Source organism: Lacerta agilis, chromosome 10 (genome assembly GCF_009819535.1).
Source record: "Lacerta agilis isolate rLacAgi1 chromosome 10, rLacAgi1.pri, whole genome shotgun sequence".
NCBI classification, from domain to species: domain Eukaryota; kingdom Metazoa; phylum Chordata; class Lepidosauria; order Squamata; family Lacertidae; genus Lacerta; species Lacerta agilis.
The window spans coordinates 61508929-61653107 of NC_046321.1; the positions used below are offsets into that span (position 1 = coordinate 61508929).

The 144179-nt window shown below is 45.1% G+C and overlaps 1 protein-coding gene and 1 non-coding gene across 7 annotated transcripts; one reads left to right on the forward strand and one right to left on the reverse strand.

Moving 5' to 3' along the window:
- The first annotated feature begins 16737 nt into the window (after positions 1 to 16737).
- Positions 16738 to 70177, forward strand: CERK (ceramide kinase). Of its 6 annotated transcripts, XM_033162716.1 has the most exons (13): positions 16738 to 16888; positions 25339 to 25452; positions 28924 to 29046; positions 31860 to 31985; positions 35700 to 35763; positions 38931 to 39076; positions 53385 to 53459; positions 54980 to 55132; positions 56582 to 56687; positions 59016 to 59086; positions 61595 to 61803; positions 67593 to 67801; positions 69243 to 70177. In XM_033162716.1, the coding sequence occupies exons 1-13, from the start codon at positions 16738 to 16740 to the stop codon at positions 69325 to 69327; spliced, it is 1632 nt and encodes a 543-aa protein (XP_033018607.1). In that variant the 3' UTR covers positions 69328 to 70177. The 6 variants fall into 6 exon arrangements, with proteins under 6 accessions (XP_033018607.1, XP_033018608.1, XP_033018611.1 ...); XM_033162717.1 differs by lacking the exon at positions 59016 to 59086 and having other exon boundaries at positions 56582 to 56683; XM_033162720.1 differs by lacking the exon at positions 31860 to 31985.
- A 2323-nt stretch (positions 70178 to 72500) lies between these two features.
- On the reverse strand, positions 72501 to 72574 carry TRNAA-GGC. The gene has a single exon. It is a non-coding gene; the product is annotated as a tRNA-Ala (tRNA).
- Between the last annotated feature and the right edge of the window lie 71605 nt (positions 72575 to 144179).

Genomic DNA, 144179 nt, shown 5'->3' on the forward strand with positions numbered 1-144179 from the left:
GGTATGTATGTTCGAATATTTCTCGCTGTCCGATTTCTGTGACCATTCGCTGAACTTTCCGGTCACACCATGTGTGTGTGTGTGTGTGTGTGTTTTATAAATGGGAATTATAAATTTGCAAGTAAATAAATAATATGCTCCTCGCACATCAGCTGGGACCTCACATGCTACCTGAGGAGACAAAGGACTGGCAAAGCACCGCATCCCTGTGGTAACATTACAACTGGGCCAAAGATCCATATGGAACCAATAGAACTACCCTTTGGGAACAAGAGTGCTTATCCTTTCAAGCAGCTGTTAACTCCAGCAGACGAATATTTCTGTTCTGTACCATCTGTACCATCTGCTTGGATGGTGACATCAAAAGGGAAGTGATCCTTTGGTGAAGTTGCGGAGTAGACATTTGACCAGAGCACCTTGATTCTTAGCTGATTTGTGGAGGACCTTGCAGCAGTGGCTGGAACATCTAGAACACCTAAAACAATAAAGATAAAATAAATACAGCAAATTAAAATAAATGCCTTTGGTTGCTTTGATTGACATCCTATGCACTTTTAAAATGTGGGTTTTTTTGGGGGGGTTATTGGGTTGTTTTTATTTTGATTATATATTTTGTGGTTTTATATTCTGATTTTTTTTCTCTGAACCGCCCTGAGACCTCCGGGTATAGGGCGGTGTATAAAATAAGATAAGATAAAAATCTGCACTGCTAGTGGAATGGGAAGCAGTGATGACTAGTGCCCACAGGGGCGTAGCAAGGGGGGGCAAGGGGGGCGGTCCGTCCCAGGTTCCATAATGGAGGGGGTGACAAATTATCAAGGAAGGAAAAAAAATTTTTTTTAAATGCCTGCTCCGAAGGTCTTGTCTTACTATACTAGGGATTATATAGCTATATATGAAATTTCATCCATATCGGTTAATATCTTGACCCTCCTCCACCAAAATAGCTGTTTACTTGATTGTTTTCCTATGTCGTGAAGGCTGAAATTTCAGTTCAGTGGAGCACTTACTATTCCCAACCCTAACCCTGTGGAAAGCCATCTAATTAGACTTTAATTTGATTTTGAGATGTTTTTAGGAGGTAATTTAATTATTGTTTGATTTTATACCAATGTTATGTATCTGATGTTAGCCACCCTGAGCCCGATTCTGGCCGGGGAGGGTGGGATATAAATAAAAGGTTTTTTATTATTACTTGTTATTATTCCTTTGTAAGAAAATATGAAATAATGTAAAACCATTTTTGCGGGGGGGATCAATGGGGAGGTTGACAAGAAATTTTCCGCACCAGGTACCACCTGACCTTCCCATGCCTGGTGGGGGGGGGTGACAATTTTTTTTTGCCCCCAGGTACCAATTTACCTTACTATGCCCCTGAGTGCCCATAAGGAATGGGGTGGAGGGATCGGGAGGGGGGGGGCAAAAGGAAGTGGAACCAGAGCCAATGACAAGCAGAGCCAAGGAACTCTAGTTTTGTCCCCATCCTTCTCCCTGCTGAGTTCTACAAGGACAACACCGAGACTAGGCTGGCAACTGGTGTCACCCTTGGACTGGATGTGAGAAATAAAGCGGACAGATGGGAGCTGGCTGAAGGTAAAAGGAAATCAATGGGGCAGTGCCCCATACGCCCGAATGGACCAGCATCTCCTGGTCCATTATTTCTAGCTGCATCTGAGCGAGGCGAACTGCGAACTGCTGCAGGCTGGAATGAACTGCTGCGGGTTGGGAGGACAAATGCACCCTGATGTTTCGATCTAGCAGTCTTAGAGCCAGTGTGGTGTAGTGGTTAAGAGCGGTAGACTCATAATCTGGTGAACCGGGTTCGCGTCCCTGCTCCTCCACATGCAGCTGCTGGGTGACCTTGGGCTAGTCACACTTCTCTGAAGTCTCTCAGCCCCACTCACTTCACAGAGTGTTTGTTGTGGGGGAGGAAGGGAAAGGAGAATGTGAGCCGCTTTGAGACTCCTTCGGGTAGTGATAAAGCGGGATATCAAATCCAAACTCTTCTTCTTCTTCTTCTTATTCCATCCATTGCTTCTCTTCTGTTGTTCTTTTTGGTTCCGTTTGGTGTTGGGTCCTCTGGGGGGCTTTGGGTGGGATGGAAAGGGCTAAGAAATGAGCTCTTGGCAAACGCGGCACAGCCGTACGCCCAATCTATTTGAAGGCACCTGAATAGGAGGGAGGGCCTTTCTTGTTATCTTGAGCAGAGAAGGAGCAGAGAGGTTGGGAAGGCAGGTGAGGAAGAGTCATTGCCCTCCCAACCTTCCTCTTTCCCCATGGCAACCCCAGAGGAGAGGATTAATTATTTGTGCTGTTGTAAGAACAAGCGCTGGGGTCTAGCAGCGGGACAAAACCAACTGGCCTCCTTTGAGCCTGCTGCTATTGCCCTCTGAAGGAACAATAGCAAGTGGCTTCCCCAGAGGACCCTGTTATGACTTCATCATGAGATCCTAATGAGAGGTGCCCCTGGGGGCTGCTAGCAAGAGAGCTGATAGCAGCTGCGTCTGCTTTGCAATACCTCTTGGAGACGAGGAGCTTGTTTATGTAGCTCCTCTCTGCTCTTCCGGGGCCGGAGGACAATCAGCTCGGGAGGAACAGAAGCACGGAACGCCAATCAGACATCCGAGCTATTCACAAGGGCAGGGTTGAGAAATCAATAGTTAACATGCTGATCTCTGTGATACCTGATGTTTGTGGTTCTCACACACAACCAGCTTAGGAGAAAAAAGGCAAAGTCCAGTCAAAAGCGGGTATGGGGTTGCAGCACTCAACTTGCTTTCAGGCCGAGGGAGCCAGTGTTTGTCCACAGACAGCTTTCTGGATCATGTGGCCAGCAGGACTAAACTGCTTCAGGCACAATGGGATACCATGGACAGAAACCAGAGCACACAGAAGCGTTGTTTACCTTACCGCCGCAGCGGTACCTATTTATCTACTTGCACTGGCGTGCTTTCGAACTGCTAGGTTGGCAGGAGCTAGGACAGAGCAACGGGAGCTCACCCTGTCACAGGGATTCAAACTGTTGACCTTCTAATTGGAAAGCCCAAGAGGCTCATTGGTTAGGACACAGCGCCACCCGCGTCCCTATTCACAACTTAGGATGCCTCATTCACAGTGGTTGCAAAAGAGGTATTTCTCCAGAATGATGTTGGGGACTGCATGGACCCTGAGTGGTGGTGGAGAAGGGGGGGGGGACTGACTTAGAAGAAGGGATCAGTGATGTGGAGGAGCCTGTAATAGCCAGGGGATGAGAGGCAGAGGCAGGAGAAGCTGCAAGACTGGAGAGAGGAAGGAGAGAGAGTCCAGGCTGGCATAGAATCAAGGACTTCCACAGCTCCTCGTCCTGCTCCCCTGTCTCCCAGGACCAGAAGCGGAGTGAAGAGAGAGGAGCCGAAGCAGGTTACCTGCAGAATTTGCAAACTGATGTGCAAATGAAGAGAACTGAACTTAAGACTGGGAAAAGGAGAAACTGAAGAAAGAAAGAAAAATGGCACCACTCATCCCTAGCTGCAAGTGCAGCCATTCAGAAATAAGTTTGCAAGTGGAGCTCACTTTGGGAAGCCTCACTGCTCTCCTTTATATGTTAATATCCATTAGAAGCAGAATTGCCAAGGGCAGGGCAGGATTGTGAAGAAGGCTGGGTAACACAAGGAATGTCAACGACCAGGAATTAATAGGTGGGGTGAAACAAGATGAATCCATGACGTGTCCATACAGGCCCGATGAAGAAAGGAACCAAGACATTTCTATCTGGCTAGCAGCAGAGAAGTACCGTATCTGCTCAGAGCTGCCATTCCCTGATACAATTTTGCAGAGAAACCATCTACATTCCTGATCTCTTCTTACGGTATATTCCCCGATGTTCTCTTGACCGTACCATGATGTCCGTCTTACACAGGTTCAATTACACAGCCTTTTCCCCTTCCAGCGTTTGGTTTGAAACTTCTTCCCAATGGTACTTACATAAAAATTGCCTTGTGGTTCTCAGTTTAGGGATCCTTGCCGGGCTTTTCCAAGAGCTGGTGGTATGAGAGCTCTCTCATATCATTGTGGGTGGCGAAAGCGTTGTTTCCGAAATCGTTCCGAGGGACAGAAAACAGAGCGAATGACAAAAGAAGTGCAGTCATTCTGGCGGGAGAAATCCAATTTATACGTTTTTGCTCTTTCCGAGGGTTACCAAGAGGCACAAACCGCCTTTTAACTAGAACAACAGGGACTCTTCTGCCAGCAGATGGCTTATTATTAAGATTCACTTGTGGCCCAGAATTGTAGAGTCCTTGTCACTTTGGGAATATTGCCAGCAACAATGAGCTATTGAGACACAGAAACTCCAAAGTCGGATGACTGAAGCACACTTTTGTCTGAATAGAAGAAGAGTTTGGAATTGATATCCCGCTTTTCACTACCCGAAGGAGTCTCAAAGCGGCTAACATTCTCCTTTCCCTTCCTGCCCCACAACAAACACTCTGTGAGGTGAGTGGGGCTGAGAGACTTCAAAGAAGTGTGACTAGCCCAAGGTCACCCAGCAGCTGCATGTGGAGGAGCGGAGACGCGAACCCCGTTCCCCAGATTACGAGTCTACCACTCTTAACCACTACACCACACTGGCTCCCAATTGAACTCTCACTCACACACCTACACCCCCAAATAGCTATGTGTAGGGTTGAAAAAAAGAACTAACGACAGTGGCACTGTCGGTGTTAGACTTTGGGGCAAAATTTCAGGGCCCCACTCAGCAGCATAAGCAAGAGCTCCCTCAAAAACAACTAGGCTAGATGACCACATCTTGACCATTAAGTCCTGGGACCAGCTGACCTTAGATGAACTAATCCCCTGCATGAGATGCTGTTCTGGACATGTCTCCTCTGAAGACAGGCAGTAATTATGCTATGCCTTCCTATCGAGAACGACTGAGTAATCTAATTATACCCATTGCAGAGAAATGGAATAATAATAATACACTCCCAGCAAATGTTTATTCAAAGGAAAGGTGGCGAAGTCAGTGGGTGGAGCACGAGGCTGAATTTGGTTACTAGCTCCCAGTTTCCCATTCCCACAAAAGTTCAGGACAGACCTGAGAGAGCAACCTGAATAAGAAACTTCAGCTGTGAAGCAGGGCTTGCTTGGCAGTTGAAGACTTTGGTCTTATATTAGCTCTGCCTTTGGTCTTTTATTAGCTCTGCCTTTGCTCTTATATTAGCTCTGCCTTTGCTCTTTTATTAGCTCTGCCTTCAGCTTCATGCTGATGTTTTCAGATGGATAAAACCAGATGGATTCCATGTCCCTTTGGTGACATAGAAGGCAGGGGTCACCAGAGAATTCAGGGCAGCATTTTTATGAGGTACATTTAGGAACATTGACAGCTGCCCTTCACCGAATCAAACCATTGGACAGTACTGCCTCAGGCAGTTTCAGGCAGGCTTCTCTCCCAGCACAACCTGACAATGCCAGGGACTGAACCAAAGCAGATGCTGTACCACTGGGCTACAGATTTTAATTATTTTAATGATTTTAAACAATTGTTGCATTATTGCTGCAAAAGTCTTTGGATGAAACAGGTAAATAATCATAGCCGTCTGTGTCAGGGAGTACATAGCAGCACAACAAATCTGTTGGTTTTACCAAAGGTGGAGAATTCCAAGCGACATCTGGAGGACACCCCAAAATATCTGCAATCCAAAATGGGGTTCTTGGGCAGCACTCTAATATATGACGACCAATGTCCAGGGTTGATGGGAGTTGTCGTTCAGCAACATACAAAGGGAGCCAGTGTGGTGTAGTGGTTAAGAGTGGTAGACTTGTAATCTGGTGAACCGGGTTTGTGTCTCCGCTCCTCCACATGCAGCTGCTGGGTGACCTTGGGCTAGTCTCACTTCTCTGAAATCTCTCAGCCCCACTCACCTCACAGAGTGTTTGTTGTGGGAGGGGGGGAGGGAAAGGAGAATGTTAGCCGCTTTGAGACTCCTTCGGGTAGTGATAAAGCGGGATATCAAATCCAAACTCTTCTTCTTCTTCATTATAAGTTCAATACAAATGCGGTATTAGTGTGCCAGTGACTTGTTGCAGAATTCACCCACGAAAGACAGCAGTCTGTAGCGCCCTAGAAGGATCCGTTTCCAGGTCTGATTTAGACTTGGAGTTTTGTGTGACTGCCACATATTTTGTTTTGCCTTTCAAAGTTTGCTGAAACCTCACACCATGGGTAGGCAAACTAAGGCCCGGGGGATGGATCCAGCCCAATCGCCTTCTAAATCCAGCCCGTGGGCGTTCCGGGAATCAGCGTGTTTTTACATGAGTAGAACGTGTCCTTTTATTTAAAATGCATCTCTGGGTTATTTGGATCCGGCCCAGTTGCCTTCTAAATCCGGCCCGCGGGCGTTCCGGGAATCAGCGTGTTTTTACAAGAGTAGAGTGTGTCCTTTTATTTAAAATGCATCTCTGGGTTATTTGGATCCGGCCCAATCGCCTTCTCAATCCGGCCCGCGGGCGGTCTGGGAATCAGCATGTTTTTACATGATTAGAACATGTCCTTTTATTTAAAATGCATCTCTGGGTTATTTGTGGGGCATAGGAATTGGTTCATCCACTCCCCCCCAAAAAATATAGTATGGCCCCCCCACAAGGTATGAGGGACAGTGGACTGGCCCCCTGCTGAAAAAGTTTGCTGACCCCTGCCTCACACGGAAAGGGAATTAATCTCAATTATATGCTAATCAACAGCACAAATGACTTCAACTAGTGTATGTTAATTGTTTATGGAAGGAGGAATGTGCCAATTGAAAGGAGAGTCTTCAAGAAATATGAGAAATAAACTCTCCCGTACTCAGTTCACATCCTCAATTGTTATCAGATATTCTGAGAATTAAAGCAAGTTGTGTTTGAACGGTATAATCTTTACTTTGATCGTTGTCCAGCTGAATATTGAAGTAAAGATGAAGATGACAGCTGGGTATGAAGTTGTCTGAATCGCTGATACAAGGATGCAAATGAGCTCCGTTGCTTTGCCTAAAAGTGCAGAGCCCAGCTATTTCCACACTCTGTCTTTTGACAACTCAGCATATACGTTGGGCCAAGCTGTCTGGCTTTCGCTCTCATTTCCTTATAGCATCAGATGGATGTCTAAGGATGTCGGGAACAGCATACATAATTAGCCACAGTCAATTAAACGTGCCTCAGAAAGAGGAAAATATTTATCTCTGCAGATTAGGGATGCCAGCTGACCGGGGGGGGGGGGGACGACGACAAAGCCCTGGCCTGCTCTTCTGCTTTTTAAACTGTAGTCAAAATCAGCATGTGATTATTATTTTTCCCAGAATAGTGATAATCCTGATCACCTACTAATGGCTGCAGATCAAGCTACTGCTAAAATGTAGGGAAATGGCACTTTTGTACGGTAAGTCAGGGAACACTGCCATGGTAACTGTTATGTATTGAAGTTCTCACCCTAGGCCACCAGGGGTATGTGTATATAGTTCATTCTGCTGCAGTTCTCACTCAGGTCCGCACATGCAAATAAGGGCTTGAAAGTGACGTTCGGGGATTGGGTAACAACAGAAAGTTGTTACTGTTGCTTGTAGCTGAGTTCTATATAAGCGGGGGCGGGTTGGGGAGGGGGCGCCAGGTATGCCGGCGGGCTCGTGGGGGCGCCCCTGGGGGGCCCGGCGCCCTGGCGCGCCGCGCCCCCCAGGCCCCATGACGAAACGGCCCTGGTTGGTGATTTCCTGCTAACTGTGGCAGCAGAGACTCCATGTGTAGCATGGTGTTATGTCAGTCAGCAGATGATGAATGCTGTCTGTTTTTAGACATAACTTACATCTGCTTATTTTACAGGCAATACACACACACACACACACAGTAGAACCTCAGTTATCGAACGTAATCTGTTCCGGAAGACCATTCGACTTCTGAAACGTTCAACAACCGAGGCGCGAAGGGCAGTTGGCAAAGTCAATGGAGAAAAAAGAAGAAAACTCCGGAAGCTGTTCAACTTTTGAAAATCGTTTGAAAACAGAAGCAATTACTTCCGGGTTTTCGGCCTTCGAAACCCGAAACGTTTGGTTTCCGAGACGCTCGGAAACTGAGGTTCCACTTTATAAGCTTTGAAATTCTATACTTCCGAGATACGTTTTATCACAGCCGTACACACTTATGGCAGGAAGACATTTTAGAAACTAGTAGTTGATCAAAAGTAAAAATAAAATAAAAAATACAGGACTTTTATTGTTAGTATATTTATATTTCACCTTTCCTGCAAGGAACTCGTGAATATCTGGCAGCCTTGACTACATCAACAATCTGTTTTGCCTGATCAACCATCCCACAGCAGTGGGAAACTTAGCTCTCCTGCTTGGCCAAAAATGTGGTGGTGGATAGTCTAGCCCAGGGGTCAGAAACCTTTTTCAGCTGTGGGCTGGTCCACCGTCCCTCAGACCATATGGTGGGCCAGACTATGTTTTTTTGGGAGGGGGAATGAACAAATTCCTATGCCCCACAAATAACCCAGAGATGCATTTTAAATAAAAGCACACATTCTACTCATGTAAAATCACGCTGATTCCCGGACAGTCCGCAGGCCGGATTGAGAAGGCGATTGGGCCGCATCTGGCCCACCGGCCTTAGGTTGCCTACCCCTGGTTTAGCCCCTGCTTTTCCTCCGTTTCTGGGGTCTAGGATTATATAGCCAACCTGAAAGAGATCTTTCACCTCTTCGGCCATGGCTGCTCAGCTCCTAACCAGGAATAAAGGGGTGAAATTATATGAAAATGATATATCAGTGGTATCTGACTCCTATGAAATTACCGTATTTCCCGGCGTATAAGACGACCCCCAACTTTTCCAGTTAAAATATAGAGTTGGAGATATACTTGACCGCAGATTCTCCACCCGGCGTATAAGGCGGCACTCGACTTTTGAGAAGATTTTCCTGGATTAAAAAGTAGTCTTATACGCCAGAATATACAGTATCTAAAATGTACAGAACAAACTCCAATATTTGTTGGAAATGTAAAGAGAAGGAGGGTACCTTTTATCATATGTGGTGGCCATGTCAGATAATGAAGTCTCTTGGGGAATTGATATATAATGAACTGGGGGGAAATGTTTAAAATAACATTTGTCAAATAAAAAAACAACCCAGAAGCTTTCTTATTAGGAATTACAGGTTCTGACACCCCAAAAGACCAGAAAAGACTGTTTATGTATGCGACAACAGCTGCAAGAATGCTACTAGCCCGAAGATAGAAAGAACCAACAGTCCCGGCTAGGGAAGAATGGCAAGCCAAACTGGTGGACTATGCTGAAATGGCAAAATTGACTGGGAGACTCAGGAATCAAGAAGATAATGACTTTAAAAGAGGATGGGGGAAATCCATAACTTACTTAGGAGACCATTGTAAACAAATGAAAACATTAGCTGGACTTTAAAAATAACTTGTAAAGAAACGAAAGACATGGATAATTTAGAGAGATGGAAACTCTGGAGAACGTAATGATATGTAGCCTTAGAAAAATTATTTTAAGGACCCATGCAGGGGATGGAGGGGGGAAGTCACGGGATTCAGAGAATCTCATATATGGATATGTTTAAAAAATTATTTTTATTATTTTAAGTTTGTTCTTGTAAAAACTAATAAAAAATGTTTCCAACAAAAAAAAAAATCAATGTGGGGAATTTAAGTTGGCAATTTGCCCAGTTGTATGATGAACTGCAATGGGAGAATATGATGCGTTTAGCTTATCCCTTGGGCCTTGAATGGGTATGTTTCTGCTATGTGCCACTTGGAACAACCCCTTAGATCAAGAGCAGATCACCTGTTGTTGAACTCCACCGACGCCCATCAACCCCAGCCAGCTAGACCAGTGGTCAGAGCTGAGGGAACTCAACAACTTGGAGGGCACAGATTCCCCATCTCTGCTTTAAACCCCAATCAATAGCTTTATACAAGAGAGACAATGAGAAAGGGAACAGTTTCCACATTTCAGATGGGCTGAGCAGATTCCCAGGTTAAGTAAGGATAGAACGAATGGATTGTGTGTATCTGCCAGTAAAGGATAATAGTATTAACAGCTTCTCTACAGTAACTACCCACGTCTAGTACAAGCAACAATTGACACTGAAAATCTGACCCTGCTAACACTGATTGATTAGCTCTTTAATCCTGTGAAGAGCTTCGGCTAATCAGCTAAACTTTATTTCTGATGCAGGCAGCGCGAGTTCAAAATCATTCTGCTTCAATCCTAGCTGTAATTCAATTCTGATTATTAACATCCCTGTTCCCACCACGATTGCATGGCATAGGAGACACAAAAACACCAGCTCCTTCTGCATTCAACCAGGAAGAGGAGAAGGCAAAACATTTAAAGTTTGCCACAATCGAAAAATTAAGGCTTGTGCGTCCCCTGAATTACACTAATTTAATGATCCCGTAATTTCCCAGATTGTCTTTAATGTGCTGTGTTTACTCTAGTTTACCGAAAGCTGAAACAAAAGAAATCTTTTCTACATATCCTCAATCTTAGCGCCTTAAAAACAAAGCAAGAAGCAAGTGGGAAACACCCGTCCGATAGAGATTAGGGCTGCATACACACATTTGATTCTACACTCAACAAAGACTCGAGTGCATGGCTTTATTTCCCTGTGTAGTCCATACACAATCTAGATGTATTGCATTATTATTTTATTTTGCCCACTGTGAAGCGCTTCTTGAGAAAATGGTTTCGTTCTGAAAATAAAAGCTCCTTGCAGATGAATTCTGCATTACTCCACAGTGAAATTTGAAAACAGGGTGGAGACAGTCCAGGGCCAGATTTAGGTTTGATGAGGCCCTAAGCTACTGAACGTAATGGGGCCCTTTATATGTGCAGCTGTCCTTTGTCAACAACAAATTGCCACTGTTTTTGTGTTGAATATTTCAGAGTCACTCACGTAGCAGGAAGATGGTCTGTGTGTAAGGGAGCTGCAGCAATAAATCTCCCAGGAACCAGCTTCTTCCTTATGTAGAAGTTTTATTATTTACAACACAAACAACCCCAGCATGGCTAACTCGCAGCACAGCAGAACAGAAGGCTCCCCCCCCCAAGTTAGAACCCGGATTGTGTGGGGTTCTAACACTTATGGGAGCCTCCACAGCTAGAGCCATCTCCCCTCTGCAGACATTCACTGCGTCCCATTGTGTGGAGAGAGCTGAACACCTGGGCCATTGGGAGGGAATGTGATGGAGAGGGAGGAGTGGCAATGCACCTCACGCTCTCTTCACCATGCAATGAAAAGCTTACAAAAAGCTTGGCCTATCGCTCAACATCCCCCCAAAAAACCACAGTGCTGCACCAACAAGCACAAAACAACCCCCTGCAGCGCCACAAATCCAACTCAATGGTGTAACGTCAGAAAATGTTGATCGCCTCTCCTAACTGGACGGTTATCTTTCCACAAGGGCTGACATTGATGCCGAAATCCAGCATTGCCTGAGCTCTGTGAGTGCAGCTTTCTCCTGATTGAAGCACAGAGTGTTTGAAGACCGGGACATTTGCAGGGAAACCAAAATACTTGTTTACAAAGAAGAAGAAGAAGAAGAAGAAGAAGAAGAAGAAGAAGAGTATGGATTTGCTATCCTGCTTTATCACTACCCGAAGGAGTCTCAAAGTGGCTAACATTCTCCTTTCCCTTCCTCTCCCACAACAAACTCTCTGTGAGGTGAGTGGGGCTGAGAGACTTCAGAGAAGTGTGACTAGCCCAAGGTCACCCAGCAGCTGCATGTGGAGGAGCGGAGACACGAACCCGGTTCCCCAGATTATGAGACTACCGCTCTTAACCACTACACCACAAAGCTGTTGTACTACCAACTTTACTGTATGCTTGTGAAACATGGACCACTTATAAACGCCACCTCCAACTCCTTGAAAGATTCCATCAATGCTGTCTCCGAAAAATTTTACACATCACTTGGGAAGACAGGCAAACTAATGCCTGTCTTCCCAACAAAGAAGAAACAAAGATCACCAGTGTCAAAGCGATGATTCTTCAACATCAACTTCGTTGGACTGGTCATGTTGCGCAGATGCCTGATAATCGACTTCCAAAGCAAGTACTCTATTCCGAATTTAAAAATGGAAAGCGTAGTGCTGGTGGTCAACAAAAGAGGTCATTTAAAGACTCTCTCAAGGCAAATCTAAGAAAATGTGGTATAAACACCGACAACTGGCAACACTGGCCTGCGAGCGCTCCAACTGGAGAATAGTCTTTACCAAAGGTGTCGTGGGCTTTGAAGACACTCAGGACGAAAGGGAGAAATGTACTAAGAGAAAGGCACGCTTGGCAAACCCTCACTGTGATCAACTCCTGCCCGGAAACCTACCTGTCCCCAGTGTGGAAGGATGTGTGGATCCAGAATTGGCCTCCACAGTCACTTACGGACTCACTGTTAAGACCGTGTTCATGGAATACAATCTTACTTGGCTGCGAGTGATCGCCAAAGAAGAAAGAAGTAGGAGCAATGAGAAGCATGTGAGAAGGAACACCTTAATAAGGCTTGTGCCTGATCTTAATCCTATTAAAGCCGTAAACAGAGACTTCCGCATAGATTCTCTTTAGCATCTCACTCCGCCTCTTAGGGGCACTTACAAGCTTTGAGAGGGAAAGGCTGTTGCTGAAACCTCAGCGGATCATATTCGACTGCGGTATTTGCATCCACAGGAAAGCAAATTATCTCCTGGATTCGTTCCCAGGCCCTCTGCTATGTCAATAACTTTGCCTCAATTGCCTTTCACTTAAAATGAAAATGGCATGAATAAGAGGCTGGAATCCCTCTTGACAAGCCATCAGAATTTGTTGGGGGCTCTTCCCCAACCCAGACGAGGCTATTTCCAATAATCGCTATGTTATTTTAAAAGACGGCTAAAAACGGTTCAGAGGAGCGTTCACAGTAAGTAATGCCGCTCGTTGATCAAAGGGCATTTCACATACACTTATAGACTGTTCGGGTTTTTCCTGCGTGCTGATCAGTGAAAAGCAGCTTAGAATGGTTTTTGGCATATGAAGTCAGAATGAATTTGACTCTGCATACCTCACATGGGCTTGGCGTGGGCCTGCTACACCCTTTCATCTTTGTCTTCTTTTCTCATTCATTGAGCAGAAAGATCCTGGCAATCGTCTAGCCCAGTTTTCCCCAGACTATGAGCCCAATCCAAACTAGTAAATTGAACGAGAAAAATTTAGTGGCATAAATGCTCCCAAGGAGCTCAAGGAACCCATCTGCAAAAGGAGACTTGGGGCAGATCCACACATATTCAATGCACATTTCAACCACATTATTATTATTATTATTATTAGTAGTAGTAGTAGTAGTTTGTCATTGCTTTTCTCCCAAGAAGCAGGCGTCTTCTAATTTCGTGACTGCTGTCACCATCTGCAGTGATCATGGAACCCAAGAAAGTGAAATCTCTCACTGCCTCCATTTCTTCCCCTTCTATTTGCCAGGAGGTGATGGGACCAGTGGCCATGATCTTAAAAAGCAAAGACATCACCTTGCCGACAAAGGTCCGTATAGTTAAAGCTATGGTTTTCCCAGTAGTAATGTACGGAAGGCTGATCGCCGAAGAATTGATGCTTTTGAATTATGGTGCTGGAGGAGACTCTTGAGAGTCCCATGGACTGCAAGAAGATCAAACCTATCCATTCTCAAAGAAATCAGCACTAAGTGCTCACTAGAAGGACAGATCCTGAAGTTGAGGCTCCAGTACTTTGGCCACCTCATGAGAAGAGAAGAATCCCTAGAAAAGACCCTGATGTTGGGAAAGATGGAGGGCACAAGGAGAAGGGGACGACAGAGGATGAGATGGTTGGACAGTGTTCTAGAAGCGACTAGCATGAGTTTGGCCAAACTGCGAGAGGCAGTGAAGGATAGGCGTGCCTGGCGTGCTCTGGTCCATGGGGTCATGAAGAGTCGGACACGACTGAACGACTGAACAACAACAAGTAGTAGTAGTAGTAGTAGCAGTTGTAGTAGTAGTATACTGCCATATACCCGCAGTCTCAAGGTTGTTGCAACATAAAATCACAATATAAAAACACAAAATATATAATAAAAATAAAAACAATAACACCCCCAAACACATTTTTAAAGGGCATCGGATGTCAAACAGCCAAAGGCCTAGGTAGTTAAAGAGGAACATTTTTGCTAGATACCTAAAGGTGTCCAATGAAGGCGCCAGGTGACCCTCCCAGGGGAGAGCATTCCACAAATGCGGAGCCACTGCAGAAAAGGCCCTGTTTTCGTACTGCCACCCTCCAGACCTGTCGTGGAGGAGGCACACAAAGAAGGGCCTCAGAAAATGATCTCAGGGTCAGGGTAGGTTCATATGGTTCCATATAGTTTTTTGAGGGTGCTGGAGAGAGTAGCCCTATAGGGCTAAACTGCAGCTCCCAGGATTCTTTGGAAGGAAATCACATGATTGAAACGTAGATTGAATATGCTTTAAATATACAGTGTAGATCTGCCCTGGGTCTACTGTTGTCACAGTTCACTCCTCTGGCTTGTCTCCTCTCAGTTAGCATTAGCTAGGGATGAGTAATGATACAGAAGGTCTGAATGGCATGACTGGATTATGCAAGGATTTCCGCCCTCAGAGGATGATACCCAGCGCAAGTCATTTCGCTAGGCTTGCCTCTTTCCAAGCAGGAAGGAGGAGGATGGGTGTTACAAACCAGAAGCGAGTGACACAGTGACACATCAGTTGCCACCCTCCTATGTGAGCAAGCCCTAATGGGCTTAGCCTGGTTGCTCTGACACTGCCAGATAGCAGCAGTGCCGATTAGCACTGGGACATCCTAGAGTGTTAGTACCTACAATGCCCCAGTGGGAAATTTAAATGGTTGCAGTGGCATAGCGTGGTTTGCCAGCACCCCGGGGCAAGCCAAGTATGGTGCCACCTCTGCAGTGATGAGGTTTCCTTCATAGTCGACCCCCCCCCCCCCCGCAATTTAAAATCACCTTTCTGGTTTGTTTTTTAATTATTATTTTTTTTTTAGGGTTCTTAATTTAGTGTTGCTAAGTCATGAAAGAACTGAAGAAGCCCACACGCACACTTGCTACGTCACATGCCAACTGGGATAACAAGGTCTAGGCTGGCTTAGCTGATGGACCCCATTATGCAGCCGGGAGTAAGATTCCAAGCAGGAAAGCAAAAGCTGAACAAGCCCACCTCACTGGATAGCTGTTGACGTTTGTATAAAGCGTCACGTCTCAAGGGCTGGCACAAAGGCCCAGACAAGAAGAACATATTGGAATTGGTAAACCAAGGAACCAAATCAGAATGCATCTTGCAAAACATGAAACTGAGCTAGTTCCTTAAAGTAATATGGCATCTTGAGCCCTGCCCCATCCGTTACTCAAACCCGTTCCACTTCCTTGTTGCATCTTGCGTGTTGTCAGATCCTCGACAGTCTGCATCAGGGTGACGTCATATTTAGCAACGCTCTTTGGCGGATTCTAAATTTCACGGAGAGGGATGTGGAGTGTCGCAAGAAGATTTGTCACTGACCTACACTGCACCTTCTGAGGTACGGTGTCTCTTTCCCAGCCTTGAAATAAGATGTAGCGGAGTTTGGCTGGCTTTTATATGGGTTCTTTTATATGGGTTCCATCCTGATTCTTTCCACCCTATAATCTGCAGCAATCCCTGGATGTGTGGATGAGTTTTAGCTTGTTCTAGCCTTATCTTCTGGTCCATGGGGTCACGAAGAGTCGGACACGACTGAACGACTGAACAACAACAAGCCTTATCCTGACTTGAAACTTTTTGTATGTTTTGGATGATGATGATGATGATGATGATGATGATGATTTTATTATCTTTCCCCCTCCTCTGCTAAACTGCTTGGTGGTGGTTGTCAAGAGGCATATAAATGTTTTGGGGAAAACAAACAATAAAATAAAATAAAATAAAATAAAATAAAATAAAATAAAATAAAATAAAATAAAATAAAATAAAATAAAATAAAATATAGTTGCCCTATCCTTTTCTCCTTACTGCGTTATAATTTGTTGGAAGCCGCCCAGAGTGGCTGGGGTAGCCCAGTCAGATGGGTGACATATAAATAATAAATATATTGTCATTATTATTTATGATGATGATTTATTTCTCCTTGCATCTGCTAGTGCACTCTCCTTCCTTGGAGGTTTTTAAGAAGAGCTTGGCCGGTCACCCGTCATGGATGCTCCAGTTGAGATCGCTGCCACTGCAGGGGGCTGGACTAGATGACCCTTGGGGGGTCCCCTTCCATTGCGAAGATTCCCCCCCCCCCCCGCAACCCCGAGACTCGCCTTCCCCCTCCCTCTTCTTCCTCCTCCTCCAAAGGGAGCGGAAGAAGAAGAAGAAGAAGTGAGGGCAACTCCGGTTGAGGGCAAGACTGAGGCGCCGGCTTCATCGGCGGCCGCTGGGCTTGCGCGAACTAGCCCCCCCTTCTCTCCCCACGCACCCCCCTCCCTCGCCGCCGCTACCCACCACGCGCATGCTCCGTGGGATGGGACCTGCGAAAATTCTGAAGGATAACAGATTCTAAAATGCCAGGCTGGGCAGAGGCGCGCGCGCAGGCGGACTGAGCGGCGGCGGCGGCGGCTCTAGGCAGCCTCGCCATCCTCCCCGGGCCGCCGCGAGCGAGGGCCGCCCTCCTCCGTCAGCCGCGATGCCGCTCGGGCGGAGGCAGGTGGCGGAGGAGCCCCGCTGAAGGGGACCGGAGCCATGGGCGAGAGTTCCCCCCCTCCGGCTGGCCGGCGCCGGACCCGGCTCGTCTCCTCGCTGGTGCTGGGGCAGCGCGCCTGCGAGGTCGCCCTGGACCCGGAGAGAGGCGCCTTGGAGTGGACGGAGCAGCCGCAGCCGCGCGGGGGGAGAGGTGAGGACGCTTTTGGGGAGGGGGGAGAGGGCTCCGAGCCATGTGCAGAGTGCCGCCGCCGCCGCCGCCGCCTCCCTCCTCACCTCCAAGACGCTTCCCCTCCCCTTTTCAAGTTAAGCCATGTTGGCGGCGCTTTCGGAATCAGGGCTCCTCCGGGCCATGTGCAGAGTGCCGCTCCCAGCCCACCACCAGCTAGGAACTGCCACTTTCCCCCTTAGGGCAACAACATCAACAACGACAAAGAACCTCGGGTGTTTTTCAGGGCTCTGAGCCATATGCAGAGTGCCGCTCTCTCCCTCCCCATGCTCAAGACAGTGCGGGTTTCCCCTCTTTTCAAGTTAAGCCATGGTGGTGGTGGTGACGGTGACGCTTTCGGATTCAGGGCTCCGAGCCATGTGCAGAGTGCCGCTCTCTCCCTCCCCGCCTCCAAGACACTGCCACTCCCCCCCTTTTCAAGTTAATCCGTGGTTGTGGTGGTGGTGGCGCTTTCCGAATCAGGGCTCCGGGCCATGCGCAGAGTGGCGCTCCCAGCCCACCACCAGCTAGGAACTGCCACTTTCTCCCTTAGAGCAAAAAAAGGCTCGGGTGTTTTTCAGGGCTCCGGGCCATGTGCAGAGTGCCACTCACGCCCACCCCCACCACTAAGGAACTGCCACTTCTCCCATGGGTATACAACAACAACAAGGGTGACTTCAAGAGGAACTTCTGGGCCCTCCTAGTTTTCACCCCTTTTCAAGTTAAACAATGGTTGTTGTTGTTGTGATGTTTTTGGAGTTGGGGCTCTGAGCCATGTGCAGAGTGCCATCCCTCCCTCCCCACCAGCACTACCAAGGAACTGCCACTTTCCCCCTTATGTAAAAAAACAACAACTCAGTTGACTTTCAGAGGGACTCTTGGGCCTTCCCAGTTAAACCACGAGTTAAACAATGGTTGTTGTTGATTATGGTTGTTAAGTTGTTGTTGTTGTTGTTGTTTTAAATTACATTTATACCCTGCCTCTGTCCTGCCAGGCTTCAGTTTGGCGAGGTGCTGCTGCCGAGAGCCACAACCCAAAAGGCAAGAGCCTCAGCCTTGGGTCCTTCGACGTTGTTGAACTACAACCTCCCACCCTTCCTACCCAGCATGGCCAGTGGCCATGGATGATGGGAGTTGTAGTCCATGAACATCTGGGGGCCCAAGGCTGGGCAAGACTTTGAAGGCCGTTGGGGAGCGCTGAGGATGGTTGGGAGCAGGGCAAGGGCTTCCGGTGGCCTATTCTAAGGTGGGTCGCAACACAGGACTGGTCGTTGTATATAGGGAAAATTTAAAGAAATCCCCATATGCTTGGTTCACAAGTATCCCAGGTCTGAAGGCTACTGCGCCGAGAAACCTCTGAAAAATGGTTGCGCTACTTAACTCACACAGAGCCGTCTTGTTTGGTGGCCCATGGCAATCAGCATAAGGCAGGGCCGGCCCAAGATATTTTGCCACTTGAGGCGAGCCACAAAATGGTGCTCCCCTCCCTGCCAGGGGAGACGTGGTGAGTGAAAATCCGACATCAGGATCAAGGGGGGAAATAAAGATCTACTTTGGGATCTGCTGTCCCTGTGGATCTTGCCGCCTGAGGCCGTCTTCTTGCCTCACCTTGCCTCATGGCTGGGCTGGCCCTGACATAAGGGCACCACCTCCACCACCCAGTTCAGACTTCTCTTGAAGTTGGGGCACGATTTCTCCCAAGCTGCTATTTTTTCCGGGGCCCGCACAAGGAACTTCGTTCTCTTCTCATTAGTGTTTGCATCCTTTGTCAGCATCGCAGCCTGAAAGGTTTCACATTCCTGTTTCACATTTGCTAGTCAGATATGTCTGTGTGAATGAAAGATGTGTTGACGGCGTCACTGGTTCTGAAAACTGCTCTTACAAGTTCAGTGGCTGGCAGCCTTCTAAGAAAGTCACGTGCTTCGTTTTATTTTATCTTTTGCCGTTGGCTGTGTTTGTATTTTAAATATTTGTAAAGTATTAGCAGTTTTGTTTTTTAAGAGTGAACACAGGTTTGCACTGCTACGTACAGGGTGTTTGGACAATGGCTGGTAAAAGTTCTTTTACGATTGTCGGTCTTAAGCAGTTAAATGTCCCTGTTTGCCCATTACATTAGGTCAACTCTTTTTTTAAATGGCCTGGCCTGGTTCAATGTCAGTTCTACATGCTACAAATAAAAACTGCAGTCTGTTGAGAGCCTGTTCACACAATACAGTTTTTGACCACACAATAAATACAGTTTTTGACCTGGCATATGTTCCTATGCGCAAACTTTAAGTCAGGCATTTGTTCTCAGTGAAAGGAAGCACCCCAGCGCTTAGATAAGCGACAGGAACCTGTGGTCCTCAAGACCTCAGCTGACCTCAGCTCCAGCAACATGGTCAATGGGCACGGATGATGGGACTTGTAGTCCAACAATATATGGAGAGAGCACGGGACCCTTCTCCTCAGTTCCTTCCTGCAGCCCTAATCCCATCTACTATTTTCACCCTTGGCCTTAACTCTGAACTCAGATCAAGCAGCAGATCCCGCAGTTAAACTGGACATGCTCAGAAATAAGTCCCATTGAGTTAAATAGGCCTTACTCCCTGGTAAGTGTATATCAGACTGTTCCCTAACCCTCTTGCAGTGCACTGTGGACAGATCTGGGCCATCCTTTCAGGGTGACTCAGGTATGTTTGTTTTGCACAGCAATAATCCTGCGTAACATTTAAAGTCCCCCACCCTCAGCCTTAGCCATGCCAGCCATTGCACCTTCTCTCTTCCTGTTGCCCCAGAAGCTCAGGAGCAGCTGGAAGGAAGGGGCGGCAGTGCAACCTTCATTTCACTTTGAATCTGTATACCACCTTTCCAGATTATGATACACAAGGCAGTTTAAAACAACAAAATATAGCCTGGCCTCCCAGCACTGTCTCATCTTACAGCTCCTCCCCACCGGCTGCTACTATCACATCTCTCTTTTCGGGGCTTCTGGCTTCATAACAACCTCTCTTTCTTCTGTGCTGCAGTTAGACCAAAGTCAATGTGTTCTTCCTCTCTAGCATGAGCAGAGCCTTTCTTGCTGCAGCCCCAATGCTATGGACACACCTTTCTGGGGTGGGGTGGGGGGTGGAGTCCGATCAGCTGCTTCCTTTTCACAGCAAAAAACACGTTTGCTTCGATCGGTTTTGGGGTATTAACCACTCCTCTGCCCTGTTTTATTGCTTCACTATTTTCCAGTTTTGTATTGTAAGCCACTTTGCAGCTGAATAACAGGACAGGCACATATTTAGTAACTCATATAAGGATAAATAATTGTGCCTATCTCATACGACCCATGGCTTCTCCCAGAGTCCCGAGTCGATTTGAAGACAACTGGTTATTTCTCCTGCAGGGGTGCCTCCCCCCCAGGGGCGTAGCAAGGTAAATTGGTACCCGGGGGCAAAAAAAAAAAAAATTGCCACACCCCCCCCAGAGGCGTAGGAAGGTCAGGTGGTACCCGGTGCGGAAAAATTTCTTGTCACCCCCCCATTGATTCCCCCCTGCAAAAATGGTTTTACGTTTATTTCATATTTTCTTACAAAGGAATAATAACAAGTAATAATAATAATAAACTTTTATTTATATCCCGCCCTCCCCGGCTGAAATCGGGCTCAGGGTGGCTGACGTCAGATACATAACATTGGTATAAAATCAGACAATAATTAAATTACCTCTTAAAAACATCTCAAAATCAAATTCTAATTAGATGGCTTTCCACAGGGTTAGGGTTGGGAACAGTAAGTGCTCCACTGAACTGAAATTTCAGCCCTCAAGACATAGGAAAACAGCCAAGTGAACAGCTATTTTGGTGGAGGAGGGTCAAGATATTAACCGATATGCATGAAATTTCATATATAGCTATATAATCCCTAGTATAGTAAGATAAGACCTTTGGAGCAGGCATTTAAAAAAAAAGTTTTTTATGAACCGCTCGAGTAGGGCATTCATTGTTCCTTGATAATTTGTCACCCCCTCCATTATGGGACATGGGGCAGCCCGCCCCCTACTCCCCCTTGCTACGCCCCTGCTCCCCCCAGCCCACCTGGCTCCACCAAGGCTGCATTCCCTCCGAGGAAAGTGGAGGTGACAACCCCATTCAGCTCCCTTGACTTTCATGCTCCATTTCTCAATGGCATCGTATGGAAATAATCGCCAACCCGAGAAGCTCTGTCCCTGACTTTGCCAGCTCTGCTGGCTTCTGTACTGCTGAGAAAGTAAAATACAATGCCAATCCGGCTTGTCAAGCAGGAACAGAGCATTCTGCTTTACCTGCTGAGAAGGCGACGAGCAAGGAAGAGGGACTGGTTTATGACCAGGGGCCCGATCCAGATTTGGCCCGAAGCTGGAAGTTCTCTCACCATCTCCCCCAGCCCACTTTGGCTTCCCACCATTCTGCTGGTTCCATCCCTTGTTTTCAGGATCAGATTAGGTGAGCCGCTCTCAGATTAGGTCGTTTGGTTTATGACCGATTAAGCCCTTCTCACGGAAGCTCATGGAATTTCAAGCAAACTTTCAGATGTACTTGGAAGTAGGATCGGCACAGGATCTCCCGGTACTCCAGAGCCTGCTTCCTCATCGGTGGCCATATTTACGTATAAGCTAAACAAGCTATAGCTTAGGGCCCCACTCTCATGGGACACCCCCCCCCCCCGAAAAAATAATTAAAGGGGAAAAAAACTGGATGTACATTTCCAAAATATAAGATAAAAAACAAATTGTAAAAAAACCACAGCAACAGTGTTTTGTGTTGTGTAGGCTTCTATGATGTAAGTAATGGCCTGCTAGCCTGCTCCCTAAAATATCACTGGTTTGCTCATTTCTATATATAGGGTGCCTACATTCTGCATGGACTGGTTGCATGGCAACATGCGCAAATGGATTTAGATACCTATTAGGTCCATAAATTACCATATAGCATTTATTCAACAGGGATACGGGTGGCGCTGTGGGTTAAACCACAGAGCCTAGGGCTTGCAGATCAGAAGGTCGGCGGTTCGAATCCCCGTGATGGGGTGAGCTCTCGTTGCTCGGTCCCAGCTCCTGCCCACCTAACAGTTCGAAAGCATGTCAATGTGCAAGTAGATAAATAGGTATCGCTCCAGCAGGAAGGTAAACGGCGTTTCCGTGCGCTGCTCTGGTTCGCCAGAAGCGGCTTAGTCATGTTGGCCACATGACCCGGAAGCTGTACGCCAGCTCCCTCGGCCAGTAACGCGAGATGAGCGCCACATCCCCAGAGTTGTCCGCGACTGGACCTGATGGTCAGGGGTCCCTTTACCTTTACCTTTATCCATGTTTGTTAACTGATGTGGTTAAACATTTTTTAAAAAAAACAGACTTGAGTTTTAGCACACATGAAAAACTTAAAACAAATCTGAATAGCCTTTGGACTATAATGTAACTTAAATAGAAAACTATCTTTCGGAAAAAGAAATACTCCAAAAGCATTTTATTTTAAAAATCCAATTTAAATCAAAAAGTTCTGATTTCAATCAAAAAGTTCCAATTTAAATTTTAAAAAATCCAATTTAAATAAAAAAAAATCTGATCTTCTCACCGTGCCTAATGATAGGGCTGGAAATTGAAGCTGGATTGAGAGAAATTTTGACATGCCACTGGCATTCTGTTAGATAAAAAGGATCTTAAAAGCCAGAGAACAGGCTTCTCCATTTGTTTTCCGTTCGCCCCCCCCCCCCTTTAAAGATCTCTATGGGCTCTTCAAGTAACTCTCTGCTTCGCTCGTTCATCTTATGTCAATACTTTCAAATCCACCTTAAGCTTTGTGTGTCAATAAGTAGTGAAATGCCAGGACGGTTGAATATGGCCTTCTTTAATGAACTTGAGAACCTGACCTACTTCTGGAGCTATTTAACTCAACATTTTAAAAGATTTGTAACGCTACTCCTCAATCTAAATCTGATTGGGCCATTGCAGGAAACAGGAAGCTCTCCTTTTGCAAGCAAAATGCATTGAAAGAGAACCGACGAGACAATGCCAGGCTTTGGGGAATGAGAGAAAAAGTCCCCGGCAATAATAAAGTGCACTGCTGCAGGCTTTGATCTCCTGCCAAAATAAGCATTGTTTACCTGAGGAAGATTAATACATAAGGGAAGTATCAGTTGATGAGCTGTCTGGTGAGACTGGCCTCTTACATAACAGGAAGCCCTGTAACACAACACAGCCCTATGCACTTACTCAAGAATAAAAAGGTGAAGGGGAAAAATAGGTCAAATCAAGAATGAAGCCCTTTTGTAATGGGGAGATTTATTCTTACATAAGCTTGAGCAGAATTGCATCACCAGCCACTTAAATAGTACCAGGCTTGCAGAAAACATCAGTTTCTGTAGTTCTTCACCCCTTGGACAGGGGTGAGGAATCTCTGGTCCTCCAGATGTTGTTAGACTCCAGCTCCCATCAGACACCGTCAGCATAGCCAATGGCCAGGTTGTTAACAGTCCAACCACATCTGGAGGGCCGCAGTTTCCTCCACCCCCCAGAGAGTGTTCGAAATTAGCCAGGCGCCAGGTGCATTTAGAAATGTAGAGATTATAGTAAATCCTTTTTGTGGGTGTTGTCCTTTCCCCCCTAATAAATGAATGATAATAAAATTATTATTAAAACTAAATAAAAAACCAATCTAAGTGCCACTCAAACTTGTCATGCTGTTACAAATAAGACAATGATGCTCCAGTCTTTTTCATGTTACAGGTAGGTAGCCGTGTTGGTCTGCCATGGTCAAAACAAAATATAAAATCAAAAAATCCTTCCAGTAGGACCTTAGAGACCAACTAAGTTTGTTCTTGGTGTGAGCTTTCGTGTGCATGCACACTTCTTCAGATAGAAGTGTGCATGCACACAAAAGCTCATACCAAGAACAAACTTAGTTGGTCTCTAAGGTGCTACTGGAAGGATTTTTTTATTTTTTATTTTTTATTTTGTTTTGACTATGGCAGACCAACACGGCTACCTACCTGTAACTAAAATTATTATTATTATTATTATTATTATTATTATTATTATTATTATTATTTTATACCCTTTCCCAGCCACTCTGGGCAGCTTCCAACAAAAGATTAAAAACATGATAAAATTTCAAACAAAAAAACTTCCCTAAACAGGGCTGCCTTCAGGTGTCTTCTAAAAGTCAGATGGTTGTTTATCTCCTTGACATCTGATGGGAGGGCGTTCCACAGGGCGGGCGCCACCACCGAGAAGGCCCTCTGCCTGGTTCCCTGTAACTTCGCTTCTCGCAGTGAGGGAACCGCCAGAAGGCCCTCGGCGGTGGATGAAAACCAGGAGCTGGCCCTAGGCATGACTTAAGTATGGAATAATAATGATGATAATGAATAGCTGAGCGCAAATAATTTGTGGTCCATCATCATCATCATTTGTTTGTGTGTCTGTCCCACCAACCCCTGAGACTTCTACAAGTTTCTCAGAGTGGGTTACATAGATTTTGGAGTCAACTTGCTCTCCAGCTAGCGGTCCTGCCAAAAATACATTAAGGGGTCAGCCTCTGGCACCTCAAATTCTTACTTTGGATTGCCGTTCCAGTTTCTGTGATCGGTGATGCTCGTTTTATCACGTGTTACTTTTACATGTTGCTTCAGCAAGCAGGATTGCAAAATGTGACTTGCACGTTTTTGGAAATACAGTATTTATTGTTGATATGTGCTTTGCATCAAAGGCAGAATTGCGCCAGGTTCCTTGGAAGCGATTAAACATATTGGTTTGAATTTGATGGGTGGGGAGGGATGACCCCCCCCCGAAACCATGGGTAGGCAAACCAAGGCTCGGGGGCCGGCCCAATCGCCTTCTAAATCCTGCGGACAGTCTAGGAATCAGCGTGTTTTTAGTAGAATGTTTCCTTTTATTTAAAATGCATCTCTGGGTTATATGTGGGGCATAGGAATTCGTTCACCCCCCCCCTATAGTCTGGCCCCCCATAAGGTTTGAGGGACAGTGAACCGGCTCCCTGCTGAAAATGTTTGCTGACTCCTGCCCCAAACCCAGTAAATGAATGAACATCAGAATCTAGTTAATACTTGATAGGGTTGCCCTGAACCTGGAATTTCCCCCACACAGCCGGTATTCAGACTTTGTGAACAGCGTCTGGGTAGAAATTGCTGATATGTCTGGGAAAATCCGGACGCAAGCAGCCCATACACTTTTGTGTCCAGGTTTTCACTTTTTGAAATACGGCAACCCTTTACTTCTGGTCGGGAGGAGGAACCGAAAAGGATTTACTACAATCTCTACATTTCTAAATGCACCTGGCGCCTGGCTAATTTCGACAGTGTACCTGCATGTCGAATCGTCTCTCTTAATTTTTCGCATTTTCTTCTAGAAGCAGAAGCCGAAGGATTCTGATACTGTGTAGATCTTCCTCACAAGAGTGCTGTATTTCTTTTTCGCAGAGAGCTATGCTGTGCCCATATCTGAGATTATTGCTGTCGAGGAAACAGAAATCGATAAGAAACAATCTAATAGTGGGAAATGGCAGAAAATGGCAAAGCCGCATGCATTCACAGGTAAAACACAACGGCAGCACCGTTTTTTTTTTTTAAAAACATCTGTTTGCTGAATGTTTGCAATATTCTCCCAAGCGGTGAGAGAAATCTTACCACTCCATCTGCTTTCTTGGATTTCTCGCCAAGAAATCGTTTGGAGTAACTTACCACTTGGCATAACATAATCTATATTCCACCCTCACCAACCCTCAATTCTGAGTGGAGAAATTTGCCGCAAAACTACTCTGATTTCCACTACAGAACACAATAGCATCATTAACTACAATGCCCCTTTGCCTGTCTGGCAGAAAACGGACCTTTAGGGGGCATATTAAGGGAAAGCAAACAATAAATTGTTTTGAATTTGTCTTTTGACCCACTAGGGTATATGCCTGGACTTTGTGTGTGTGAATTTTCACCACACACAACTTTCAAATTATAGGGAATTATTAAGTGCTTCAAAGTAGTGACAGGATGCATGTTTTCACATGTGCTCCGTATTTTAAATGCATATAATATATGAGTTTTTTAAAAATTGATGGCATAGCTATAAACTTAACCAAGGGTTTATTGATTGCTTAAATGCCCAAAGTGTTTGTTTATTTTTAACCTAAAGTCCTACTAAATCTTTACCCTATTGAATCCATTAAATGGTCACGGTTTTCTGCCTTGTATCTGCACTTTTAAAAAATGGTAATTATTAACATTCTGACAGGTGGTTTTTCCTCACAACAGACTCTTCTTCCCCCCCCCCCCACAAAGGAAGAGCAAGACCTACTTGACTTCAAAATATAAACCTTAAAAAAATTGAGAAGCCCTGTCTGTCTGAGGTGAAAGGGAAAGCGCTCGATTAGCTTCTAATTCCTTTGAATACCTTGTGAATAAATAGAGGGTTTTCCCTTTTACATTGGTGAAATATGAGATATTCTGGGTACCTTGAAATGAATCTTTACATACAACTTTGTTTGCGTAGGACAGGCATCCTCAAACTCGGCCCTCCAGATGCTTTGGGACTACAACTCCCATCATCCCTAGCTAACAGGACCAGTGGTCAGGGATGATGGGAACTGTAGTCCCAAAACATCTGGGGGGGCCCAAGTTTGGGGGTGCCTGGCACAGGAGTTCCACGCTTTGCCTGTCACCTGAAAGTAGACTTTATTACGGTCGACGACCAGCAAACACACACACACAAAAGACACATACAGAATCAATAATAAATGCAATTTAAAATTGATTTGAGATTTGATCTAAACGGGGTTGGCCGTATTAAAATTAAAGTACATTAAAATTAATAATTACTGCTTTAAAAGAATAAATTTAGAAATTAATTAAAAAATCAACAATTCAGATTATTATAATACTTAAATCAAAAGAAGGATCAGGAGCCACCTAATTGTGCAGACCGAAGCTTAATAGCGACAGCACAGAACTTTGCCACCGCAGCTGTGACCTCAGGGTTGGCATCTGAGAGGAGCCAATGGGCATAGTGTTCTTCGGGACATCCAGGAGACTCACATAATAGTGGAGAGATAAGTTCATTCCATAAAGCCCTATAAAAGCGGCAACGGAGAAGTACGTGGTCTGTAGTCTCTACTTCTCCGGAGTCGCATGGACAGAGTCTGTCGCCCAAAGGAACCCCCCTATACCTCCCATCCAATACGGCAGATGGCAGGACATGATTTCGGGCCAGTGTGAACGCCCTTCTGTGGGATGGGACCTCGAGCTGAGTAAAATACCTAGCTGGGAGTTGTAAGTATCTCCGCTCCTCTGGGGTTAAAAAAAGAGGGACTTTACTAAAGTCATTTTGCCTCTCGATAGCCATTAACCTCTGCTTGACTAATGCCCCTGCTGTGTTGTAACTATGTGAACACAGGTAAGCTGGATGTAGACCTATGCTCGTCATCTTGTTTTCTATGGCTTTTCAGTGTCTTCCCCCCAAATCTGGAAAGTCGGAGGCTGTTTCCGAAAGACCTTCAGCCAACTGTATAAAATTACAGCTTAATTTGGAATGCCTTCCCCATTTTTGGTGCCCATACCTTGAAGCTACTGTCACATGCCAACTGAAAGACAGGAATGTTAATTAGGAAGTCAAATCTCGTCTATGCCGTAAAACTGACTTGGTGGTCTCTATAGTCCTATTCAGAATTATATTTCATGTGTTGCTCTAATAAGTGGGTGGGGCCATAACAAATAGCCCCACCCCCAAGTCTCCGTGTATACATTGTGAATGTCTGCAGAAAGGGAGTCCTTGCTCAGGGTTCCGGATTACATGGGGGTGGGGCTACTTGGGACATGTGACACTGGGGGCGGAGCTAGTCAACTTAGGCCCACGCCCACTTCTGGATACGGCTTCTTTTTCTTTTTTTCTTCTGCCTCAAATTCCCACCTGCAATACAGGGCTAGTGATACCGGTCTACCTTATGGGATTGTTGTACTTTATCAATGACTTGGGTGATGGGCTTGAGGGCATCCTGATCAAGTTTGCAGATGACACCAAATTGGGAGGGGTGGCTAATACCCCAGAGGACAGGATCACACTTCAAAATGACCTTAACAGATTAGAGAATTGGGCCAAATCAAACAAGATGAATTTTAACAGGGAGAAATGTAAAGTACTACACTTGGGCAAAAAAAATATGAAAGGCACAAATACAGGATGGGGGACACCTGGCTTGAGAGCAGTACATGTGAAAAGGATCTAGGAGTCTTGGTAGACCATAAACTTGACACGAGTCAACAGTGTGATGCAGCAGCTAAAAAAGCCAATGCAATTCTGGGCTGCATCAATAGGAGTATAGCGTCTAGATCAAGGGAGGTAATAGTACCACTATATTCTGCTCTGGTCAGACCTCACCTGGAGTACTGTGTCCAGTTCTGGGCACCACAGTTCAAGAAGGATACTGACAAGCTGGAACGTGTCCAGAGGAGGGCAACCAAAATGGTCAAAGGCCTGGAAACGATGCCTTATGAGGAACGGCTTAGAGAGCTGGGTATGTTCAGCTTGGAGAAGAGAAGGTTAAGGGGTGATATGCTAGCCATGTTCAAATATATAAAAGGATGTCATATAGAGGAGGGAGAAAGGTTGTTTTCTGCTGCTCCAGAGAAGCGGACACGGGGCAATGGATTCAAACTCCAAGAAAGAAGATTCCACCTAAACATTAGGAAGAACTTCCTGACAGTGAGAGCTGTTCGGCAGTGGAATTTGCTGCCAAGGAGTGTGGTGGAGTCTCCTTCTTTGGAGGTCTTTATGTTAGGAATGCTTTGATGGTGTTTCCTGCTTGGCAGGGGGTTGGACTGGATGGCCCTTGTGGTCTCTTCCAACTCTATGATTCTACTTTTTAATGAGATAATGCACGCGGAGTTCTTTGAACCCCACCAACCTCTATATAAATACTAAGTTATGTTTTCTGGAGTTAATTTCACCGCACGTTTAAAGGACTCTTCAGACTCTGCCTCCCTCATGTGCACATAACCCTTTTTGTTTGTTTGCAGTGCACTACGCGAAGAGAGTACATAATCACCGCTGGCGGTGCAAAGACGTGACCTTCTGGTGCATTAATGAGCAACTTTGTAATCAGTGGATGCATGCGCTCAGAGAATTACTTGATTTGCAGAGTAAGTTCTCGATGCGCAATCTGTTTCCTCCGCTGCCTTTGATGGAGATCAAAACCCTTGAGTACAGCAAGCAAAAAACGGGGCAAGGGGTTTGTTACAGGTGCCGAGAGTCATTAGGAGCCCCCATTTGCCTCCTAGAGCTACCAATTCCCAGAGTGGTTTAACAACCAATTCCTCTTTCCAGGGAATTTTGGAAACTGTAGCCCAAGGCAGAGAAATAATGTATAGCGTTAACATGGCCCTGTTTTAGGCTAAGGATGGAGAACCTGTGGTCCTCTCCTGTGGCATTATTCCAACTTCCAGCAGACTTGGCCAGCATGGCCAATGGTCAGGGATGATACATGAAGTCTAGCACCACCTAGGACATAAGTGTAGGTGAAGAAGATTAAAGGTAAGAAAAAACAGGAGTTCATTGATAACTGGAAACCTCTAAAGAGTTACTTAACAAAATAAGTGTTGCAATCTGAATTCGGTAGCAGCTGTTGAATAAGCTCTGTAAATAAAGGTTAAATGGGTTAAAACCCATATATATATATATACATACCGTATATACTTGTGCATAAGCCGACTTTTTCAGCCCATTTTTTGGGCTGAAAAAGTCGCCCTCGGCTTATGCGCAAGTGAGGCGGGCGGTGGGGAAGGAAAAGCAGAGAGAAAGAGCTTCTCTCCGCTTTCCACTCCCTCCCCCCACCCCACCGGGAAATGTGCAGGACGGGGGCATCTTCTCCGATCCCGTCCTGTGCGTTTGCAGCTGTCTGCGAGGTGGTTGGGAAGGAAAAGCAGAGAGAAAGAGTTTCTCTCCGCTTCCCTCCCCCCCACCCCACCAGGAAATGCGCAGGATGGAGATCTGAGACGCTTCTCCGATCCCCCGCACGATCCCATCCCGTGCATTTGCAGCTGTCTGCGAGGTCCTAGCGCCTCCAGACACAAGCTGGAAGGGTAAAGATGCCTCTGCCTCCACTCACCAGCAGAAAGGCACAGAATGGAGGATCGGAGAAGCACTGCACAATGCTTCCCCCTCTGTCAGTTGGGGGGGGGGGAGAGAAGTGGAGAGAAGCTCTTTCCTGCGAAAGGCACAGGACAGGATCAGAGAAGCTGGGGGCACTGGCTTGCCAAGGGTTAAAAAGGATTGAGTGGGACTCCTAGAGAGGTCAGGAAATACCAAGCCCACCTACAAAAGGAGGAGGGGGCCTTTGTCTCTCTCTTCTGCACGTGCTGCATCCCTGGCGCTGGACCTTTGTCTCTCTTTTCTACACGTGCTGCATCCCTGGCGCCTCCTGAATCCAGTGAGTCTCTGCTCATCTTGCAAAGGGTCCATTGGGGAGAAGAGGGGGGTCCCTGGGATGAAGGGGAGGGTGCAGGGAGGACCCCCAAGTCAAGGAACAGAGGCTCTTGCCCCCCTCCTCTCTGCAAAGCCCAGGAGGAGGCAAGGTCACAGGAGCTCTGCAACTCTTATCTTCCTTTGGATCCATTCACAGCTTGGCTGTTTGGGAAGGGAGGGTTCTTTGGGGAGGGAAGAAAAGGGCCTGAAAATAAACCCCCTCACACTCAGGAATCAGTCCCATTTATTGATAGAGGTTGTAGGGGGATGGAAATATTGGACATAAAATACACCAAAGAAATAAAAAGGAAAGCCTAACTGTTGGAAGAGGGGAGGGGGCAAATAAAAGAAAGCGCTTATTCCTGTGGTGCAGAGTCAAGCCTATGGAACTCCTTGCCCCTGTTTTTCTTTGAAATAAATATTCAAAAACATTTAATCTACTGATGTCTCAATTAATGTAATTTTATTTATTTTTATTTTTGAAATTTACCAGTAGTTGCTGCATTTCCCACCCTCGGCTTATGCGCAAGTCAATAAGTTTTCCCAGTTTTTTGTGGTCAAATTAGGTGCCTCGGCTTATATTTGCGTCGGCTTATACTCGCGTATATACGGTATATATATATCCATAGATGCATATTAATATTTTATTATGATTTTGCTGATGAATTAAGGCAATAGGTTTACTAGAGTGAAAAGATGTTGAGAAGGACGGGAATAACAACAACAACAACAACAATAATTTATTATTATTATTATTATTATTATTATTATTATTATTATTATTTACTAGCTGGCCTGGCCACGCGTTGCAGTGGCTTTTTTGTGAAATAGAAAAGGTATATATATATATATATATATATATATATATAAACTGTCCATGCCCACAGCTTCTCCCGTTGAATTTCCACCTGCCTCCTCTCCGTCTTTTCCCCGTTTCTTCCTCCCTCCACACACCCTCCACACAGCTTCTCCTGTTGAATTTCCACCTGCCTCCCCTCCGTATTTCCCTCCGTTTCTGACTGCCTCCACACAGCATTAAATATAAAAAAGGGGGCGGAAAAGAAGTAGCTTGGCTGTCTTGAATTTATTGGTGGAAAATGGGATAAAAGTATTCAAAGTAATTATAGTTCAGTTAACTATACATATCACCCCCCAAAAAATCATGCACCCTTATCCATTTTCTGGCCTATTACTTGAACATCTTTTTTAAAAACTGAAAAAGGGAAAGAATGCTAGAACAGGGCTTAAAATGCAAAAAAAGGAAGATGGTATGACATTGACTGAAAGTTTGCAGGAATCTTTAGGAGCTCTGCTCAGTCATGATAGCGTTTATTACATTTGAATTATTATTTCCAATGAACTTGGCCCTCTAAATTGCTTTGTAAAAACAACAACAACAAAACAACCCACTGATACTCATGAAGGAATTTAGGAGCGAATAATCCTAAAAACTATTTAGTTTCAACTGGTATACCCTTTTTCACTTTGGCAGCCTCTAGACCAAAGCACTTGCTTGTATATATTAATCCGTACGGTGGGAAAAAACAAGGAGAGAAGATCTATGAACAGACGGTAGCTCCATTGTTTAGCCTAGCCTCCATTTCAACAGATGTTATAGGTGAGTAATGTAAAAATGGTCTGTTATCAAATGCGTCCCTTCATCTCGTGCATGTTTTAGAAAGAACTGCCTTTAACTTAATTCCATGTCAATGCTGTTGCGCAACAGGGGTTTGCCGCTGAACCTACACAAGGAGTTTCTCGATTCCGGTAAGGAAAGTTGTGCCGCAACGCAACCCAGCACACTGTGATACTATGGAGACACTTAAGCAGCAGTTGCACAAGCCATGAGCAGAGGATCCCGATAATAATAATAATAATTATTATTATTATTATTATTATTATTATTTGTACCCCGCCCATCTGGCTGGATTTCCCCAGCCACTCTGGGCGGCTTCCAACAGAAATCAAATACAAAAATATCACACATTAAAAACTTCCCTAAAAAGGGCTGCCTTCAGGTATTTTCTGAATGTCAGGTAGTTGTTTATTTCCTTGACCTGTGATGGGAGGGCGTTCCACAGGGCGGGCGCCACTACCGAGAAGGCCCTCTGCCTGGTTCCCTGTAGCTTTGCTTCTCGCAGTGAGGGAACCGCCAGAAGGCCCTCGGCACTGGATCTCAGTGTCCGGGCTGAATGATGGGGGTGGAGACGCTCCTTCAGGTATACAGGACCGAGGCCGTTTAGGCATCGCACACATGCGCCATACATAGCGACGCGGCACATGCGCTATACATAGAGGTTTGCCGCCGACACCGCTTGAGAGCCATACGGACGGCGGTGGAATCCCTCGATCACCACTACAGCTGTGTGTAGAGGATCCTCCGTTCGCGGCTGCAGCCGTGAGCAGAGGATCCACGGCTATGTACAGCGCATGTGCCGCGTCGCTGCGTACGGCGCATGTGTTGTACGTACGCACATGCGCCCTACGTAGCGGCGCCCCGCCCCGAGTGTCACAACGCCTTCCTTCGCCCCAGGTGCAGATTGTGCGCATCCCAGCTGCATTTCCACATCCAGCCTGCTGCAGCCGCTTGGGTCGGGTCTCAGGTCAACCCCGAGTGCACCGTAGTGCGAAATGCCCGTTTGTCGAGAAACAGCTGCAAGGTTTTGCATCTCCCTGGGAGCTGCACAGTGCTCATTTAATTCTCCGGATGCAGAGCGCTTTCTCAGTCCTGAAATAAATAAGCATGCAAAGCAAAAAAGGGAAAACTCCACCTGAAAACATTTGCATGTGCTTTCTTAGCTGTCAACAAGAGAACAAGCACCGCTCATTGGCACCTGAGCCTCTCCTTCTTTCCTAAACGTACACAGCCTTGCTCGAGTTCAGATTGCCATCGCTATGCTGAGAAAGACTCCTAAGAGATTGGGCAGGCCTTTGTGCGTGTCGCCGGAAGGTTTTCTGGCCACTTACTATGTGTGTGTATTTTTAGAAAGGTGCTGTGAAAACTCCAAGCATTTTGCAGCCATGTTGTTTGCACAGGGTTCACCTCATATTTGGCACTGGCGTAAATACTTTCCAAATCCACACTGAATATAGATTACCGGATTGTTGCTTTCCTTTCAAGGAGGCTGATGACCATGTAGTAGCTACTTACCCCTTTTCTTATCCAGCTATTATGCGCTTCCTTCTTTTGCTGGAATAACGGTCCATTTTTTCCATAGGAAACTTGGGTGATTACCCTAAAGGGAAGCATTTTCTAGCTGGGAAGAGCAAACAGCGTTTGAGGCCCTGGGGCTGGCAGAAATCTGGTGAAATTTCTGCAGGCCAGGCTCTACCACAGACCTTCCAAGTGTCCTCATTTTCCAGGGACGTCCCTGATTTAGAGAAGCCATCTCGGTTTCTGATTTGATCCCGGAATGTCCCACTTTTCCTTAGAAAGTCTCTATTTTCATTGAAAAAATGTTGGAGGGTATGGAGTTATCCGAGCCATCTGAAGGCAATCCTGTATAGGGAAGGTTTTTTTAATGTTTAATGTTTTATGATGTTTTTATATACATGTTGGAAGCTGCCCAGAGGGGCTGGGACAACCCAGTACGATGTGTGGGGTATATTGGGTTGAATATAAGCCGTATTTCCCCCTCCCCTCCAAAAAATTCCAACTGTGAAAAGTTAAAATGCAGCTTATATTCACAGCCTTACGAGAGCGCCCCCCCCCAAGCAGCCCTGGAGCGTGGGGCAACGGTGCCCAGCTCGCCAGGCCCTCCTAAGCCGCCCTTGAATTTTAAAGGTGCAGCTTATTTGCGAGTACGGCTTATATTCGGGTCAATACAATACAATATCATTATGGAATAGGTAAAGGGACCCCTGACCATTAGGTCCAGTCGCGGATGACTCTGGGGTTGCGGCGCTCATCTTGCTTTACTGGCCGAGGGAGCCGGCGTACAGCTTCAGGGTCATGTGGCCAGCATGACTAAGCCGCTTCTGGCGAACCAGAGCAGCGCACGGAAACGCCGTTTACCTTCCCGCCAGAGCGGTACCTATTCATCTACGGTACTTGAAATTTGACATGCTTTCGAACTGTTAGGTTGGCAGGAGCAGGGACCAAACTACAGGAGATCACCCCATCGTGGGGATTCAAACCGCCAACCTTCTGATCAGCAAGCCCTAGGCTCTATGGTTTAACCCCCAGCGCCACCCGCATCCTATCATTATGGAATAGGATGCCCCTATTTTCATCGGAGAAATGTTGGGGGGGGGGGTATGCTGTCATACAAGCAAGAAGTGAAGAAGCTGTGGCTCTCCAAAGGTTGTCAGACGTTTCCCATCATCCTCGAATAATTGGGAATGCTGGCTGGGGCTGATGGGAGTCCACCAGAGGGTTCCCCTTTCCTGGTAATCTGGGTTCATAAACCCAGCATCATCTGGCATGCCACAATTGTGGCAGTGAGAGCCAGTGTGGTGTAGTGGTTAAGAGCGGTAGACTTGTAATCTGGTGAACTGGGTTCGCTTCCCCGCTCCTCCACATGCAGCTGCTGGGTGACCTTGGGCTAGTCACACTTCTTTGAAGTCTCTCAGCCCTGCTCACCTCACAGAGTGTTTGTTGTGGGGGAGGAAGGGAAAGGAGAATGTTAGCTGCTTCGAGACTCCTTCGGGTAGTGATAAAGCGGGATATCAAATCCAAACTCCTCCTCCTCTTCTTCTACACTGTGGTTGCAGTTTGCCCATGGAGGCGAACCTACTTCAGCCCTGCCCTGTTTCACGAATGAGCCATATCTGCGTCCCATAATGGCTTTTTTATATTGCTGTACACAAGGCGGTTTGCAGGCAGGAGAAACAACAGAACATGCAGCGAAGATCACGCAATCTGGTCATGGAAAGCCCCTGCATTTTAAATGAACTTGTATTGACTAAAGCAATAAATAACTCGTAAGAATATAACAATGCACCGCAAGACGAACTCTCAAAATATCAGCAGGTTATTGTAACAGGAATTCACTCTCAGCAATTGCAGTGAATGATTACCCAGTTGTAATCAATAAAAATGGTAGCAGAGTTAGAGTACGTAAAATAGATGGGCTAGTCCTGGATGACACCCTACATAACAATGGGTGGAGCTGCAGTTTGGTCAAATACGATGTGGTTTATCAGAATCCTGACGCCTTACAGTAGCCTAGGCTGCTTCCTCCCTCAGGCAGCTGCAACAGCAATAAGTGTCAGGAACCAAAATGGTCATAAACCAGTAGTTTTCTCCCTTACTTAACCATTTATGCACACATATGATCCTCTTTTTAATATAATGTCCTAAAGCTGTTTGTTCCTTTTCTTCCTCCCTCAGTCACTGAACGCGCTAATCATGCAAGGGATAACTTACTTGAAGTTAATCTAGAGAAATACGATGGGTAAGTTCTCTCTCTCTTACATTAATCTGTTTTTTTTTTAGGTAAAGTACACAGTCTGTACGTGCCCTGCTCAATAGACAACAGGAATGACTGCCCAATAATTCGGGGATCCCCTTTAGATTTCTGCGAGGAGCTTGCTTCAGCCACCCGATTTAGCGCCTCTCTTTCTGACCTTATTCCCGGGCACCTGCTGCGGCTGCAGTCCCTATCGATTCATAAACGAACCCCAAAGAGAGCCTGCTTAGTATTGTAGGGGACGGAGAAGTCCCTGTGATGTTTTGAAACCATTGGGGCGTCTACCGCCGAGTGAGCTTTGGCACATCTTGCATTTTCTCTCGTGGCGTAGGAGAGCTGAAAATAATGCCAATACATTTCACATCTGGCGACCAATGTGCCGCTTTGGTTTCAGATAATATGTGGGCAGACGAGTCCCAAAAGCCCGGGGCCCACATTTTCATGGTCCTCTAGCAGCTACGGTGGCTCGTTTTCCAGATTGCAGAGCCTGCTGCTCGAAGGCTCGTTTCCTTTGCTTTCTGATAATTTAGGAGACGCATGAGAAAACGGCCAATGCCTTAATTCATGCCCAGTGAAACAGAAGTTCCTCTCGGCCCATAAATCTTCCAGGAAAGCTCCGTAATGCCTAATGATGCCCTTTTATCGACGGCGTAGCACATTTATTTATCATTGTGCATGTTTATAATCCTCACCGGTATATTCTCAGAAAGTTTAGCCGATTCTAATCGCCCTTTGGGAAGAAGATGGGTTGGGCAGGGGGAGATATCCTCAAGCAAGCTAATTTCCCTTCTGCTCTCCTATTTCTACGCATGCAGGCTATAATCCAACAGAACTGGTCCATGCATATAGCAGGGCTTGTCTGTCGCAGGCTATGGGAAAGCGTTCCCTCCATTCCCAGCTCCCTCTCCCTCCCCCAGAATCCTACGACGCACGCACAGAGCTCAGGATCATGGGCACCTGGTATAGGAATGCTAATTCTCTGCTTCTGCCGTGCCCGCTAAGATGGAGATTAATTAAACCGCCGGGTGCCCCGCTAATGCAAGGCCTTCTCACCAAGTCACAATTCCTCGAGCATTAATCCTCCCCTAATTACTACAACGCCGAGTCAAATAGTATTGAGATTCCAATTACGCCGGGCACGGAAATGGTTGTTGTAGGGGACAGGCGTCCTGGATCATTCCTGAGGCTCGGAATATATGGACGCTCTAGTTGTTATAGACAGATCGGCCGGCGGTTACAAGCAGACAAATTACCAGCGTTCTATACCAATCCCACAACATTTCCAGTTGCTGTCTTTGTCCCTCTGGTCTCATTAACATAAGAGAGAGCTTTGGATAGGAGGTGTTGGAGATAATGCAGTTGTGGTGGTGGTGGTGGGAAATGTGTTTCTGTTTATCTTTTCAAATACAGCAGATATCTCACAGCAGATGATGAGGCAGCAAATGCAGAGATAGTCGAGATGATGGCTTTCCTGTTACCCAAATGTGACATGTAGAGTTTCCCGTCTGCCTCTGCGACATATCACAGCCAGCTCTTGAGCTGTAGGAGAATTCAGCCGCCTCTTAACGAATTAAAGCTCGTTTCTGCTGTGGGTTTAAACATCACTTGAATGGGGATCAACCTGCCAGCTCAGCATTCCTTGAAAACTTTCACTAAGACTTCCCCCAGTACAGTGGTTCCTTGGTTCTCAAACTTAATCCATTCCAGAAGTCGGTTCCATAACCAAGGCGTTCCAAAACCAAGGCGCGCTTTCCCATAAAAAGTAATGCAAAACGGATTAATGCGTTCCAGACTTTTAAAAACAACCCCTAAAACAGCAATTTAACGTGGATTTTACTATCTATAAATTGATCCATAAAATGAAAGCAATAATCAATGTACTGTAAAATAAATAAGATAGTATCGTAGATGATTAAAAATAATCATTCTTACATGCGCTGATGATAGTCATTGTTTGGATGGGTGTGTGTGTGGCTTTTATCCATTTCCGCAGTCACACAATCAATAGCTGAACTGGGTTCCACACAGTCACAAAAACGAATTAACCGACAAAGCCTCAAAAACAAAAACGCAAAATAAATGGCAAAAACAGAAGCGCCAAACTTAATCCATTCCAGAAGTCTGCTTTACTTCCGAAATGTTCGAAAACCAAGGCGCAGCTTCTGATTGGTGCAGGCACCCCGGAAACAATAGCCAACAGCTGCATCGGACGTTCGGCTTCTGAAAAACGTTCGAAAACCGGAACGCTTACTTTCGGGTTTTGGCGTTTGGGAACCAAGGTGTTTGAGAACCAAAGGCGTTTGAGAACCAAGGTACCACTGTATCTTGCAGTACCAACTGGCGAGGAATTTGATGGGAAATATCCACAGGATTAGCCCCTGCCAATGTGGTTGGGTCATTTAAATGATCTCCCAGCCATTTGTGCACCTGTGGGATTGCTGAAAGGACCATCCAGTCGCTCACAAATTCTTGCTGCCCATGGTAAAATCTTCAGAACAGCAGCCTAGCTGTAAGATGATCAGAAGCAGGGGCGTTGGCGGAGATTACGAATGCTAACTCATTAGGTGAAATCCCTGTAAAATGGAAGAGGAACAGTATTCCATGTTGGTGTCTGCCTCGTGTTTTCTGTTTTGTTTTCAACTGATGTCTGAAACTAGGGAAGAATTATTTCACAATTAGCCCCAACTCTGCCTCCTCCCCCCGAACAGGTTTACAACTGTTCTGTGATCTGAAGTTACATTTTGAATGGATTAATTCAAGACACACAGTGAACCAGCCTTAAGAACCTGATAAGGAGGTTTTTCTTTTTCTTGTTGGTTCTTCCTTGATAAAGGGAACCATATCTATTGTCAAAACAAAATAAAATAAAAAATTCCTTCCAGTAGCACCTTAGAAACCAACTAAATTTGTTCTTGGTATGAGCTGTGTATCTGAAGAAGTGTGCATGCACATGAAAGCTCATACCAAGAACAAACTTAGTTGGTCTCTAAGGTGTTACTGGAATGAATTTTTTATTTTATTTTGTTTTGACTATGGCAGACCAACACGGCTACCTACCTGTAACATATCTATTGTGTTGAGAGTGTCTGACATATTTGTTTATTCCTTCGTTTGCCGTGAGCGTGCATTTTAATTTGTGTATTTCCCGGCAGTGTTGTTTGTGTTGGTGGGGACGGCATGTTCAATGAAGTGATGCATGGTTTGATTGGAAGGACGCAGAAGGATTCTGGCATAGATCAGAATAACCCCAAAGCACCATTAGTCCAATGCAATATCAGGATTGGCATAATCCCAGCTGGTAAGAATCGCAAAACGGCTCACTTTCTCCATACGTCATTATATTGAAGTTATGATTTATTGCACGTTTCATCAGACCCTGGGGTTGTGCGGCAAATTGGCTGCTGGTATTTCGAGGTTGTCTGTATCTGAAGGGAATCGCAAACAGTTGCCAGACCTCCATCACCCCAACCTCTGTGCGTTTAGCCAAACCCATGAATGGCTCTCTTCACAGATAATGGATGTATACATAGAGGTCAGAGACTGGAACATGCAGATATCACCCTGCTCATTTCCCTTCCGTACGATTATTCTACATGGCTGAGCGTGCCATCAGCCCCAACAGTTATGGCATAGTCAGAACAAAATAAAAAAATTCCTTCCAGTAGCACCTTAGAGACCAACTAAGTTTGTTCTTGGTATGAGCTTTCGTGTGCATGCACACTTCTTCAGATACGCTGAAACGGAAGTCACCAGACCCTTATATATAGTGAGAGAGTGAGGAGGGGTATTACTCAGAAGGGTGGTGGGAATGTGTGACTGGCTGATAGGTGTGGAAAACCTGTGGACGACTGTTAACGGCTGCAATTGGTCTTACAAGAAAAGGCAAGGGGTGAGATGGCTAAAGATAGCTTTGCCATGTATAATGAGATAAGAATCCAATGTCTTTGTTCAGACCAGGTTTCTCCGTGGTTTTAAGTTTGGTAATGAGTTGCAATTCAGCAACTTCTCTTTCCAGTCTATTTCTGAAATTCCTTTGTAGTAAGGCAGCTACTTTGAGATCTTGTATAGAATGTCCTGGGAGACTGAAGTGTTCTCCTACTGGCTTCTCTGTCTTGTATTTCCTGATAACAGATTTATGTCCATTTATCCTTTGGCGTAGGGTTTGGCCTGTTTGTCCAATATAGAGAGCTGGGTCTGGTGACTTCTGTTTCAGTGTATCTGAAGGAGTGTGTATGCACACGAAAGCTCATACCAAGAACAAACTTAGTTGGTCTCTAAGGTGCTACTGGAAGGAATTTTTGTATTTTTTATTTTGACTATGGCAGACCAACACAGCTACCTACCTGTAACTGGTGTTATGGCATATTAAGATTTCAAGGACACTGAGTATGTGAGATAATTGAGCCTTCAATAATTATTATTATTATTATTATTATTATTATTATTATATACCGCCCTATACACAGGGGTCTCAGGGCAGTTCACAGAATAAAATCAAGATATAAAACCACAAAAAACTTAATAAAAATAAAAACAACAACCCAATAGCCCCACACCAAAAAAAAAAAAAAACATTTTTAAAGGGCATAAGATGTAAAGGCCAGGTTAAAAAGGAATGTTTTTGCCTATCGCCAAAAGGTGTATAACAGGCCTAGGCAAACTCCGGCCCTCCAGATGTTTTTGGGACTACAATTCCATCATCCCTGACCACTGGTTCTGTTAGCTAGGGATGATGGGAATTGTAGTTCCAAAACATCTGGAGGGCCGGAGTTCGCCTATGCCTGGTGTATAATGAAGGAGCCAGGCAAACTTTCCTGGGGAGAGCATCCCACAAACGGGGAGCCACTGCAGAGAAGGCCCCATTCTCGTGTTGCCACCCACTTATCACCAGCATTCTTCCCCTTCCTCTTGGGCCAGCCAGTTTTACCCCAGAAGGACCTTATTTAAAGGAGCCTGGAATCCTACGCTCAGGAACAGCACCCCAGTTTTCCATCGCTGCCCCTCCATAGTTCAGGGATCTTATAAGAAAACAGGACAGCGCAGGATTACCATCCTGCATTTATTCTACATTGCTTTAGCAGATTTATAGCATTTGGCCTGTGTTTTAGATTTAGATTGTTTTGTCTTTTGTGAAGATTTAACGTCTCTTTGTTTGTTGTTTGTGGGCTGTTAGTACCCTTGACATGTGTTCTCCAGGACTGTCTATTCTCACTGGAACAAACCCTAGTCCAGGGGTCGCCAAACTAAGGCCCGGGGGCCGGATGTGGCCCAATCGCCTTCTAAATGCAGCCCGCGGACGGCCCGGGAATCAGCGTGTTTTTACATGAGTAGAATGTGTCCTTTTATTTAAAATGCATCCCTGGGTTATTTGTGGGGCATAGGAATTCGTTCATTTATTTTTTTCCGAAATATAGTCCGGCCCCCCACAAGGTCTGAGGGACAGTGGACCGGCCCCTTGCTGAAAAAGTTTGCTGACCCTGCCCTAGTCCTTTTATTTATATGTAAAGGCAAGCTTTTCAGGTTTGCCTTGATGTGTGTTCCTAGCCAATTCTATTTAGAAAGCTATGGACATGTCAGGATTTAGTCTAAAGAAAGAACACATCTTGGTGGATTTTGCTAGGAATAGTTTGGACTTCACACCTGCCCCATGAGCCCCCAATCTATCGCTTTCCTTTTAAATTGGGAAGTATCCTCTAAAGTAGTCTATTTACTTTTATTTGGTTATGGACATGATTTACAGGTGAAAATCGAAAAATTACCGGTAGAATATCGTGGAAAAGTCCATTTATGTAAGCAATTGTTTTCATTAGCTACTGGAGTTTAATATATGAGACAGACTCATGACATGCAAAGTGAGATATGTCAAGCCTTTATTTGTTATAATTGTGATGATTATGGTGTACAGCTGATGAAAACCCCAAAGTTGAAATTGTTAATTTGGGGTTCTCATCAGCTGTGCACCATAACCATCACAATTATAACAAATAAAGGCTTGACATATCTCGCTTTGCATGTCATGAGTCTATCTCATATATTAGTTTCACCTTTTAAGTTGAATTACTGAAAGAAATGAACCTCTCCACGATATTCTAATTTTTCGAGTTTCACCTGTATACTTCACCTTTCAACAGGTTCCCAGGGGAACTGACAAAAAGTTTAAAATGATGCTAAACAAATTAAGACAAAAGCATTAAAACACAGGCGGCGGCGGCAGCAGCAGTAATAATAATAATAATAATAATAATAATAATAATAATTTATTTATTCATACCCCCACCCATCTGGCTGGATTTCCCCAGCCACTCCGTGCAGCTCCCAACAGAATATTAAAAACACGATAAAACATCAGACATTTAAAAACTACCATAAACAGGCTTGCCTTCAGATGTAGGAACAAATGCAAAGCGGGAGAAAGGCAACTTTAACATAGAACAAGGGTCAGCAAACTTTTTCAGCAGGGGGCCGGTCCACTCTCCCCCAGACCTTGTGGGGGGCCGGACTATATTTTGGAAAGAAAAAAAGGAACAAATTCCTATGCCTCACAAATAACCCAGAGAAGCATTTTAAATAAAATCACACATTCTACTCACATAAAAACACCAGGCAGGCCCCACAAATAACCCAGAGATGCGACTTCCGGTTAGGTGCCGAGTCAATGGCGGACGGGAGTCCGACGGCTCCGTCCTCCGTTAGGCGATAGGGAGCTCCGTGCCTGCGCCACGGGTCCCTTAAAGCCACGGGAAGAGCGTCCCGTGGACCGACGGCTTCGTGGGTCCCAGACGTGCTGTCTCCGCTCCTGATTTACCCTCGTAAGGGGGAGAATCGGGCGAGCGGAGCCCCAGCACGGGACTGAAGAAGCGGCTGCCTGCGGAGGATCAAAGCAGCGATCCCGCCAGACCTGAGCACCCGGCACTTCCTACATAGAAACTTCCAAAGAAACTCTGTAAGTCAAAAATTTGGATTATTTTACAAGTTTAAAGAGCACTGCTTGCAGAGGAAACTCCAAAAGGAAGCCTGTTCCCTTTGAACTGTTTGCGCGAGCTTGGTAGCGCTAAAGGATCAAAGCCGCGGCTAACGGGAAAGTTTTGCGAACTCTGCCAAACTTTTTAAAAGTGATTTAAAAGTTGTTTGAAGTTTGTTTAAAGATCCAAAAACAGTTGATATGGCAAAAGAAGAAGCCCCTCACCCTCTGGATTAGGATTCCGGGTCAGTAGCGGGCTGGGATATATTGTTGCCATTTTTTCTTTGTTGGTGTTCCAGTGTTACAGTGACTGTTTACCAGTGGAGATACTTTGACTCTTTTACAGCCAGATACAAGCTACTTTAAAGACTTGGTGGTTACACTGCAAGTGAGAAAACAGTTACTGGCTTGGGCTATTTAAAATAGACTCTTCTTGGCTTTAAGGAATTTACAATTCTGAAAAATCTGAACTCTTTGCCTAAAAGTTGGATTAATGGACTATTGTGGACTCCTGGCTCAGCAGCCTCTTTGTTCTCAGAAAGTTAGCTGCAGGCCACCTGGTGTTTACTTTTGGGACTGTTGGTCTTCTGCTGTGAATGTCTGAGATTGTTACTATAGCAACTGGAGTGACCTTGAGATTACAGTTACAGAGCCCACAAGGAATGGAACTTAGATCTAAAGGAACTGGCTCTGAAAAAAGGAAAGGCTCTGTTTCCTTAACTCTTCAGGAACAAATGGAGAAATTGGCTGCAAGTGTGGCAGAAATTGCAGAAGGCTTGAAAAGTGTCACCGAAGGGTTGAAGCAAACACAAGAATCGGTGAATGCTATTGGTGCATCAGTGAATATAACAGTTAACTCTGCAATAGAAAAGCTCCAAGTGGATATTAAGGCCGATATTAAAGCCTCCACCCAAACGTTAGAAAAATCGATTGGCCAAATTGAGGAAAACGTAAGAAAGAACAGAGACGAAATTAATAAAATTGGGCAGGAGGTGACCACGTTAAAAAAGGACTCGGAGGAAATTAAAGTGGTCAGAGAAAAAATAAAAAAGGTGGAGGAAAAATTGGACAATTTGGATTTGGAGCAGATCGAAAATATTGGAACACGACAGAGGACTGTGGAAGAGTCTCTTGCTTTTCTGCAACTACATCAGAGAGAAGGAAACCTAAGAATAAGGGGTCTTCCAGAATTGGAGGGGGAAGACCTGAAAGCCTATATTGTGGAACTATTCTCGACTTTTTGGGAGTTAGAAGAGGTAAACGTCTCAGCACGCATAGTGAAGGCCTTCAGATTTGGACCAAGAGGTTCCAGAGGAAAGAAAAGCACTAAAACAGTCAGTGACTGTTTGATTGTGCTACACGATAGACACGACAGAGACTATTTTCTGGATTTACACTACAGAAACAACCTGGTGGTACAGCAGAATAAAGTAATTTTTTACAAGGATATCCCCAGATTCTTTTTAGATAAAAGAGCTCCCTATAACGACCTGGTGACGGAGCTAAGAAGAAGAAAAATCTCCTTCAGTTGGGAATTTCCAGAAGGCCTGGCATTCACGTTTGAAGGGAAAAAGATAAGAATAAGGTCCTTGGCGGATAAGCAAAAGTTTTTGGACAAGCATCTGGAACATTTCAAAGGAACTCCATTGGATCCAGCACAGCTTTACAAGTTTCCAGAAGTATTTCCACCACCGCCGGGACCACCAGGACCAAGCCAAGATCCAGAACAAGATAAGAAAGGACAGGCAACTGGAGGAGAGGAATAAACAAAGAAATGGCGCTCAAGTTAATGACTTGGAACGTTCGGGGATTAAATCAGAGACCAAAGAGACGCAGAGTGTTTTACAGCATAGAAAAGAAGAATTTGGATATAATATGTCTACAGGAAACCCACATAGTTCGGCGTCACAGAAGATTGCTACAGAACAAAAAATTAGGCCAAGAGTTCATATCATCGGATAAGGTCAAGAAGAGAGGAGTAGTGATTTATGCAAAGGAGAAATATAGCCCAAGACAGCTATTTAAAGATGAAGAAGGGAGATACATCGCAATTGAAATTAATGTACAAGGCGAAAAATTTTTGATTCTGGGACTTTATGCACCAAATGATGGAAAGTCGATTTTTTACAAAAAAATCCATGATTTGCTGTTGGATTATTTGGACTATAAGGTAGTTTGCCTTGGAGACTTTAATGGGGCAGTTTCCACATTAATGGACAGATCTCAAAGAACAAAATTAACAAATGATGGGAAACTCCCAAAGACTTTTTTTGAAATGGTGGACAATTTGAATTTGGTAGATTCTTGGAGATTAAAAAATCCCACAGAAACAGAGGCAACGTACTTCAGCGAATCTCAGCAGTCATGGTCGAGGATAGATTATATCTGGATCTCGAATGAATTGGCTCCAAAATTACAAAAAGCAGAAATCGGTCCTAAAACGCTTTCAGACCATAATCCGGTACAGGTAAACCTAAAAATGATTTCCAAGGATTCTTTCAGGTGGAGAATGGATGATGCATTGATGAGAGATACCAAGCTAGTAGAAAGAGCGGCGAAAAAGATGAAAGAATATTTTCAAATTAATTGGAATTCAGATGTGGAGAAAAGGATTGCCTGGGATGCAAGTAAGGCGGTAATGAGAGGATTCCTCATTAGTGAAAAGGCAAAAAAGAAGAAACAACAAAGTGCAGAGATGGAGAGACTGTTGAAATTAATCAAAGAAAAGGAAAAAGAACTAAGAGGACATCCCAGATGTGTTAAAATCCAAAAAGAAATCAAATACTTGCAATCCCAATACGCGAATATCATGAATCAAGACATCGAATGGAAAGTGAAAATGATGAAACAAAGAACATTTGAATCTGCAAATAAATGTGGAAAACTACTAGCTTGGCAATTAAAGAAAAGACAAAAGGCAAATGTCATCAGTAAATTGGTAGTAAATGGAAAAAATGTAGAGAAACCGGAGGAAATCAGATGGTGCTTTCAGAGATTCTATAAACAACTGTACAAGGAGGAGAAGATAGATGAAGTAGAGATAGACCGATTTCTGGAGAAGAACGGATTGCAAAAGGTCCCAGAGGAAAAACTAACAATTCTCAACCACCCAATAACGACACAAGAAATAGAAGATGCAATAAACAACATGCAACTGGGGAAGGCTCCAGGACCGGATGGATTAACAGCAAAATATTACAAGATATTGAAAGACTGGCTATCACAGCCGTTAAGAGAAATTTGCAATAGAATACTAGAAGGAGATAGGGCACCAGAGACGTGGAAAGAAGCCTTTATCACACTGATCTTAAAACCAGATACTGATAAGACTCTAATGAAAAACTATCGTCCAATATCCCTTTTGAATGTGGATTATAAAATCTTTGCAAATGTTTTGGCTACAAGGTTGAAAAGAGTGTTGAAAGATCATATACATAGAGACCAAGCAGGTTTCTTACCAGGAAGACAAATAAGCAATAACACGAGAATTATTGTGGACATCTTAGAAAAACTGGAGAGAGACATAAACACAGATGCAGCACTATTGTTTGTGGACGCAGAGAAAGCTTTTGACAAAGTATCCTGGACATTTATGAAAAAGAATTTGGAAAATATGGGAGTTGGAGAAAAATTCTTAAATGGCATTAAGGCCATTTACACAGAACAAAGAGCAAAAGTTATTGTAAACAGTGTGATATCGGAGGAGATTGAAGTAGAGAAAGGAACAAGACAAGGGTGCCCTATCTCCCCTTTACTTTTTATTACGGTCCTGGAAGTCCTTCTGAATATGATTCGGAAAGATAAACAGACAAAAGGAATTAAAGTGGGAGAGAAGGAATACAAATTACGTGCCTTCGCGGACGATTTGATGCTATCCCTGCAAGAACCAGAAGGCAGTGTCCCCAGAGCCTTGGAATTAATTGAACAATTCGGACTTGTAGCTGGCTTTAAATTAAATAAGCAGAAAACCAAAGTTTTAGGTAAAAATCTGAGTGCAGAACAGATCCAAAGAATTCAAGAAGCCACAGGCCTCAATTTTGTCAAATCTGTAAAATACCTAGGTATCAATCTCACAAACAAGAACTTGAACCTGTATAAGGATAATTATGAAAAATTGTGGATGGAGATAAAAAAAGATATGGAGATCTGGACAAGACTTAAACTGTCGTTAATGGGAAGAATAGCAGTGGTTAAAATGAATGTCCTACCAAGGATGCTGTTCTTATTCCAAGCCATACCAATTTTGGACAAACTAGACTGTTTTAAAAAATGGCAAAAGGACCTATCGAAATTTATATGGCAGGGCAAAAAGCCAAGAATAAAATTCAAGATTTTAACAGACTCTAAAGACAGAGGAGGCTTTGCCCTGCCGGACTTAAGGCTTTATTTTGAAGCAGCGGCCTTTTGCTGGTTAAAGGATTGGTTTAAACTAGAGAACGTTGATGTGTTGGACTTGGAGGGACATGATAATATGTTTGGTTGGCATGCATACCTTTGGTATGACAAGGTTAAAATCCACAGAACTTTTAAGTCTCATATTGTGAGAAAATCCCTATATCAGGTTTGGACTAGATACAAAGACTTGTTAGAGAGAAAGACTCCTAGATGGATCTCTCCAGTGGAGGCCAAGGCATATAAGAGACCGAATATGTCTGCAAACTGGTTAAGATATATGGACATATTGCAGCAGGAAGGGGACTCCTTTAAGCTAAAAAGTTATGATCAAGTAAAAAGTCAGGTCCCCGACTGGCTGCACTATTATCAGGTTTATGAAACATTTAAAATGGACAAAAAAGTTGGTTTTCAAGTAGAAAAATCAAAACTGGAAACAGAACTGATAGAATCGAACTTCAAAAACCTTTCCAAAATGTATAACCTTCTGCTAGAGTGGCATACAAAAGATGAACTGGTTAAATCCTCAATGATAGATTGGGCAAAAGATGTAGGACATAATATTATGATGGATGACTGGGAGAGATTGTGGCAAAAAGGTATCAAATTTACTGCTTGTCATGGTTTAAGAGAAAACATAATGAAAATGGTTTATAGATGGTACTTGACACCAGTTAAGATTGCTAAGATGAATACCAAAATGTCAGATGTATGTTGGAAATGTAAACATGCGAAAGGTACCTTTTTTCATATGTGGTGGTTGTGCCCAGCGGTAAGCGCTTTCTGGGATAAGATTTACAATGAGCTTAAGAAGGTAATGAAAGTTACCTTTTGTAAGAAACCAGAGGCATTTCTCCTGAGCATAACCAATGAAGAGATACCCAGTCAGGATAGAGTGTTTTTCATGTATGCCACAACAGCAGCTAGAATTTTATTGGCGAGAACATGGAAAGGTGAAGAGATACCAACGGTGGAGGAATGGCAGATGAAGATGATGGAATACATGGAACTCGCAGAACTGACCGTCAGAGTCCGGGACCAGAGGGAGGGGAAGGCGTCGCAGGAGTGGAAAAAATTTAAAGACTATTTAGTTAAATCAGTTAAACTGAATATTTGAGCAGAATTAAACAGAACATCGGCTTTGATAGATATGTGTTAGATATGAATGGTAAGAGGAATTGTTGTTAGGTGAAAGATGTATGTGTCAAAATATGTTAAGATAGGTTGTTAAGATAAGATACATAGTTATTGAGATATTTGACTAAGTAAAAGCTAAGTATATTAAAATTTGGGTAAAAGTGAATTGAACAATATATAAAGCTACCTTGAAGAAGTATATGTTTTTTGAAGACAGTGGAGGGAACGGGGGAAGTCCCCAAACAGAGAAGTTAGAAACAAGAAATATTTAAAGAAAGATACTGGTTAAGGTTTGTATATGTTATTTTTATGTTTTTATTGTTGTTATTGTTTTGAATGTTGATTATGTTTATTGTTGATTATGTTTAATGTTTATTGTGTTTTTATTGATGTTTATGTTATGTGTTGATGTTGTATTTTGTTCTCTTTTTCTTTTATTGGAAAATAATAAAATCTTATAAAAAAAAAAAAACAAATAACCCAGAGATGCATTTTAAATAAAAGGACGCAGTCTACTCATGTAAAAACACGCTGATTCCCGGAACGTCCGCAGGCCGGATTGAGAAGGCGATTGGGACGGATCCGGTCCCTGGGCCTTAGTTTGCCTGCCCATGACATAGAGTCTAAAAGCCAGGATTTATTATTCTCCTTTATTTTTAAAAGGGCTTCACTTGCGGCACAGACACCTGCCACACCTTAGACACCCAGCGAAGGACCTCTGTTGTAAATCTTACTGCATGGGCAGGCGTGTGAGGAGAAAAGTCCGGTATCCCCAAACCATGAATGGCCTTAAAGTCCCCAAACAACTTTTGAAGTCTTGAAATGACCTGGGAGCCAGCACAGTTGGCAAAGCACAAGTGTACTGCCATCACAATGCCCCGTCCCAGGGATCACAGTTTTGCGGTTGTGTTTTGGACAAACTGCAGTCCCCGAACCATCTTCAAGGGCAGCCCCTGTAGTGCACTAATGCAGTAGTCCAGCCTTCTCCAAGCCGGTGGCCTCCAGATGTTTCGGAGTCCAGCTCCCATCAGCCCCAATGACCTATGGGCAGAGGAGGGGAGCAGTTGGTCCCAGGAAGCTGAGGGAATAGGCCTTGCTGTCACTCCTTGTTGCTAGGCGACAATTTGAGTTACTGCAATGGGCCTTTCCACAGAACGAGATTGTCATAGTAGGAGCAGCTACTACCTCTCACTGAAGGGATATATAACTGAATAGTGCCACTCACAGGGTGTATAATACACTATTCATTTTTTTATTTTTTAAAAAAGTTCAATGGTGAACACTGGCTCACCAGAAAACCGCTGTACCTTTTGCACGTAAATTAATTGTCCGTTTAAAGCAGGGCTTGTCATATGCCAGGACAAAACTCAGAAACCTGTTTTTCACTAGCAGGGTTTCTGTCACGGTCATACTATTTAATTAGTTAATTTTTTTAAATAGCATTCCTCACCTGCCCTTCACCCAGGGCGGGTTGCAGGAATATAATATACAGTGATATAAAACTATTATATAAGGGGGGGAACCCCAAGTAAAGCACACAGAACAATATAAATTACAGCAAAATAAATTTAGTTTTGTCCCACAAAACAAAATGCCTTAACTGTCAAAGGCCGGAGGTGTGTTTTTGGCATGCAGCAAACACTACAGAACAGATATGCCAGTCGTACCTCTGTGGGGAGGGACTTCCACAGTTTCAGGGGCTGCCGCAGAGAGAGCCCTCTCCCGGCCACCATTCCCCACATTTTTTTGGGGGGGGTGTCCTTCCTTATATTGGTTGGCTGTCCAGTGAGGAGGGTCTCAAAAAGGAATAACTTCTCTAGTCCCCACACACCCAGGATGAGAAGGTGGGGCTTCTAAGCTAACAAGGCTTTTTATTAGTTTTACATTATTTTATCTTACTTGCACTTAAGTTACATTCTGAATTTCAGTCTCGTTTCTAGAATGGCTCCTTCCCCAATGGATTGATTTCCTTGTGTTCTGCCTTAAAAACACACTTCTGTTGCTGGAAGACCTATTATGATTTTCAGCTTTTATTAGATGGGGAGAAGTGCCCCAATCAAAAATTCAACCCAATTGAAGCAGGGTTTTTTGGGTGGGCTTTCAGACTGTCATAGATGTATCTCCCCAGGTCAGAAATACCTGCTTGATATAACCTTAATGTCCATTAACTTGCAGAGATTTTGTTGGTATGAATTCACTGGTCCGCTCTGTAAAGGGCGGCTCAAACCGTTCCTGTCTTTTCCCTTCGTTTAGCTGCGTTCATTCCACCCACCTGCCTGACAAATCAAAATTTTGCTTAAGCACGCTCTAAGCCAAATTCTTTTGTTCTGCCCTGGACAAACAGCGTCAGCTTGACAAAAGGATTTCCACCGCAGCTCTGTAACAACAAATCAATCTCCCTCTACACCTCTCTCGAAACATTGTGTTGACCCTCCTGCCTGAGTTATCAAATGGACTAGGAGAAAGCAAACACCACGACTTCGTCCTGTCAAACTGCATAAAATGGTTAGCGAGGGAGGCGAGGGAAGGAAATCTCTCTCCTGTCTGCTGGATGGAAAGGAAGAAAATTCTACATTCGGCTGTCCCAGGGCCATTGCCATGCCCTAAGCAATTCCATCCTGTGTCGCTACATTTTGGATATTCAGCATATGTCGACATTCGCGTGTGGAAGCTGACAGTCCCAAGAGGGGGAAATCCAAAGTGTCTGACAGTTCAGATAGTTGCAAGCGAACGTTGACAAGTCGCTTAAATGGAGCAGTCAGCTTTCGTTAGTATATGTCCGAGAAGTAGGGGGATATACCTCTGTTTTCAGGAATTCCAGAGCTCAGTTCTTGGGCCTGTGCTATTTAACAGGTTTATAAATGACCTGGATGCAGACATAGAAAGGGTGCTGTAGACTTGCGGATGACTTGAAGCTGAGACCGATAACATACACCATAGAAAACAGATTCAAATCTGGAATCCAAGGCAGGCCAACAAGGTGAAAATCAGCGTACACAGATGTATTGAACTTCATTGCAAAGCTGAGCAGAAACAAAAGATGGAGGCCTAGCTCATGTGAAAAGGATCCAGGGGTCTTGACTGGCTGGCAAACTGAACACGAGCCACCAGTGTGATGCATCTGCTAAAAAAACTAATGCAATCTTAAAAAGGTAAAGGACCGCTGACACTTAAGTCCAGTCGCAGACAACTCGCATTTGTCCGCAGACAGTTTTTCAGGGTCATGTGGCCAGCATGACTAAGTCGCTTCTGGCAAAACCAGAGCAGCACACGGAAATGTCATTTACCTTCCCGCCGGAGCGGTACCTATTTATCTACTTGCACTGGTGTGCTTTCGAACTGCTAGATTGGCAGGAACTGGGACCGAGCAACGGAGCTCACCCTGTTGTGGGGATTCGAACCGCCGACCTTCTGATCAGCAAGCCCAAGAGTTTCAGTGGTTTATACCACAGCGCCACCCGCATCCCTGCAATCTTATCTTAGGCCGCATTAAAAGAAACATCATCACAGGAAGTAATACTTCCAGTCTATTCTGTGCTGGTCAAAACTTATATGGAATTTCACGCCCAGTTCCGGCACATTTTAAGCATTCAGTATTTCTGTCATTCGCTTTTATCTGTGCACTGCCGTGCAAGACTCACAGAAATATGTATTGGGAGACAGTGTGAAGTAGTGGTTAGAGTGTTGGTCTAGGATCTAGGAGACCAGAATTCAGATACCCCAGCCAGCCACGGAGCTCACGGGATTACCTATTTATTTCAACAATTTGTAAATCACTTCATCCCAATTGTCTCTAAGCAGGGTTTAAGAGATCCAACACAGTAAGACTAAAAAATAATGCGTTACAACTGTAAAATCACAATGTTCAATTAAAATGCCTGCAAGGTGGTTGTGTAGAGAATTTGGGAGGAGGAAAATCATGCAGACCACCTTGCGCTCTTTGGAGGAAAGATGGCGGGGGAATGTAAAATTTATTAGTTAGTTAATACTTTTCTTTTTTTTAAAGCAAGACTTTTGTAGGAGAACGTCCAAAAGGGATCTGCCCTAAGTCACAGTACGTTGTACAGATTTGGATTCACACAACGGGTTTAGAAGATCCCTGTCCGTAAGTTAGAATCACCGGGCTGGAAATGAGTAGAGATGCTCTGCAGAAAACCTCAGAAAGGTTTGGTCGTTCAGTCGTGTCCGACTCTTCGTGACCCCATGGACCAGAGCACACCAGGCACTCCTGTCTTCCTCTGCCTCCCACAGTTTGGTCAAACTCATGCTAGTAACTTCAAGAACACTGTCCAACCATCTCGTCCTCTGTCGTCCCCTTCTCCTTGTGCCCTCCATCTTTCCCAACATCAGAGTCTTTTCCAGGGAGTCTTCTCATGAGGTGGCCAAAGTATTGGAGCCTCAGCTTCAAGATCTGTCCTTCCAATGAGCACTCAGGGCTGATTTCCTTCACAATGGATAGGTTTGATCTTCTTGCAGTCCATAGGACTCTCAAGAGTCTCCTCCAGCACCAGAATTCAAAAGCATCAATTCTTCGGCGATCAGCCTTCTTTATGGTCCAGCTCTCCCTTCCATACATCACTAGTGGGAAAACAATAGCTTTAACTATACGGACCTTTGTCGGCAAGGTGGTGTCTTTGCTTTTTAAGATGCTGTCTAGGTTTGTCATTGCTTTTCTTCCAAGGAGCAGGCCTCTTTTAATTTTGTGACTGCTGTCACCATCTGCAGTGATCGTGGAACCCAAGAAAGTAAAATCTCTCGCTGGACTTCAAAAAGAGTTGCCAACCTGCTCACAGTGCTCACTCATAGCCTAAAAGGAAGAGAAGGCTTCAAAATATCTTCCTCTTGATCACCCAGAGCACCACAGGCAGCTAAGCAAAACTATTTGCCACCCTACGGTAGTTCCTTCCTCTCTCTCATCCTCTGACTCACTCCTGCAAAGCACACAGCGCAAGTAGAGAGCACAGAACCTTGGCGCTTCAAGATCGCACAGCTCTAGATAACTCAAGCAAGTGAGCCAATTCATATGGACAAGAGATGATCGTGGGTTTGGGGGTGGGGGAAAGGAACGGCTGTTTTCTTTATGTGTCTTCACCATGCTGTAAAATTCCTTTTCCAGGTTCAACGGACTGCATTTGCTATTCAACGGTTGGCATCAACGATCCAGTAACTTCAGCCTTGCATATCATTGTGGGTAAGTCCCCGCCTACAGATTTTGTGCCCTTAGTGGCATTTCCAGGGGCATGTCCACCCATTTTACACTGTTTCTGTATTTTCCGGTTATGTGTTTCCCCCTCCCAGACTGGGTGCACACCAGAGACCATTTCACTGGTGCCCTGATGGCACGAATACCTGTTATGTAATATTGCTCTGTCACAGAAGCATTGTTCGTAAAATTAACAGTTATTAGTTAATGCTGTTTCTGGCACCTGCATTCTGTGGGGTGTCCTGCCTTAATGTGTTGGTCAATGCAGAAACTTTTTCGGCATAGCTGTTAGCTATAATTTTAACTTTCCTGTGCCTGGTGTTCATATGGCGACAGGTGGCAGGCTGAGTGTGGTTTGCCCCCAAATGGCCGAATTATTTCCATGGAGCAGTTGTTCTCCACTGCTCTCACAGACCCGAAGTCTCATGCAGCAAACACTCTCTTTATCTCTCAGTTCAGTCCTGGATTTGGGGACGCGGGTGGCGCTGTGGTCTAAACCACTGAGCCTCTTGGGCTTGCCAATCATAAGGTCAGTGGTTTGATTCCTATAATCTCCTGTTGCTCTGTCCCAGCTTCTGCCAACCTAGCAGTTTGAAAGCATACCAGCATGAGTAAATAAATAGGTACCGCAGTGGCGGGAAGGTAAACGGCGTTTCCATGCGCTCTGGTTCCCGTCACGGTGCTCCATGCGCCAGAAGCGGTTTAGTCCTGCTGGCCACATGACCCGGAAAATCTGGCTGCAGACAAACGCTGGCTCCCTCAGCCTGAAAGCGCGATGAGCGCCGCAACCCCATAGTTGAATTTGACTGGACTTAACCATCCAGGGGTCCTTTACCTTTACCTTTTGCCTAAGTGCTGGATTTGTAGACTAACGCAATTGCAGCCTCCCTTATAATCCGAATTGTCTCGGCAACCATATATTCAGAAAATCTCTATATGAAGTTTGGGAAAGATATAAAAATTTATTAGAAAGGAAAACCCCATGGTGGCTATCACCATGGAGGTTTTGAGTTTTAAAAAAAACCAAATATGAGTGAGAATTGGCCAACGTATGAAATGTTACTTAAAAAGGATGGAACAAAATTTTGCCGACGAAAGAGGAGTGGATAATGAAGGTATTGGAATATGCGGAGTTAGACAAAATGACAGGAAGAGTTCGGGAACAGCGAGATCAGAAATTCATTGGAGACTGGAAAAAATTTGCAAATTATTTGAATACGTTAATAGGATTGCAAGAGGCTTTGTAGTAAAGAATAAATATTGTTGTAAGATGAAATAAGTAATGATTATGTTAGATATAAATATTAAAGCAATGATATATGGAAGAAGTATAAAAACAAAAAGGGAATAATTCTGAAAACCATATGGAAGGATTGAGGTAAGTCCTGGCTAAAGGAAGCCAAAATATTAAAAGATTAATATGTAATAAATTGTAAAATATATTGTATGTTTGTAAAACTAATAAAAATGATCATGAAACTATAATCCGAATTGTCTCTTGTCGACAGGAGACACTCAGCCCCTTGATGTCTCTTCAGTGCATCACCACAACACGTTACTGAAATATTTTGTCTCCCTCTTGGGGTACGGTTTTTACGGCGATATATTAAAAGACAGCGAGGGGAAACGCTGGATGGGACCCGTCAGATACGACCTATCAGGTAACGTTTTGTATTTTGTTCTCCGTCCTTCCGTATGAACCTGCAGAGAACCAAATTGCCAATAAAACCCGTATTTTTCTCCAAGGACAACCGTTAAGGAGCCAGCCTTGTTATAAGAAGGCTGTCCATGTTACCAGCCTGCAAAAATGTTTACGGGCCTCCTGAGGGCTGGCAAAAGGAAGGCAGAGGGGTTCACCCGCCTGTTAGCAGCCCACTTATGGGCACGGGGGCTCCAACCTCACGGGAGACAAAAAGTGCCACCCTTCCTCTGCCAACCTCTGCAGGCGGTGCCATCACCTCCTAAAGCTGCCAGGCTAATGCTTAAATATATAACTGCATTTGAGGCGAAGGGTGGGAGAAGGAAGCAGCAAGCTTGGGATGTCAAAAAAATAAATAAATCAATAAGAAGATGGCAAAGCGAGTGTCTCCGTGCAGTTATGCAAGAGAATTGGCAGCAAAAGGGGCCTTTACTCTCGTCCGAAGTTTGGCATTACCCTCGCCGGTTCTGGAAGGATCCTTTGGAAAAGTCCCTTACGACCAGAGAAATAGGAAATAGAAATAGGAAGCCCCGAACATTTATTTTTTAGATGCCCCTTTTATGACGAGGTACGCAGAGACACCATTGCCCCCCCCCCCACTGGAGAGGCTTGCTGACCTCCTGGATAAGCCTAAACTAAATGCCCTCCTCTTAGGCAAAGATCAAAAGACGACCTGGATGGTCGCCAGATTCTGCGTGCAGATTCGCAGCTGCGGTCTATCCTCCCGGAACAAATTAGTCTGCGGGGGAAATAGTTGAAGTGAGCCTCCAGGGTGATAGGGTCAATCCGTATGGTATCTCAAATTTTAAACTTTTACAGGTGAAACTCGAAAAATTAGAATATCATGGAAAAGTCCATTTATGTAAGCAATTGTTTTCATTAGCTACTGGAGTTTAATATATGAGATAGACTCATGGCATGCAAAGCGAGATATGTCAAGGCTTTATTTGTTATAATTGTGATGATTATGGCGTACAGCTGATGAAAACCCCAAAGTTGAAATTGTGAATTTGGGGTTCTCATCAGCTGTACGCCATAATCATCACAATTATAAGAAATAAAGGCTTGACATATCTCACTTTGCATGTCATGAGTCTATCTCATATATTAGTTTCACCTTTTAAGATGAATTACTGAAAGAAATGAACCTTTCCACGATATTCTAATTTTTAGAGTTTCACCTGTAGGTTCTCACGTGTCTGTTTAACTTAATTTTAAATCTTAAGCTGTTTGCTGTATATTGTTTTAAATGCATATTTTACTTTTGTGAAAGCTGTCCTAGATGTGCCTTTTGAGCTGGTTTATAACCGTAATAAACAAATGAATGAATGAAGGATTTGGCAGAATGGACAGAAATAATTTGTGTTGATTTATAAGACATCATCGTTTCTTAATTCTCCCCTTCCTCCAGGTTTCAAGACCTTTCTCTCTCATCATTACTACGAGGGAACAATATCCCTTCTACCAGCATCACACGCCGTGGGGTCTCCGAGAGATAAGAAGCACTGCAGAAGTGGGTAGGCTAAACTACATTGCACTTGGGTCTTGTTGTTTTTCGCACGTCTGGCTCCCAGGTCACTGCCCTGAGTTGTCAGGATGCTGTCAGCGGCTCCCAGCTGGTTGCCCGAGAAAGTACAGTGGTACCTTGGTTCTCAAATTTCATCCGTTCCGGAAGTCCCTTCCAAAACCAAAGTGTTCCAAAACCAAGGCGCTCTTTCCCATAGAAAGTAATGCAAAATGGATTAACCCATTCCAGACTTTTAAAAACAACCCGTAAAACAGCAATTTAACATGAATTTTACTATCTAACGAGAGCACTGAGACATAAAATGAAAGCAATTAGCAATGTACAGTGGTACCTCAGGTTACATACGCTTCAGGTTACATACTCCGCTAACCCAGAAATAACGCTTCAGGTTAAGAACTTTGCTTCAGGATAAGAACAGAAATTGTGCTCTGGCAGTGCAGCGGCAGGCCCCATTAGCTAAAGTGGTGCTTCAGGTTAAGAACAGTTTCAGGTTAAGAATGGACCTCCAGATTGAATTACTGTATATTCTGGCGTATAAGACTACTTTTTAATCCAGGAAGATCTTCTCAAAAGTCGGGGGTCGTCTTATACGCCGGGTGGAGAATCTGCGGTTGAATATATCTCAAACTCTATATTTTAACTGGAAATGTTGGGGGTCATCTTATACGCCCAGTCGTCTTATACGCCGGAAAATACGGTAAGTTCTTAACCCGAGGTACCACTGTACTGAAGTCACACAATCAATCAGTCAGTAGCTGAACTGGGTTCCACACATTCACAAAAACAAAAAGGCAAAATAAATAGCAAAAACAGACAGATCTCAGTGTAACACTCAAATTGGAAGCGCCGCACTCAAAACAGAGCATGTTTGGCTTCCGAAAAAAGTTCACAAACCGGAACACTTCCGGGTTTGCAGTGTTTGGGTTCCAAGTTGTTTGAGAACCAAGGTACCACTGTATAAAGACAAGGAAAGGTTTCTTACCGTCCTTTTTATTTCATTCTTTACAGAGAGAGGCTATAGAACCCAGCCTCTTGGACAAGCACCCCCAAACTCGGCCCTCCAGATGTTTTGGGACTACAGTTCCCATCATCCCTGACCACTGGTCCTGCTAGCTAGGGATGGATGGGAGTTGTAGTCCCAAAGCATCTGGAGGGCCGAGTTTGAGGATGCCTGCTCTTGGATAATGGCGTTGTCCCGAGTGAATCTCCACCCCGCCCCCATCTTTCCCACTTCCTCATTCATCTCTCCTACGGGTGCCCTCTGTCTTTGGGCTCTTTGCTCTCCTACTTTTAAGGCTTGCCAGGTTCTGGGAGAAGGAGGGTCCGGAATGTTTTCTAATGACACTGTGTCATCCGGGTGTTGTTCCGGCTCTCCCATGAATTCCCAGCCTTCCCCCTCATCTGCCGCCGAGCTGCGACCTCCCTCCAACCCATGATTGCATGCACAACGCTGATGCTCGCACCACCCAGAGCAGGTGGTGAAGAGGGAGGGAAGAAAAAATGTCCTTTTTTTCTGCAGCAAAGATGCCTGGGATCGTTGCTGTCACATGATGGTAGCAGAGCTCGCTCAGGATCCAGAAGATCTCTTGCCGGCCCAGCTCCACCCTTTTCTCATCGAAACCCCCTGTTGGGATGCATTTTGTGTTTTTTGCAGGCTACTGCTGGCAGTAGACCCTGCCCACAGCAGGAGCAGGAACATTGGGGTGCACTAGCGCAGTGTTCCCCAACCTTGGGCCTCCAGCTGTTTTTGGCCTACAACTCCCATCATCCCTGATCACTGGCCTTGCTAGCGGACCTCAGGCACGGTTGGTACACCCTGATGTTGTCCAAATGCCCCTCTAGCACAACGGATCGTTTTCTGTGTCAGTTCACTTTGAAAGTCAGCAAGAAAAAATAAAGTAACGAGAGTCAACAGCTTGATTTAACTCTTCAGAACTGGCAGTGCTTTGACTGCCTACTTGTTTTTGCTTTTGCTTTTTTTAAAGAAACATTAAGAAAAACGATAGCCATCCATTATAGCAGTGCAGGGCTTCAGCTGAGAAATGTTGAAGCACGCGACAACTATAAATTTCCTTGTTTGCCCCCCGACAAAATCTCAAATATTTGGAAAGCGTAGCTTCGGAACTCGAGATAACTCTGGCGCAGAATTCACAGGCGCTGCTCCAGAGGTTAGCTTGCTTCTCATTTAAATGACATGTAAAATGTTGCTTACAACACAGCCTGACATACTGCAGACAGTCTGGCTAAACGAATGAAACATTAATGCCCGGTTCAGACCGCAGAGGGGGGAAAAACATGGCTCGCTCTTCTTCTCCAGGTGCCGCGTTTGCAAGCAAAGTAAACAACAGCTGGAGATAGACCAGAAGAAGAATGGGGGAGAGATTAAAGGTAATTTTATACTATATGGAAGACCAGACCTGGATGGTTAGCAGACTTGTTCATTTTGGTCTCTCAATGCGCCGGGTGATGTAGCAACAAATGCAAGGGCAAATTTGGATGATTGCAGAAACTGAATTAAACCAGAAGCCCAGAAGAGAAGCTCAGATGGGTTTCAGACCAGGTAGGCTTTCTTCAAAATGATGCTTTTTTGCTTGTCATCATTCATGGATCGTTCGGTATGAATGATGAGGGTTGTGAAGGAAGCTACAGGGCCCTGCAAACGAATTCTGCATTTCATATGTGAGTGCTTTCCTTTCTTCCTGTTTGCACATCTCCACTGAAGTGTCTTAACTTAGAATGGGTTGGACTTGCTTCTGAGCAGACATGCCTAGGATGCCAGCTGTACTTGTTTGAACGTAGTTCCTATTGAAATCAAGGACTGAAGTCATGACTAACTTGCTCCATTAGTTTTTATAGGATCAAATTGCAGATTATTATTATTATTATTATTATTATTATTATTATTATTATTAATTGAATTTATATACCGCCCTATACCCAGAGGTCTCAGGGCAGTTCACAGATAAGATCAACATAAAAACCACAATAGATATAATCAAAATGAAAACAACAACCCAATAACCCCCCTCCCCCAAAGAGCCACATTTTAAAAAGGCATAGGATGTCAATCAGATCAACCAAAGGCCTGGTTAAAAAGGAACGTTTTTGCCTGGCGCCTAAAGTTGCTTAATGAAGGCGCCAGGTGAACCTCTCAGGGGAAAGCAGATGGGGAGCCACTGCAGAGAAGGCCCTGTTCTTGTGGTGCCACCCTCCGAACCGCTCTAGGAAGGGGCACACGGAGAAGGGCCTCAGAAGATGATCTCAGGCTCCGGGTGGGTTCATATGGAAAGAGGTGGTCCTTGAGGTATCGCGGTCCTGAGCTGTTTAAGGCTTTATACGTCAAAACCAGCACTTTGAATTGGGCTCGGAAACTAATTGGTAGCCAGTGCAGTCGAACCAGGATAGGTTTAACATGCTCAAACCGTCTTGTTCCGGTGAGCAACCTGGCCGCTGAATTCTGCACCAGCTGAAGTTTCTGAACCATCTTCAGAGATAGCCCTACGTATAACGCATTGCAGTAATCTAACCTTGAGGTTCCCAGAGCATAGACAACAGTAGTTAGGCTATCCCTGTCCAGATAGGGGCGTAGCTGGGCCACCAGCCGAAGCTGATGGAAGGCACTCCAGGCCACTGAGGCCTCCTAAGCCTCGAGCCGAGTGACAGCAAGGGATCCAGGAGTACCCCTAAGCTACGAAACTGCTCCTTCAGAGGAAGTGTAACCCCATCAAGAGCAGGCAAGCTCCCATCCACCCAGGCTGAGGAACCACCCACTAACAGTGCCTCAATCTTATCTGGATTGAGCTTAAGTTTGTGGGCTCTCATCCAGTCCATTACCGAGGCATCCAGCTTAGTCTGGATGCAACCCAACATGTCCATTTTAAAGTATAACCACAGACATACTAGAAGAGGATACCCACAACCCCTGTTGTTCTAGCATCATAAAACCGACTTTGGCAGTGCCTTCTGTTTTCCAAGTAGAGTTGCCCATATTTTTTTTTTTTTTACAATGCAAAAACACTTATTGCTCTGCCATCTCTTGCCTCTGGCCCCGTAACTTTTCTTCTAGAGCAATTCAGTCTATAGGTAGCAAGAGCGAATCAGGTGCCAACAGCTATAAAAGTGCTATAAAAAGCATTCTGATTCCTGCACATCAAAACCCCGTTGAAGATACAAGTCAACACGCTGACTCTTGTCTGACCTCACCTGCCGGTTAGTTTGCAGCCCTGTTCCCCAGGACAAATGTGCAGCGTTTTTAACTTGGATAGCTTGCTAACGAAAGAACATGTCATAAAATGTGCCATGGTTTATTACTGCACGCGTAAGAGAATCGGCGATGCCATAAGACACCTTTAGAAATCCAGATCGTGGCCCAATCATCGTGTTTGTTCCTCCATCCCACTGCCTCTATGCTGGATGTCAGGAAACCCCCCTCCCCGCGAGTGGTAGCATCCCAGGAACGTCTGCTGTATAGGGAACCCCCTGTGCATTTTCATAGCTCGTCCTCCCCCTCCTCTGCCGGAAGCTACCATTCCTCCAGTGGGGAGGGGGAGTCGGAAGCAGGAAGGCGGTGCAGGGGCTCTGACAGGATCGCAGAGCCTCAGCATCGTGGAGATCGCTGGGAATGGGGTCAGGTTCCCACGCTCTTGAGGGACAGACAGGAAGGACGTGGGAGAGGGAGGAGGGGATTCAGAATCCCGCGGCTTTTTTGCTGGAAGAAGAACAGGAAGAAGTCATTCCTGGACTCTGCTTAGTTAGGAGATGGACGTTGAAACTTTTGTTGCATTGTAGATAGTTTGCACAATAAAGAACTTACTTTAGAAGTTCTGCGTTTGGCTGATCCTTCATGAGCAACCACTGAACGTCCTTACGCTGAATATACCTGTTTGCATTTTTAAGGGGATGACGAAGGAGAATGGAAAGTCATCCGGGGAAAGTTTCTGGCCATCAACACCGCAAATATAAGTTGTGCCTGCCCACGGAGCCCGAAAGGCCTTTCACCAGCTGCTCACTTGGCAGACGGCTCTGCAGACCTCATTCTGGTTCGCAAATGCTCCCGATTCAATTTCCTAAGGTACCTCATCAGGCATACGAACCGGGACGACCAGGTGTGTATCTGATGTGGCGGATTGAAAGGGTTGAAACGGTGGGTGATGTTCGATGCCGATCCGTGCCCTCATTGCAAAAACACAAATGTAGATTGGGCATAATTTGAAAGAAGCTCCGATAGCAGCCTACGGGTTGTTGTTGTTGTTGTTGTTTTGCCGGGTTGGGGAGGAGAAACACCAAGGATTTTGATGCCTATGGCGTTAAAACTCTTTCCGGCAAAAGTGGAGTTGCCAGCTGCTCGCCTGAATTGGTTTTCTGCGCCGCTAATTGGTCTGTGGCAAGGGGGAAAGTTTGGCAGGTGGAAGTTCTTGTAATGCGTTAGGAATCTCAAAAGTAGTGACTGTGGGAGGCGAGTGCTTTATTGATACTGACTGCACTATTGCAGAAGCTGGCCAGAGGAGAGAGCTGGCTAGATTCCCACTGCTGTATGAAATCGACCTTTCCCAGCAAGAAATAATAATAATAATAATAATAATAATAATAATAATAATAATAATAATAATAATTTATTTATACCCCGCCCTTCCCTGCCAAACCGGGCTCAGGGCGGCTAACACCAATAAAATCACAACAAAAACATAAAACAGTTCATTAAAATACAGATTAAAATACAATTTAAAATTATATCTAAACTGCAGCCTCATTTTTAAGTAGCCCACCAATCACACCAAAAGAACGAAACATCAGGGTTAAACTGAAACCAGCCCAAAGGCTAGGTGGAACAGCTCCGTCTTGCAGGCCCTGCGGAAAGATGCCAAATCCCACAGGGCCCTGGTCTCTTGTGCCAGACTGTTCCACCAAGTCGGGGCCAGTACTGAGAAGGCCCTGGCCCTAGTTGAAGCCAACCTAGCATCCTTGTGGCTCGGGACCTCCAACAAATTATTATTTGAGGACCTTAAGGTCCTACCCGGGACATACCAGGAGAGGCGGTCCCTTGGGTATGAGGGTCCTAAGCCGCATAGGGCTCTAAAGGTCAAATCCAGCACCTTAAACCTGACCCTGTACTCCACCGGGAGCCAGTGCAGCTGGTAAAGCACTGGATGAATGTGGTCCTGCGGCAAAGACCCCGTGAGGAGCCTCGCCGCGGCATTCTGCACCCGCTGGAGTTTCTGGGTCAGCTTCAGGGGCAGCCCCGCGTAGAGCGAGTTACAACAAGCAAGCGGTCAAAGGGGTCACAGGTCCTACCTGGCCCAGCACAGCAGTGGTGAGGAAGCTGTGGTCCTTTGTATGTTTTCGGGTTGTCGGCCATGCTAGCTGGAGTCTTGATGGGAGGCAGAAGTCCAGCATCTGGGCTGAGCTGCTCATTTCTCAGATTCAGGAGCTTGAGTTTGCTGAGCAGCTTGACTGCCCAGCTGCTTGGCTCAGATCCCTGCCTGGACAGTACATGTTTGCTGCAGTCCCCCCAGCCCTGACATTTCTCCTCTCCTTGCGCTGATGCATATTGAACTACCTTGGGTTCCCCCGCTCCCCCCCCCTACAGCCGACAAATGAGTTTCAGAATCCACACACACACTCCCAAAAATTATTATTATGTTTCCTCATTTGAAAAGGCCAAATTCAAAACTGGTTAATAACATCGAAGGAAGACAGTGTAAGGGTTTGTGGTGCTCCTCACAAGTAAAAAGGCGGTGACTCAGGATCTGTATATTTACAGCAGTTTATTATACAGCAGGGGAGGCCAACTCCCAAGAGACTGTGATCTACTCACAGAGTTAAAAACTGGCAGTGATCTACCCCTTTTTGGGGGTTCAGGTCAAAGTTGATTTTTTTTTAGGAAGGAGAGCCCTGTTTTGGGGGTTCAGGTCTAAGTTGTTAAGAGGAGGAAGGCCCCGTTTTGGGGGGGGTGCAGGGGAACAATATTGAGCTTTTTTTAGGGGGGCAAGGTTGTTGAGCTTCTTTGGGGGGAGCCAGTGATGTACCAGTGATCTACCACAGGTGTCCAGTGATCTACCGGCAGATCACGATCTACCTGTTGGACGTACCTGTTATACAGATATGTACAAGACAGAGCTCGAAATTCCATGACCGTCTTAGTCACTCTCAGATTGCCTCCGGCAAAGAAACTTGGGGACCCCAAGTCTCCTCCTTCCTTCCTTCCGTTTAAGCCCCCTACATAATTGGGGCGATGGAACTGCCATCTCCCCCTCTGTCCCTGACCGGCTCGGTCGGTGTCCAGCCCCAGGAGCGTCCGACAGCCCCTCCACCACTGAGCTCTCTTCCTGCCTATTGCTTCTACAAGATGTCTCCGGGGTCCTCAGGCAGTGTTGGGTACTCTCAGCATCAAGGGTCCCTTCCCTCCACCTCAGGCTGCTCTCCGCCGCCTACGGTAGTTATTTGTTTCTCCCATGCTCTGTACTTTATGAATGGTATATATTCCTTGGGGCAGGAGCCTGTTTATGGCGCTCTATAAATAATGATCTCTGCTCCCAGCGTTCCATTAGGCTCCAAGAAACAGAACTCTCCACCCCAGAGCTGTACAATTGAAGGGATGGGTCTGTTGATTTGATTTTTATTTGGTTTATTATATATCCCAAAGGAAGTCAATTCACAATGTTAAGAAAAGAAGCAGTTTATAATGAATAATTTTTTCTAACTTTTATTTTTTATTTTTGTAGTTTGTTTGTAATAGTTTTTATTTTTTATTTTTATACAGTGGTACCTCGACCTACGAGCGACTCGACTTCCGCATTTTTCGACTTCCGAATGACCTCCGGAAGCGGAAAAATGGCCGCCGCTTCCGAAATTTTCGAGTTACGAAGGGGAAGCGGTGGCACGATGCCTCGACTTACGAGGTTTTCAATGTGGTTTTTTCGACTTGCGAAGTTTTTTCCCGTTCCGAGATGGCGGCTTCGACTTGCAAAGATTTCAACTTACACGAGCGCGCCTTCGGAACGGATTAACTTCGTAAGTCGAGGTACCACTGTACTTTGTTTGTAATAGTTGTATTTGTTTGTTGTATGTATTTTGTTGGTGTTTTGAAAAAGTTATTATATATATATCTCCCAAAGCGATTTACAGACATCAGATAACAATAACAGAAAATCACAGATAATGGTAAAGGATTCCTGGATGGTTAAGTCCAGTCAAAGGTGACTATGGGGTTGTGGCGCTCATCTCGCTTTCAGGCCAAGGGAGCCGGCGTTTGTCCACAGACAGCTTTCTGGGTCATGTGGCCAGCATGACTAAACTGCTTCTGGTGCAACGGGACACCGTGATGGAAGCCAGAGCACATGGAAACGCTGTTTTACCTTCCCGAACATCACAAACGCAGTATAAATCATATAGAGCAATCAACAATTCACCAGAAAAACAATTACAATATATAAAACACTATTAACAAAGAAGCAACTAAAATATATAAGCTGAGCATCCCAATTGCAGCAAAAGTCATATTATATGATTCACAAACCAATACAGCATTTATAGGGACGTGGATGGCACTGTGGTCTAAATCACTGAGCCTCTTGGGCTTGCCGATCGGAAGGTCGGCAGTTTGAATTCGCATGACGGCGTTGAGCTCCCATTGCTCTGCCCCAGCTCCTGCCAACCTACCAGTTTGAAAGCACACCAGTGCAAGTAGATAAACAGGTACCGCTCCAACGGGAAGGTAAACGGCGTTTCCGTGTGCTCTGGTTTCTGTCACGGTGTTTCATTGCACCAGAAGTGGTTTGGTCATGCTGGCCACATGACCCGGAAAGCTGTCTGTGGACGAACACCGGCTCCCTCGGCCTGAAAGTGAGATGAACGCCGCAACCCCAGAGTCGCCTTTAACTGGACCTAACCGTCCTTTACCTTTACCTTTTACCTTACAGCATTTATAAACTATGGAACAATTTAAAATATTGTATTGAAAAATAAACTAAGCCCTGCAAAGTTCCTGCGCGCCATCTCCACAGATAGACACAGACATGATCCTCAGTGGCAGAGCGCAACCTCCACTTTCACCACCAAGTGGGTGGCAGCAGCATCCCTTTTTAACTTTCTAAAGGCAGCTCCAGGACAGCAGGAAAGGAGGCGGTATGTTCCTACCCCACCGCCAAGTCCAAAGCTGGGTTAGAAACTTGGAAAATGGTATGCCAGATGGGAGGAAATATCCCTTCACTTCCAGTGTGGTGTAGTGGTTAAGAGTGGTAGACTCGTAATCTGGGGAATCGGGTTCGTGTCTCCACTCCTCCACATGCAGCTGCTGGGTGACCTTGGGCTAGTCACACTTCTTTGAAGTCTCTCAGCCCCACTCGCCTCACAGAGTGTTTGTTGTGGGGGAGGAAGGGAAAGGAGAATGTTAGCCGCTTTGAGACTCCTTCGGGTAGTGATAAAGCGGGATATCAAATCCAAACTCCTCCTCCTCCTCCTCCTCCTCCTCCTCCTCTTCTTCTTCTTCTTCTTCTTCTTCTTCTTCTTCTCAGTGTAGTTAGGTCATATTTGGTTTGGCAGTGAGGACAGCAGATCAGGACCAAGCTTTGAAAAAATGTTAGCTCAACCTGCCTAGCATCTCATCATGCTGGAAAGGTTTCTATTCCATCAGTCTTCTGCAGACAATTCTTTACACCACAGTTTGCTGGTTCCCGATGTTAACTTTTCCGTATGGTTTTCTTTCTAATTGTATGGTTTTATGTACAGTCCTGATACTCTTTTAAAATAAATGGTGGTATATGAATATTTTGTTATGAATTAAATTTGATTCATTTCGGACATTGTAGTTGAGAATGGGGGAAGGTGCATCTATTGAATATCAAGGAATAAAAGTTTACAGTGCCTCTTCCTGAGCACGTAATAGGAGCTACTCAAATACCATTCTAGGAAGTGACCAATCCGAAGGTCTTGAGGAAACAGCTATTCATTTTGCAATGTGCATTCCATTAACATTGCAGAGGGTCACTCTCTTTCCTGGATAGTATGGGCAAGTCTCAGTATTTCACACTCAGTTTTCCACCTGTAAAATGGGAATAATTCTGACCTGCCTTATAGGATTTTTGAGGAGGACCCAGATCCAAATTTGTTTGTAAATGACTAGCCAGGCGTCATTAGTGACATCCAGCTGGTTCAACATGCCCCAGGTGAACACAGATGGATAATAATAATAATAATAATAATAATTTATTTCTACCCCACTCACCAACAAAAGATCAAAAATACATTAAAACATCAGTCATTAAAAACTTCCCTAAACAGGGCTGCCTTCAGATGTCTTCTAAAAGTCATATAGTTGTTTATTTCTTTGACATCTGATGGGAGGTCATTCCACAGGGCAGGTGCCACTACCGAGAAGGCCCTCTGCCTGCTTTGGATTTGGAAGAAGAAGAAGAGTTTGGACTTGATATCCCGCCTTTCACTCCCTTTAGGAGTCTCAAAGCAGCTAACAATCTCCTTTCCCTTCCTCCCCCCCCCCCACAACAAACACTCTGTGAGGTGAGTGGGGCTGAGAGACTTCAGAGAAGTGTGACTAGCCCAAGGTCACCCAGCAGCTGCATGTGGAGGAGAGAAGCGAACCCGGTTCACCAGATTACGAGTCCACTGCTCTTAACCACTACACCACACTTTGCTTCTCGCAGTAAGGGAACCCCCACTCGTCCTCAGTGTCTGGGTTGCACAATGGGGGTGAGCAGAATTGTCACAACCCAATGCAGATTTAGATGTGCCGAAGCCATTTGAAATCTGTGACCCACATCTTTCTTTATACCGAACTCTGGCTTGCTTTGAGTGTGCAACAGCAAGAACTAACAGAAGCGGTTTGCTGAGTTTTTAAGTCAATAAACGCAACAGATTGCCTCTTCTCACTTCTCTCCAGTTTGACTTCAGCTTTGTGGAGGTTTATCGGATCAAGAAGTTTCTGTTCACATCGAAACATTTAGAGGATGGCGACTTCAACGCCGAGAAAATGCAGAAGAATCGCTTTGGCCATTTCTGCAGAGACCACCCTGCTTGCTGCTGCATTCCTCCCAGCAGCACCTGGAACTGCGACGGAGAGACATTGGATTGTTCAACCATTGAAGTCATGTGAGCATCTCCCTTTCCGGAAAAAAAGGATCTGTGCTTTTAAAGATGCAACAGTTTCACTCGCTCCTTAATTGATGGGAGCTGCAAAAAATGGTCTCCACAGCAGATAGAAATCTGTTATTTGGCGTGACCTCTTGAAAATGAGAGGTCATAACATGCTTGAATTTTCAGACCTACCTCCGTGCTGAATAGCAACTTCTGGTGTCTGGGGGAAGGCAGAGTTGCAGTTCATTGGTACCACAGTGAAGGAGGAGGAAGTTAAAGCCCACTTCTCACAGTCTTTATCGTGGGTAGGCAACCTAAGGCCCGTGGGCAGGATGCGGCCCAATCGCCTTCTCAATCTGGCCCGCGGACGGTCCGGGAATCAGCGTGTTTTTACATGAGTAGAATGTGTCCTTTTATTTAAAATGCATTTTTGGGATATTTGTGGGGCCTGCCTGGTGTTTTTACATGAGTAGAATGTGTGCTTTTATTTAAAATGCATCTCTGAGTTATTTATGGGGCATAGGAATTCGTTCATTCCCCCCCCCCCAATATAGTCCGGCCCAACGCATGCTCTGAGGGACGGTGGGCTGGCCCACGGCTGAAAAAGGTTGCTGACCCCTGTTCCTTATCCTCATTCAGAGGACCCAGCAGCTGCTTTTACCATTTCAAAGCAGTACATGCATATTTAGCATCACACGTAGTTTGGCCCTATGTCTTGAGGAATATAAAGACTAGTCAAGTGGATGTTCAGTTAATGAGTCCTGACATGTGTTTGTGTGAACCAACCCCAAATTTGGCAAGACTGTGGCCAAAATATTTTGTTTTGTTAATATATCCTTTCGTATTTCTGCAGAAATCTGTTAGTGGTTTGTAATTCCCAACCAAAAGGGAACCAGCGGAGGTAATATAATGCAACATTCCACATTCCAAACGGAACGATACTCGAGTCGTACCTTGGTTCTCAAACAGAATCCTTTCCGGAAGTCCATTTCACGTCCGAAAACGTTCAGAATACCAAGGCACGGTTTCTGATTGGCTGCAGCAGCTTCCTGCGCTCAACCGGAAGCCGTGTCGGACATTCGGCTTCCAAAAAATGTTCGCAAACTGGAACACTCACTTCCAGCTTTGTTCGGGAGCCAAAACGTTCGAGTCACAAGGTGTTCGAGTACGACTGTACTGATAATAGCAACCATAATAATGCCACATTTTAAGTAACATAATTAAATATTTCTGAAAAAAAACCCACAACTGCAATGCTCATTTATTCCCTGCCTCTCATCTAGGGAACACGAGCTCTTCACCACCAATATGAGAAGGCAACCATGACTTTCTCTGGGGTGCCATTGTGAACAACCCGTTCCCCTGGAATAGCAAAGGGGTTTGCTCCTCCTGATGACTGGTCTAGCTCACTGTTAATACATCTGCATTTATTCTGCACTTTCCTTCCCTCTCGCAGGGTCCACTGCCAACTCATGAAACTCTTTGCAAGAGGAGTAGAGAAGAACTCCCCACTCGAAGAAATTCAGAGGCAGCGCTGCTGAGCAAGTTAACTGAAGCCCGTTCTCCATAAAAGAAAACGAAAATCAAGCATCGGAAGGCAACCGCCTGGACAAACAAGCGCCTCAGGCATGTCAATAAACGTTTGAAAGCCGTAGACGGTTTTGTGGTAAAGAATCAATTTTGGTAATAGGACCTCTCTGCGAATGCCTTCGAAGATTTTAGACTTAATGCACGTCAGGCTACCGTCTTGTGAAGAAAGTGAGGCTGTGTACACATCACCTCAAGCAGAGGCGCCAACTTGCGCCCAAGATTGAGGGGGCCCGGTGTGCTTGCGACATCATGCGTGCATGCGACATCGCATCGGCGGGAGGAGGCCGAGTGTGTAGCCCAACAGGGTGCAGCTTCAGTGACTGGCGGCTCCTCTGTTGTGGACAGGACGAGCCGGCCACTGAAGACGTGCCACTCTCGGCTCTGTGCTTGACCTTCTTCGCCTTCCCACAGATAATTTTTTGTGGGGTGAAGAAGCCTTGGCCCCGCAGAGTTGGCGCCAGGGACCTCAAACCAGCTCCCCTCGATTTGAAAACACAAGCCAAGGTTAAGCTGAGGTGCGTCCACTTCCGACAGCTGTTGCGCACCTGCCGGCAGCTTCCTCGACTAGGGGTTTGAGGGGGCTGCGGGTGTGGGGACTCAACCCAGGAAATGGGGCGCCCCAAACCCCTCTCTGGTCTGCACAGCAAATGCAGATGTGACAGCGGGGACAAAGGACCTCACTGCATTTTAAGCCGCTATGCGTACATAGACTTGAGTATTTGATACAGAGTGGGGCGAGCGGAGCTTGTCGGAGGCCCCAGGGCGGGAGTCCTGCTAGAATAAAGTTACTCGACTCAAACACAGGTGGGTAGCCGTGTTGGTCTGCCATAGTCAAAACAAAATAACAAATTCTTTCCAGTAGCACCTTAGAGACCAACTAAGTTTGTTCTTGGTATGAGCTTTCGTGTTCATGCACACTTCTTCAGATACACCGAGACGGAAGTCACCAGATCCTTAAATATAGTGAGGGAGTGGGGAGGGGTATTACTCAGAAGGGTGGTGGGAATGGGTGATCAGCTGATAGGTGTGGAAAACCTGTTGACGACTCTTAACGGCTGCAATTAGTCCTGCAGGGAAGGCAAGGGGTGAGATGGCTAAAGATAGCTTTGTCATGTATAATGAGATAAGAATCCAATGTCTTTGTTCAGACCAGGTTTCTCCATGGTTTTAAGTTTGGTGATTAGTTGCAATTCAGCCGCTTCTGTTTCCAGTCTATTTCTGAAATTCCTTTGTATTAAGACAGCTACTTTGAGATCTTTTATAGAATGTCCTGGGAGATTGAAGTGTTCTCCTACTGGTTTCTCTGTCTTGTGATTCCTGATATCAAATTTATGTCCATTTATCCTTTGACGTAGCTGATCACCCATTCCCACCACCCTTCTGAGTAATACCCCTCCCCACTCCCTCACTGTATTTAAGGGTCTGGTGACTTCCGTCTCAGTGTATCTGAAGAGGTGTGCATGCACACGAAAGGTCATACCAAGAACAAACTTAGTTGGTCTCTAAGGTGCTACTGGAAATAATTTTTTATTTTGTTTCGACTCAAACAAAAAAGCAGCTGATCCCTTGCAGGGCCTCTTGGCGAGCTTAGATCTCCAAGGCTTGGGGCAAGTGTATCTGGCCGGGGCCCCCTCTGCGTGGGCCTGGAGGGAACAAATGGCCTGCATTTTCATGCTTTATTTTCACCCGTCCTCCTGTGACTATGCTCCAATAACAACTAGGCACTGAGGCCTGCGGCAGTAACCACCACTCCAAAAATATCAAGACTGCTAAGAGGCTGGTACCATGCATCTCCATGCTGGCCAGAAAGGCATAAGTCGTTTATTTTGTAGCCAGCATGAAAATACAGCATGCCAGCCATTTAGCAGGCTGGTGTTAAAGGGGAAACGGAAGTGGAAGACGGACGGAGCGATGCACCCTCCCCTCTGCCAGACCACTGCATTTTCAAGCTAGCTATGTATGAAACAGTTTCCCTTCCCTTGTACAGAAATCAAGTGGAAGAGCAGGGACTGTTCCTGCAGCAAGCTAACTCACTAGCATGGAGTTCCTTGTTGCTTATGGCTGCCAGGCAACGGAGCGGGTTGGCTTAGGCAGCCACCATCGACTCACCAGTTTAGTGAGCGCCCCCTTCTGGCCACAGCAGGATCCCCATCAACGGCACCAGCAGGTCTTCCCAGGGGCACAGCTGAGCTCTTGCAGGCCGGCTGCAGGCTGGCATAGCAATCTGCCTGCCTCCAACCCGGCCGCCCCAGATATGGCAGTGCCCCTGATGCTCCATAAAGTCCCGCTGGGCTGCCAGGGGGGGGGGGGGAGCTAGGACTGTTCCCAATGCTGTTAAGTGCAAAGTTGCATTAAATTCAGTTGGGGGGGGGTGTTAGCAGTGACTTGGCCAGGGTTTTGCACCCCTGGTGCCCTTGTGCAAATAACGTCCGTCTTAGGAGCTGCTCGAAACCAAACGCCACGCGTGCGTTCGAAACGACCAGCTGAATTACGACTGCTTTGTAGCTGGGGGTGTCGATTTAAAGACTCCCGGGTATCAAAGTTCTCAGGCCGTCACTCACTCCAATTTCCCTCCCCCCAAATTATAACTGAAACCCTTGCAACTTATCAATGCAATTCGAACACACACTCCTGGCTTCAAAGCAATAGGGTGTTGCGTAGAACACCTTTGCATTCAAAAAACATACCGTGATTCCCTTCTGTACATCTCTTGGAGGGGAATTGTCTGAAAGGGTTGTATGGCCAGGCAGCTGTTCACAGGGCCTGGGAGATGCAGAAAAGAGACCAAGTGGAAGTAACCGGCACAAAACACCAGCAGATTGTAAAATGTGCTTTAAATGAAAACAAAATAGCTTGGGTCTTCATTTTCTTTCCATGAATGCAACAGAGTTCATGCACATAGGACATGGTTTTCCTTTCTCTGCAGCCCCTGGAGAGCCTTGGGATTGGTAGAGGATTTGGTGTAGTGGACTGCAGGTGGAAGGGAGAGTTGGCAGAAATGTGCCCCCCCCCCTTACACGATCGGAGGAACAACTTAGCATCATGGCCAACGACTCCTTAGAACCATCAATTCTAGAGTTGGAAAGGATCATTTACTGTCGCCTGCAGCGCAGGAATATGCAGCTGCCCCATACGGGGATCGAACCTGCAACCTTGGCGTTGCCAGCACCACGCTCTAACCAACTGAGCTACCCAGACTCCTTGGTTGAAGCCAGTTTGCACAATCAGGAGAATCAAGTGAAGTAATCATTCTTTGATGTGGCTTGATTTTTTTTTTAACTGCTTAGACCTATACTGAACTGGGTTTATTTTTAATGGTTTGGTTTTTGGACTGGTTCTGTAATTTATTACTGTCAAAGCGCTTCGGTATCCCAGTTAATGATTGGCAGCCTACAGATACTTTATATATATCAACCATTTCAGATCGCTGGTAGCTTAACAGGAGGTCTTCAGTGTCCCGTGGGGAAGGGGGACGTGTTTGCAGGCTCTTGTGCTAAGGTGGGTCTGCACAACTTGTGAACCTTCCCAGCAGAACGCAACGCGCCAGCCTTAGAATTGTAGAGTCAGAAGGACCCAAGGCTCACCCAGCCCCAGCCCCAGCCCCTGCAATGCAGGGATCCTGCCCGCAGCCATTCCTGGGTGCGCTCATCCCACCAATCTTCTGCTTAACAACCAGTTGCATTGACCTATTGCACGACTGGGAGTTCAAGGGCAAATCATTGTGGGAAATCGTCACTATTCCAAAGAACAGGTAATGTAGAGCAGGGTTTCCGCCTCCCGTGGGCCAAGTTTGGAGCCCCCGCCAGGTGTCATTGGTGGCATCAGATGACGCACTCCTGCACCACACCTGATGCCATTTATGTCGTAAGGGGGAAGGTTAGCTGGATGTGGCTTGGCCAAAGCGGTCTTGCAGGTCAAATGGGGCCAGGCCTGAAATGGTCCACAGGATAGAGCAGGGGTAGGCGACCTAAGGCCCGGGGGCCGGATGCGGCCCAATTGCCTTCTCAATCTGGCCGGCGGACAGTTCGGGAATCAGCCTGTTTTTACATTAAGTAGAATTTGTCGTTTTATTTAAAAAGCATCTCTGGGTTATTTGTGGGGCCTGCCTGGTGTTTTTACATGAGTAGAATGTGTGCTTTTATTTAAAATGCATCTCTGGGTTATTTGTGGGGCCTGCCTGGTGTTTTTACATGAGTAGAATGTGTGCTTTTATTTAAAATGCATCTCTGGGTTATTTGTGGGGCATAGGAATTCGTTCATTTCCCCCCAAGATATATAGTCCGCCCCCCCCCCCAAGGTCTGAGGGACAGCGTTGCGAAAGTGACTGCTGAGAATTAGAAAACCCAGCTCAGTCCCTGCAAGTTAGGCTAAAAATTCAACATCTTGAGAATCAACAGTGTTGCTTCAAACTGCTGTATATCTGAGTAGCTTCATATGTTAACAAAAGCACATTCCTCACTTAATGGGGTGCATTCCATGTTGGGAAGAGAGCTCTGTACCTGGAGTTGCTGATCCTATGCATGCATGCTTCCTTGGGAATAAGCCCCACTGGATATGTTGGGGGTCGCTGCCTAGTGAATGAGCAAAGGGTGGGTTGGATCTGACTGTTTAAGACGGAGTTAAAAAAACTAGAATGTTGCAACATGGCCATTGCTGATGGGGGACGACGACTCCATGTTAGCTTGTGGGGTTTTGTTTTTTCTTTATATCAATCTTGCTGGTTTCAGGATTGAAAAGCAACGTTTTGTTCTTGAGTGCTGGAAAGAAAGTCTTCTCAAAATAAACAGCTATGTGGCAGACATTGTGTGTGCTTTTCTGTTTGGTGTTTAAGTTTTTCTATTAAGGTGATGGACAGCCTTTTCCCAGAAATCTCTTCCAGCCCAGTGATGATGATGAAGAAGAAGAGTTTGGATTTGATATCCCGCTTTTCACTACCCGAAGGTGTCTCAAAGCGGCTAACATTCTCCTTTCCCTTCCTCCCCCACAACAAACACTCTGTGAGGTGAGTGGGGCTGAGAGACTTCAGAGAAGTGTGACTAGCCCAAGGTCACCCAGCAGCTGCATGTGGAGGAGCGGAGACGCGAACCCGGTTCCCCAGATTACGAGTCTACCGCTCTTGTTATATTCCAAACCTTAAGAAAAGGGGAGGGGGGAACCAAACATTACAAAGAACAAATACTTTACTACCATTCCAAAAATGAACACAAAAGCCAAATGACAGTGGAGACACACTTGATCAAAAGAAGAAGGAAAGAAAAGGAGATTGCATCAAAAATAATTTATGTATTTCCATAAGTTAACGCAAAAAAAAACCAGAGTGATATTAAAAAAAATAGGTTTTATAACTAAGAGTTTCTAGAGTTTGTCTGATGTTTTGATTCATATAAAATCATTTCTCATATTGCTCAGACATTATTATGTTGAGATTTGTTATTCAGTATTTTATGAACTTATACAGTTCTTTGAGCATTTAGTGCACATTCCCATAACCTTTTATCATACATGATATTATGTATATGCGCCCTGTGTCAAACAGCTAAGACCCATTCCTTCATGAATGGGAATTTCCTTTTCCCAGCGCTTAGCAACTAATATATGGTAAAAGGTAAAGGGACCCCTGACCATTAGGTCCAGTTGTTTCCGACTCTGGGGTTGCAGCGCTCATCTCGCTTTATTGGCCTAGGGAGCCGGCGTACAGCTTCTGGGTCATGTGGCCAGCATGACTAAGCCGCTTCTGGTGAACCAGAGCAGTGCACGGAGACTGTGTTTACCTTCCTGCCAGAGTGGTACCTATTTATCTACTTGCACTTTGACATGCTTTCAAACTGCTAGGTGGGCGGGAGCTGGGACCGAGCAACAGGAACTCACCCCATCGCAGGGATTCGAACCGCCGACCTTCTGATCAGCATGCTCTGTGGTTTAACCCACAGTGCCACCTGGGTCCTTAACTAATATATGAGTTGCCACCAAATCATTTCTCAATATCTTTGGGATTATTATTTTGCCCAGTCCAAAAGAGAGGAAAAAACAAACCCCAGAGGATCTAATTTTATTTTGGAAGTGTGGATTCCTTCATTTATTTTATTGATTTAGATATTGTCCCAAAGTTTCTCTTTGTCCAATGGAATGGTGCACTGTGACTGTTGCATTCTCTCCTATTTCAGATAGATAGATAGATAGATAGATAGATAGATAGATAGATAGATAGATGCTGTAGATGATAGATAGATAGATAGATAGATAGATAGATAGATAGATGATAGATAGATAGATAGATAGATAGATAGATAGATAGATAGATAGATAGACAGACAGACAGACAGACATGTATATGGTCAAATGCAGCTTTGGCACACAGCATGTGGCTCCTCTTTCCAGACTGAAAATAAACTGTAAATAAACAATATTTAAATACCGTGTGAAGCATACAACTCAGCCCATTTGCTAGTTTTCTCTGTTTATGTCTACTCAGTAACAAACGTAAAGGTTTTAAGTATTGCCTAGGAACAGAAAGGATTCAAATCAGAAGAAAAATGCATAAACATCCATAATTTTGGAGTCTGCAGTGTGGAATGATTTGAAGGCGTTGAAAGCCTCGGCCTCAGCCAGCAAAGTAGATTATAATTTCTACAGGGTGTACAAAACCTGCAGTACTTTGAGGTTAGCAAGTCCCAGCACTTAACAATTTTAGAGGAACATACGTTTTTGATTCATTAGACATAGCAAGATATAATTTCTAGCGCCTGTATGTATGTATGCATGTGTGGGGAAACCCTCAAATTTACACTGTGTGAGTTGAAGCCCTCAGCTTTAAATATATATATTTCTGGAGCGTAGATTAAGAAATCCCAGAGGTCCTGTCAGTACTATTTTTAAACCACGTCCTGAAATGTGAGTCGGCATTGCGTTACAGCCTTATGTATTTTGCCAGTTATCAGATATTACATCAAGTTGCATTTCCTTTCTGTTGCACTATGCCTGGGTCAGAAGGGATGGATTCATCAGTTATAGGTGCAGGGTTGTCGACACACAACACGGTCCGCCTTGTAACCGCACAGAATTAGTTTCACCTCCACAAGTTGGAACTGTGAAGTCTACAGTACATATCGATCTGTACGCCCAGCCTCACCCCTCCGCATCTTGACCTAAGAAATGTCCGCGCTGCAGGAAAAACCGGCAAGGCAAATGCAGGACAAGGTTCTGTTTTGTATTTGGGGACCCGGGCATTCTCTAGGCCCTGCCTTAACAACCGAGCCCTGTGCCGCCTTAAAGATTAGCATATTTGTTGTGTACTGCACCTCCTGCAGAAAAAGAGCTTATTCCGTCGGATGCAGCCGCAGCCTGGGGGGTCCACAGCTGTGTCCAGAAAACCAGTACAGATCAAGGGTCCCCGTTGCTGTGCCAGCATAAATATATATCACGAGCCAGAGAGGTAAAAAAGGAGAGGAAGAGCAGATGAAAATGAATTGCTCTGCCATATTATATCACCGTCACGTCGTTTTTGAAAAGAGCCAGCCTCCAGCAAGAGGCTCACATGAAGTCACTGTTTTCATTGGAATAAAAGATTAAAAATATATTAAAACATCAGTCCTTAAAAACTTCCCTAAACGGGGCTGCCTTTAGATGTCTTCTAAACGTCCGATAGTTGTTTATCTCTTTGACCTCTGATGGAAGGGCGTTCCACAGGGTGGGCACCACCACCGAGAAGGCCCTCTGCCTGGTTCCCTGTAACTTGGCTTCTCGCAGTGAGGGAACCGCCAGAAGGCCCTCAGAGCTGGACCTCAGTGTCCGGGCTGAACAATAGGGGTGGAGACGCTCCTTCAGGTATACTGGGCCGAGGCCATTTAGGTTCCAGGGGGTTCCAGACACTCACCCAGGGTCTGTGCTCCTTTGGAGAACTGAAGACGTTGGCGGAGACTCGTAGCTTTAAGAAATATGATAGGATTCACATATTTACACCTCCAGTCTGCATGGAGAGAGTCCAGATCTTACAGCATCAGAGCTGTCAACCTTCCTTTTTTTTTTGCATTGGGAAATGGCCATAGCTGTCAACTTTCCCTTTTTTTGCAATGGGAAATGGCGCTGGAATAAGGGAATTTCCCGCAAAAAAGGAAAAGTTGACAGCTATGCAGCATGGTCATCTCAAGAGGGGTTTGTTCCCTGCAGCAGCACAGCATCTGCTGTCAAAGGCATCTCTCCCAGCTTGCCTTCAGCCAGCCTGCCCAAAATGAATCTCTGTCTTTGTTCTCCCTTCTTGTTCGCAGCACACCTTGCCAAAAGCATTCTTCCTGTGACATCATGCCCAGTTACCCTGGCAACCTTCCAAATTCCCAGCCTTTGTTCATACCGGGGGTGGGGTGGGGGCTGGGGCAGGGCAGTTTTCTTGCATTGCCAATGGTCCTCAATGGCCCTGTCTTGTTTCTTAATGGTCTTAGCTTGGCAAGTTCATTTTGCCTAGGCTAGCTCAGGAATTCCTCCGCATCTTGCATTTCTCCCTTCACATCCCAAATAATCAAAACTCTAAAATGTATTAATTTCTAGGGGGAGTCCTCCCCCCAAACTTACTACTGCTTTTATGATGTATAATATTAGACGGCTAATTAGAAAACTGAACGTTTCCCTTCAGAATTCTGGATATTGCCTTGGTAAATCACAAGACGGATCCGTATTAAAAAATAAAAGAAATGACATTTATACTCATCAGCCCAAAAGCACACGGTAAGATTTCCCAGTAAATCACGATATTCACCCAGTCGCTGATATTTAACATCACTTTTGGCTAGGCGGTTCAATAGCTCACGCAGAAATTAATAGAGATAAATGTGTTATAGAATCTACAGAGGCTGGTTTTGTCCTATGGCTCCCTCTGCTGCAAGTTCCTTTTTAAAAGATTTCACTTCATCAAGCTGCCTTTTCAAGAACTCACAGCATGTGTGTGAAATTTCAGATAAGATGTAACACTTCTCTCTCTTTCTCTGAATCACTGTCATACCAACCCAAGTGACTGTTATGCGTTACTCTTTGTTTCATGTAATGGCATCTTTTAACTGCCATCTCCAGCCTGCCTTCTTGTACCCTGGCAGCATTAAGATAAATCCAACAAATTCAATAAATAAGTTCTGAAGGATGTAATAATGGAATACTGAATGGCATAGTTTTTGTAAAATATGCAGGGGTTTATGATATGTAAAATGAACCATGGAAAGATTAGAAGGGAAGTCATCGATATCTTAAGGCAGTGTTTTTCAACCTTTTTTGGGCAAAGGCACACTTGTTTCATGAAAAAAATCACGAGGCACACCACCATTAGAAAATGTTAAAAAAATTAACTCTGTGCCTATATTGACTATATATAAAGTAATTCTCTTGAATTTTTCAATTTTTCCCACGGCACACCAGGCAACATCTCGCGGCACACTAGTGTGCCGCGGAACAGTGGTTGAAAAACACTGTCTTAAGGATGTAAAAATGAGTACTTTAAATTGTAAAACAGAAAATTGAATAAAAATTGCGGATAGTGAAGGGCCTTTTCAGGTGTAGGTAGTCTTGGTGGAAAGACCGCGATTTGGCGGCCTCGGGTGGTGGTTTCAGGCCTTGGGCAGAATCCTTTAGTCTATCTTCCCTAACAGGGGGGGCCATGAAGCAGCGCCCCATGCCCCCCTACAGCGGCGATCCCAGGGTTCCCCGTTAAAGGGGTTGTTTTGAGGGGAGGCATTGGCCATATGCCAATAGGTTGTCATTGCTCTCCCCTGCGATGGTGGTGAAATGGGGGGGGGGGGCGGGCTCTCAGCTTGAACAGACGTTCTCCAGAGCCAGCCCAATCCCCACATATTCTGGATAACCCTGACGTTCCCCAGATCCCCAGCCGGGGACTGGGAGGGTTAAACGCCCAATGCCTAATGTAGGTCTCCCTACATCTGAAGTTTTAATAAAGTTGTGGCCAAATTTTAATCCCATAACACGTTGTCTTGAGTCATGATTCCACGCGGGTGTCGCCCAGGGTCGGGGGGGCGGGGTCTCCGCCTGTCCGTGCAAAAATTATATACAAAAATGAGAAAAGAAAAGAGAGAGAAAGCTAGGTTTCAGCCTCAGACTGGTTTGTGCCTGCTCATTTATATTGTTATTTAGTTGTTCAGTTGTGTCCGACTCTTTGTGACCCCATGGACCAGAGCACGCCAGGCACGCCTATCTTTCACTGCCTCATGCGGTTTGGCCAAACTCATGCTAGTCACTTCGAGAACACTGTCCAACCATCTCATCCTCTGTCGTCCCCTTCTCCTTGCGCCCTCCATCTTTCCCAACATCAGGGTCTTTTCTAGGGAGTCTGTTCTTCTCATGAGGTGGCCAAAGTACTGGAGCTTCAGCTTCAGGATCTGTCCTTCCAGTGAGCACTCAGGGCTGATTTCCTTCAGAATGGATAGGTTTGATCTTTTTGCAGTCCATGGGACTCTCAAGAGTCTCCTCCAGCACCATAATCCAAAAGCATCAATTCAAAAGCTCATTTATATAGAACAATTCAAATTTAGAAATGATGACTATTAAGATAAATAGAGCAGAGCTTCAATATATCTCACCACAGAGATGAAGACTGTGAGTCGGTGGCCTGCTCAGTCTGCTGCCCAGGTCCTAAATGTGACGGGCAACTTCAAGCCCTTGCTCTTCCATCTCAAACGAGACTTGGGCCGGACAGTTCTTCAAATGGAGGACACCTTCAAACAGAGAGCCATCCTCTGCAAAGTAGCACACCTGGCCACACTACTCTTAGATAACACTCACTAAGAATGAGAGGGTGTCAAAAGAAGGCAAGCCCCCTTTCCTGCCCAATGGCCCTCCCAGTTGGTGTAACCAGCCATTTGCGCAGTTGGACAAACCACCCATCAAAAAAATACTTCTGTCTTGTCCATCCAGCTCCCAGATTCAGTGGCACTACTCCTCTGATCAGCACCAAGCAGCCACAGTTTTAAATGGACCACCATGGCCCTGAATTAGCATTATGTTGGGTGCTTTGGGTTACTGTGGTGAATTTAAAAGGGCTGTGTAATACCAGGGATCTATTCCAATAACCAGTCTTGCAGCCTTGGCAGCTGCCTATACAGGTGAAACTCAAAAAATTAGAATATCGTGGAAAAGTCCATTTATGTAAGCAATTGTTTTCATTAGCTACTGGAGTTTAATATATGAGATAGACCCATGACATGCAAAGCGAGATATGTCAAGGCTTTGTGTGTTATAATTGTGATGATTATGGCGTACAGCTGATGAAAACCCCAAAGTTGAGATTGTGCATTTGGGGTTCTCATCAGCTGTACGTCATAATTTGGGGTTCTCATCAGCTGTACGTGGTTTCACGAACTTTGCGGCCTGATAGCAACGGAATTCAAAATCTCGCCTGTAGAGCATCCTAATGTTTGCAAGCGCATTTCGTCAGCAGCCGCAGACGATAAATAAAGAAACGGGATGCCACGTTGCTAGAAAGCTTTTGTATATTTTGTGATGAGCATGGATAATATAAAACCAACCACCTAATAGTGCTAAGATCTTTGCAGCCTGAAGCAGAAATGAGCCAGAACAGAAGATTCTCAAAAGGCATGACAAAGTATCTTTCCTGTGCTGCCCGTAGGGAAGGAGAGGGATAAAGATACTTAACAGAAAAAGTTGTCCATCAAAACGCAAAGCCTCTCCAAGTGTACTCAGCTCTGCTTTGAAGGCAATGGCCGGTGGCGTGTTGATTATGGAATCCAAGCCGATTCTCCTTTGAAGCCTTAGATGTGTGACCGCTCCGTTACATGAGTGCTTTGAAGTTCAAGAGAGTCTTAACGGAGCCTTTTTCAGGCTGCAAAAATGCTAGCAACACAGAAAGCAGCCAGGTTTCGCGCTCCTCTTTGTGCGCGCACACAATGGGTAGGACCAGTTAAGGCGAAGAACTAATCCGTAGCATGTGCACACAGCTCCTTTGATTTCGGCGGCGCTTTGTGGAGAGCGACACTAGCAGAATTGGTATGGAACAAAAGAGGGACCCAAGTCATCCCACCTCCCCGCCCCCCCCCCCCCAGGATACGTCTGTTGTAACACAGGGATTTCCATAGTCAGGGAAGTCTCTAGCAGTGAGTCACGGGAAGCTCGTGGGTCGATTACTTAGCCGAACTTAAAAATGGAAAGCGTAATGCTGGTGGTCATCAAAAGAGGTTCAAAGACTCTCTCAAGGCAAATCTTAAAAAAAAAAGTAGTATAAACACCGACGACTGGGAAACACTGGCCTGCGAGCACTCCAATTGGAGAACAGCCTTTACCAAAGGTGCCATGGGCTTTGAAGACACTCGAACTCAGGACAAATGGGAGAAACGTGCTAAGAGGAAGGCACGCTTGGCAAATCCACACCGTGATCAACTCCCTATGTCCCCACTGTGGAAGGGCATGTGGATCCAGAATTGGCTTCCACAGTCCCTTACGGACTCACTGTTAAAACCGTGTTTATGGAAGACAATCTTAGTCGGCTACGAGTGATCGCCAAAGGAGGAGGAGAAGAAGACCTGGCATTCATACCAGCCTGGCACGCAGCAATGTCAATTGCCTGCTGCATAATGTAACGGGGATCTATTGGGAACAACACGCACGCTGCCATTTAATTTCCTCGGTAACAGCATAATGTGCACTTATTCAAATGTGAAGTTGCTGTGAAAAGGCTTGGCGCTAGCCTTTGATTTCCCAAACGACAAAAGGGAAGAGCATTCCCCCCCCCTCCCCATCTTCCAATTGCTCGTGCATTTGAGAAGTCTAAGGATGAGTGAGGATCCTTCAGTGCAGACTGTTAAGCAAACCTGGAAAGGGCTTGGTTTGGGGAGGAAGCAGGAGTGTCTGCACACCTTTTCTCCACGGACCCTTTCAACTTGAAAAGGATTTGTGGGTGGCGCCGACCACGCTCTTAGGGCTCGTTCACACTTCCACTTGCCCCGTGCCTACAAAGCTGTCAAGGAGCTGTCAAGGAGCCAGGTCACCCACACAAAAGGCACGGAATGCAGTCAGCTTTTTATTAGCAGAAAACAACACCACCACCATGTCCTGTTTTGCCTTAACTCGACAGAGGTGTAGCCTAAACTAAGCTCTGTCTTAGTTTTGCTTTTGGCCACTGTTGTTTGCTAATGTGAGGTTTGGAGCTTTTAGGGTTAACAAGCTCAAGAGGTGCATCCCGCCCACAGGGAAGATGATGTCACACATCCGGGTATTGCTGTATACAGAAGCCTATGTGATATGTGACGCACTGTTGTTTTTCTGTTCTTTCTGGTTTCGTTTTTCAACCAGAGATATGTCTTGCGTATCTCCAGGAAAGAATGTCCGTGATTTATGCTTGTAAATAAAGCTTGCTTGCTTAAAACAAGCTGGACTCTGTGGAATTTACCGTATTTTTCGCTCCATAGGACGCACTGGACCATAGGGCGCATCTCATTTTTAGAGGAGGAAACAAGGGAAAAAATATTTTTCTGGTTTTCCTCCTCTAATAGCCGTTTTTTTTAGGGTCAGCTAAAAGTCTTGCAGCTTTTTTGCAAAGGGAAAAGCCCTGGTTTTTTGAGGATCAGCTAAAGGTTTTCCAGCTTTTTTTGCAAAGGGTAAAGCCCTGTTTTTTTGAGGATCAGCTAAATTTTTCGCAGCTTTTTTTGCAAAGGGGGAAAAGCAAAGAGGAAAAGCCCCATTTTTATGGGGTTCAACTCACATTTCTGAAAAATCTTAAGGAAAGGGAGCAGTTTCTAGTGTTTCCAGACAGATAATCTACTCAGCCAGTCTCATGTCCTGGGGAAACAAACAACCTCCCTCTGCAGCACATTCAACAAAGGAGGGCGGGGCTGAAAGGGAGCTGGGACTCTTATCTCTCTCCTGATCTCTTGCTGATCAGCTGCTGAGCGGGGTACTTTCAACACCCCCTTTTGCTCTTTGTAAAATAAAAAGCACAATCTGCTTTTGGCCCCTGGGCAATTTAGCTCCAGGGACCACCATTTGCTCCATAAGACACACAGGTATTTCCCCTTACTTTTTAGGAGGAAAAAAGTATGTCATATGGAACGAAAAATACGGTATATGCCGGCAAGAATGTACACACACTGTTGCGCAGAAGAAGTTTGCAAAACTCTGCAGAAGCCCTGGAGAAGCAAAGGTATGCAGCCGAAGCGTAGCTGGACACCATTTTCCAAGTGCTATACTGTTTTGAGGCTTTTCCAGTTAAAACAAAAGCCCACAGCTAAGGCTGCTGGGAACTGTAGCTCTGGGAGGGGTAAACTACAGTTCCCAGGATTCTTGGGGACAGGTGCTTTAAATGCATCATGTGTACGCAGCCCTGATGTCTCCTAATCTTAGTGTTAGAGCTGTCCTGGCTGAACCAAGAAAGCTGGGGAGTAAGGTCAAGGTCTGCTGAATCACTCTACACTTACTGATACCCACCAAAGAATGCAATTAATTTGTTTTCTACAAAATTATTTTTCTAAAAGTTATGATGGATAAGGTAAAGGACCGTGGCTCAATGGTAGCACATCTTCCTTAGACGCGGAAGCTCCCAGGTTCCGTTCCTGGCATCTCTTGATATAGGGCTGGGAGACACGGCTGCCGGAAATCCTGGAGTCAGTGTAGACCAGGCTTCCTCAAACTCGGCCCTCCAGATGTTTTTGGTACAACTCCCATGATCCCTAGCTAGCAGGACCAGTGGTCAGGGATGATGGGAATTGTAGTCTCAAAACATCTGGAGGACCGAGTCTGAGGAAGCCTGGTGTAGACCAATGTCTCCCAAACTTGGGTCTCTGGCTGTTTTTGGACTACAACTCCCTTCATCCCTAGCTAGCAAGACCAGTGATCAGGGATGGTGGGAATTGTAGTAAAAACAACAACTGGAGACCTAAGTTTGAAAAACACTCGTGTAGATATAATACTGCCTGAGTTATGCTTGCTTCCCTTAATTATTCAACAATCGAAACTTTATTCATGCTTCTTCTTTTTAAAACAACTGACTTGGAGCAGAGGCTGACAGAATTGTTCTTTTCTGGACTTTAGCCTTTTTTCCCCCATTGGTTCTACATTGGTCACCTTCCAGCGAAATGGATTCTAGGGATATTTTAGTTAATAGTTCTTCGGCCAAACACTTTGATGAATGTTCTCTGCCCAAACAAATTTGTCAGCTTTTAATTTGTTTTCTATCCAAAGAAATTTGTCAAGTTTTAATTTGCAAATTCACTAATTTCGTCCTTTGTCTCTTTTATTTGACATGGTGCCCGGGGTGATTTATGCCGCAGGGGAGCCCAACCATGAATTCAACGGGACTCACTTTGCAGTTCAGATGTCTAGGAGTCTGCTGCTAAATTCTATGCGACGGTTTATGACTATGCTACCACAGGCCCTCCACATTGCTCGTCCTCAAGTATTGCCCCACACATGAACTTCCAACAGACATGTTTTGGGATCTTTAACCTATACGGCGCCATGAAGTAATTAAAGCTCCCAGATGAAAATGATGGACTATATGGAGCTCGCAGAAATGACCGGGAAACTCCGTGACCAAAGGGACGACGCAGTGGAAGGAGAATGGACGAAATTTTTAATTGTATTTTAAAAATTATTGTATGATTGAAGGTTAGATATAACTAGAAGGAAAGATAGGCTGTAGAGTTAAAGATAAGTGGTTAAGTTAAATGATGAATAAGTTCAGAAATAGAAAAGATTAAATAATTCGGTAACTATGTTATGAAATATGATTAATAGGTTCAGGAATTTAACGTGTTTAGAAAATATAATGAATATTTAGAAAGTTAATATAATTAGAAGTTACTAAAGATGATTGGACAAGGGACACAGGAAGAGGGGATAGGAGGAAGTCCTACTACATTGTGAGGAAGGAGTATTAGATAAGAGATAGATTTATATGTTGTATGTTTGTAGTTGTTAGTTTGTGTTTTTATGTATTTGTAGATTGGTTAATGTTTGTGTATAAAATATCTAATATATATATATATATATATTAAATCCAAACTCTTCTATATATTAAAAAAAAAGCTCCTGGAAGGGATAAGCCAAGAAAAGAAGACAGAACATAGTATATTCACATACAAAGTTTAATACGATCCTGTACTGCAGGGTGTGGGGCTAGGCGACTTTTGGGATGCCTTGCAACCCTGCAAATCTATTATTCTTTGAGGCAGAACCATGAGTCAAGGTGAGGTGCCTGCCTCAGGCAGCCTCCAAGGAATGCCGCTTCCACAAGTATTACTGTAAACTTCTTGGAGCCTGGTCTGCTGCCTCCTTGGCAGCCTTCCACCCAAGTACCACCTCTACAAACATCTCTTGGTGAGTAGGATGTGCTTCTGGTCTCCTCGCAACCCTAGGGAGGAGATGGAAGGGGCTGCCCTCTGAGGTCTCCTGGTCTCTGTACCCTCACAGTGTGGTTCACAGCAGGCCCCTTTCCTTTCAGTGACAGCCTTTGGTTCCCAGTTCAAGGCTGATTCAATTTTCCCCACCTTGTTCCCAAAGTAGATCTACACTCACCCATTTTGGGGGGTGGGTGGGAAGGGGAGGAATTTGTGGTTCACTTCAGGGCACCAAAATGCCTTCAGCCAGCCAAGGGACAGCAGAGGCAGGGAAGATAAAAGGCATCTAAAGACGGTCTCACAATCACGAGGGTCCCAAGGTAAAGGACCAGTCAAAGTCCAGTCAAAGGTGACTATGGGGTTGCGACGCTCATCTCACTTTCAGGCCGAGGGAGCCGGTGTTTGTCCACAGACAGCTTTCCAGGTCATGTGGCCAGCATGACTAAACTGCTTCTGGTGCAATGAAACACCGTGACAGAAACCAGAGCGCATGGAAACGCCGTTTACCTTCCCGGTGCAGCTGTACCTATTTATCTACTTGCACTGGCATGCTTTCGAACTGCTAGGTTGGTAGGAGCTGGGACAGAGCAACGGGAGCTCGCCCCGTCATGGGGATTCAAACTACTGACCTTCTGATCGGCAAGTCCAAGAGGCTCAGTGGTTTAGACCACAGCGCCACCAGGGACAGCCCTGCAGACCGTGCTGAGTGCCTCTCCACACCGGTGCTTTCTGCCACATCATTGGCTCAATAATGGTACATTTGTGGTGGATTTATACTGGACTGTCCACACATCATTCAAACTTAGTGGTCGTTCTGCAATGCTTCTTCATTTGCCAGGCAAAAACATTCCTCTGTAACCAGGCCCTGGGCTGATTGACATTCAATGCCCCTTTAAAAAGTGTTGGAGGAATTATTGGTTTATTATTATTATTATTATTATTATTATTATTATTATTATTATTAATTGTGTTTTGTGTTTTTATACTGTGGTTTATGTTTAAGTGCCCTGAGACCTTTGGGTATCAGGCAGTAAACAAATTTTAATAATAATAATAATAATAATAATAATAATAATAATAATAATATTTTACATTGTTATCACATCACTGCCATCTAGAGGGGCTCTCCTGCAGCACTATGGTGCAATGAAAACAAGACATAAACAAACCCCACCGCCATCACCAAACCTAAAATATATCTGGTATGAAAAGGTGCAGGATTTCGGCAAGAAGCTACAGCGCATGCGCTGATTGGAAACAAAGCAATATTTCACCTGCATCTCCCTGGCTTCTGCCCTACCCATCCCAATGGGCACAACAAACCACTGGTCTGAAGAGGCCAAGAGTCTTGGATCTAGGTAGCCATGAAGAGACACGTGCATATAACGGCAACAAACGCTCTCTTTCGAAGCACCTGCTTCCCCCAGTTTCGCACCCTTGATCCAAGCCGCAGAAAGAAGGAGGGGCTGCGCCGAAGCGACGCAGAAGAGGCAAATCCCTTTCCAAAAGGTTCTGTTTGCCGAGAAAAGTGTGCGCAGCAGCCTGTTTAATTAACTGTCTGGAACTGACAAAGACAAACTGCCCATTCTTTATCTCTGTGTTTCCTTGTATCACAATTAAGCTTGTGTACTCAATGTAGCACGGATGCAAAATAAAGGCGAAAGCCGGGATCATTAGGTAAAGAGGCATGAAAAATCAAGGTGCAGACGATGAACACATGAGGAATAAAATGAGTTTTAAGGGGCTGTTGCCATTTCCCATTGCCCGGCCGTTCTGCCTGGGCTCTCTTTGCTGACCCCTGTTTTTAACTCTTATCATGCATGATGCCCCATTTTTACACCTGTGCAGTATCATTTATTTAAAATGCAAAGGTTGCAGCACTCAGTTGCAGAGTAGCAAAGCCCAGCAGTGGTCTAGGGATAGAGGGATCTACTGTATTTTCCGGCGTATAAGACAACTGGGCATATAAGACGACCCCCAACTTTTCCAGTTAAAATATAGAGTTTGAGGTATACTCGACTGCAGATTCTCCACCCGGTGTATAAGACGACCCCCGACTTTTGAGAAGATTTTCCTGGATTAAAAAGTAGTCTTATACGCCAGAATATACGGTATCTGATTCTCTCAGATTCTTGTTTTTATAATCTTAAAATGCTGTCACATTTTGCAATTTTTTTAAAAAAATCAGCATTTCGATATGCAGCAACGTACACATTTTTACAAGCAGTTTCCCTTAATTTGGGTGTTATTTATATTCATTTTTATGCATACTTCAGCCTAATATTTGCATTTTTGGGAACACTGGTTGGCATAGCAAAATGTGGATAAGTGCGAATGCTGAAGGAAAGTTGTGTTTCGGTTCACATAATGTTTCGGACGGTGCAAATTTTATAGATTTTGTTTCAAATGAGACCTGAATCAAATTTCTTCCTCATCCCCAGTAGACTGTACTGGTAGTCCTTTCTACTACTGTACTTTGTTTTTTGTTGCTGTAAGCACCTACCTATCAAGAAAGACTGATTGGATTTGAGACACATTTGCACAGGGAAGACACTGTGCGATTTCATCCACAACAGGTCTCTAAGCAGCATACAAAATTAGGCCTATTTTTTAAAAGTATAATAGAAACAGTTTAATTAAAAACAGCATTATAAAAATAAACAGGTGAAAACGGGAATTCAGAAAGGCAAAAGTCCCATCTTATGGGTCAGGGAAAGCCTGATCAGAAAAATATGTCTTCATTATTTAAGGAAGATTGGAAAAGGTTTGCAGAATATTTGAAGAAGCATTGTAAACAGGTTAGAGAACGCCAGCAGGATCACAGTAAACGCAGGAGTAAAAAAAAAAAATACATTGAGATAAAATGAGAAAGGGAAAGCATGGAATAAATAGAATATGCCGCAGCAAGGGGTAATCAGAAGAAACCATGGAATGGGGGAAAGACAGTTCACATTTAATTTAATTTAATGTTTTGTTTTTGTTTATGTGATTATGAAAATTATAAAATTTAGAAAGAAAAGAAAAGTATGCCTTCCCAAGACATATTCAGGAAAAAAAAACCCACCTATGAACACATCATCTTCAGTATTTTCTGCCAAAAGAGGAGGTCTTAAAAAGTGTGATTTATACATATTCTTGAAAGGATTAATCCTTCAACACAACGAGTGACAGATAACGTTTGCATCATTTTTGCTTGAGAGATTCCCTGAAAGCCTCCTTGATAGTCTGCCAGCACTGTAGCTAAATATGCATTCTTTCTTTGGCGATCCCTCGTAGCCGAGTAAGATTGTCTTCCATAAACACGGTTTTAACAATGAGCCCGTAAGTGACTGTGGAGGCCAATTCTGGATCCACACGTCCTTCCACAGTGGGGACATAGGTTTACGGGCGGGAGTTGACCGCGGTGTGGATTTGCCAAGCGTGCCTTCCTCTTAGCACGTTTCTCCCTTGCGTCCTGAGTTCGAGTGTCGTCAAAGCCCGTTACACTTTTGGTAAAGGCTGTTCTCCAGTTGGAGTACTCGCAGGCCAGTGTTTCCCAGTCGTCGGTTTTTATACTACATTTTTTATTGATTTGCCTTGAGACAGTCTTTAAACCTCTTTTGTTGACCACACCAGCATTACTCTTTCCATTTTTAAGTTCGGAATAGAGTAGTTGCTTTGGAACAAGAGCCCAATGGAGTCGCAGTACGCATGGATCAATAGGCAGGTTGGCAATCTCCACTTTCTGGCATTTATAGCGTTGACGATTTGCTGTCCCAACTCGTGTGTGTGTGTGCGCGCGCGCATGCTTGCTTCAGTATTTTCATTTCTACATGGGCTACTTGTGAGTAACCTCATTCCATTGCACCGTGTGGTGAGATGTGCATTGTGCATTTCTCTCCATCACAGAGAGGCAAAAGGAGGTTATTATTCAACAAGGCAATAAATCTGAACCAATTGAGAGAGCCTTTACTAAGCATGCATTATAGATTCCTCTCGAGGCATTTGCTTGCTTGCTTGCTGTTTTTAGCCCACTACGTGGATTCTGGTTCACGCTGGTAAGAAATGGAATCAAGTTAGAAACATTAGCACGGCCTTCCATACTGTTAACCTGGGCTATGTCTTCTCACTTTGTTGTTGTTCAGTCGTTCAGTCGTGTCCGACTCTTCGTGATCCCATGGACCAGAGCACGCCAGGCACCCCTATCCTTCACTGCCTCTCGCAATTTGGCCAAACTCATGCCAGTCGCTTCGAGAACACTGTCCAACCATCTCATCCTCTGTCGTCCCCTTCTCCTTGTGCCCTCCATCTTTCCCAACATCAGGGTCTTTTCTAGGGAGTCTTCTCTTATCATGAGGTGGCCAAAGTACTGGAGCCTCAACTTCAGGATCTGTCCTTCCAGTGAGCACTCAGGGCTGATTTCTTTAAGAATGGATGGGTTTGGTCTTCTTGCAGTCCATGGGACTCTCCAGAGTCTCCTCCAGCACCATAATTCAAAAGCATCAATTCTTCGGCGATCAGTCTTCTCACTAGCCACACAGATTCAAGGTCTACCAGTCAGTGGCCAGGACTCAAAGGCTAGGACTCTAGGCTTGCCCAACAGAATTGGCACGCTCAAAAGAGTTTGCTAATTAATGAATTAAAAAGAACCCCCCTTTGAACAGCAAATGATACAAACTGCTTTTGAGACTCCATAATTAATGAATTAAAAAGAACACCCCTTTGAACAGCAAATGATACAAACTGCTTTTGAGACTCCAATCAGTTTCAAAGGAACTTGCCCCTATGGAATCGGGCAGAGGGCATTGCAATTCAAAAAAAATATCATTCATGGCACTAACAATTAGATCTTCTGTATCTAAGTTGGGGCAGTGAACCTTTTTTTTAAAAAAAAACCAACAACACTTCAAGGGCCATATTCCCTCAGGACTGATCTCCCAGACGGACAAGGGAATATAATATGCAAGCAAGGGCAGATAATACCATTTAACAGTTTCTCTTCACAAACCTACCTTCTCTTCACGAACCTACCTATGTGGTTTTTATTCCACTTTAAGCAGTGCGTCTGAATCCATTTCCTCACAAACCAAACAAGAGCAGAGTTGTTTTCTCAGATTCACAGAGGTGGGTGCCATGAAAATTCCCCTCGGGAGATGGAGTGACCTGTGATTATCTTGGGTCAATCATCAACGGTTTGTGTCTGAAGCTGGAATCGCTTGTCCACGTACACGGAGGTGGTTGTGCCATCCCTCAGATAATAGCCTCTGAATCCTTGATCATATGAACTTGCTGTTATAGAAACAGAAATAGATTTTCACACACTGAGCCTGAATGGAAGTTGCACATTCGGTCTTTGTGAATACAGTCAGTGAATGTGATATATATATATATATATATATATATATATATATATATATATGGAGAAGTTCAAATGCCCAAGACTATAATTGATTGAAAGAATTCCCAAGCACCCTGTGTCACAGAACCAGAAATGGGCTTTGTTGTTTAAGGCTGTTTCTTGCCCAACCGCCCCTCTTTCTTCCAGCGAGGTATTTCTCAGAGCGACATGATATAAGGTACCGTCGATATTAACCTAAAATGCCTGTAGATTTTTAGTTCCCGTTGAAAAAGTAGGCCGCAACCTTTCTTTCCCATATTCTAGTTGAGAGAGCCTCGCTGCAAGCCTGACCGTTAATTAAAAATGCAGCGAGACAGATACCTGTTGGGGAATTTCAGGCCTTAAAAAGTTCTGCTCAGTGCGGCAAAATAGCGAGATAAATTTTAGCTGCCAGATAGCCATAGCTCTAGTCTCCATGAATAAGCCCGAGTGCAGACAGGCTCTCCCTTAGACAGCTTAATCTGTACTTTCCATCATGTCCCTGAATGCCCAGATGTTTAGTGTGGTCAATCAAAGGCGTACATTAGCTTGTTACTGGGTATCCTTGGAAAAAAAACAACAGGGGAGTGAAAAAGGAGGGGTTGAGTGATTGTCTTCTACAAGATTGTCCATCTTCATTTTAGCCACTTCAGACAGCCGCGGCATTTTTGCCATTTCCCCCTCCTCCCTTTTATAGTAAAGCATTTCAATTACTTTCCAGCGACACGGGAGCAAAAAGGTTTGCAAGCGGCTTTAATTTCAAATCTGCCGTTTGGTCGGAAACTGTTCTGAAACACAAATCTTTCATGCCAGGATTACCGGTAACTCTCACCTTTTTTTCCACACCCATGCAGATGCGCAGGGACAAAGAGCAATTACAACACTCCGGTACTGCTTTATCAGTGAGGAGACCCAATTAAGAGGCATGGCTAATTTAGGCCCATTAGTTTCAATGGGTCTACTCCAATTAATGACAAGTGGCATGCAACCCGTCATTTGCAGCCTATAATGCTATACAATTCATAATCTAGTTAAATTAAAGGTATTGAGGTTATCTGATTAACAATAGCATATATGGCAGCAGGTTATAAAAGTTGTTACGTATTTATTTGGAAGCATGTGGGTATGTTTTATGTGCTTTTGTATGTAGCTGTTTCTTCTTCTTCTTATTATTATTATTATTACTACAGGTAGGCAGCCATGTTGGTCTGTCATAGTCAAAACAAAATAAAAAATTCCTTCCAGCAGCACCTTAGAGACCAACTAAGTTTGTTCTTGGTATCAGATTTTGTGTGCATGCACACTTCTTCAGATAGTGTGCATGCACGCGAAAGCTCATACCAAGAACAAACTTAGCTGGTCTCTGAGGTGCTACTAGAAGGATTTTTTTTATTTTTTATTTTGTCATGAAGAAGAGTTTCTCTGGCTAAGAGATACCCAATGGATATCCTGAAAGAGACCCCTCTAATGGTAAAAGAGTACAGCTGTACCTTGGATCTCAAAGGCCTTGCGAGTCAAACATTTTGGCTCCCAAATGTCACAAACTCGAAAGTGAGTGTTCCAGTTTGCAAATGTTCTTTGGAACCCAAACGTCTGACGCAGCTTCCGCAGCTTCCGATTGGCTGCAGGAGCTTCCTTGGTTTCCGAATGTTTTAGAAGTTGAACGGACCTCCATTTGACTTCCATTTTAGAAGTTGAACGGACCTCCATTTGACTTCCGAGGTACCACCGTATTGGGAAACAACCCATAATGAATTGAGAAAAATATTTAAAAGTATCCCCCCCCCCAAAAAAAAAACCCAGAGTCCTTTCTGCTGGGGATAATTCAGACTGAAATTCCCAGGTGTCCAAAAAGGTTATTTATGTATGCTACTACTGCAGCCTGTGTTTTCTTAGCCCAAAAATGGAAAACGAGCGAAGTCCCAACCAAGAAGAATGGCAACAAGTTGACAGAATATGCACAGTGCGCACCTTGCAGACTTAACATAAGAGAACAAGAAGAACATACGTTTAGAGAAGATCGGAAAACATTTATTGAATATATGGGAAATAACTGTGCACATCTGAAAACACTGGCAGCATTAAGATAAATCCAACAGTGTAAATAAGTTTTGATGGGTGCAATAATAGAATACTGAATGGTTTAGTTTATGTAAAATATGCATAAACTATGCATTTATGTTTTGTAAAATGAACCATGGAAAGAGAAGAAGGGAAGTCATTGCTATTTTAAGGTTGTTTAAATGAATATTCTAAATTGCAAAACATAATAGCAGGATTGGTGGTTTGCTGCTGCTGCTGCTGCTGCTGCTGTTTGTAGTACAAATGTGTTTGTAATGTGCACAGGGTGGACAGATGCCAGGAATGAGGTACCAAATTACAGAAATGCTTTTGAAGGCTGAATGAACTAGGTCTCCAGGCAGATAGAAAAGTGATGCTGCATAAATTTTAACAGGACCCAGTACACAGTACAAACCTAGAATTACAGAATCATGGAACTGGGGGTCACACCAAAGGCCATCTAGCCCAACCCCCTGCAATGGAGGAATCACAGCTGAAGAATCCCTGACAGATGCCACCCCCTTTCTTTGCTTCAGGACCCTTTGCCTATTGCTTCATTACAGAGGCCGGAATTTTGCTTCCTCTCATATTCAATATTTTTGTACTTGCATTGTTGTATATAAAACAGGGACTTTTCCACATTGCCTTTTAAACAGAGAAATTGATTGTTGGTCTTGTGGAGAGGTTAGCTTGCTTGTCTTCAGGGTAAATGACTTAAGAGGAACATTCATAGGAAACGGCCTTGGACAGAGTCAGACATTGACCCATCCACCTCAGCATCGTCTACACTGACTGGTTTCAGACAGGGAACATTCTCTGCCCCACCTGGAGATGTCGTACAGGATTATCTAGGAGGATGATAATGCAGAGCAGATTGTCTAATCCTTTGCTATGGACACCCCTAGACTTGGGAGTCTTCTACTGCATTTAACGGGACATTGGAATTGTCTCCCTTTTGAAATGTGGCTGAATGATGAATGATCTGATATAAAAACATGAACTCCAAAAGAGGAGATTCAGCAAACCCGCAGGCGGAACAGCAGGAGCTTCCAAGTTCTGAAGAAACATCAAGAAGGGGCAAGTTTGGCCCAGGGTCAAGGTGGGTGGGTTGCCATGGGAACAATGACCTGCCCTCCTTTGTGACATCTCTTGCTTCTCCCTTAAAAGCCACCAACTACAGGTGTCCATTGTGGGTGAGAGAGGTGAATCAGAGAGGTGTGGTTGTTGATTGTTTTTAACAATGCGGTCAGTTTCAGAAATACAGGAAGGAGGGCGGATAAGTGGAATTCTCCTTCGTGGGACAGAGTGGTAAGTTTGTGGGGCCCCATCCTTTTCTTTGCCACATCTCCTCCTTCCCAGAACGATTCCCATAGTAGGTTCATTATCACGCGGGGCTGATAATGCCAAGGTTGCAGGCTCGGTCCCTGCATGGGACAGCTGCACTGCCCACGAAATCCTTTAGTGTATCTTCCCTAAATGGATGGGGTGTGTGTGAAGTGTTGAGTGGTGGCTAACACCCCCCCCCCCCGCGGTGGTGATTCCAGGGTCCCCTCTTAAAGGGAGTCACTGGCCATACACTGAAAGGTAGTCAGTGAACTCCCCTGCGTTGTGGGGATATGGGGGTGGGCTGCCAGCGTACATAAGCGCCTTGCTGTGCATCCTCCCATATCCCATTCACCCTGAGGAGCCCCAGTTCCCCCCGACTGGGGGGCTGGGAGGGAGACACGCCCAATGCCGAAGCCAAGGTCTCTCGGTCCTGGAATGGCAGGAGCTGGTACCTCCTTTCTCTCCAAGCCCTGAATGCTCTTGGCTGCCTCTTTGCAGCTGTTATGAAGTCCTACAGAAAGAGGGAAGGAATAGGAAGGGATTGATTCTCTATTAGGCTAAACGTATTTCTGTTCTGCTTCATCTTTTCTAGGCTCAGGCGCATGAGAAATTATGTGCAGGTGAAAAAAAATAACAAAGTGGCTCCCCTCCAGCAGGAGCAGCAGCCAGTAACACCAGGTGAGGAAGCACCCCCACTCCACCATGCCATTTTTGGAAAGGGGAGGGCAGGAATAGGCTAGGGTGGCAGCTCAGGGTGTAGGATTTGTGAGGGAGGGAAAGCTAGTAAGAAAAAAGACGAAAAGAGCCAGACTGCTGGATCCGACCCAAGGCTCATCTGGTCCAGCACCTGGAAACCCACCCCAGTGGCCAGCCAGTTTTGAGGGGTTGGTGAAGATGCTATTGACAGAGAGAGGAGAGGAAGCATTTCTAGTGGAAGCAGGAGGCAGAGGCAGCTGATAGGACAGGGCTGGGGACAGTTGTCAGCTAGAGGGCCACATTCTCTTGTGAGCCACGTTCTGGGGGCTGCAGGCCAAGATTGGCCCCCAAGGCCTGGGGTTTGCCACCCCTGTAGTAGGAGTGTAGAAGCAGGGAAATCAGGGAGAAGGTTCTTAGAATAATCCTGGGAGCTGCTAAGGGACGAACTAACCTGTCTCCATGTCCTTCTTTTGTTGCAGTTGTGAAGCTTTCCAAGATCTTCCCAGAGCTGGAGGTTAGTAAGGGGAAAACAAAAGAGTAGGGACTGGATCCCTCAGACCCTCTTCCCACCGACTGTGGTCTTTGCCCCCAGTTCTGCAGTCTGTGAATCCTTCCACCCCCACCCTCCAAGGGCCCATGGAGGTCCTCTGGGGCAAGGGATGGGGCCCAAGCCTGAGGGAGGCCAGTCTTTCCTGGCTTGGGCCTGCTTGTGGGCTCTCTTGCACCCATTAATGGTGGGTTTTGTAGTGTGACAAAAGGCATCTGATCCAGCTTTCTCTTTCCTCTGCAGAAGGCGATAGCCCGACACCAGGCAAGAGTGAGGCCTGCACCAAAAGAAGGTACATGAATCTCCATACACTGACTCTTCACTTAGGAGCTTAATTGTTCATGCCCTAGAAAGACCTCCCAGGCCTTCTAGCTGCATTTTCTGTGCCTTGCAGGCCTCTTTCACTTTGCCTCAGTAGGCAGGGCCCTGACTGACTCCAGCTACAAAAGCTGAGGCGGTTGAAACATTGGGTTTGGGTATTGTTTAGTGGGCTTTGTTGAGAGAGGCTGTTAATTCAGTCTCTCTTTTTCATTCTCTTCCAGACGACATCATTATAGAGGATATTGAGTGAGCCCACTTCCGGTAGCTGGAGTGATCGGAAGCTTAGAGAGGAAGACATAAGAAAGTGGCGAGACGTGGCAAAGGCTCTTTGGAAAGAAAGAAAGAAGAAAGAAGAAAGAAAGAAAGAAAGAAAACGAGTAAAGTAAAGTGAAAAAGAGCTGGAAAGAGAAGGAAAATGGCGGAGAGCGTATAGACGGAGAGTGACTAAGCAAGTTGAAGCAGAAAGATCCAGGAAGTGGCGATAGTTAAACGAAGGAACTAACGACACCCAGTGGCCTCACTAAAAACTGCGTACGATTAAAATAACTAGAACCAAGAGCCATCGTGGGGGTGGAAGAACGCACTGCAACCTGGAGGATAGAGAAAAAAAAGAATTACAAGAACTTTCTGGGTTAAAAATCTCAAAGAAGATGAAGTACTTAGGCATCCAAATAACGACGAATAGGTTGGATTTGGCAAAAGAAAATTATGGGGGGAAATGGATACAAATAAAAGAAAAATTGGAAACATGGTCTAAATTAAGAATATCATTATTAGGTAAAAATTTCATTGGTTAAAATGGGAGTACTATCCAAGATGAATCACCTATTTCAGAACTTACCACTATTAGGAGGGACGGGATACTTCAAAGAATGGAAAAAAGATATTGCCAAATTCATTTGGAACGGCAAAAAGCCACGAATAAAATACAAAAACTTAATTGACCACAGGGAAAGAGGGGAGTTCGGGTTACCGGACCTAGAGTTGTATCATGATGCGGCAGCATTATATTGGATTAAAGATTGGAATTGAACTGAAGAATAATGATTTATTAGATTTGGAGGGTGAAGGGTTAGGTTTCGGCTGGCACTGGTATCTTATGAAAGAAAAAATAAACAAAATATATTTATGAATAACATTATCAGGAAATCATTATACAGAGTCTGGTTAAAATACAAAAGGTTTTTTGAAACAAAAACACCTTGGTGGCTATCCCCCCTGGAGATGGTGTCCGTGAAAAAGAGAAATATGGATTCAAATTGGCCAACTTATAAAGATATATTGGAGGAAAAGGAAGGAGAATTAAAATTAAAAGAGTGCGACGAATTAAAAAATTATTTAAGTAGTTGGCTCCAGTATTTTCAAATTAATCAGAGATTTCAGCAAGACAAAAAAAATTGGATTTGGAAAAGAAAAATCAAAATTAGAAGAAATACTATTGGATACACAAAAAGGTTATATAAAAAATTTATATTATGTATTACTACAATGGGAAACAGAAGAGGAGCAAATCAAAGAAGTTATGATAAGATGGGGTCAGGACGTAGGACGGCCAATAATGTTGGGAAAATGGGAAAACCTGTGAAGGAGGGATAGCCATCTAACTCCAAATTACGATATTAAAGAAAATCTATTAAAGATGCAATACAGGTGGTATCTCACACCTGTCAAGCTGGCTAAAATGTACAAGAATGTAAATAACCAGTGTTGGCGGTGTAAAAAAGAAGTAGGCACACTCATGCACATGTGGTGGTATTGTAAAGAAATTAAGGTGTTTTGGGAGATGGTATATAAAGAGATAAAAAAATGGTTAAATATCCCTTCAAGAAAAGTGTGGAGACCTTCCTCTTAGGAATGATGGATAGTGAGGTTCAGGCAAAAGACAGACACTTAATTCTATATGCCACGGTCTCGGCGAGGCTACTGATAGCAAAGAATTGGAAGACTCAAAGAGTACCAGGAAAAGAGGAGTGGCAGTTAAAATTGTTGACTTATTACAATTGGGCAGTAAAATATGAGGAATTAAAAGGCAAAAGTGAATCAGGGAGAGAAAATAATTGGAAATTACTCAAGGATTATTTTAAATTAGATGTTGAAAAAGCCAACCTCTTGGCAGAATGGTAAAGATCCAAACAATCGAGACAAAAGGGAATTTGAATAGACATTGAATAGACATAAGGACATGCGAATAGATTAAGGAATATTATAAGCACTGTGTAAGGTAGACTGTGAAGTAATAGGGGGGGAGGGGGGAACCAGGGGGCGGGGAGGGGCAGGATTGCTGTTTGGTAGACATGGCTGTAGACTCCACCATGTGCTTGTAGATGTTGCATTTTATTATCTAATTCCAAGGCAGCAAGAAATGTTCAGCAACTCATTCTCATTTTCCCTAAAGAGCAATTAGGAGAAAGAAGAGAGTGGTTGGCATTGTATGGGCAATTATAATTAACCACAATTTCCACCCTGTCTAATCAACAAGATACTATGATGCTCTGCGTCCAAGGGAAACTGTACTGGTTTGGTGCCAAACTGCCCTTCACACATTTGTTACACCATCTACAGAAATTTAAAGAACCTTCTGCCTCTTTACTTTTTTCAATATTTGAATTGCATTTGAGATTCCACACACACACACACACACACACACACACCTTTTATTGTTTTAATGTTTGAACAATACTGCTGTGCGTTCTGTTTCATTCAAAATTTGTTCATTGCGCTGGATAAACTTCATTTGTTCTCCACATTTTGTATTCCAAAATTTCTCATCTACTTAAAAAAAAACACCCCAAACCCTACTTTATTTACTTTGATCGCAAATGCAGACAACCTTTGAGGAAAATTTTCAGCTTGCACCCGCACTGTAACACCCCTTCACTCAACTTCTCCAGTAACTCTAAACAGCAAGCACAGAAAATGAAAAGGCCACATTTACAGATGAAAGGTCAAAAACAAAACAAAGCTAGAAGATAATTGGTTCATACAGGTTCTTGCCAGGATAGTGTGTCCAAAATCCTCCTTTATAAATAAAATGCCACACAGGGTTTATGCAGGCCAGCTCTGCCATTTAAAGCCTTGTCAGAAAAAACAATAGGATTTTCCTTCCTTCTGCAACTCTTCCAATCCATTATATCAGCCAAAACACCAAAACCGACTACAAAGCTTATTTGATTTGTTTAATTCTTATACAATTTGTTTTCACTCCTGCATCACACTGGGAGTTGATGTGACACTGACTCTCATCATTTGTATTTTATCTGTTGATCTCTTCCCAAGTGGTGATGGGAATACTATATATAAATCCTGTCAGGAATGAGCCAGCTCCAAGCGAAGATTTGCAGCCAACTGCAAAAAGCAGCCAGGAACAGAGAGGCTTAGATGTTAGTCAGGCAGGGGAGAGATGGCAGCTGCAGACTTCAGCTCTTCCTGACCGTGATGGACAGGCTGATAAGGCAGTAGCTGAGTGCAGGCTGGAACACAGCCAAAGCTCAGAGACAGCATCTCAGAAAAGGAAGAGGTTGGAGCTGATCCACTAAGTCCGAAGAGTTGGCTAATGGGAGGGCTGCTAGATAGGAAGCAAAACAAGAGACGTAAGGGTTGTAGGTTCAATATCTTCTGTCGACACCGGAAGGAGTCTTCAGAAGGGTCATCTTGAGTAATGATGCCAAAGGCTTTGTTGAAGCCATTGGTTTGTTTTTGCAATAAATCCTCTTTTTAATTACCTATGCTTACTGTGTTATCAAGCTGGGAACCTGGACTCCTGACAAATCCAGTGGCGTTTTCCATACTGCCCAATTCAGTTCTTGCTCTTTACCAACTCAGGTACCAGCATCATATCCACAGTGATGTTCCATGGTGGTTTTATGGGGCAGGAAGGGGGCGGGGTGGGAAGAGATATTTCTATTCAGTGCTATTCACCGTTTCCCTAGGTAAAAGCCCAGAAACGGTACCCTCCTCATACTTCAAGTGACCGGAAGTTCTGCCATGCCTTCTTTGAGCTTTTAAAAGCTCCCAAGTGGCCCAAAAACCGTAGCTTCTCAGTAACAAAAACCCCTTCTTCTCCCCACTTCCTCTTTCAGGTCAAGCCACATGTTACAGGATAGTTTCACGACCTTCCTGTTCATTTTTATCTTACAATCTGAAGCCAAGAAGGAAGGAGGTGGAAATCAAGATGGAGACAAGGCAATTCTAACTTTTTCTCGCTATGCCTGGGAAATAGACAAAGCCCACTCACACTATCAGGGTATGAGAAACTTAAGGCTTAAGAGCTAACAACAGCACTCCTAAACTTATTGTGCTAGTGAGAAAGCCCATTCAACATCACAGGACAAAAAAATTAGTCAGCAGTGCTGCTGGGCAACATCCTTGGAAGATCTCTGTGCAGTGGGTGGGAAAAAATTGTCTTTGGATCGGCCTGTTTAGCGTTTCCTCCCTCGTGCTCTGTAACCTATTGCTTTTCCCTTTGTCTTACCAACAAAATTCAGCCTCCTCTTGACCATGAGATTGAGTCAAATGCCTTAAGGCTGTCTCTTCACAGGGTTTTAAGTATGGAGACAGACTCGGAAGATTCCCAAGGCCAGGTAAGTCCTGCTCAAATGCATCAATAAGATAAGATTTCTTTGTCATTGTACAAGTACAAGTACAACATTGTACAAGTGCAACAAAATTGGATGCCATCCCATAAAAACAAAACAAAAAACAGCACACACAAAAAGAGAACACATTGTCAGCCACACAGACACATACGTACACCCATCACAACTCTCCGAGGTCATATTACCTGGTTACAGCATTTAAGATGGTTATAGCTCTTGGGTAGAAACTATTCTTCAATCTATTTGTTCTTGATCTAATTGTTCTATATCAGTGCTGGGGCAAACACACTGCTCTGGGTCTGCGGTGTCTGAACCCTTCTTTAAATCAAACTGTGGACACATGTTCCATGCTTAGGGCTGCAGATGTACAGTATATGCACCAGAGATGACTGGAAGAGGCAAGTGATTATACAGCACACATTCCCTTCTTGTCCTTGTTTTCATGGAACTGTCTCCTGCAGAAGGGTCTGCCTTGGCCCAGGCTGAGCTGCACAGCTTTCGGTAGCCCATTGTAATTCTGCTCTTGCAGCAGGAAGATTAATTCAGCCTCCACACACTGATCTACAGTTCTTTTTTCCTTTTAGGTTTCTCGACAAATTGTCAGCCAAGGCATCGGATCATATGCTGAAGGGTTTGCTGACAGGAGACCCAACTATGAACCAGCTATTCTTCTTACTGAAGCTGGGTGGGTTAAAGAGATGATAGAAAGAGTTTATCTTGCAGTTATGAATGAACAGGAGAAACTTGTCAGGGAAACCTGTTTTTGTTGCGGCCACCTTAGGCACAATTGTGATCTGCAGAACCACTAAGCAGCACTACGAGAGAATATGGCCTGTAGAGTCCGTTTACATTCCCCCACAAAGGGTTTATCTCTGCAGTGTAAGCAGAGCAGACATGCTTTTGTGTGAACACACTACTCAGTAGCAGGGGTGAGGGGTAATGTTTGAAACCCCAACCCCTATGGAAATGTTGCGAGAATTCTGAGCTGCTTCTTCCTTACACAGAATATTAAGTTCTGGATGTAGACCCCTGAAAAATTCAGGGCAATCTAATGAGGCACTGCATTTCTTGACCACATCAGAGCTTGATGTGAGTATTCCCACATGCTGGTATTGATTTGGTTTGGGGCAAGAGAACCAGAAGTGATCAGCCACTGCAAATAGTTCTTCTCCTTGCTTCAGTGAGCCTTCCCAGAAGATCCCAAGACATTGACGAGACTCACTGTACCATTAAGTAGGGATGGGTGAATTTGTCAATTTCGGTTTCTCTCGGCTTCTCATTTTTCCTGTCATAAATTCGGTTATCCACATTTCCACATCAATTTGCAAATTCCTTCTTCAAAAAATTCATCAGTACTTTTGTGCAGATTTCACCCAATGCATACATTTGTGTATGCTGTTTTGACCAACAAGTAGAAGAAGAAGAGTTTGGATTTGATACCCCGCTTTTCACTACCCGAAGGAGTCTCAAAGCGGCTAACATTCTCCTTTCCCTTCCTCCCCCACAACAAACACTCTGTGAGGTGAGTGGGGCTGAGAGACTTCAGAGAAGTGTGACTAGCCCAAGGTCACCCAGCAGCTGCGTGTGGAGGAGCGGAGACGCGAACCCGGTTCCCCAGATTACGAGTCTACCACTCTTAACCACTACACCACACATTTTTGAAAGCCATATTTTCCCCAATATAACACCATTTTGTGTTGTATTCCTTGATATATATATTCTTCCACCCACTCGGCCTTTACCTTAGTACTGTACATGGATTTTTATACACAATATTTGGCTGGTGAATTGGCAATCTTCTGAGGAGCGTGACTTTTGAAGGACAGCTACATACATTTCAGTTTGCATATCATTTCGGGAAGTGAAAATTCAACTTGGCCTTGATTCTGACTCAGCTACCATCAGGTAATTTAGATGTGAGAGGGGAAATAATACTAAAGAGACATGTCTTCAAGGGATCGGGGATTTGCCTTTCTTTGCCTACAAGAAATCAGTATCTTCATTGATGTTATATCAAGTTGTCACAACAAGGATGCCAAGCATGAAATGTTTCCTTGGTTGAGGAAGTGTCTGAAAGTGCCAGCCGAGTGCCTCCTTTGGGCTGTTTATGTGTTTGAAATCTTATCTTCTTGAGAAGCATGAGAGGCAGGGTCTGTCGACGGTACAAAACTGTCGCTTCTTGAAGGACAGATAGACGCTTGTGTCAGAGCAGAGCCAAGCCGTAAGGAGTCACTCAAAATATGCTCATCGACTGCTGTTGCTTGGTTTGGGGTTTTATAAGGATATTAAGTAATGGCTCTTTAGTTTGTTTTATTGTTTGTATTCCCACCCTGGAGCCAGTTGGCGAAGGGCGAGTTAGAAATACAACAAACAAACAAACAAACAAACAAACAAACAATTGTGTCTACAAGTGAAGGGACAAGAAAATCAGCAGGAGGTGTGAAGAGAATGCCTTTGCACGCCAAATCCTACTGCCCCCAAACCCTGTAAAATTAGCTCTAGTTCTTCCCACTGTCTCCAGCCCTACCAGTCTCAGTGGGCAGCAGCCACCACTGAGGAAATAGGGGAAAAGAAGAGAGGGAGCCCAAACAGATACAAAGTAGAACTCAGAAGTTGCTGAAGAAAACAGGAACCTTTGTTCATAAAAGCACTCTAGATGCAGTTATGACACCTGGAGGGTCTTGGGTGTTCACAACTCATGCCTTATTAATTCCTTTTTCTTCTGGGCAAAAATAAAACCAACCCTTTCTTCAACACCTTTGAAGGTTGTTGGCCTTCTCCCCACAGATCCAACACTGGTGACACTCCCATCTCCAAAACACACACTCCTCCAGTGAGACAGTGAGAAGCTAGCCTGATTTTCATCTTCCATATCTACCAATTAACGACGAGACTAACTATCAGCATATTTTGCGATTAGCTTGCTTACAGATTTGCAGGCCGGCGTTGACTTTTGGCAGACAACATCTGAGAAATCTATTTAACTAACGGCTGGCAGCAGTGACAACTGGCAACTCTAATTGCACTTGACAGACTACAGAACGCGAGACCTTTCTCCCATGGCCTCCTGCGCCCGCTTCCTTTGCAGCAGATGCTTCTACAGCTCCAGGCACTAGTCTTGTCTGCTAATTCCTGCCCCTGATAGAACTTATTAAGACGTGCACCTGTCAGCGGGGACGCGGCAGATACGTGGCAAGGCATGCAAAGCGTAACGGCGCACCGCAGAAATGCCGCGGCGGAAAGTCTTCGCCTGTCACCGCAAACTACCTTCCAAAGTGAAAAATTACCCAACGTCGGCGCTTGTCACCCAGACAACGTGACAGCTTCCACCACTACATCTGCTAAGGCGGGGTCACGTTGGAGAGTGTGCCAGGGTGTGTCGCTGTCCAATTGCTTTAGTGCTGACGTGCTCTTTTCATCCTCACACAGCCCACTGATGTTTCTGAACTGCCCCGGTGGTTTCATAGACTTGCGCTTGATTAAGCAGCTTAAGGCAGACAAGGCAAATTGACGACGACTCTGATATGATACTTCAAGGTACATTGCTTCAGTGCTCTCCTCCTCAAATAAATCACAACGCAACTGCCTGTCAAAATGCAAGGACTCATTTTTCAACGGTGCAGCCATCTTTTTGAAAATTTATTAGCATGTGTGTGTGTGTGTGTGTGTGTGTGCAGGGGCGTCGCTAGGGGGGTGCGGTGGGGGCGGTACGCCCCGGGTGACAGGGGAGGGTGGGGGTGACAAGTGGTGGCCCCTCCCCACGCACCGCCGGTCACCCCAGGAGCAGCAGCGCTGTTGCTCCCGGGACGACGGAGCGAGTGGCAGCGCATGGGGGTGACAAGCGGCAGCCCCTCCCGCCATTCCCACGCGCTGCCACTCCCTCCATCACCCCAGGAGCAACAGCGCACAGCCGAGAGAGCACCCTGTCCGTGCAGCGCTGCTGCTCCCGGGGTGACCGGCAGCATGGGGAGTGGCGGGAGGGGCCGCCGCTTGTCACCCCCACGCGCTGCCGCTCGCTCCGTCGCCCCGGGAGCAGCAGCGCACGGTGTGTGCGGTGCTGCTGCTCCCGGGGCAACGGAGCGAACGGCGACGCGTGGGGGTGACAAGCGGCAGCCCCTCCTGCCATTCCCATGCGCTGCCGCTCCCTCCATCACCCTGGGAGCGGCAGCACACGGCCCGACGACGGAGTGCGCCTGCGCGACATTTCGCACAGGCGCACTCTGTCGTCGGACCACCGCTTCCACAGCCTACTTTTGAGCCGCAGAGCTTAACAGGGGGCTCTTCGGCTTAAAAGGGGGCTGCAGAAGCGGCGGCGGCACTCCCGGAAACGTGCCGCCCTGGGGCCTTTCCTTTGCCGCCCCAGGTACTGCGGAGCCTTCCTCTGTCACTGTGTGTGTGTGTGTGTGTGTGTGTTAGCATGCCCTCCATTCACAGATAGATCTGAAAATGTCTATCAGTCATGAGTAAGCAAAGTGGAGAAGGTATCTTAAAGAGTAATCCCAACTCCTTTAGCACCAGGCTGGGGCGTAGGGCGATGGTGATGTACAATTGTGGAGCATTGAAAAGGCAAACAAAAAAACATTTAACCGAAAAGCAGCAAAATGGATCAGGTTGCTTAAACAGTCGAAGTGATAAGGTAATACTAAATTTCAGTGGGGTCAATGGCGGGATGAAAGAAGTAAAATCATATTTCAGAAATACTCCTTTTTATTCTTTATTAAACCATCCTTCACTACTGCCAATGCTGCTTTTTTTTTTCTTCCTTTCCTTTTTAAAGGCTCACATAATTATAAGATCCTCTGTAATTTGTCTGCATTGGCTATATGTACCAGCGGGGGGGGGGGATTGGAGTGAATAACGATGCCTTACATCTTAGACATGGATTTTCAGTGCTATGGCTAATTTATCAAAGAGAGTCCTGGTATCGATCACTTGCTATGATAGCTTAAGAATCTCCCTGCATTTCTGTCCTGCAGAAGATATCAATTTGTATTGAAGAACTGAAGCCTGAGAAACCTGGCGTGTGTGTTGTTTTTCACCCTTTCTCAAAGAAATTTATCATCAGCTGTAGTTCTGCAACACGAAATAATGATATTGTCTACTTTTCAGAATTGCTGCCATTGATTTACTTGACACTCCCCCTCCCTTAAATGAAGATATTACACTTTTTCCTGAATTTGGATCTAAGTAGTTGGTGATAGATGGTATAACTCACAGTATCTTCTAAACCCCTTTTCCTTCCAGTTTAAGAGTGAGGCTGTTACTACCTTACTACCATTGTGAATTACCCGTTCTTGGGAATTGTTGCTATTCACAAGTTATGCAGGACTACTTTAAATGTCACTACACTGCTTCCAGAAGTTCTAGCCTAGTGCAGAAAACGATGGTTCTCACATCTGTTCCAGATGTTGGACCATATGACAATGTAACTTATTCTTAGAAGAGGGAAGAAGTGTTGGGGTTCAGTCAGAGATCTAGAGATCTAGCCTGGTTTTGAATAGGGTTACACACTTTCTTGAGAAACAGCTAGGACAGGGCAGGGGAGTGCTTCCTTAACCAGTGTGCATTACACTAGTCCAATCTCAAAAGGGATGCAGGTGGCGATGTGGTCTAAACCACTGAGCCTCTTGGGGTTGCCGATCAGAAGGTCAGTGGTTCGAATCCCCGTGACGGGGTGAGCTCCTGTTGCTCTGTCCCAGCTCCTGCCAACCTAGCAGTTTGAAAGCATGCCAGTGCAAGTAGATAAATAGGTACCACTGTGGCAGGAAGGTAAACGGCGTTTCCATGCGCTCTGGTTTCCATCGCGGTGTTCCGTTGCACCAGAAGCGGTTTAGTCATGCTGGCCAGAAAGCTGTTAATGGACAAACACTGGCTACCTCGGCCTGAAAGCGAGATGAGCACCGCAACCTCATGGTCACCTTTGACTGGACTTAACTGTGCAGGAGTCCTTTACCTTTTACCTAATCCAATCTAGAATATTCTAGAGCACCAAGGGCCATGCACAGGCAGTGGCAATGGCCAGGAGTTTGTACATGTTTTGGCTGCTACACCCTTTCTAGGAGAAGACAGATCTGACTATGGTTCCTGATGCTCTAGAACAGGCATGTCCAACAGGTAGCTTGTGATCTACTGGTAGATCACTGGATGTCTGTGGTAGATCACTGGCTCCCCTCAAAGAAGCTCAACAACTTTGATCTGAACCCCTAAAAATGTGGCTTTCCTCCCTTAAAAAAGCTCAATAACCTGAAACCCCCCCCCCAAAAAAATTGGGTGGATCATTGCCTGTTTTTAACTCTGTGAGTAGATCACAGTCTCTTGGGAGTTGGAGACCCCTGCTCTAGAACATTCTAGACTGGACTAGTGTAATGCATCGGATGGCTCAAAATGATGCCACCAGATTATCTGGGATACATTTGACAGAGTACAATTCCAGTTCCGTTTGGCCTGCATTGGTTATCTATTCTCTTCTAGAGCCAACTTAAGGTGTTGGTTCTTATCTCAAAAGCTATAAATGGTTTGGGGCCTGGGTACCTTAAGGACCACTTTCTCCTATTTGCCTCCCCATCCTAATCATAAAGTCCATTCATTGCAGAGGCGTGCCAGCAGGTCTCGTAGGTGGCCAAGTGAGAGACTGCCTTTTCATTTGTGATGCAAACCCTCTGCAATGCCTTGGCCCACCATTAGGGTTCTTTTTTCTGACACCTGGCAAAAATGTGGCTTTTTAGGTTGGCATTTGGTGGTAGTTTGCGATATGTTTGTGAAAGATAAGGCTATCAGTGCTTACTAGCAATGATGGCTATGTTCTCTCTTCCAGTGTTGCCTCTCAGTGCCAGTTGCCTGGAATGTCAGGTGGTCAGAACGTTATTAAACTCAAGTCTCGTTTGCGAGCTTCCCATGGCCATCTGGTTGGCCGGAACAGAATCCATCTTGGCTGATCCAGCTGGGCTCTTCTTAAGTTCTTCTTCCCTGATACTAGGAGATATTTGTGCCTTGTAATTTGACGGATGCTTATTTTGGCTTCTTGGCCACTGCTGTTTTCCGTTGTGTTTATTGGCTGTTGGGTTCTTTCGTCATTTTACGACTTTGAACCCTGTCAAATGCCACGCTAAATGCAAGGTGCATTTAAAATGGCACTTCAAGCTTGCCTGATTTCCCCGCCACCGTTTCTGAACAGATGTACTTTATCTGGAGCACATTTTTAGAAGCTCCAGCCGTGTGTGTGTGTGTCGGTGACATATTTGCACCGGTATTAGGAAAAGTTAAAATGTCAAAGAGTTATTTCCAAAATGTGAGTCATTTAGAAAAAAAAAAACCAAACAGGGTTGGAGGTCTAAAAATATGCTTCAGACAAAACACAGATGAGGGGAAGAATTCAGGAAAGCAGAAATGCCGTTTGAAATAAACTTTGCTGCATGGCCATCAATCAGCTTGAAACCTGAGGTAAGTGCATTTGAAACTGCATCTCTCTTTCACACATGCATGACAACAGCAGGAGAGAAGTCCTGTACAAGCAAAATGCTTCAGCATGCTAGCCCCGCCCATTCTATTAGTTTAACAAAAGTTATATACAACTTACTGTTTAGGGAAGTTTTTAATGTTTGATGTTTTATTGTGTTTTTAATATCCTGTTGGGAGCCGCTCAGAGTGGCTGGGGACGCCCAGCCGGATGGGCGAAGGACAAATAAATTATTATTATTATTATTATTATTATTATTATTATTATTATTATTATTAACCTTTATTTACGTGCACAAAGCCCTTATCTGGTTATGAAATCAAGTGCTACTTTATAAATCTAGAATATTTGATTTCAAATCAAACACAATTCAAGGTGGCTGAAAGGGTATGGGGCACGTCCACACCACAAACTTAAACATATTTAACAACAATCCCTCTTTCCCAGAGTACTCTGTAAACTGTAGTTCTGCAAGGAGGGTATGAGTATCCTGACAATTCCCAGCACCCTTGAAAACTACAGTTCCCAGGATTCTTTGGGGGGGGACCATGTATGCTGAAGTGGTATAAAAATAAAAATGAATAAACAAATGTCCGATAGCACTTCTTCTTCTTCAGAAGTGTGCATGCACAAACTTAGTTGGTCTCTAAGGTGCTACTGGACAATTTTTTATTTTTTGACTGTGTCAGACCAACACGGCTACCTACCTGAATCTGGTATTTAAAAAAAGAGAGGGAAGGAAGTCCAGTTTTAAATGATTGTAAAATTATTGAAATGTCTAAACCTGAAAATAATAAATAAAATAAAAAACAAAAAACAAACCACTGAGTGCCTTGTCCCAGAATCTAACCCTCCGAGGATTGTGTGCTTTTTCCAGTCCTTTGCCTTTCATAACTTTGTTGAGGTTGAGGGCATTAATTTCCCAATATGTTTCTACTCTCTTATCACCCTCCTCCAGTTGTCTCTCCTGCATTATCTCCCCAGTCTCATGGGGGAGAGGGCACCACCTTCCTATGACCTCTTGCTTTCTGGTTTCTCTGGGCCTTGACTCAAAAGGTGTCCTTCAGCGATCTGGCTCCCTGCCCCCCGAAGTGTGTTCCTCTCCTGTCTTGCTGTGAATCCACCTATTTTCTCCCACAAAGTAGCTTTTATCCAGCTACGGTAAGTAGATGGGCATAATTTTCCAGCTGGTCACCACCACACCTCTCCAGCCCCGGGGTCTGCCTGTCTTTCTCCAGTCTCAGCCTGACTGGAAGTAAACATGGCAACGTGCTGTGCTCCCATCAGCTTCCTTACAGATGTACATTAGCTAACACCACACTGTTGACATTTCCCGATGTACAGAACTATCGCCAGTTGCCTTGAGCATACTGCAGCTGTCAGGCACTGAAAATCTGTTCCCCAGCATGATTTCTCAAGTCTAATATGACACTCCTAATAGCTCACAAAGTGTTTCCTCTTTAGATGCGCATGCTTCCCCCCCCCAAAAAAAAAAACCCCAAGAAGGATCTCTGGATCGTGTCCAACTAATTTGTACTGTGAATCGACCCACTGAAGTTAATTAAGCCATTATTTTCAACAGACCTACTCAGAGTATGACTAAAATTAGATACAGCCCTCTCTGTATCTCTCTCTCTCAACTTGGGCTCTCTTTACTGACTCGATCACAAGACAGGAGGAGCCATGCCTCTTCTCACACATTAACCTCGCTTACGACCCTGAGGATGAGTTTGCATGAGCTTCCTGCTTCACCTGCCACACAGGAAAGTGTGGGGTGCAAAACTGCAGTCAAGTACAACATTCCTACAGTAGACATGTGACGTGAAGAGGGTGTGGTCTGTTGTACTAGCATGGAGGAACACATGGCCTCCATGTTCTGATCAGTGTGTCTTCTCCATTTTGGATGTTGCCGTGTGTTTGGAGAAGTGACTGCTTAGCCGCAGTCACTTGGGACTAACTTCTTTATGGAATAGTTCTAGTTGTTATGTAACCTAAGCCTGCCTTCAGGGATATGTCTGTGAACCTGAATGAATCTGGGAGTAAACTATTTTTATATTAACGTTAATCAGATTCTTGTGTTTATTCTTTTTAAGAGGGAAAGGCAAGGGATTTTTCCCAGGAAGGAATCTTTAATAGAAGAAGAGAAGAAGAGGAGTTTGGATTTGATATCCCGCTTTATCACTTACCCAAAGGAGTCTCAAAGCGGCTAACATTCTCCTTTCCCTTCCTCCCCCACAACAAACACTCTGTGAGGTGAGTGGGGCTGAGAGACTTCAAAGAAGTGTGACTAGCCCAAGGTCACCCAGCAGCTGCATGTGGAGGAGCGGGGACACGAACCCGGTTCACCAGATTACAAGTCCACTGCTCTTAACCACTACACCACACTCAGATGAGTCAGCAGCAAGCTGATCACTGCATAATCTAAAAAAGGGGAGTGTTTGGAACTCTGCTAGAATATGGAACTTGCTAGCGCAAGTTTGGAAGGAGATTATTAAATAATATATCCTCTCCTGCCTCCCTAATCATCCCCACAGAAAGTACAACAGCGATTCTGAGCTCTGCCTGAATACTCTTACAGGAACCACTGGTTTGAGGGTTAATTTTTCACAGGGCTGAATCACCACCCTGCTTGCAGACATTTGAACGATTGCTCAAATATGCTTCCAATGTTCACTTTCCCATAGAAACAGCTGCCATGCCACAAAGCTTCTCCCCAAAACACACCAATAGCTCTTCTAATATAAATATTACCCATGTGATCCTAAGTGGCAGATGGAGCAACTGAAGCTATCCGGGAAAAGGTTTTAGACATCCAAGATGAAAAACAGGCCTTCTTTTCTGCTCCCTTAGTGTTACATTCCGAAGTACTTTTTCCAGTGGGTGTTTAAATCTTTCAGGAGATCTCCACCACCTCTTCGAGAAAGCATTTCACAGTCTATTAGATCTCACTGTTAGAAATGTTGCCTGGAGAGTCAACCTTAATCTTCCTTTGTTCAGTTTCACCCCATTATTTCTAATTATACCTCTTTGAACCAGGCTAAACAGTTCCCTGGCTTTGCTTGATGTTTACATCTTTCATATAACCACAAACTGATATAACCTCATAGATATCTGGTTAGCCTTCCTTTAAAAGAAAGAAAAATCCCACTTCAATAGACAGCTCTGGTGTCTCTGGAAATGTTTGCTTTTTATTCTAGAAATTCCTTCCCACTTAAGCCTGTAGGTAGGAGAAAAGATATGGATTCTTTAATTTACATAATAGCTTACACTTATAATTATCCTTGGCCCTATGTAGTATATGCCCTGGCTTATACACTCCATCTGCGACGGTGCAAGCCCAACCCCTGAATCACCAAAAATAGCTTCAAGTCTGAACTGAACCCTTCACATGATCACCTAAACATGCAGAGACCTGGGTGTCAGGCATCAGGGAATCTGTTCCCCCCATGGCAGGCTGCCAGGAACAGAAAAACAGGGAGAGTTCTTACCAATGTCTTTTACTCAATATTCACAGAGAGAGGCTTAGAAAAGCAGCCTCTTGGTACGGTGCCGTTGCTATGAGTAATCTCCTCATTTGTCAGCAGCAGCACCCCGCTTTACAGTGGCTGCTTAGGGCCACTTGTCTCCAAGCCCTTTGCTCTCCTACTTTCAATGCTCACCGGGTTCTGGGAGAAGGAGGGTCTGGAATGCCTTCTAGTGATAACGTGTCAGCCGGCTGCTCTGTCTCTGTCTCCCTCTCCTCTTCTCCCATTATTTCCCAACTCTTCTCTTCATCTATCTCCAAGTTTTGACCTCCCTCAAACCACTGCTGTAAATCTATACCAGGGGTAGGCAACCTAAGGCCCATGGGCCGGATGCGGCCCAATCGCTTTCTAAATCCGGTCCGCGGACGGTCTGGGAATCAGTGTGTTTTTACACGAGTAGAATGTGTCCTTTTATTTAAAATGCATCTCTGGGTTATTTGTGGGGCATAGGAATTTGTTCATTATTTTTTTTATTTTTTTCAAAATATAGTCTGGCCCACCACATGGTCTGAGGGACGGTGGACCGGCCCATGGCTGAAAAAGGTTGCTGACTCCTGATCTATACTGCCTTCCTCTTCTCTGGAAGGTTCAGGAGCAGGAGGAGGCAGTCTCCACCATTCCTCCTCAGTCCAGTCCCTGACACTGGGTGGCCCAATATCCCCCCTTTAAGATTAGTGAGATGTCTGTTGGAATATGAAGTGTGTCCAGATCAGGATTCCAACCAATGTGGAGATCCTATTCTCCCACCTACTTGGATTCAGTGGCATAGGAAGGGCGGGGTGCAGGGGGCGGGGTGCCCCGGGTTCCAGGGGCGGGGATGACACTCGGTGGCCCCTCCCCAAACCAAGCTCCGCCGCCCGGCACCCGTCCATACTGCTTTATGGACAGCCGGGGCAGCCGCATGACCCGCCACTTGCTCGGCAGCTCGCCCGGTCGCCACGGGAGCAGCAGCGCCGGCCCAAATGAACTGCACATGCCCGGATTTCCGGGCATGCCCAGTCTATCCGGGCCAGCGCTGCTGCTCCCGCAGTGACCGAACGAGCTGCCGAACGGGCGGCGGCTCGTGGGGATGCCCCATCCATGCTGCGTTACAAACGGGGCAGCCCCACAACTCGCCGCTCGCTTGCGAGAGCAGCAGCACTGGCCCGGATGGACTGGGCATGTGCGGCATTTCTGTGGGGGGTGCCTCCCGCTGACGCCCCCCGGCAGCCAAAAGGCTTCCTCTGCCGCTGCTTGGATTTCTATATCGGCTCCTCCCCTAAGGTGTTATTTTGTAACTTCTGTAAACCTAGCAATTTCCCTAAGCCTGCTGGTACCTTCTCCCTCTTGCACACAGATGTTGTCATTTTGGTTACATGAAGACTCATACATGCCACTTCTAGACGTTTGCAATGTTGCATTATGTTTTGCCATGTTTGGGCACTTCCAGGCTGCTTCTATTTCCGGATGGGATCCAATCACATACCAGCAAATTCAGATTTCATAAACGAAGTCGATTTGGAAGTTTGGTGCAGCAAACCTGCTTCCCCAAGAGATCAGGCTTTTTGAGATAAGGAACGTGACCGTAAAGCATGGGATAACGCTTGCTTGTTGCAATGCCATCTCTAGCCAATGTTGTCGAACCTCTCTCCAATCAAATCAGGGCAATGCTCATTAAACAGGTCATCTGAAGGCACCCCTAGATAATTTATTGCAGCGGATGATCAGTGACCAGATGATCACTGTAGCAAGAATTCATCATTTGGTGTTGGAAGCAGGAGAGGTTCCATCAATAATGGAATGGCTATTGAAGATGTGGAACATTGTGGATATCATGAAATTAATGCACTTTGTTAATTTTGTCAGAGATATATAATAGGTTATTGAAAGGTGGAGCTTTTTGCAATGCATTGGAATATGAAGGCACAAAATTCAGTGTAGCCGTTTACAATGACAGGGGCAATTTCAAATAGACTATTTAGCTTTTGATATAAATGATAATTTAGATTTGCTGAGGAATGTATTCAGATAACTGTTGTGTGTTTTGTTAACAACTGGTTGTCGTTATTGTTTCTGTTAGCTGCTTAGATATAGTTTTATATATTGAGCAGTATACATTAAGCCTAAATAAATCAGTGAATGAATGAATGAATGAATAACATCTGCTTTCTTGCTTGCTAATCTGCTTTGAGATTTTGTTACTTTGTAATTGCAATTTATGCATAATAAAATATAAAGGGTTGCACTTGGAGAACTGAAATCTCTAGCATATGCACAATATGATATGGAGGGATCTGTTCTCACCTAGAGCTATCTGGGTGGTGAAAAAGACAGGTTTTCTGTTCTCCCCCCCCCCCCAAGATTATGTTTTACAGTTTTTTATACCTGACAAAATGTTTTTGTTTAGGCAAACCTACACAGACATGTAATTTCATTATGTCTATTTGTTTTTAAAACTGTTGAGTTTATTCGTATTTCCATATACCGATGCTAGAGATTTTGGGGGGGAGGGGGGTTGTTGTTCTCTGATTCAGTGGCATACAAATCTTGTTAAATAAAAATCTCTGCCTCACCTTCTGTGTCAAATGTGCGAATCTGGGCTGTATTTTACAGTCTGGTTTCTGACTTTTCTTCCCCGAGAGCTTGGGCTTTCCTTGTTCCTTCTCAGCAGCACAGCTTTTGTTGTCGCCGCTGGCTTAATTAGTTCGGATTCTTACCAGAGGAGAGGAGACGTGCGAAATGAAATCTCATATTCTCATATACAACGCCACATTGCTACGGAATAAGAAGTGCCAAATTGTCAAGCCTCTTCCTGAAATAAACTGCACGCGCAAATTCGCAGTGCCAGTCACGGATTGCGTGTGACAACATGTCAGTCAGGTGTCACACATAGAAGGCGAGCTGCTAATGTTCGTGGCACGAGGTGTCACCGCTGCAGAGGGAGGAAGGGCGCTTTCCTTTGTGAAAGGAGGCAAAAGGATTTCAGAGAAGCCAATGGATGTAACATTTCCGTAGCAGTTTCTCACAGGGGTATTTGTAAAACCTTGCTATTACCCAGGAAGTGCCAATATCCATTGGAGTACCAGTACCTGTAGATTTGAAAAAGCCTCGACTTCCGGCGGCGACGCAATCGCCGGGTGGTCGAGGGCTGCTTCGGGTCCGAAGCGCCCTGTCCATCCCGGGGGTTAGGAGCCGCGCTACCGCAGCGCGCGGCTCCGGTTGGGGTGCGGGAAGAGCGTCCCGCACCCTGGGCTCCCCGGCTGCGCCCGCGGAGGCTCCGAACCCTTCCCTTGCCCCCCCTGTAAAGGGGGAGTGGGGGTGAAGGGACGACGGAGCCGGGCTTACGGGGACATGCCCCAACCGGGATGTAAATGCGGCGGCAAAGCCCGCGGTGAGCGTCTAAGTTCTACCTGTGAAGAATGGAGCTAAAGGAACCCGGTGGTCGTGAGTAAATAATCTTGGCAGAAATCGTGTTTTTGGAACGATCCGGGGGGAAGGAGAAAGGCAGCCTGCCTCCCTCCCTTCGAGCCTAAGAAATTAACCAATTTGAGGGATTGCTGCCACAGAACTGGTTACAAAGTATTTAAAATCGATACATGAGACTGGCAAACTTTTTTCTTGGGAAGCTAACTAGCGGAAAATATCTCCATATAAAGTTGCAGTGTTTGCGCTCCAGCTTAGGAAAATGGCGACGAACAAAGAGACAGGGGAAGAAATATGATACCCATTTCCTCCTCCTCTGCCAGTATGTTGGGTTTCGTCCTTGAACTGGTATTGAACTCTGGACTAACAGATGAACAAAGGCTCACTGCCCTGAATGTGGAATTACTTTGTAGAAAAGTCAAAGTCTTGTGTGGGGGTCTGAAATGGAACCAACTGCCCACAGAGGAGGCTTACAAAACTTTTGACACTTTGGAAGAAAGTCTTGCCAAAGAGCTGAGAGGGTGGATGGAAAGATGGAAAGAAATGAGTGAGCTACTTCGGAGAAGAAATTCGCTCTTTGGGGGTGGCAGCCCCAAGGCGATGTCAAGATTTGTTATATCCAGTCCCCGAGGTGTGAGCTCGGGGGCCAGGGACAGAGAATTAAGGTATTTACAAGAAGAAAAGGAATGTTACAAAGAACCGGAGAAGCTGAGAGAGGAAGAGATGGATACCTCGGAGCTCGTGGCAAGGAGAGTTTTGGACTGTGCCCGGATCTGTGGACGTTTGGAGAGGGAAGCTGCAAGGAAGTTCAGTGCTGATGCCATCAGGAGAAGAATAATGGACAGAGGGGGTGTGGGGTGAAGCATTAAGTAAAATCTAAAGCAATCTGTTATGGTATTTTGAAATCGGAGGGTGAACACTGTCAACAATAGTTTGTTTTATTATTTGTTTGAACATGAAAGGAGATATTTCAAGTTTTTATGTTATAAGCAGCAGTTTAAAGGATAGAAGAGATAGATTTGATGAGGATGATTTGTGAGGATTTATGAGGATGCAGTATAAATAAAGTCAATTTAAGTGGTTTAAGTTTATAGATTAAGACGATTAAGATTAAGATGAAGATTAAGATGAATGTTTTACTTTATATATATAATTAAGTTTAATTTTTTAAATGAAGAGGTTAAAAAGTAGATTATGGATATAAACTCGAAGGTGAAAAGGCAGGGGAAGTCAACTGTCAAGATTGGAAAAAGAAAATTTTTTTTTTGAGATGTCTAATTAAGAAGAAAAATCATGGCAATTTTTGTATTAGATGTGTAACTGTATTTGTTTTGTATGTGTATAAATGTAGGTGTGGTTAAGGTTGTATGTTGTTATAAGTAAAAATGTCAATAAATTCTTATAAAAAAAAAAAAAAAGATTTGAAAAAGCCTCATAAACTGATTTCTCCCTATAACTAGGCACCCGAATCTAATCTTAAGAGGCACAGCTTAAATACAAAAGGATTGCTTCCGTATACATATGCAAGGCGGAAATCCCACTGTTTCAAACTGTAACAACCAGTTGGACAATTCTTCAGAAGGTAGTATGAAAGTGATTCCCTCTTTCTTTCAGGTAAGGCTGGTGCCCATTGAGGCTGGTAGGATGGAGGGCAGGGAGGCTAACAGTAGGTGGCGCCAGAGTCAGTGACACAAAAAGTCAACAAATTCTAGTTTTAGTCACCTCTTTCTTCCTGCAGCCTTCTTAGAAGGGCAACACAAAGAATAAGACGGAGGAAGCTGGAAGCCAGTGCCACTATCTGGGCAGGTTGTAGGTAAGAAAACAGATTTCAAATGCATCCGGGAAGGGGGAAACTCCTTTGCCAATCAACCGACATGCAATAAGGAGTAGGGATGGGAGAGAATTAAGTTTAGATCACATTTAATGTTGAGTCTACCCAGTGCTTTTTTTCTTTAAAAATGTTTAGGGGTACTCTCATTTTGACTGAAGAAAATCACCATGTTGAAGTGCAAATCGGGGGAAATAAATACAGTAAATGGACAAAAGTCCAAAGATTCACAAAATGTTTAGGGGTATGTGTACCCCTGTGCCCCCCCCCCCAGAAAAAGAGCACCGAGTCTACCTAAATTGCTCTTTTCACAACAATCGAACACCAACATCCTTCCAATTTTAGTCTTTAAACGCTTTCCATTTTTAAGTTCGGAATAGAGTAGTTGCTTTGGAAGACAATAATCAGGCATCCGAACAACACGACCAGTCCAACGAAGTTGACGTTGAAGAATCATTGCTTCGACACTGGTGATCTTTGCTTCTTCCAGTATGCTGGCATTAGTTCGCCTGTCTTCCCAAGTGATGTGTAAAAATTTTCAGAGACAGCGTTGATGGAATCTTTCGAGGAGTTGGAGATGGCGTTTATAAGTGGTCCATGTTTCATACACATTTAATGCACAGGACTCTGCTACATTAGCCATGTTACAACGCTATAACTGCCTTATAAACATGCGACACAAGGTGGTGCTGTAGAGGACAAAACTTTGTCTATGTGATTCCCCCCGCCTTTTCGTTATAACGATTTATGACTCATTTATAGCACACACACCCGGGTGTCTCCACCCCCATCATTCAGCCCGGACACTGAGATCCAACGCTGAGGGCCTTCTGTCGGTTCCCTCACTGCAAGAAGCAAAGCTACAGAGAACCAGGCAGAGGGCCTTCTTGGTAGTGGCGCCCGCCCCGTGGAACGCCCTCCCATCAGAGGTCAAGGGAATAAACAACTACCTGACATTCAGAAAATATCTGAAGGCAGCCCTGTTTAGGGAAGTTTTTAATCTCTGATATTTTAAATGTATTTTAATATTTGATGGAAGCTGCCCAGAATGGCTGGGGAGACCCAGCCAGATGGGCAGGATACAAATAAAAAAGTATATTATTATTATTATTATTATTATTATTATTATTATTATTATTATTATTATTATTACAGATCCAGCCCTAGTTTACTCATGCAGACTGTGACTGCTCCCAGATAGATAGCGGTCAAGCCTGTTTACAGCCCATTCTGATTCAGATGGAACGGAGAGGAAGAAATACAAATAGGATTACTGAAAGAAGCGTTCTTAAGTAAAGTTTTGGCTCACTTGACTCGATAAAGGGATTTGGCCTAGTGGCATTACTGCACCTACACATTTCATCTCTGCTGAATGTCGATCCCTTTGCTACCTCGGATATATTTAACAGGTTTACACTTGCTGACTTCTGGTATACGTTGCCTGGGAGGATAATTATTGTTCCTTACTGCAGCACTCACTCCCATATTGCCTCTGACGCAGGGCAGAATAATACAGCGACTCTTATTCTCGTTGTAAATGGAGGTCACAGGAAAGGTCCAGATAATTGTGTATCATATACTTTTTAGCCCTCGAGGGCCCAGGTGCTGATAGAATAATCTGAAAAGTGGAATGAGCTGCAAATAACACATACAAAATTTCAGACTAACGGATGCGCTGAACACAGTCCTGCGGCTCAATATTCGCTCAGTGCCCGTTCTGCCGTAATTCACCAGCCTACAAGTGGTTTCCTAGGTCCAATTTAAAAGGGGTATGGAGGCTGGGGGAAATGTGCCTATTCCATGTGGCCAGCAACACCTGAAAACTGGAGACTTCCAAGCACAGAAATAATAATAATAATAATAATAATAATAATAATAATAATAATAATGGTAATTATCATACCTCCCTATACCCGGGGGTCTCAGGGCGGTTCACGGAATAAAATCAAGATATAAAACCACAAAATACCTAATAAAAATGCAAACAACAACCCAATAGCCCCCCCAAAAGCCCCCACATTTTAAAAGGGCATAGGATGTAAATCGGGACGCGGGTAGCGCTGTGGGTTAAACCACTGAGCCTAGGGCTTGCTGATCAGAAGGTCGGCGGTTCGAATCCCCGCGGCGGGGTGAGCTCCCGTTGCTCGGTCCCTGCTCCTGCCAACCTAGCAGTTCGAAGGCATGTCAAAGTGCAAGTAGATAAATAAGTACCGCTCCGGTGGGAAGATAAACGGCGTTTGCCAGAAGCGGCTTTGTCAAAAAAAATTGCGCCCAGGACAACAACCCCCCTGCCCGCCCCCAGCTATTTAATGGGCTATAAGAGGAGAGTGGTAGAGAAAGGGAATGAAAAGAGAAAGGGGTTCTCTGGCTGCTTTGGGTTTCCCTTCAAGTGGTGTGAAGCCCTTGATCACTTTAGCTCATATGAACATCGTCCTCAACCCTCAAAATGTTGTCCGCACAAACCTGCACAATGCTTCTATTTCATTGCTGTTGCTATCCCTGGGATATTCGAGCGGCAGCAAGAATTAGAGTGGCAAGCCCTCTGCCATGCTATCTGAAATAGCAGCAATTACCTGGCTTGTCACCTTCCGTGGTCTGAGGAGATGAATCGAGATAACAGTAAGACAACGTTATTATTTCAATTTCCCAGCTTCCTCACCAAATGTACGTATTAATAACACAGAAAAGGGCTGCACGTTGCGACCAACCAAGACTGCCGCTTTAGACGTAACGCTGCCGAGAAATCAGGAAGATCTCTCTCCCTTTAATTAGGTCTGTTATTCTCAAGGTGTCCTATGCAAATGCAGGCTATACAGATGACACACTGACAGAGGAGGGCGTTTCCTATATAAAAGAAAAGAAAAAGAAAAGTGTGTGGTGATTTGGGGCAGGTTGTTGCTTTATGGGCCATCAGGGACCACTTAATGAGACTGGGCCCCCCTCCTCCCAGTAAGTGGCATAGAGAGATGAGCAGCCACACAGAAAACTACCGGTAATTCTCCTACGCCCCCTGCCTTAGCTGCCTGCGTCTCACCACACATTAATCCTTGTCTACAGCTTGTACTCTCACTTTGCGGACAACTTGAGAACACGCTCGGAAAAGAAGAAGAAGAGGAGGAGGATTTTGGATTTGATATCCCGCTTTATGGCCACCCTAAGGAGTCTCAAAGGGGCTAACATTCTCCTTTCCCTTCCTCCCCCTCAACAGACACCCTGTGAGGTGATTGGGGCTGAGAGACTTCAAAGAAGTGTGACTAGCCCAAGGTCACCCAGCAGCTGCATGTGGAGGAGCGGAGACGCGAACCTGGTTCTCCAGATTACGAGTCCACCGCACTTAACCACTACACCACGCTGGCTCTCAATGAATGAATGAATGAAAGGTTACTGTATTGTGGTCATGCAAGGCTTCGAGTTTGGGACATTGTCCCCATTGCGTGTGTGTGTGTGTGTGTGTGTGTGTGTGTGTGTGTGTATATATATATATATATATATATATATATATATATATTCAAAAACACCAAAAAAACCAAAAACACATATTCAAACAGAGAAAAAATAGTTGACTTCCCCCTATTCCCTTCCCTGGTTCCATTGTTTATCATCATACAGCATCTCCATTTAAAATTGAAAAATCATTGAAATTACTTATTGTCCATTCGTAATGTCATTACAAGTATTTCTAAAATCCTGCTAATGTATTAACCTGTGTATATTGCTTCTGTATATATGGAATAAAGTCCTTCCAATCTTCTTTAAATTCATTGTCATCTCTTCCTCTTAATTTCAAAGTCAATTTTGCCATTTCAGCATATTCCATTGACTTCACTTGCCACTCTTCTTTAGCTGGGACACCTTCTTCTTTCCAGTGTTCTGCTAATAGTATTCATGCGGCTGTCACTGCATACTTAAATACTGGTAAGTCTTTTTGCAGTCTTGGTATATCCACTCCTGTAATACCTAGTAGGAAAGCTTCTGGGGTTTTTTTTAAACAAACGTTATTTTAAACATTTTCTTCAATTCATTAAAATCATTTCCCAGTTGTTGTTCACAATTTTGCAATCCTACTAAATATGAAAAAATGTCCTTTCTGCTGATTTGCATTTCCAGCACTTACTTTCTTTATTTTTATACATTTTTGCTAATTTTAATGGGGTTAGGTACCATCTTTACATCATTTTCAAAAAAAAAATCTTTAATCGCTGGACATGCAGTAAATTTTATTTCAGTCTTCCATAATTTTTCCAAATCTTCCATCTGTATATTGTGTCCCACATCTTGCGCCCATTTAATCATAACTGAAACAGAAGGCTGTTTTTTGAGGGTTCCATGAAGAACAGAAATGGGAGAGCAGTGGTCTTCTCTCTCTCTCTCTCTCCCTCTCTCTCTCTCTCATCTTCCCCTTCTCTGGCAACACCCCACACTCGGGATGGTGTCTCATGGTGTCTCATGGAGATATGGCAGACTGAAGGCTTTTCAGTAGGGCTTGGGTGGTCATTTGTCATGGATGCTTTCGTTGGGATTCCTACATTGCAGGGAAGTTGAACTAAATGAACCTCAGGATCCCTTCTAACTCTACAATTCAATAACTCTATGGCCACCTCCACAGAAGGGAAAGGCTCCTGAGTGACAGTAAAGGTACCCCTGACCATTAGGTCCAGTCGTGTCCAACTCTGGGGTTGTGGCGTTCATCTCACTTTATTGGCCGAGGGAGCTGGCATACAGCTTCCGGGTCATGTGGCCAGCATGACAAAGCCGCTTCTGGCGAACCAGAGCACTGCACGTAAACTCCGTTTACCTTCCCGCCGAAGCGGTACCTATTTATCTACTTGCACATTGATGTGCTTTCAAACTGCTAGGTTGGCAGGAGCAGGGACTGAACAACGGGAGCTCACCCCGCCGCGGGGATTTGAACCGCCGACCTTCTGATCGGCAAGCCCTAGGCTCTGTGGTTTAGACCACAGCGCCACCTGCATCCCCTGAGTGACAGTAGAAGTCACCAAAAATGGCTCTTCAGCAGGAGGTGGAAGACTAGGCTTCTCCAGATGGAGAAAGGTGTGAACTTCCTCTGCTAACTCTTTGGGACCAGCCCGAGAGACCAGATCTCCATCCCACAAATCGCTGGGTCCCTGCAAGGGATCAGATATCTCTTGAAGCCTCGGGTCCACTGTTGCAGTGCAATTTCATTTAAAACAAAAATCCAGGCACTTCAACCACAGCAATTTCTTTACGGTACTGTATCTGTATCCTGGGGCAGGCCGCAGGACCGGAGTTGAATATTCAAAAGTGAAGTCACTATAACAGCAATTAAATCAGCTTGCTTCCTGGAGCCAAACACCTTTTTTAAAAAAAAAATGATTAAAAGTTATTCCAGTCTCTAAGAAAAATACCCTTTCATTATTTTGGTTATCGTTGTCGTCAACACGACCACGCAATACACTGTGCCAAAAAAGAAAAAGCAATTATACAAATTCACATCCATTTGTTAGAAGTTCTCCAAGCTGATTTCCATGAAATGATTAGCGGCGATGCTGTACAATTATTTATATTCCGCCCCCTTCTGTTGTCTTTCCTAAGTTTCCCACTCCCCTGCCCGCACCCAGGGCTGTGGTTCCCCAAAGACCATCCTTGAAGAGAAAGGAACAAGATAAGGACAAGGTGCATATGTAGCAGCTGGTTTTAATATTTTATTTCCGCTACCCTCCCTTTCCCCCCTCTAATCTCTTTGCAAACCGGGAGGGAAATGCAGCATTTTAAGGACGACAGGCAAAGCTGGTAATGAAACGCAAGCTTCATTCAAATGTGAGAATGATGTTTATTTATTTGCAAATGAGAAATTATGCAAACCCTCCGTGCCTACCTGTATGCTCAAATTGCCCAGGGGCTCGTCTAAAATCGCATCAGCGGTAAACAGCGTCTATCAGGTGCCTCTGCTTAAATAGCATTGCGCTGGGTATTTGCAAGGGAAGCTCACGTGAATGTTTGTTTCATTAAAATGCCATTCAAGTTTTGATGTGGCTCTTTTGTGGAGTAACAACCAGGAAAGGAATGGGGTGGGGAGAATTGTTCAGGCTGCTTTGTTAATATTTATTGGCTTGTGCCAGCTTGCTAGGGTGGATGGGAACAGACGCTTGCAGATATGAAAAGCATTTCGACAAAGGGCGCTGATGAAAAAATATATAGTTCAAGAGATAACATATGGACCTTAATTCAGCTCAGACAGTTAAACATGCAGCGTTGAGTACACTGCACAAAGCTGTAACTAGGCATTTCGGTACCCAGCACAGAGTTTAAAATGTGCTAGACTAGAATCCAATTTACATGTTGACGTTGTGTTGATACTGTAAATCTGCTATCCCTGTGCAATTTGCAAGAGCGCTGATCACACATGGGGCAGCCCTTTCTGGATACTTACTGAGTGACACTGGGATGCAATCAAATGTGGGTTGGGGTGTTGGCCTGACGGTGGAGTAGGCATAGATGAGAATTTGTCACACATACTTAGGCTACTCTCTGTATTTCATGGCTGCTGTGTCAGGGACCATGCTGAGGAGGGCTGCACTGAGGAGGAATGGTAGGAGCCACCCCCTCCCCCTGCTCCTGCTCCTGCTCCTGAATTTTCCCAGGAGCAGGAGGACAGTATAGATTTGGAAGAGTGGTTTGCAGAGGGGCATAGTTCAGAAGGCAGAAGCTGGGAAATACTGGATGGGGAACAGTTAGGAGAAGAAACACCGGAAGAGAGAGTGAGTTAACAGATTCACAGTCTCTGGATAGCATCCACCTCCCTTCTCCAAAGTCACGGAGAGCTCAAAAAGTGTCAGAACAGAAAGCGCAGAGGTTACAAACTCAGAATACAAGACATAGGAGTGACGTAGATTAATAGGGACAGAGGGGGAGTGCCCCTTAATTAGGAGCGCCACAATTTCTTTGTTGTCTCACTGCGTTTTTAAAAAATTCTAACTGGTAAGACGTTCCTTTCGTTTGATCTTTTATCTACTGCCACGGGAGGAGGAAGCTGATTTCCTGAAGCCTGACATGCTGGTAGTAATAAGGCAATGCGCTGCGGCAGGAGTGGGAAACCTGTGGCCCAGTAAATGTTTCTGAACTGCAATCAGAGCTGGAAAGGTTGGCACCCCCCAAAGATGTGTCACCAACATTCTCACTTTGCTGCTGGTCTTCCAGGCCTTAGAGGCAGAGAGGAACTAGGGGCAACGCTCTGCAGGAAGCCTCTTCTTCTGCCGAGTTAGTGAAAAGGAAGGCGTTCCACAACCCAGCTAGGCTGCCAGGTGTGGGGCAGAATCTCCCTGACCCCACCCTTGCCTCAGATTCTCCTGGAGGAACCAATGCAAGGCCTCGCTGCTGGGCAGAAGGGAGGGATCTGGAAGGGTTTTCTACCCCACCTGGTGCGGGACACTCCTACTGGAATTTGTGCCCCCATTGCTGGGGAAGCAAAATGCCCCAGGTGCCAAAATGCCTCAGGTCACCCCTGACTACAGTGCCCACCAACCCTGACCATTGGCCAAGCTGGATGGGCCTGATGGGAGTTGGAGTCTACACACATCTGGAGGGTTGCAGGTTCCCCATTCTTGGATGAATGGGTAAACTTATTAAAGGTAAAGGTAAAGGGACCCCTGACGATTAGGTCCAGTCGCGGACGACTATGGGGTTGCGGTGCTCATCTCGCTTTATTGGCCGAGGGAGCCGACGTACAGCTTCCGGGTCATGTGGCCAGCATGACTAAGCCACTTCTGGCGAAACAGAGCAGCACACGGAAACACCATTTACCTTCCCGCCGGAGCGGTACCTATTTATCTACTTGCACTTTGATGTGCTTTTGAACTGCTAGGTTGGCAGGAGCTGGGACCGAACAACGGGAGCTCACCCCGTCACAGGGATTCAAACCACCAACCTTCTGATCTGCAAGCCCAAGAGGCTCAGTGGTTTAGACCACAGCGCCACCCGCGTCCCATTTATTAAAGGTAGTTGAATGCAAATTATAAAGCTCTTTTCCTGCCATTAGACAATGCACGTAAGGTAAAAAATCAAGAGGCGGGGCTTTTCAGATCGTAGCATTTCCATGCTAGAGAAAGCCTCGCCTATCAATGGTGTGCAACTGTTACAGACATAGAACCACACTCCGTTAACAAAATAAAACATGGCAAACTCATTCATGCTGGCACTCCCATAAAGAGCAGGGGCTCTGCGTATGTATGAACAGCTTAGTCAAGGGTATTTTGTACATGGAAAATAGAGGGCTCACCAAACTCAAGGGCCACCACCCCAGCGCCTTTGCCATTTTTGCCCAAAACTTACACATTTCTCAAGCCGGGCTGCCTGTCCATGACAAACCTATCTTTTGCTTTTGCAGCAGCTTGATCTGCAGAAAATGAGCATTACAGTTTTACAGAGCCTGGAGGTACATATTCTTACCAGCTGGTGTCTGCACACAAGCTGCTGCGAAAGGCATTGCTACAGAGGTCAGCTGAAGAGTTGGCAAACTTAATTCAGCCATGTGCAAGTGCCAGGTGCAACACACAGCTCTGTTTTGTAGAAGATTGCATTTCAGCAAGTGCAGCTTGTGGCGCCACACGCTGTGCCAGGGATATGAAAACGTCAGTTTACATAAATTCCCTCTGCTACACTAGCATTAAAAACCCGGGGACCCTGTTTTTGGTTGCATGTTGCACTTTGGTTGCATGTGGCATGGTGTTCTTTAAAACAGAAAACACGGTCGAATTGTGCAAGCTGAAATCAAGGGATGGGCAAATCTGTCAACTTTGCTTCTCTGAGTATCTCATTTTTTCAATCATAAATCCAGTCCTTGGTGTTTCTGCTGCAATTTTTGATTTTAAAAAAAACCTCATGAAAATTCATCGGTATCTTAGTGATTTCCCCCCAAAACATACATATTTTTGTATAGAATTTCCCCTAATGTACATATTTTTTTCCAATTTCCCCCAAGATAATGCATTTTTATATTATTTCCAGTAATGTGCACATTTATAGCTATGTGCACTTTGCCCTAATCAATGCATTTCGATACACATCCCATTTCCCTTCCATCAAGATTGGGGGTTCATGTCGCCATAAATGTGCACATGGGTCAGTTGTTATTTTACTGCCAACTTGATTACGCCATCTTTGGTGTCTGCCCTGAATTACGTGAGTCACATTGCAGGACCTGCAAGTGGTATTTTATTCGATATAGTATTGTTTGCCTGAGATAAAAATTTTGGTAATACATTTGGATTCGCAAGGATATGATGCCGTGTGACAAAGACACATGACAGCAGAAGCAGCAAAGCATTCTGGGAAGTGCTGGGACTGTTATAGAATAAGATTAAGATATTTGATTAAGATTTTTGAATAAGATTAAGATATTTGAATATGATTAAGATATTTGATTAAGATATTTCCTAAGATATTTGATAGTTGTTTTTGCTTTTTATACTGTTTTTCTCTTTTTCTTTTTTTGTATTCTTGTATTTGTTTGTATTGTTTTTCTGTTATGTTTGTGTTTTTGGAAATCTAATAAATTCTTTATTTTTTAAAAAAGGGAAGCGCTGGGACTGCACAGTCATTCGGGCCTACTAAAGTTATTCAGGCCTAACTGCTAACTGCTGAGTCACTCTGTCATGTGACTCATTCTCCTTAAAAGCAGCAGCCATTTTCTCTCTGTGTTCTCAGTAAGATTTCAGTCAGAGTCTGTCTGCCTGCCTCAGTTGTGAGCAGAGTCAGTATGTAATCTCAGTCAAACTGTTTGGAACCATGTTGTTTTATGAAGAAGTTTACTTTAACTCAGTAAAGCTCTTATTCTTCCACCGAAAAGCTCTGCATTATTAATTTACGCTGCGCGTAAATTTGGTAATTTGGTGGCTTTCGCCAATAATCTCACATATAGCTGTGTGGATTTAGAAGATGGCTGAATGTGCATTGTTTTAGTAAGAGTTTCAGAGTTTGCTTTCCCTGGTGACCAGCAAGAGATGATGGGTGACCATGAACAGGATATGTCAGTCTTTGCTGATGACACTTCACTTTCATGAAGAAGAGTTACAGGTAGGTAGCCGTGTTGGTCTGCCATAGTCAAAACAAAATAAAAAATAAATTCCTTCCAGTAGCACCTTAGAGACACAGTACACCTAAGGGAATCTTGTGATTCTCTTATCTGGCAAATAACTTTGTGTATAAAAGGGCTCAGGTTACAGCATACTGTGTGGGTCATGGTAGGAGATTGCAAGAATTGTTGAAGGCTATATGTTGGAATTGTGGATTCATGTGAAGACTTAAATTGCTAGACTTCAAAACTTTCAGGGTATCCATTGGGTATCTCTTAGCCAGAGAAACACTTCTTCGTGGCAAAATAAAAAATAAAAAAATCCCTCCAGTAGCACCTCAGAGACCAACTAAGTTTGTTCTTGGTATGAGCTTTCGTGTGCATGCACACTTCTTCAGATACACGAAAGCTCATACCAGGAACAAACTTAGTTGGTCTCTAAGGTGCTACTAGAAGGATTTTTTTTATTGTTTTTATTTTTTATTTTGTCATGAAGAAGAGTTTCTATGGCTAAGAGGTACCCAATGGATATCCTGAAAGAGACCCCTCCAATGAAGCACTTATATGGAGGTACAAATCCGCACACCCCTTTTTCAATGTCACTGATCTTTTTAACAACCCCACTGCTGCTCACACTGGAAATCCTGCCACACCCAATCATTTCAAGAGAAACATCAGCTACAACTTCGCTTTCATGTGTGGTGGACTTGTAAAAGGGTAAAAGATTACAGTCGTACCTTGGATTTTGAATGTCGCAAACTCGAAAGTGAGTGTTCCAGTTTGCAAATGTTCTTTGGAACCCAAACGTCCGAAACAGCTTCCGTTTGGCTGCAGGAGCTACCTGCAGCCAATTGGAAGCTGCTCCTTGGTTTCCTTGGTTTCCGAATGTTTTAGAAGTTGAACGGACCTCCAGAACGGATCCCATTCGACTTCCGAGGTACCACTGTATTGGGAAACAACCCATAATGAATTGAGTAAAATGTTTAAAAGTATCCCCCCCCCCAAAAAAAACCCAGAGTCCTTTCTGCTGGGGATAATTCAGACTGAAATTCCCAGGTGTCCAAAAAGGTTATTTATTTATGTATGCTACTACTGCAGCCTGTGTTTTCTTAGCCCAAAAATGGAAAACGAGCAAAATCCCAACCAAGAAGAATGGCAAAATAAGTTGACATAATATGCGCAGTGCGCACCTTGCAGACTTAACATAAGAGAACAAGAAGAACATACGTTTAGAGAAGATCAGAAAACGTTTATTGAATATATGGGAAATAACTGTACACATTTGAAAACGCTGGGAGCATTAAGATAAATCCAACAGTGTAAATAAGTTTTGATGGTGCAATAATAGAATATTGAATGGATTAGTTTATGAAAAATATGCAGGGATTTATGTTTTGTAAAATGAACCATGGAAAGAGAAGAAGGGAAGTCAATGCTATTTTAAGGTTGTTTAAATGAATATTCTAAATTGCAAAACATAATAGCAGGATTGGTGGTTTGCTGCTGCTGCTGCTGCTGCTGCTGCTGCTGCTGCTGCTGCTGCTGTTTGTAGTACAAATGTGTTTGTAGTGTGCACAGGGTAGACAGATGCCAGGAATGAGGAGTGCACCTTCAATGAGGTACCAAATTACAGACATGCTTTTGAAGGCTGAATGAACTAGGTCTCCGGGCATATAGAAAAGTGATGCTGCATAAATCTAACAGCACCCAGTACACAGTACAAACCTAGAATTACAGAATCATGGACTTGGGGTCACACCAAAGGCCATCTAGCCCAACCCCCTGCAATGGAGGAATCACAGCTGAAGAGTCCCTGACAGATGCCCCCCCCCCTTGCTTCAGGACCCTTTGCCTATTGCTTCATTACACAGGTTGGAATTTTGCAAGTTTGGCCCAGGGTCAAGGTGGGTGGGTTGCCGTGGGAACAATGACTTGCCCTCCTTTGTAACATCTCTTGCTTCTCCCTTAAAAGCCACCAACTACAGGTGTCCATTTTGGGCTAGAGAGGAGAGGCAGTGACGGTTGACTTGAACTAGCAGGCGGAGCAAGCAGAAGCAATGCGTTCCGTTCCAGAGATTCAAGAAGGGGGAAGAAAAAGCGAACTTGTCCTTCGCGGGACAGAGTGGTAAGTTTGTGGGGCCCCATCCTTTTCTTTGCCACATCTCCTCCTTCCCAGAACGATTCCTGTAGGTCCCATCATCACGTGGGGCTGATAATGCCAAGGTTGCAGGCTCAGTCCCTGCACGGGACAGCTGCACTGCCTGCAGAATCCTTTAGTCTATCTTGTCTAAATCAGGGGGGGGGCGTATATGGGAGTCACTGGCCATACACTGAAAGGTTGTCAGTGAACTCCCCTTTGTTGTGGGGATATGGGGTGGGCTGCCAGCGTACACAAGCACCTTGCTGTGCATCTTCCCATATCCCATTCACCCTGAGGAGACCCAGTTCCCCCCGGCTGGGGGGCTGGGAGGGAGACACACCCAATGCCGATGCCAAGGTCTCTCGGTCCTGGAATGGCAAGAGCTGGTATCTCTTTCTCTCCAAGCCCCGAATGCTCTTGGCTGCCTCTTTGCAGCTGTTATGAAGTCCTACAGAAAGAGGGAAGGAATAGGAAGGGATTGGTTCTCTATTAGGCTAAACGTATTTCTGTTCTGCTTCATCTTTTCTAGGCTCAGGCGCATGAGAACATACATTCAGCAGAAAAAAAATAACAAAGTGGCTCCCCTCCAGCAGGAGCAGCAGCCAGTAACACCAGGTGAGGAAGCACCCCCACTCCCACCATGCCATTTTTGGAAGGGGAGGGCAGGAATAGGCTAGGGTGGCAGCTCAGGGTATAGGATTTGTGAGGGAGGGAAAGCTAATAAGAAAAAAGACGAAAAGAGCCAGACTGCTGGATCCGACCCAAGGCTCATCTGGTCCAGCATCTGGAAACCCACCCCAGTGGCCAGCCAGTTTTGAGGGGTTGATGAAGATGCTATTGACAGAGAGGGGAAGCATTTCTAGTGGAAGCAGGAGGCAGAGGCAGCTGATAGGACAGGCCTGGGGTCAGTTGTCAGCTAGAGGGCCACATTCTCTTGTGAGCCACGTTCTGGGGGCTGCAGACCAAGATTAGTCCCCAAGGTCTGGGGTTTGCCACCCCTGTAGTAGGAGTGTAGAAGCAGGGAAATCAAGAAGAAGGTTATTGGAATAATCTTGGAAGCTGCTAAGGGACGAACTAACCTGTCCCCATGTCCTCTTGTTGCAGTTGTGAAAATGCTCTTCCAGACCTTTCCGGAGCTTGAGGTTAGTACTGTGGGGACAGTTCTACAGTCTCTGAATACTTCCACCCCCACCCTCAAAAAGGCTCCCAGAGCAACTAATGCCAATAATGTGGTGTGTGTCCCTGGGGTGCCAGAGGCATGTCCTGCCCTCTTCCCTGGTGCTGCCCTTCCACCTCTGCCCAGGAGGCTGCAGGGCCCTTGGAGGTCCTCTGGGGCAAGGAATTGGGCCCAAGCCTGAGGGAGGCCAGTCTTTCCTGGCTTGGGCCTGCTTGTGGGCTCTCTTGCACCCATTAATGGTGGGTTTTGTAGTGTGACAAAAGGCGTCTGACCCAGCTTTCTCTTTCCTCTGCAGAAGGCCATTGCCCAAAGACATCGGGCACGTGTTGGGCCAGCACCGGAAGAAGGTAAATGAATCTCCACTCCTTGGGGATGCAGAAAGCGTCCCCGGAGCTGATTTTTCACTTAGTAGCTTTATTGTTCATGCCCGAGGAAGACTTCCCAGGCCTTCTAGCTGTATTTGCTGTGCTTTGCAGGCCCTTTTCACTTTGCCTCAGTAGGCAGGGCCCTGACTGACTCCAGCTACAAAAGCTGAGGTGGTTGAAACCTTGGGTTTGGGTATTGTTTAGCGGGCTTTGTTGAGAGAGGCTGTTTATTTAGTCTCTCTTTTTCATTCTCTTCCAGAGGACATCATTATAGAAGACATCGAATGAGCTTCCGGCACGGTGCGGGGAAAAGGGAGTTAGGGGAAAACGAGGGCGACGTAGTGTCAAAGATAAGGCTGACCATAAGTCAGGAGGATAACAAGCTCTCCGGGCTGAACGCCAGCAAGTCATTCTCCGGTCCAGCCACGCTTCCACCAATCTGCGGAACGAGCTGGAAATAGTCCAAGCAGAGTGTAGCACAGCATAAAGTCCTGAAGTGAAATCATTAAGTCCCAATAAAACGCTTCTTGAGACGAAAGTTCTATTCTAAGTCATATTTATTGCAGAAATATGTACATCAGCCGAGAGCAAAACAGCATAGCTCCATCCTGGCTTACAGCACAGTAGAAACTGCGACACAGAAAAACAAAAGCAGTACACAACAGGAACAAACATCCAGTGTCAGAACGTAACATCCTGTGCAGAGTTAACCCTGTGTTAACCTGAATCCACAACAAGTAGACTCCCCGGAAAAAGCCAGAGAAGAGGTCTCAGGCTGAAAGGCACCAAGCGGCTTCAAAAAAGACTGTCCCGCAGCGGCACAGTGGAGGTGGCAGGAGGAGTCCAGCGTGAAAAAGGGGGCACCCCTGACCGCGAGACGCCTGAAGGCCCTGATGAGGAAGCACCAGGTTTCTCCAGCTTGATAAATGGAGGTTTCAACCCATGCTCCCTAAAACGGACTTTACTTTCAATAAAACTTTGAAGACTTTGGCAGGTCCACTGGCTTTATTGTTTTTCATTTGGTTAATAGCTGTACACAACTCTCCCAGATTGGGAGATACTGCGAGCTCATCTCTAACTTGTTTTGGCAGAGGTATTGTAATATATATAAATCCACAAATAGAGGCGAAACAAATATTTAAGGACGATGAACGTAGAATGCTGGGTGTATTGCTGGAGAAAGGTAGGGGAAAGGTTGTGGTTGTAGGGATTTAGGCACCAAATGGGAATAAGTCACAATATTTTAAGACAGTGGAAGATAAAATACTAGAATATATAAATGAGTAGATTATCTTATTAGGTGATTTTAATGGAGTCACCTCATTGGAATACGATTGTACAGATTCAGGAGGGAAATCAAGAGGTGGCTTACTCCCTCACACCTTTTTCCATATGGATGAAAGTTTAAACTTGAAAGATGTCTGGAGATATAAACACCGCGGGAAAAACAATTGACACACCACTCACAGGCTAAAAAATTGTCAGGAAGAATTGAAGGCATTTGGATTGGATGTAAAAAATTAATAAAACAGAAATACAACTTAGGTCAATATCTGATCATAATCCAGATACAGGTAGGTAGCCGTGTTGGTCTGCCATAGTCAAAACAAAACAAAATAAAAAAATCCTTCCAGTAGCACCTTAGAGACCAACTAAGTTTGTTCTTGGTATGAGCTTTCGTGTGCATGCACACTTCAGATACACTTCAGATCATAATCCAGTTACACTGGAACTTAGAGACAATAGAAAGGTGAAAAGAAGATGGAGACTGGGAAAAAAATTAAATGATGAAAAGATTTTGAAAAAAGCACAAGAACTCAGATAATTCTTTCAAATTAATAAGGTGCAAGATACTGATATTAGAGTAATATGGGATGTGAGCAAAACATTTATAAGAGGTTTTTATAGTCAGCAAAATGTGATCCTAAAAAAGAAATAGAGAAGGGAAAATGGATCAAATAAAAAAAGAAATTGAAGAAAACGAGGAAAATATTGGATCCGGAAAGTGAGTGAGGTCCCAACCAAAGAAGAATGGCAACTTAAATTGACAGAATATGCACAACTTGCAGACTTAACATACAGAGTAAGAGAACAAGAAGAACATTAGAGAAGATTGGAAAATGTTTATTGAATAGATGGGAAATAATTCTGTACATCTGAAAACGTTGGCAGCATTAAGATAAATCCAACAGTGTAAATAAGTTTTGATGGATGCAATAATAGAATACTGAATGGTACAGTTTTTGTAAAATATGCAGGGATTTATTTTATGTAAAATGAACCATGGAAAGAGAAGAAGGGAAGTCAGTGCTATTTTAAGGTTGTTTAAATGAATATTCTAAATTGCAAAACAGAAACTTTAATGAAAATTATATATGTTCAATGCAGGATTGGTGGTTTGCTGCTGCTGCCGCTGCTGTTTGTAGTACAAATGTGTTTGTAGTGTGCACAGGGTGGACAGATGCCAGGAATGAGGAGTGCACCTTCAATGAGGTACCAAATTACAGAAATGCTTTTGAAGGCTGAATGAACTAGGTCTCCAGGCATATAGAAAAGCGATGCTGCATAAACCTGACAGGACCCAGTACAGAGTACAAACCTAGAATTACAGAATCGTGGAACTGGGGTCACACCAATGGCCATCTAGCCCAACCCCCTGCAATGCAGGAATCACAGCTGAAGAGTCCCTGACAGGTGCCATCCCCTTTCTTTGCTTCAGGAACCTTTGCCTATTGCTTCATTGCAGAGGTTGCAATTTTGCTTCCTCTCATATTCAAGATTTTTGTACTTGCATTGTTGTATATAAAACAGGGACTTTTCCATAGTGTCTTCTAAATAGAGAAATTGATTGATGGTCTTGTGGAGAAGTTAGCTTGCTTGTCTTCAGGGTACATGACTTAAGAGGAATATTAATAGGAAACGGCCTTGGACAGAGTCAGACATTGACCCATTCACCTCAGCATCATCTACACTGACCGGCAGCAGCTCTCCAGGGTTTCAGACAGGGAACATTCTCTGCCCCACCTGGAGATGTTGTTCAGGATTATCTAGGAGTATGATAATGCAGAGCAGATTGTCTAATCCTGCGCTATGGACACCCCGATACTCGGGAGTCTTCTACTGCATTTAAAGGCACGTTGGGATTGTCTCCCTTTTGAAATGTGACTGAATGAAGAATGATCTGATATAAAAACATGAACTCCAAAGAGAAGATTCAGCAAACCTGCAGGCGGAACAGCAGGTGCTTCCAAGTTCTGAAGAAACATCAAGAAGGGGCAAGTTTGGCCCAGGGTCAAGGTGGGTGGGTTGCGTGGGAACAATAACTTGCCCTCCTTTGTGACATCTCTTGCTTCTCCCTTAAAAGCCACCAACTACAGGTGTCCATTGTGGGTTAGTGAGGTGAATCAGAGAGGTGTGGTTGTTGATTGTTTTTAACAATGCGGTCAGTTCCAGAGATACAGGAAGGAGGGCGAATCAGCGGGCTAGTCCTTCGCGGGACAGAATGGTAAGTTTGTGGGGCCCCCTCCTTTTCTTTGCCACATCTCCTTCTCCCCAGAACGATTCCCATAGTAGGTTCATTATCACGTGGGGCTGATAATGCCAAGGTTGCAGGCTCAGTCCCTGCACGGGACAGCTGCACTGCCCATGGAATCCTTTAGTGTATCTTCCCTAAATGGGGGGGGGGGCGTGAAGTGGTGAGTGGTGGCTACCCCCCCCCCCCCGGCGCGGTGGTGATTCCAGGGTCCCCTCTTAAAGGGGTTTTTATGGGAGTCACTGGCCGTATACTGAAAGGTTGTCAGTGAACTCCCCTGCGTTGTGGGGATATGGGGTGGGCTGCCAGCGTACACAAGCACCTTGCTGTGCATCCTCCCATATCCCATTCACCCTGAGGAGCCCCAGTTCCCCCCGGCTGGGGGGCTGGGAGGGAGACATGCCCAATGCCGAAGCCAAGGTCTCTCGGTCCTGGAATGGCAGGAGCTGGTACCTCTTTCTCTCCAAGCCCCGAATGCTCTTGGCTGCCTCTTTGCAGCTGTTATGAAGTCCAACAGAAAGAGGGAAGGAGTAGGAAGGGATTGATTCTCTGTTAGGCTAAACGTATTTCTGTTCTGCTTCATCTTTTCTAGGCTCAGGCGCATGAGAAATTACATGCTGCAGAAAAAAAATAACAAAGTGGCTCCCCTCCAGCAGGAGCAGCAGCCTGTGACACCAGGTGAGGAAGCACCCCCACTCCCACCACACCATTTTTGGAAAGGGAAGGGCAGGAATAGGCTAGGGTGGCAGCTCAGGGTGTAGGATTTGTGAGGGAGGGAAAGCAAGTAAGAAAAAAGATGAAAAGAGCCAGACTGCTGGATCTGACCCAAGCCTCATCTGATCCAGCATCTGGAAACCCACCCCAGTGGCCAGCCAGTTTTGAGGGGTTGATGAAGATGCTATTGACTGAGAGAGGAGCGGAAGCATTTCTAGTGGAAGCAGGAGGCAGAGGCAGCTGATAGGACAGGCCTGGGGACAGTTGTCAGCTAGAGGCCACATTCTCTTGTGAGACACATTCTGGAGGCTGCAGACCAAGATTAGTCCCCAAGGTCTGGGGTTTGCCACCCCTGTAGTAGCAGTGTAGAAGCAGGGAAATCAGGGAGAAGGTTATTGGAATAATCTTGGAAGCTGCTAAGGGACGAACTAACTTGTTCCCATGTCCTCTTGTTGCAGTTGTGAAAATGCTCTTCCAGACCTTTCCGGAGCTTGTGGTCCGGGCCGTCTTAAGTATATCTGGTGCCCTGGTGCGAAGATCCCTCCAGCGCCCCTCGTGCTCCGCCGGGCAGGGCCAGGCACGGTGGGCAGCTGGAGGGCGCAGTGCGGCGGTCAGGGACCCCGGCTCCCTGGACAGCAGTGCCACACGATTCCGGCCTCCCTCCTCTTCCTCCTGGGACCGGGCTGCCTGTTCCTCCTCAGCACGCAGCCTCTCCAGCTCCATTGCGCCCACCTCAGCCTGCTCATGCCGAACAGGGAAGAAGAAGAAGAGGCTGGTCCCGTCAGGGAGGCCCCGGCTCTCTGCCAGCAGCCTCGCCCTACGCAGCCCAACCACAAGCCCGCCCTGTCCAAATCACAGCTCGGCACTGGGCTCGCAGAGCGCGCCGTGGCCAGTGTGCATGGGGCTGTGCGCCGCCAGGCTGCGGGAATGGGGGGCCTTGCCAGGGCGCGGGGACCCCATCTGAAGCAGTTGTCACCGCCACCTCCGCCTCCAGCAGAAGTACGGGGGGGGGGAGGGCTGTCTGATCATCCACCGAGACAGGACAGAAGGTGTCTCCGAAGGAGGTGGGCAGGGCAGCAGTCCACCACCACTGGTGGCGACAGCCCCGCCGAGCGCCCACCTGGAGTCGAGTGCGGCGCAGAAGCAGCACGAAAGGGCGGGCTGCGAAGGCAGAGAGGAGGCAGCCACGCTCGCTCGCCCTCAAAGCCGGGGCGGCTCGCAGGAGGAGTCGCGATTGGGGCCAGGCGGGGCGAAGGCAGGCCGGGCGAAGCTGCTCCGCCCTAGGGGGTCCCAGCCAGGCAGAAAGGGAGCGTCTGCGAGCAGAGGCGTCTTAGCCTTTGAGCCTACTGGCGGTGTGGCAGCCAGAGCTCCCTGGCTCACCGACAGCCTCCCCGCATCTACAGCCCGAGAAGAGGTGGGCGAGGGCAGCGCTGCCGGCAGGGCTGGAGGTTGGAGGCGCCCTCCAGGCCATGGCGCCCTGGTGCATTGCGCCAGTAGGCTCAATGGCTAAGACGGGTCTGCTTGTGGTTAGTACTGGGGCGACAGTTCTTCAGTCTCTGAATACTTACACCCCCACCCTCGAAAAGGCTCCCAGAGCAACTAATGCCAATAATGTGGCGTGAGTCCCTGGGGTGCCAGAGGCATGTACTGCCCTCTTCCCTGGTGCTGCCCTTCCACCTCTACCCAGGAGGCTGCAGGGCCCATGGAGGTCCTCTGGGGCAAGGGATTGGGCCCAAGCCTGAGGGAGGCCAGTCTTTCCTGGCTTGGGCCTGCTTGTGGGCTCTCTTGCACCCATTAATGGTGGGTTTTGTAGTGTTACAAAAGGCATCTAATCCATCTTACTCTTTCGTCTGCAGAAGGCAATAGCCCGGCACCAGTCAAGAATCAGGCCTGCACCAGAAGAAGGTATATGAATCTCCACACCTTGGGGATGCAGAAAGCGTCCCCGGAGCTGACTTTTCACTTAGTAGCTTTATTGTTCATGCCCGAGGAAGACTTCCCCGGCCTTCTAGCTGTATTTGCTGTCCCTTGCAGGCCCTTTTCACTTTGCCTCAGTAGGCAGGCCCTGACTGACTCCAGCTACAAAAGCTGAGGCGGTTGAAACATTGGGTTTGGGTATTGTTTAGTGGGCTTTGTTGAGAGAGGCTGTTAATTCAGTCTCTCTTTTTCATTCTCTTCCAGAGGACATCATTACAGAAGAGCTTGAATGAGCTTGAAGTGCCTTGCAAGAATGGGCTGTATGTCAAGAACCTGTAGCTGTAGCTGTAGCTGTAGATGACCACTTCATTGATGGCTTGATGCAGCACACGCTAACCGTGACTGTCTCCATAGGTGAAAGTCTATGGAGTTGAACAACCAAGTTTACCAGTGCCTCTTGGCTTGTTCATGGATGGACTTTCTACCAGCTGGAGATCTGCTGGCCCAGATACTGGAATGCTGATTTCCAGAGGGCAGCCCTTTCTCATACATCTGCCCTCCCTCCCTCTCCCTTGGCTATAATAAGAAATTTTTCATTTGCTTCCAGAATGCTGCCCCTTTGCCTTCCAATAAACCAATCTTTGATCAGTATAACTGAGTTTGAATCCTAAGACTGTGTGTGCATACCCTGTACATTTGGGTATTGGGTTTGGGTATTGTTTAGTGGGCTTTGTTGAGAGAGGCTGTTAATTCAGTCTCTCTTTTTCATTCTCTTCCAGAGGACATAATAATAGAAGAGCTTGAATGAGCATGGTGTGGTAAAAGAGAGTCGGGGAGAACAAGGGAGACATAGACTCCCCGGGAAAAGCCACAGAAGAGCTCTAAGGCTGAAAGCCACCAAGCGGCGTTGAGAGAGACTGTCCCGCAGCGGCACAGTGGAGGTGGCAAGAGGAGTCCAGCATGAAAAAGGGGGCACCCCTGACCGCGAAACGCCTGAAAACAACTTGGTATCTGAAGCAGGGAATGTTACAAAAGAAGCAAGGAACTTAAAGCACACCAACTGAATTGCAGGCCGGGGTGCAGAGGTGGGAGGAGCTACTTGTTTGGGGCACCATGTAGAAAGAACTGATGTAGCCACAGGAGCATCTGAATCTATTGCGCCTGTAGAAAAACTCAGGAGTGGCACGAAGAGGACAACTGTGCTGGGTCTGTGATATTTTCGCAGAGACTCATACATCTGAGCCATAATGGACTTCTGACTTAGCCATAAGTAACTTCTGGGGATGAAAGTCATTCTGACAAGACGCTTTAAATCAAAATAAAAAGGAGAGACACATTTATATTTTTGTGTCAGATTACAGCTGGATTAAGTCACCAGGTCACTTGTGCCTGGAGCACACACTTCAAATCTTTCGTATCTAAAATTCAGCCAGCAGGGAAAGCCTCTTCCATCTGAGTACCTTTGATGTTCTGAACATTAATCTTTGGAGAACACTGCAAAACACAGTTTCTGCAAACAAAACAAACTCCTTTGCTCGCACAACTTTGATGGCATACTTTGGCATTGAACATTTAAGGTCTGTAGGCTACTTATTGGGAAATTCTCCTTCATTGCTGATACTGGTCAACCAAGGCTATAATCCTTTACCCACACCTGGGGGTAAAACCCAGTGGATCTTACTTCTAAGCAGGCATTTTGTTTTCTTGCAAAATTGCTTGCCTGTGCTAGGTTATTAGCATTCTAGCAATCAGGGCGAAAATGTATTCTGCCAAGTTGCCAAGTTATGCGGAGATTATTTTTGCAACAGCAAGAAGCGTCAAAATAAGCATCACTTCATCATCACCATGGAGCACTGATTGAAAGTATCACTTTAGGTGAGAAATCACAGGCCTAGCTCATTATCAGCTGGAGATGCGCATTAACAGTATTGTTTCACATTAAAGCAATCTAGACAAAATAACAATGCGTGTGACATGGCTGTAATTAAATCATACTCCAGGGTAGAGATAATAGCAAATTATAAAATGGCTTGAAAAAGTGGCAACAATTACTCTTGGGGGGGTCCTTCTTTACGAGAGTTTATAGACTTTTAAGACTTGGCAGAAAAAGTCTCAGTTTGAAATAACTGTGAAAGATCAAAGCAAACAAAGGATCTGACTCATTAGGCAGTTTTAGTCTTATCTGCCATAAATCTCTTTGTCAGAGTTACTACACTTGCAGCCTTAATCCTTTTCTGCTGAAACCAGAGAATTTTTGTTTTTGAAGACATAAATCACGACATTATCCCTTAGACCCCCACATGCAAGAAGTCATTCAATTGCATACATCCAATTTTTATTTATATTTAATTAATTTTGGTGAGCGAGCTGCAATTCAGAACACCAAAAAGAAATGCTTTGCCTCCTTCCACGCCCACCGAAAATTCCAGGCCCCACCCACCACTGCTGCGGCCGCCTGGGCCCTGGGTGCTTCCGAAGTCTTGCCCTGTTGCAGGGCTGGGAAGGACAAGGGCATAAAAGAATTGGCACTTTCCACCTAATCAGCCTTTTCTTAGGAACTGGGTGTTGGGGGTGTGGGAGGGAATAGTAGAATTATAGAGTTGGAAGGAGACTCTTGAGAGTCCCATGGACTGCAAGAAGATCAAACCTATCCATTCTGAAGGAAATCAGCCCTGAGTGCTCACTGGAAGGACAGATCCTGAAGCTGAGGCTCCAATACTTTGGCCACCTCATGAGAAGAGAAGACTCCCTGGAAAAGACCCTGATGTTGGGAAAGATGGAGGGCACAAGGAGAAGGGGACGACAGAGGACGAGATGGTTGGACAGTGTTCTCGAAGCTACCAGCATGAGTCTGACTAAACTGTGGGAGACAGTGGAAGACAGGAGTGCCTGGTGTGCTCTGGTCCATGGGGTCACAAAGAGTCGGACACGACTAAATGACTAAACAACAACAACAACAAAGAGTTCGAAGGGACCACAAGAACCATCGCAAGATTGGGGAGGGAAAGATGCTAGTACTACATACCATTGATTACCGCCAGAAAAAGCACTTGTGCATATGATGGCAGATGTAGTCACTGGTAATGCATCCCATTGACTTAAGTGGGACAGTCATATCTAAATTTTTGCTAGACTGTGCCCAGAGTATTTATCACTTTACAAATGTGATAAAGCGGGAAGAGGGAGATTATGTCAGGCAACTCACTTACAGACTGATGTATCAATATCGTTCCGTGGGATTTCTTCACCGGCAACTTAAATTAATCTATATCTGAGGAAGACTTTACAGGCTACCTTGGCTCTGCCATTTCATTGTGGGAAATTAAGCCCACCTAATAACACTTTCATAAGAGAGAGCAATGAATAAAGGCTCGCGCTGAAAGGGAAGGCAAGGCAAGGCTCGGGAGAAAAGAGGAAAACTTCCAAGTAATAAAAAATTCCATACTGCATTGCTTCGAAAATATGAGAAAACAATTCAGTGCTTGTTCTTCGTAGGCCCTTCTCCGGAGACAAGCTTTTTGTAAATTACACTGTTCGGATGATATAAAAGTATTTCATGTAGCGGTAAGCTGGCAGCCATGCAAGAGCTGCCTTATTAATATTGCATGGTGCAAGGATAATTTAAGAAGCAAGTGCACTGTTGTGTTGCTTTAACGCTGTGTCACTTGCTAGCGCCTCTGACAAGTACAGAAACATACAGGAACAGCTGGCTCAGTCTTGCTAGGGTCAACAAAGAGCTGTGCAACTTCAGGTCTTGTGGGCTCATATAGGCTGTGTTGGCTCACCATGTCACACTGAACTATGGCTTTGCAGTACATCTGAACAGGGCCTCAGTGCTACTGTCAGGCTGCTGCCAGTGACTCCCGGCCGGTTGCCCAGGAACATACAAAGACAAGGAAATGAGTCTTACCGTCCGCTTTTTATTCAGTATTTACAGAGAGAGGCTAGAGAACACAGCCTCTTGGATAATGGCGTTGTCCTGAGTGAATCTCCAGCCTCTCTCTGTCTCTCAAACTTCCTCATTTGTCATTCTCCTCGTCTCTCCTACAGGTGCTGCTGAGTGCCCTTTCCCTTTGAGCTCTTTGCTCTCCTACTTTCTTTCTTTTAAAAATATTTTTAATTAATTTTTTCAACAAATAGAACAAAAATAAACAACAAACACAACAACAACAACAAACAAACAAACAAACAAACAATAAAACCTATAGATAAAAGCCATATCAAATCCATAAAATGGGATTCTCTGAATCCCGTGACTTTCCTCCCCCCAAGTGGCCCAGTGGAGTGAAAATCCAAAGACTTTGATTCCACTTTGAGCCAGAAACTCAGTGCCGCTTCCCATTTTACATTGAAATAGAACCTGCTGGCTTCTTTAGCAGATAGCCCTTTCAGACAGGCAAACACCGCACGACACCTCAGCCATTAGCAAGCAGTGATGAAAGGGATATTTGAGAAGTTCAGTTGTAGAGGCAAGTGCAGCCAACATACATGTGCTGCCATCCAACTGCCGAATAGACAGATTTGGCTGGTTGGCAATGTCCAAAACCACGATGATTACTTAATAATCCACCTCTTCTTTATTTCCTTTCTTTTTTTGACCTCAGCCATTTCTGAATTCTCTGCTTGTGAATTCACACACACACACACACACACCAGTGGTACTTTGGGTTACAAACTCCACTAACTCGGAAGTAGTACCTCGGAAATGAGAACAGAAATCACGCAATGGCAGAGTGGCGGCAGCGGGAGGCCCCATTAGTGAAAGTGCGCCTCAGGATAAGAACGATTTCGGGTTAAGAACAGACCTCCGGAACGAATTAAGTTCGTAACCCGAGGTACCACTCTATATATGGTAGCTGCGATCAAATACACTCCACTCCTCCCTGGAGACGACAGGCATGTTTCCCCTAACATTCGTTATCTTGCTCAAATTCAGCAGAACCAAACGAACATTTCCCCCAACATGCCGCAGTTCCAATGAGGCAATTTATCAACTGCTCGGGACTCTCTCACCATCGCCCGATCCTGAATTTCATAGTTATCTGTGGTGTCAGAAGCTGCTAATGGCCCATAAAATTTAGCAACTTCTCCATAAGCTGTTGGTTAATGAAAAATCGGTTAAATTGTTCACAGATCACTTGCAGCGGTGCCCTTTTGATTTGTTCTAGCATTGCCTTGGCAAAGGTTACATTAACTGAGAAGGAGGAGGAAAGAATATAGACAGGGTGGGGAGCTGCTTTGCCCTCAAGAGATGCTTGGATTTTCATTATTATTTTAGTTCTTGTGGATGCTCTGCTTAGCTCTGAGTGTAACCGGGGGAAACCACCAAAACATTGGAAATACGAGAATTTTGTTTGCATTTCCTTGTACAGACAGTATGGTGGCTCTCAAACAACTTTTTCCCCAGGGTAAACCAAACACAACCACTATCCTGTGTTGGAAAACCAAAGCATTTTCTTTAGTCCTGATAGCCATGTAAGTTTGCAATGAAAGCTAAAAGTCTCCAATAGAAAAGAAGTGTCAACAAGCTACCTCATTTGCAAAAGAGGCTGGCTCTAATTCAGGGGAGGACAGGGCAGAAAGCGGAGGCCCACAGTAGGTGGAGCTAGAGCCAAGGATGGGCAGAACCATCTCATTCTTGTTTTGTCCCCATTCTTATCCCTGCTGAGTTCTACAGAGGGCTGAGCTTGGCGGGGCAGCGTCCCACTGCTCTAATGAGCAAAATTCCCTTATACTGGGGCAGGAGAGCTAAAAGCAATGCCAATATACTTCTGGCAACCAATGTGTTCCTTTGGTTTCAGATAGTACATGGGTCGATGGGTCCAAAAGAGAGCCAGTGTGGTGTGGTGGTTAAGAGCGGTAGACTCGTAATCTGGTGAACCGAGTTCGCGTCCCCGTTCCTCCTCACCTCACAGAGTGAGTTCCTCACTCACTTCACAGAGTGTTTGTTGTGGGGGAGGAAGGGAAAGGAGAATGTTAGCTGCTTTGAGACTCCTTTGGGTAGTGATAAAGCGGGATATCAAATCCAAACTCTTCTTCTTCTTCTAAAAAGCCCGGGACACCAATTTTTACAGCCCTCTATGGTGGCTCATTTACACCCTCTATTGTGTGGACTGGGTAGTCCCTCCCCTTACCTGGCCAATCCCTTGGCAATGCCTCCCCCAGGTGGGATTGGACGGTTAACTGGGGTAGGCGGAGACCCCAGGTATCCCTTCTGGGGGAGGGCGCAGCCAGCCGAACTACCAGGTGTCACCCAGGAATTCAGGGGGCTGCGCACGACCATGCAAACGTCTCCCCCCATTTGATGTGGGGAGCGGTCATTACCAGAAATAATGTCTTTAGCATTAACCCCCACACAAAAAGGTTTTGTATAAAAATTTCCCAGCTACATTATCACCAATAGTCTTATTTCTTCTTTAGCTAAGAAACCCCGTTTTATTTTGCTTTCCAGATGAGCGTCTTAGTGCCTCCTAGATATGGTGCTTAGGTGTGTTCATGCTGCTTTGGGAAAAGCCAGGACAGAAAACTGTTGTGCGCGATTAGATTGATCACTATGGAAACTAAACGAGACCCAACCATTATGATGCAACAGCTGCTGTTATTGTTATTGTGAAGTGTGTGTAGCCTCTCCACTTTCCTTGCAGGTGGCCATGATGCAAGTTGTAGCCTATCATCTAAGCAACATTTAGAAAGGCACAGATCAGCTACCCCTGCCAAAATGGTCAGCGTCAGCCCTTGGAATGGGGCTTCAAAACAGACCATCAATGGAGAGGGCAGTTGATTAAGCTATTTTAAAAACTGATCTTCTAAGCACACTGGAGAGGCCATGAGACTTTGTAAACATGCTTAGAATCACACTGCACAAGTCCCTCCTATATATTGACTCAAATACAGACAAGCTAACTTCATCACTTCCCAGCCCTTAGGCCCTGGCTGCACTCACACAAAATTATATAAAACTTTTCAGAAACGCCGGCCTTCTCCCCATTTATTTCCCTACTGTAGCCGAGCAACAATATTTATTTCACTTTTCTGAAGAGCACGGCACATACAGCGCCTTAGGCATCTTTACTCTGCTTTGAGAAAGGCCACAGTAGAAAACCATTTTATGTGAATCTTGGCTGTTGAAAAGTAAGACACAATTTAGCTGGCAAAGCGCGGCAGAACTTGTTAAATTGTGGCGCAGTTGCCCTGGCAGCCCCTGTCATGGTCCAGAGGAGGTTTTGCCTTTTTGCAAATCAGCAAGTGACCAAGAATAGGTGAAGAGTGGCCACAACTTTATTGGCTAAAGGTAAAGGACCCCGGACACTTAAGTCTAGTCACGAACGACTCTGGGGTTGCGGCGCTCATCTCGCTTTAACTGGCCAAGGGAGCTGACGTATGTCCGCAGACAATTTTTCCGGGTCATGTGGCCAGCATGACTAAGCCGCTTCTGGCAAAACCAGAGCAGCGCAC

Bases quoted from the DNA above. Each gene is read 5' to 3' on its own strand.
- CERK (XM_033162716.1), top strand. From the start codon at position 16,738: ATGGGCGAGAGTTCCCCCCCTCCGGCTGGCCGGCGCCGGACCCGGCTC. The intron at 31,986-35,699 runs GTGAGTAATGTA...TTCCTCCCTCAG, and splicing joins CATTTCAACAGATGTTATAG to TCACTGAACGCGCTAATCAT. The intron at 59,087-61,594 runs GTAATTTTATAC...TGCATTTTTAAG, and splicing joins GAATGGGGGAGAGATTAAAG to GGGATGACGAAGGAGAATGG.